The sequence below is a fragment of the Phacochoerus africanus genome, chromosome 5, assembly GCF_016906955.1.
Source record: "Phacochoerus africanus isolate WHEZ1 chromosome 5, ROS_Pafr_v1, whole genome shotgun sequence".
Taxonomy (NCBI): domain Eukaryota; kingdom Metazoa; phylum Chordata; class Mammalia; order Artiodactyla; family Suidae; genus Phacochoerus; species Phacochoerus africanus.
Window position 1 is genome coordinate 56,988,267 of NC_062548.1, and position 112,072 is coordinate 57,100,338.

At 43.1% G+C, this 112,072-nt stretch overlaps 2 protein-coding genes, 1 non-coding gene and 1 pseudogene across 5 annotated transcripts; 3 read left to right on the forward strand and 1 right to left on the reverse strand.

The window, feature by feature from the left end:
• Positions 1–19,653: 19,653 nt before the first annotated feature.
• LOC125128439 (V-type proton ATPase subunit D-like) lies at positions 19,654–32,015 on the forward strand (annotated as a pseudogene).
• Positions 32,016–41,760: 9,745 nt separating this feature from the next.
• On the forward strand, positions 41,761–69,935 carry RNF149 (ring finger protein 149). Its single transcript, XM_047781414.1, has 7 exons — positions 41,761–42,556; positions 52,071–52,321; positions 53,944–54,012; positions 58,201–58,283; positions 60,666–60,762; positions 64,695–64,887; positions 69,209–69,935. The coding sequence occupies exons 1-7, from the start codon at positions 42,115–42,117 to the stop codon at positions 69,250–69,252; spliced, it is 1,179 nt and encodes a 392-aa protein (XP_047637370.1). The 5' UTR covers positions 41,761–42,114; the 3' UTR covers positions 69,253–69,935.
• A 1,883-nt stretch (positions 69,936–71,818) lies between these two features.
• LOC125128556 (small nucleolar RNA SNORD89) lies at positions 71,819–71,928 on the forward strand. Its single transcript, XR_007135263.1, has one exon. It is a non-coding gene; the product is annotated as a small nucleolar RNA SNORD89 (small nucleolar RNA).
• Positions 71,929–74,583: 2,655 nt separating this feature from the next.
• On the reverse strand, positions 74,584–91,354 carry CNOT11 (CCR4-NOT transcription complex subunit 11). Of its 3 annotated transcripts, XM_047781411.1 has the most exons (8): positions 90,679–91,345; positions 87,397–87,561; positions 82,750–82,902; positions 79,306–79,508; positions 78,924–79,028; positions 77,577–77,779; positions 75,678–75,774; positions 74,584–75,600 (listed from the first exon to the last, which is right to left on the reverse strand). In XM_047781411.1, exons 1-8 carry the CDS (start codon positions 91,196–91,198, stop codon positions 75,403–75,405), a joined length of 1,644 nt encoding a protein of 547 aa, XP_047637367.1. In that variant the 5' UTR covers positions 91,199–91,345; the 3' UTR covers positions 74,584–75,402. The 3 variants fall into 3 exon arrangements, with proteins under 3 accessions (XP_047637367.1, XP_047637368.1, XP_047637369.1); XM_047781412.1 differs by lacking the exon at positions 78,924–79,028 and having other exon boundaries at positions 90,679–91,336; XM_047781413.1 differs by lacking the exon at positions 75,678–75,774 and having other exon boundaries at positions 75,425–75,600; positions 90,679–91,354.
• Between the last annotated feature and the right edge of the window lie 20,718 nt (positions 91,355–112,072).

Genomic DNA, 112,072 nt, shown 5'->3' on the forward strand with positions numbered 1-112,072 from the left:
TACATGAGCAGTCTAAAATATGGCACAAATGATGTATTACAAAGCAGAAGAAATCATGGACATGGAGAGCAGACATGTTTGCTGGGGGGAGCAGGGAGAGAGGGGAAAAGATGGGGATTCTGGGGTAGGAAGATGCAGACTGTTATGTTTAGAATGGATGGGTTATGGGGTCCTGCTGTATAGCACAGAGAACAGTGTCCAGTCTCTTGAGTTAGAACGTGATGGAAAATGAAAAGAAAAAAAAAAAAGAATGTGTGCATATGGGTGGCTGGGTCACTTTGCCACACAGCAGAAATGGAAGGAACAGTGTAAATCAATTATACTTTAAAATATTAAAAAACATTACTTCATTACTGAAACAGTAACCTCCTGAGTACTCTGTTCAGTGTGCCATGAATTATCAGGCTTTACACTCTGGCTGCTGGGCTCAGGAACAATTCCTAGCCCTGCAGTTCCTCAAGACTATTCCCTTAATCCTTTCAAATGATTTTTGCAGTCTTGAATAGTTTCATCATATATATGCACTGATCTGTACTTAGCTGAAGACCACAGAAGACCCTTTGCACATCTCCAGAGCTGTGTGTATGTGCATATACACACATGCACAGCTCTTTTCTCCCTGGTACTTTGCTTTGCAAACTCAAGCCATCTCAGCCTTTTGGGACTCCCAGTCCCATCTCCTCAATACAGGGAAACCACTGGGCTCTACCTGGGTCCCCCTTCCTTGCTCTATAACCTGGAAACTCTCTCTAAACAATCACCTGTAAATCACAGGCCCCAACTTGTGCATTTCCCCTTTCTCAGGAATCACTCTCCCTAATTATCTGATGGGCAATGTCTGAAAACCATTGTTTCACCTATTTTGTCTTTTAGTCATTTCAAGTGGGAGAATAAATCCAGTACCTGCTATTCCATCAAGCTAGAAGCAGAAGTCACTATTAGTTTTTTTAATACCCTTACTTCCCTATTTTCTTACTTTTACTATCTGGTTCATTTTAAAAAATCAGTATCCTTTAAAGCACACCTATTGTCTACACTAACCAAGGTGCCTGTTCCATTTTCCTCTTTTGCATTCCCTCCTCCCATATTTTAGTTGCCTAACTTCCATTTCGTCATAACACATGACATTTGTACACTTGTCCTCCACCTTTGTCCCCATTTTGTTTTAATTTAGATGTACATTCTATAATATATTTAGGGCCATGCCTGTGGCATATGGAAGTTCCCAGGCTAGGGGTTGAATTGGAGCTGCAGGTGCCAGCCTATACCACAGCCACAGCAACGGGATCTGAGCCATGTCTATGACCTACACCACAGCTCACTCAGCCAGATCCTTAACCTACTGAGTGAGGCCAGGGATCAAACCCACATCCTCATGGATAGTAGTCATCTTCTTAACCTGCTGAGCCACAACAGGAACACCTATATTTCTTACTTTAAAATACTCACCATCAGTCTGTTTGCTGAAGTTTTTCTCAGGGATCATCTGATTAGACAATACTCATCCTCAAAAAGGGTTGATGGATGCAGATTTCCCTGTGTTATTTTGTGCTGAAAACTTTTCTTTTTTTTAGTCTTGCTATTTGAAGGACAGTTTGGCTAGGTATAAAGTCCTTGGATCACTATGTTCTTCCATTAGCTTTTTTTCTTTTTAATGATGCCCATTATTGTTTTCTTGGCATGTAGGCTCTGAAAATGTTGATGCCATACTAATTCTTCTGCCTTTGTAATTTACTTGATTTTTGCCTGAGGGCTTTTAGGATTTTATCTTTTCCATTGAAAAAGCAATGTCTCAGAGTTGCTATTTCTGAGTTAATTCCCCCAGTAATTGGTAAACTTCTTTAATGGATAGGCCTTTTTTCATTTCTTCCTGTCCTTCCTTTCAGTTATCAAGTTAATACTCAAATACTACAACTAACTAGATACTTAGTCTCTTGAATCATGAAAGATCAACTCTTTGAATTAAAATGTCAATTTGAATGCTAGAATATATTAGTTCTAACTAGAAACCCATATATTGTGTGGAGAAGCTTGGTATATAATAAATGTCATAAAAATGAAAAAAATTCTCATTAATTTTCTAGTGTGCTTTGAATAGTTATGGTAAAGTAGCTCCTTTATGACAATAAAATCAAATTGGAGTTATTTCAAATTATCCAACACTGAATACTCTCTTAATTTTTTTTTGTCTTTTTGCCTTTTCTTGGGTTGCTCCCGCAGCATATGGAGGTTCCCAGGCTAGGGGTCTGATCGGAGCTGTAGCTGCCGGCCTATGCCAGAGCCACAGTAACGAGGGATCCGAGCCACATCTGCAACTTACACCACAGCTCATGGCAACACCGGATCCTTAACCCACTGAGCAAGGCCAGGGATCAAACCCGCAACCTCATGGTTCCTAGTCGGATTCGTTAACCACTGAGCCATGATGGGAACTCCCAATATTTGTAATTGTTGATTATAAAGTATTACAACATGAAGAGAATATAACAGGCACCCATTCCTGTAACAGCCACCTAGATTTTTTAAATGTTAACATTTTTACTTCAAATCTCTTCATTTTAAAGAAATAACTGATATTACCCAACCTTTCCTCTCCCTTCTTTCTTCCTTTTCCATGGTCACTACTATCCGCAGATGGCAAGTGTATCAACCCACACCTATTTTCATACTTATTGAATGAAGCTTGATATGTTTTTAAAGTTTACATAATTGGAATCATATTGTCAGTATCCTTTAGGAACACTATGTTTTTATGATTTATCCCTCTTGGTACATGTGGTAGGCTGACCAGTGACCCCCAATGATTTCCACATCCTAATTCCCAAAACCTGTGACTGGGTTACCCTATATAGCCAAAGGGATTTTATGACTAAGTCAAGGATCTTGGGGTGAGATTTTCTGAAGTATTTGGAGACCCTAATGTAATCACAAAGGATTTTGTAAGTAAAGGAAGGAGGCAGTGGAATCAGAGTCTGAGTGATGCAATGTGAGAAGTACCAGCTTTTTTTTTTTTTTTTTTGGTCTTTTTAGGGCTGCATCCTCAGCATATGGAAGATCCCAGGCTAGGGGCCAAATACTCAGATCTACAGCTGCCAGCCTATACCACAGCCACAGCAACAACAGATCCGAGCCAAGTCTACAATCTACACCACAGCTCAGGCAATGCTGGATCTTTAACCCACTGACTGAGGCCAGGGGTTGAATAGAGTTCTCATGGATACTAGTTGGGTGCGTTACTTCTGAGCCACAGTGGGAACTCCAGAAATATCAACTTTGAAGATGGAAAGGGTCATGAGCCAAGAATGTAGGCAGTTTCTAGAATCTGGAAAAGGCAAGAAAATGGATTTTCTCCTAAAGCCTCTACAAAGGAACGTAGCTGTAAGGACACCTTGATTTTTGAGAACTATGTCGATCTTAACCTCTAGAGTTTCAAGACAACAATATGTGATTTTTTTTTCTATAACTTAACAAGGCAATCTAGTATTTGCGACTAAAAGAAAAAGTTGAACTGGTTAAGAGAGTTTACTTACTTTTTATTCTTACCAATCTACAATTCATCTTTGCACTAATTATTTTTTAGAGTATAATTGATTTACAGTGTTATGTCAGTTTCTGCTGCACAGCATAGTGACTCAGTCACACACATATATACATTCTTTTTCTCATACTATTTTCCATTATGTTCTACCCCAAGAGACCAGACATAGTTCCCTGCACTGTACAATAGAACCCCATTGTTTATCCATTCTAAAGGTAACAGTTTGCATCTGCTAACCCCAAACTCCCAGTCCATCCCACTTTCTGCCCCCTACCCCCTGGCAACTCACCATGCCTATGATCTGTTTCTGTTCTGTAGATAGGTTCATCTGTGATGTATTTTAGATTCCACATATAAGCGATATCATATGGTGTTTGTCCTTCTCTTTCTGACTTACTTCACTCAGTGTGAGAGTCTCTAGTTGCCTCCATGTTGCTGCAAATGGCATTATTTTTGTTCTTTTTATGGCTAATATTCCATTGTATATACATACCACATCTTCTTAATCCATTCGTCTATCCATGGACATTTAGGTTGTTTCCATGTCTTGGCTATTGTGAATAGTGCTGCTATGAACATAGGGGTACATGTATCTTTTTGAAAGAAAGTTTTGTCCGAATATATGCCCATGAGTGGGATTCCTGAATTATATGGTAGTTCGATTTTTAGTATTTTGAGGAACCTCTATACTTTTCTCATAGTGGCTGTACCAATTTATATTCCCACCAACAGTGAAGGAGGGTTCCCTTTTCTACACACCCTCTCCAGCATTTGTTATTTGTAGACTTGCTAATGATGGCCATTCTGACTGGTATGAGATGGTACCTCATTTTAGTTGTGGTTTGCATTTCTCTAATAATTAGTAATGTTGAGCATTTTTTCATGTGCCTACTAGCCATCTGTATGTCTTCTTTGGAGAAATGTCTATTTAATTCTTCTGTCCATTTTTTTTTTGATTAGGTTGTTTTTTTGTTGTTGAGTTGCATGAGCTGTTTGTATATTTTGGAGATTAGGCTCTTGTCTGTTGCATCATTTGCAAAGATATTCTACCATTCTGTGGGTTGTCTTTTTTCTTTTTTAATGTGAGATTTTAAGCTAGTAAATTTGTGATAATTTGCCACAGCAACCATAAGAAACTAATACCGTACATATTCATGACAAATTAGCTCCCATGAAAAATTAGTGAAATGTGAAGAATAGGATACAGTTAAAAACAAAACTCAGGTAACATGAATGAATTGGATCTTGCTCAATTCAATTAAAGGAGATGACCTTCAAAGATATTTATTTATTTATTTATTGCTATTTTTTAGGGCCACACCTGTGACATATGGAGGTTCCCAGGCTAGGGACCGAATTAGAATTGTAGCCTCTGGCCCGCACCACAACCACAGCAACTCAGGTTCCAAGCCGCATCTGCAACCTACACCATAGCTCACGGCAATGCTGGATCCTTAATCCACTGAGCGAGACCAGGAATCAAACCCGAATCCTCATGGATCCTAGTCCGGTTCATTAACTGCTGGGCCACGAAGGGAACTCCTGAAGATTTTTTTAAAATGGTAATGATAATCAATTTTTTTGAAGTATAGTTGATTTACAACATTGCACGAATTTCAAGTGTACAGCAAAGCGATTCAGTGGAGTTTTTTTCAGATTATTTTGCATTGTAGGTCATTACAGGATATTGAATATAGTTACTTGTGCTAATTTATCACTCCCTCCCTTCTTTCCCCTTTGGTAACCACAAATCTGTTTTCTATGTCTGTGTGTCTGTTTCTGTTTTTATATAGATTCATTTGTATTATTTTTTAGATTCCGCATATCATTATATCACATAATATTTGTCTTTCTCTGTCTGACTTACTTCACTTAGTACAGTAATCTCTAGGTCTGTCCACATTGTTGAAAATGGCATTATTTCATTCTTTTTTATGGCTGAGTAGTAGTCCATTGTATATAAATAACACATTTTCTTAAGCCAATTGTGTTTTGATGGGTACTTGGGTTATTTTCATGTCTTAGCTGTCAATCGATTTTTATTCTTTATGTTAGAGACCTAAACAGTAAAAAGGAGAAGGAATGAGAGAAAGTCTGCTATAGACCTTCGCTGCCACATACAATAAAAAGAGGGGATTTTGTTTGTTTGTTTGTTTCTTTCTTTCTTTGTTTTTGCTTTTTAGGACTGCACCCATGGCATAGGGAAGTTCCCAGGCTAGGGGTACAATCAGAGCTACAGATGCCAGCCTAAGACATAGCCACAGCCACATCAGATTCTAGCCATGTCTGAGACCTACACCACAGCTTACAGCAATGCCAGATCATTAATCCAAGGAGCAAGGCCAGGGATTGAACTGCAATCTCATGGTTCCTAGTCACATTCATTTCTGCTGCGCCATGACAGGAACTCCAAAAAAAAAAGAAAGTTTTCCTTAATAAAAATCTGCATTACTATAAAGGAAATATGTTTTTGATAAAACAAGCCAAAAGTGCTATACATTTTGAAACTTGATATTTATTTTCAAGGGAGGGTTGGCACATCCCCAGCATATGGAAGTTTCTGGGCCACAGATCAAACCTGAGCCACGACTGCAGCCTGCACCACAGCTGTGGCAATGCCGGATTCTTAACCCACTGTACCACACGAGAACTTCCAAAACTTGATATCTATATTAAAAATAAAAATATAACAAACAAGACAAATATTCTGCCAATATATGAAAGTTAAAATTTCCAAACTTTGAATGGTAGTCCTTATAATTTGATGTTAGAAAAATTTTTAACAACATATGAAGAAAAGCAGTGTAATTTTGTTAGACTTTATTTTCTTGTGGGGCCTCTAAATGGCTTCATTTTGGAAAAAGAACAATCTGGGTTGTTCTTTATTTTGGAAAAAGAACAAGCTGCTATACACAGAGGCAGGAATTGTGAAAAATAAAATTAAGAAAGAGCAAGCATGTAGTTCCCATCGTGGCGCAGTGGAAACGAATCTGACTAGGAACCGTGAGGTTGCAGGTTCGATCCCTGGCTCACTCAGTGGGTTGAGGATCCGGTGTTTCTGTGAGCTGTGGTATAGGTCACAGACGCAGCTCGGATCTGGCATTGCTGTAGCTCTGGTATAGGCTGGAGGCTACGGCTGTGATTCGACCCCTAGCCTGGTAACCTCCACATGCCGCAGGTGCGGCCCTAAAAAGACAAAAAAAAAAGAGCAAGCATCAGAACTATTTGCAGGTGTATCATAAAATTTCACTACAACTGTCTTAACAAATTTGTTTTTTTCCAAAATTCCTTTTTAATGACTTCATACAAATTGGTAACTTTCTGAGAATGCATAAGAAAGTATCCTGGGACACTCCTTTGTATTTTTCATAATTATTTTCATCCTTTTGAAATAGTTGGATTACATAGCCAGTGCAAACAAGTCCTCCACATCATGTTTTTAAGTGATTAAAAATGATGTTTCACTGAAAACAAAGCTACCCAACCACCTTACACCAGCCAGAATGACCATCATCAAAAAGTCTGCAAACAATAAATGCTAGGGAGGCTGAGGTGAAAAGGGAACCCTCTTACTCTGTTGGTGGGAATGTAAATTGATGCAACCACTATGGAAAACAGTATGGAGTGCCTCAAAAAACTAACAATAGAACTACCAGATGATCCAGCAATCCTACTCCTGGGCATCTATCCAGAGAAAACCATGATTTGAAAAGATACATGTACCCCAAAGTTAATTGTGGCAGTATTTACCATAGCCAAGACGTTGAAGCAACCTAAATGTCCATAGACAGAGGAATGTGGTACATACGTACAATGGAATATTACTCAACCATAAAAAAGAATTAAAAAATGCCATTTGCTGCAACATGGATGGACCTAAAAATTATCATACTAAGTGAAGTTAGACAGTGAAAGACAAACACCATATGATATCACTTATATGTGGAATCTTAAATGATACAGATGACTTATCTGCAGGACACAAAGCAGACTCATAGACTTTGAAAAACTTATGGTTACCAAAAGGGACAGGTGGTGGGTGGGTGGGTGGGGAGGCTGGGGGTTTGAGATTGGCATATGCATACTGAGGTATACAGAGTGACTGCCCAACTGAGCCCTGCTGTATAGCACAGAGATAATACCAGTCACAGAGAACTCTACCCAATATTCTGTGATAATCTATGTAGGAAAAGAATCTAAAAGAGAATGGATATGCATATATGCATAAATGAATCACTTTGTTGTTCAGTAGAAATTATTACAATCTTGTAAATCAACTATACTTTAATAAAACTTTTTTTAAAAAAAACTACAATGAGATATCACCTCATACCAATCAGAATGGCTATCATCAAAAACAAGCAAACAAACAAATAAACAAGCTACCCAAGACCTAAGAACCATTTGGGTCTCAGTATAAGGATAAGCTGAAGCAAGCAATGAGGAATTGTTTAAATATCTTTGAAACTAGGTGAAAGTATAGCCAAATAATTTCAATATGAAAAAATAGGTATTTTAAGAGAAGCATCTTTTTTAATTGAAGTAAAATCCATATATCACAGAATTAACCATTTTAAAGCATGCACTTCAATGACATTTAGTATATTCTCAATATTGTGCAACAAAAAATTTTTAATTTATTTTCACAGACCTTTAAGACATAGTTACTCACCACGTATTAATACGCAATTCCTAGAAAGACTCCATCTTTTTGTCTTTCTGATGCCAACAAAGAGGTCCAAATTCTTTCAGCTAAAAAGTCAAAAGAGATGAAAGGGGCTCCTAATGTTACCGCTGAGAAAAATACATGCTCTCTTTACACATTTTAATAAGTCAGGAATGCCCAGTGACCTACACAAAGGATAATGTTCCACAGGCTTTTCGAGAGAGAGCGATCCAAATTTCCAGGATAAATTTGATAGGTATTATTGATATTAGTGATAACGATCACATGCTGATGTTTGTTATTTCTTATTGGTCTTGCAATTCTTCACAGTCAATTAGCAACTTCACATATGAGACCCAAATGTCTGAAAAAGCTGGCAAAATGGTTTCTTATCATTCAGTAAACTTGAGCATAAATGCTCTTGAATATTTATGGCATTTCACCTATTGAAGGAGCATAGTTTCTCCCCTTCTAACTTTGGATCGCCCACCAGTGCCTCCCACTGGCAGAAGCTAACAGGGAGTCAGCAGGCAAGAGAGCCTCGGGGTGGCTCTTCATGCCCTTGTACCAACAGGCAGATTGTCTAGGGTGATTGGTCCTGATTATCAAGGGGAGAAAGTATCCTGGTACATAAAGAAAGTAGGGAGCAAGATGTTTGGAACAGCTCTTAGGAAAATGCCAGGGAAGGCTACAGCAACCAATAACGATTGCTAAGAACCAAGACCTTTCAGGAAAGAAGGTTTGAGTTTGTCCTCTGGGTAATGAACTTCACCTAAACTGCTGAGATGACAAGAAACATGAGATGGATCAAGGAAGAAGGAGGTTATGGGTATCAGTTGTGGCTTTGTGACCAGTGATATAAGAAGAGCTGAGAAATTATCTGTTCTTCTTCACTGGCTATTCATATATTTATCAGCATTAACCCCAAATTTCCCTCCTCCTTTCCTCTGTTGTTTTATATGAGTGCTGGTGGTGATAACTCTCTAACTTGGTCTTTGGGTTAGAGACCATCCAGGCAGGAATTAATATCACCTGGCTGATATTAATAGTGACTGATAGGACTTTAAATCTCCCCCTTTCAGGGTGAGCATGAGACTGTCTTTATTTGTACAAAGTGTACTTGCATCTTGTAAGGTGGATGCCAAAAGGAGAAAGATTCAGATATCATCACAAAGCTGGAAAATTAAAAAAAAAAAAGAAAGAAAGAAACTAATTCAGGAATTTCCTTAAAACACTAGACCCTACCTGAGAGGTAACAAGATCTCAAATGTGCTTCAAGAAAGTCAGAAGACCGTGTCTAGAATTAGATTTGGAGAAACTTGGTCTCTTTCCCCTCCATTCATTGATTGATCTTTTATTTAACTTGTTTATTCATCTACTCTAACATGTATTGATCGTATACTTTGTGCCAAGCCCAGAGTGGATACAACAGTGAACAAAACAAAGCCATGCCCCCATGGAGCCTCTATCATAGAGGCTGGTTGTTGTGAGGATTACACGAGTTAGTACAAATAAAGTGTGTAGAAGAGGACCTGGCACATATAAAGGAGAGAGGAAATGTTTGTTATTCTTACATTCTATTCCCTACCCACAATTTCACATAAAGAAAGAAAGTTTGAGCGTAGGGAAGGAGTCTTAGAGGGCAGGAAGCTCAAGAGGGCTGTGCTTGTGATCTCTGTAATCCCCTACTTGACCAGTTCCTGCTTCACCTACATCCCCCCTCATGACTATCAATCCTCTCCATTATAGGGCTTAATCAGTGACTGCCTACCTGCTTGCCTCCCCCACCCATCCCAGCCTCTGGTTTCCCTAGTAACTGATGAGCCAACCTGAGGTCAACTCTCCCTATAAATGGTAGCCTCTGCTCCTTGGAGTGGTGAGGGCTGTTGCAGTATCCTGCCTGCTGTCTGCTGAACATAGAGGAGTGTTGCTCCAGGACTTTGCTTCAGACACGTAAGATCCCCTGTCCAATAGACCACCCATGTCTCTGTCACTGTCTCCATTTGGTCTTGTGATTAGGCAATTACAGGGCTTGCCAGACCTGTGGAGTGCAGTCTAACAGTCTTCATGTTACAGACTTGGAAGTGGAGGACCAGACGTGGTGCCACAGCGTATAGATGGTGGTACCCAGATCACAACCTAAGACCAGGATGAACATTCCTAGGAGTGACCTGAGAGATCCCAACACAACATCACTGAATCAGACAACCAGATTTAGGTGCTAGCTCCATCACTCCCTAATTATGCAACTCCAGGAAGGTTCTGTTTACCTATGAAGTAGACAAGGAGGATCTAGAGAGGTTCATTGAGGTGTTGAATGTGATGGCACTTTTAATTTTTAATTTTTTTTTCTTGAAGTATAGTTGATTTATAATGTGTTAGTTTCAAGTGTATAGCACAGTGATTCAATTATTCATATATATACTTTTTCAGATTGTCCATTACAGTTTATTACAAAATATTGAGCATAGTTCCCCATGCTATACAGAAGGTCTTTGTTGTTTATCTCGTTTATATATAGTAGATGTATCTGTTAATCCCAACCTCCTAATTTATCCCATTTCCCCCTTTCCCTTCTGTTAACTGTAAGTTAGTTTTCTATATCTGTGGGTCTGTTTCTGTTTTGTAAATAAGTTCATTTGTATCTTTTTTCATATTCCACATATAAGCAATATCTTATGATAGTTATCTGACTTACTTCATTTAGTATAATAATTGCTAGGTCCATCCACATTGCTACAAGTAGCATTATTTCATTCTTTTTTACGTAAGTAATATTCCATTGTGTTTATGTACCATACCTTCTTAATCCATTCCTCTGTTGATGGACATTTAGGTTGTTTCCATGTCTTAGCTATTGTGAATAGTGTTGCTACAAACATGGTGGTGAATGTATCTTTTTGAATTATAGTTTTGTTTGGATATATGCCCAGGTGTGGGAATGCTGGATCATATAGTAGTTCTAGATTTAGTTTTCTGAGGAACCTCCATACTGTTTTCCGTAGCGGTTGCACCAATTCACATTCCTACCAACAGTATAGGAAGGTTCCATTTTCCCCCCACCCTCTCCGGCATTTATTATTTGTAAGCTTTTTGAGGATGGCCATTCTGACTGGAGCGATGTGATAGCTCACTGTAGTTTCGATTTGTATTCCTCTAATAACTAGTGATGTTGAGCTTTCTTCATGCTCCTGTTGGCCATCAGTGTATGTGACAGTACTTTTAAAGAGTGGAGTGTGCCCCACTTGTGAGGGGATAAACTTTGTGTTTCCTGGCTACCCTTTTTGCTTTGATTTTTAAGGGACTCTCAAGAAAGAAGCAATGCAGTGCAATCAGCAGAAACTGCCTCTGCTTAACTTAAGCAGTGGGAAGACTTGGTAAGCCTCAGAGATGACCACAGATAGGAATGTAAGCCAAAGTTCCTAGCTTCTAAAGCATGGAGGCAGAATGGCCAGAGGTTGGGTACAGGAGACAAGAGAAGCTCTCTTCTGAGTTCTGCCCTCTAATCAGATATTCTCCAACCATTTCTAGCTTTGTGCTCTTGTAATTCAGGTTCTGGGAGAGAGCCCCCTTTTGGACTAAGCTGAATTACATGCCAGCTTTGAGTGAGGGTGGGGAAGCACCTAAAGTAACACTCCCATCAAGACTATATCCTGGAGTGCCCGTTGTGGCTCAATGGGTTACGAACCCTACTAGTATCCATGAGGATGCGGTTCAATCCCTGGCCCCACTCAGTGGGTTAAGGATCTGGTGTTGCTGTGGCTGTGGTGTAGGCTGGCGGCTGCAGCTCTCATTTGACCCCTATCTTGGGAACTTCCATATGCCACAGGTAAACCCTGAAAAAAAAGGAAGACGGTATCCAGCCTAGAAGGATATTTCCACCAAAAATGGTGGTGCTCCTGGCAGAAGAAAAGGAAGTGGGCCCTGGGCAGGCACACCTAATAGATGCCCCCTACACTTGGTTCAATGGCCTGGTCAGGAATATGGCCCCCGTCACATCTTAATTTGCTGAGACTGTTCCTTTATCTTCTCATCAGTTAAATGAAGAAGAGGAAACCCACGTGTAATGGTTAATTTTAATGTGTCAACTTGACTGTGCTGAAAGATGCCTAGACAGCTGTTTAAGCACTATTTCTAAGGGTGTCTTTGAGAGTGTTTCCAGGAGAGATTGGCAATCAAAGTGACTAAAGAAAATGTCCTTCACCAGTACAAGTGGGCATGCAATCCACTGACAGTCTGAATAGGACAAAAAGGAAGAAAAGGGTGAATTTTCTCTCTTTTCTTGAGCTAGGACATCCATCTCTTCCTGCCCTTGAATGTTGGTACCTCTGGTTTTTAAGGCCTCTCAACTCAGACAAGAACATATGCCATCAACTCCCCCAGTTGTCAAAGCTTTTGAACTCATATTGGACACATCAGTTCCCAGGAACAAAGACTAAAATACGTGTTTCTTACTATATTCCAATCTGCCTCTTCAGTGGCTAGAGCAGTGCTGTAACTCACCTGCCCTTAGTCCTCTTGGATTCTGGGTTCTGATGCAAATATTCGGTGTCCATCCAGGACCTCCAAGAAGACCATTTCATGAAAAGATGAGTGGTGCAAGGATTTTATTATGCTCATGAGACAACTGTGAGAGAGCTGGGAAAGGTGGACGCACCATTAGACTCATTGTGAGTTTGACCCTGAGTGAAGGATACACGGGAGAGAGACTAGCTGGAGATGACCTAGGTCTCTGTGTGATGGAAGTTTCACCAAGACCAAAGGAGAGCCCCTAAGCCAATGTCAGCCATCAGAAGAAGTCCGTATCTTGTGGGAATTACCTTAGCATCCATGGCTAAATCACCCAGTCTTGGCTGCAAACAGGTGAGCAGTAGTGGCCAATGACACACCCGTAGTTTGAGGTCCATGAGAGGCATTCTATGGCCACACCAGCAGGTCCACAGTTATCTGACCCTAAAGGAGTGTGCTACCCAGAAATGTGAAATTCTGAGAATTTATGTCTATAGACTACAAACTCCATTAAATATCTAAATAATTATTAATTTTGTCTGGTACCTCCCTTGTAGGAGTACAAGGATTTTTTTTTAATTGAGAAAAGCCCATGTCCTTTGTTAAAATATTAAATTGATGATAGCTCTACATTCTGTATTTTTTCCCCTGTGCTGTACATTGGATCCTGGTAAATGACCTAGTTTTTTTCCTAAATTGAAGTGTACTTGCTGTGAAATAATGATATGTTATAGGTGTACAATATGGTGATTCACAATTTTTAAAGGTTATATTTCATTTACAGTTATTATGAAATATTTGCTATATCCCATGTGTTGTACAATATGTCATTGTAGCTTGTTTTGTACCTAATAGTTTGTTCCTCTTAATCCCCTCCCCATATATTGCCACTTCCCCTCCCTATTGGTGACCACTAGTTTGCTCTCTATATCTGTGAGTATGCTTCTTTTTTGTTATATTCACTAGTTTGTTGTATTCTTTAGATACCACATATAAGTGATATCATATAGTATTTGTTGTCCTCTGTATGACTTACTTCACCTGGCATAATGACCTCCAAGTCCGTCCATGTTGCTGCAAATGGTAAAATTTAATTCATTTTTATGCCTGAGAGTATTCTATTGTATGTGTGTACTTTTTGATGATAGCCATTCTGACAGGTGTAAAGTGATATTTAATTGTGGTTTTGATTTGCATTTCCATGATGATTAGCAATGCTGGCCATCTTTTCATGTGCCTGTTGGCCCTCTGTATTTCCTCCTTAGAAAAAATGTCTATTCAGTTCTGCCAATTTTTTAATGAAGTTTTTTTTTTATGTGGAGTGGTATGAGCTACTTCTATATTTTGGCTACGAATCCCTTATCAGTCACATCATATATACAAATATTTTCTCATATTCAGTAGGTTTTCTTTTTGTTTTGTCAGTGATTTCCTTTGTTGTGCATAGGCTTTTAAGTTTAGTTAGGTCCCATTTGTTTATTTTTGCTTTTATTTCCTTTGCTTTAGGGGACAAATCAAAAAAAAATTGCTGCAGTTTATGTCAGAGTGTTCTGCCTGTTTTCCTCTAGGAGTTTTATAGTATCTAGTATAAAACTAGACATAGCTCTTTAATCCATTTTGAGTTTATTTTTGTGTGTAATGTTAGAAAATGTTCTAATTTCATTCTTTTATGTATAACTGTCCAGTTTTTTTAGCACCGCTTATTGAAGAGACTGTCTTTTTTCCATTGTATATTCTTGCCTCCTTTGTCATAGATTAATTGTCCATAAATGCGGAGATTTATTTCTTGGGTATTTGTCCTGTTCCATTGATCTATATGTCTGGTTTTGTGTCATACCATACTGTTTTGATGACTAAAGTTTTGTGGTATAGTCTGAAGTTAGGCAGCCTGATTACTCTGGTTCCGTTCTTTCTCAAGACAATTTTGACTATTTGGGGTCTTTTGTGTTTCCATAATTTTATTTTATTTATTTATTTTTTGTCTTTTTGCCATTTATAGGGCCACTCCCATGGCATATGGAGGTTCCCAGGCTAGGGGTCTAATCGGAGCTGTAGCCACCAGCCTACACCACAGCCACAGCAATGCAGGATCTGAGCCGTGTCTGCAACATACACCACAGCTCACGGCAACACCAGATCCTTAACCCACTGAGCAAGTCCAGGGATCGAACCCGTAACCTCATCGTTCCTAGTTGGATTCATTAACCACTGAGCCATGACAGGAACTCCCTGTTTCCATAATTTTAAAATTATGTGTTCTAGTTCTGTGAAAAATGCATTGATATTTTGATAGGATTGCACTGAATCTATAGATTGCTTGGGTAGTATAGTCATTTTAACAATATTGATTCAGAGTTTCCATTGTGGCTCATGGATTAAGAACTCAATGTAGTCTCCCTGAGTATGTGGGTTCAATCCCTGGCCCCTCTCTGTGGGTTAAGGATCTTGTGTTGCCACAAGTTGCAACATAGATTGCAGATCTGGTGTTGCTGTGGCTATGGTGTAGGTTGGCAGCTACAGCTGCGATTCCACCCCTAGGTTGGGAATGTCCCTATGTCATAGGTGTGGCCCTAAAAAAGGAAGAAAAAAAAAACAATATTGATTCTTCCAATCCAAGAACATAGTATATCTTCCCATCTGTTTTTTACCTTCTATTGCTTTCATCAGTGTCATAGTCTTCTGAGAACAGGTTCTTTGCCTCAAGTAGGTTTATTCCTGGGTATTTTATTCTTTTTAATGCAATGGTAAATGGGATTGTTTCCTTAATTTCTCTTTCTGATTGTTTGTTTCTAGTGTATAGAAATGCAGCAAATTTCTGTAGATTAATTTTGTACCCAGCAACCTTATCAAATTCATCGATGAGCTCTACTAGTTTTCTGGTAGCATCATTAGGGTTTACTACAATGACAGTTTTACTTCTTCCTTCCAATTTGGATTCCTTTTATTTCTTTTTCTCCTCTGATTGCCATGGCTAGGACTTCCAAAACTATGTTGAATAAAAGTGGTTAAAGTGGGCATCCCTGATCTTAGAGGATTGCTTTCAGCTTTTCACCAATGAGTATGATGTTAGCTGTGGATTTGCCACATATGGCATTCATTATGTTGAGGTAGGTTCCTCTATGCCCACTTTCTGGAGAGTTTTTATCATAAATGGATGTTGAATTTTGTAAAAAGCTTTTCTGCGTCTATTGAGATGATCATATGATTTTTATTCAATTTGTTGATGTACTATATCATGTTGATTGATTTGTAGATATTGAAAAAATATTTGCACCCCTGGGATAAATCCTGCTTGATAATGGTATGACCCTTTTAATGTATTGCTGAACTGAATTAAATTTGCTAGTATTTTGTTGAGGATTTTAGCATCTATGTTCATCAGTGATATTGGCCTTTAATTTTGTATTTCTGTGATATCTTTGTCTGATCTTGGTATCAGGGTGATGCAGGCCTCATAGAATGAATTTGGAAGTGTTCATCCCTCTGCAATTTTTTGGACTAATTTGAGAAGGATTAATTTTCTCTAAATATGTAGTAGAATTCACCTTTGAAGCCATCTGATCTTGGACTTTTTTTGTTAGGAATTTTTAAATTACTGATTCAATTTCATTACTGGCAGTTGGTCTGTTCATATTTTCTATTTCTCATTGTTTCAGTCTTGGGATATTGTGCCTTTCTAAAAATTTGTCCATTTCTTCTAGGTTGTCCATTTTGTTGGTATATAGTTGTTCATAGAAATCTTTTATGATCCTTTGTATTTCTATAGTGTTGGTTGTAAGTTATTTTCATTTCTGATTTTATTGATTTGGGTCCTCTCTCTTTTTTCCTGATGAGTCTGGCTAAAGGTTTATCAATTTTATCTTTTCAAAGAAACAGCTTTTAATTTCATTGAATTTTTTTCTATTTTTTTAGTCACTATTTCATTTATTTCTGCTCTCTTTATGATTTATTTCCTTCTACTAACTTTGGGTGGTGTTGGTTCTCCTTTCTCTAGTCATTCTAGGTTTAAAGTTAGGTTGTTAATTTGAGATTTTTTTCTTATTTCCTGAGGTAATCTTGCATTGTTAAAAACTTCTCTCTTAGGGAGTTCCTGTCTTGGTGCAGTGGAAATGACTCTGATTAGGAACCATGAGGTTGCAGGTTTGATCCCTGGCCTTGCTCAGTGGGTTAAGGATCCGGCATTGCCATGAGCAGCAGTGGTACAGGTCACAGATGTGGCTCAGATCTTGCATTGCTGTGGCTCTGGCACAGGCCAGCAGCAACAGCTCTGATTAGACCCCTAGCCTGGGAACCCCCATATGCCACAGGTTCGGCCCTAAAAAGACAATAAATAAATAAATAAATAGATAGATAGATAGATAGATAAAATAAACTTATCTCTTAGAACTGCCTTTGTTGCACCCCACAAATTTTTGGATCACTGTGCTTTCATTTTCATTTGCTTCTAGGTATTATTTGATTTCTTCAGTGATCCATTAATTGTTTTATAGCATATTATTTCGCCTATTTGTGTTTTTTGAAGATTTTTTTTCTTGTAACTGATTTCTAGTCTCAACACTATGGTTGGAGAAGATGTTTGATATGATTTCAACTTCCTTAAATTTACTGAGGCTTGTTTTGTGCCCTAGCATGAGATCTGTTCTAGAGAATGTTACATGTGCACTTGAAAAAAATAAGTATTCTGTTGTTTTTGGGTGGAATACATGTGTGTATGTGTGTCTCAATTGAGTCAGTCTGGTCTAATGTGACATATAAGGCCAGTGTTTTTTTATTGATTTCTTGTCTGTGTGATCTATTGACGTAAGTGAGGTGTTAAATCCCCTCCTTTGTGTTACTATCAATTTCTCCTTTTATGTCCATTAACATTTGTCTGATGTATTTAGGTGCTCCTATGTTGGATATATATATATATAACAGTTATTATATCTTCTTGGATTGATCTTTTGATCATAATATAGTGTCCTTCTTGATCATAATGTGGTGTCCTTTTTTGTTTTCTTGTAACCACCTTTATTTTAAAATCTATTTTGTCTGATACAAGTTTTGTTACTCTGGCTTTCTTTTGACTTACATTTGCATAAAATAACATTTTCCATCCCCTCACTTTCAGTCTGCATGCCTCTAGATCTGAAGTGAGTCTTTTGTAGGCAGCATATATATGGGTCCTGTTTTTATATCCATTCAGCCACTCTATGTCTTCCAGTTGGAGCATTTAGTCCATTTACACTTAAGGTAATTATCAATATGTTATGTTGTTATTACCATTTTTATTAATTGTTTTGGATTTGGTTTTATACATCTTTCTTCTTCTTCTTCTTCTTCTTCTTCTTCTTCTTCTTCTTCTTCTTCTTCTTCTTCTTCTTCTTCTTTCTTCTTCTTCTTCTCTTCTTTTTCTTCTTTTTCTTTTTCTTCTTTTTCTTCTTCTTCATTTCTTCTTTCTTCTTCTTTCTTCTTCTTCTTTCTTCTCCTTTCTTCTCCTTCTTTCTTCTTCTTCTCTCTTATGATTGGTTGACTGTCTTTAGTAGTATTGTACTATCTTTAGTGTTATGTTTGGATTCCTTTTTCTTTTGTGTGTATCTATTGTATTCCCCGTCTCTTATTGTTCTTTATATTTTGTAACTCTGTTAAAAACTATAAATTTATGGAGTTGTCTGGTGGCTCAATGGCCTAAGGATCCAGCATTTTCACTGCTGTGACTCACATTGTTGCTGATCCAGCATTTTCACTGCTGTGACTCAGGTTGTTGCTGGGCATGGGTTTGATCCCTGGCCCAGGAACTTCCACATGCTGCAAGTGCTGTCAAATAAAGAAAAAACCTATAAACTCCTCACTCTATGGATCCATTCTTCTCCCAAGTTCTTTGATTATCTTTATGATCATTACTCTGAACTCTTCTTGGATAGATTACCAGCCTCCACTTCATTTAATTTTTCTACTGGGGTTTTATGTTATTCCTTTGTCGAGAACATATTGCTCTGCTGCCTCATTTTGTCTGCGTTGCTTTTTGTATTTTTCTGTGTGTGGTCAGTTAGTTACATTTTTCAACCTTGGAGAAGTGGCCTTCCATAGGAAATGTCCTATGCATCCCAGACACACATGCCCCTCTCATTACCCAAGCCATTCACTCTAGTGGTTCCCCCTAGGTGAGCTGCATGTGTCCTTCTGATGTAGAAGGCTGACTGGGTGGTCTGGTTGGCTTGGTTTGCCCTAGCCTAGTTGGTTGCCAGGCTCTGCCTTGTGCAAATGCTGCTGGCTGCTTGTTAGCAGAGCCTGGTCATGAAGAAGCAGAACCCCAGGGCCCCAGGGATAGTGCTGGGTCATTGCTGGGCAGGGTAAACAAATTTCAGAGCTGTTGTGCCTCCAACCCCCAACAACCAATGGGGGAAGCCAGGTCCTTAAGTAAGGGCTGGACTACTGGCAGGCAGAGCCAAGTACTGAGCCTAGCTATGTGCCCAGAGATCCTAGAGCTGGTGTCAGATCATGGGTAGGGGTGGGGCTAGGGGTAGAATGGTTCCTGACACAGCTGGATATGAGATATGAGGTGTCCTAAAAGTTGTGTTGGCCTGGTAGTGAGCGGGGTCAGGGCCCAGCTGGTCCCAGGGTAGGGCCTGAACTTATCTGGGCAAACTGGGCCTACAGACTCTGAAATTGTGGTTTTCTTGCATCTGGCGTCTATCCTCTGATGGGTAAGACTGGTCTGGAGGCTAGTGTATGCTTCCTGGAGGGTGGAGCTGGGTCTTGGCCTTCTAGTGGGCAGGGCCACACCTAGACCCATGTCTAGAGGTGGCTATGAGCCAAGGAGGTTTAGGCGGTGTGTCTGCTGATGGCTGGGGCTGTGGCCCCATCCAGTTTGTGGCCTCAGGTGTCCCAGCACTGGCACCTATAGGCTGTTGGGTGGGGCCAGGTCTTGGCACTAATGAGCTAGAGGAAGGATCCCAAGATGGCAAGCACCAACAGCAATGTCCATGTGGAGAAAGCTCCAAAATATGACTGCCACCAGTGTCTATGTCACCAGGATGAGTCACAGACATTCCTGCTCTCTGGGAGATTCTCCAAGACCAGGTAGGTAGGTCTGGCCCAGGTGTCTATCAAATTCCTGTTTTTGCCCTAGGTCCCATTGCATGCAGGATTTTGTGTGCACCCTTTAAGAGTGAAGTATCCCCTGATCTGTTTGGACTCCCAAAATTAAGCCCCACTGGCCTTCAAAGCTGAATTGCTCTAAGGGCTGGTCTTCCAGGTACAGGACTCCTGAGTTAGGGAGCCCAGCGCAGGGCTCAGAATTCTCACTCTTGTTGGAGAACCTCTGCAGTATAATTATTCTCCAGTGTGTGGGTTGCCTACCCTGGGTTATGGGATTTGATTACATTGTGAGTCCACCCCTCTTCCCTGTCTGGTTGTGGTTCCTTCATTGTCTCTAGTTCTAGAAAATGTTTTCTGATAGGTTCTTGCCTTTTTCATTGATGGCTGTTTTGCAGATAGTTGTGCTTTTGTTGTGCTCATGAGAGGAAGTGAACTCAGGGTCTTTGTATTCTGCCATCTTGACTTATCTCCTCCTAAGTTCTGTATTTCTTGACTTCAGTCTTAGCACATAATTTTTTTTTTGCTGGAAGAAGTATAATTACAGTAAATTGCCTCTGATATTGATGTAGATGCCCAGTTTTGCAGCTTTAAAATGTGTTTTATTATCCCATCCATGAATTAATGTTTCCCATGAATTGAATTCTCATAAGGCTGGTTTATATAACCTCATGCCAATTTACCAATGTTAAGAGAAGATAAAATATTTATAGTCAAACCATGATTGTGGCCATGACACTAAACTATTAGATCTGAGGAAGACAAATTTGAGAGCAATACTGCAAGGTAAGCCTGATGACAAAGGAAAGGAGGGTGGGGACTTTTGTGGATCTCTGCCATGCCATCAGCAGGTGTGGTGATCTTCTGCCAAGGAGGGGATCTGAGGCAAGTGGAGATACGGCAGGTGCTGACAGGGTACTGACTCACCCTTAGTAATAACAGTGCTTCTATACTTCTGCCAGTTAATGAGAATTTTGATCTTGTTGCATTTATTTGTTCAATAAACATTTATTAAGTATGAGCATGATAATTATACTGAGTATTGGGACTACAGTGCTGAGTAAGGTATGAACCTACTCTTCTACTTGCAATAATAATGTAAGATATATAGATAACTGGATAGATTGCATCTCTGGAAGACCCCAGTGTCTACTTTCTTTACTTTGCCCTCCAGGGACCCACAAAGATGATCATGCCAACTGGTTCTACTGCATCTTCTTGGACTTAAACATATCTGGGCTCTCATAGTCTTCAGAAATCCATTTACCTATGTCTAGTGGACTATGTGTCTCATTCTCCAGCAGCTCTTTCAATCCTTTCCCTTTCTCAAAACTCAACACATGCCCCATCTCAGTCTCTGGTGACCTTACTTTCTATTTTCTTGAGAAATGTGAGTTATCCACTGAGAATGCCTTCAGCTTCCTGCTTCTATGCATCAAAATGTTTCTGTATCTACAATTGCTATTTCATCTTTCTCCTCTTTCTCAAAGAAAGACATACACCTCCTTCCTTCTGAGGTTGCCTCCTCTACCTCAATCCTACCCTTTTAGCAACTTTTTTCTGATTCAGTCCATCAGCTGCTCCCTCTAACCTCCATCCTCAATCTCCCCTTATCCATGGTTCTGTCTCTCAGCCTGAGAACATTACCATCACCCCACCCCAAGGAAGAATGTACTTCCCTCAATCCTACTACTCCCTGGAATTACAATCTTGCTTCTTCTTGAATGACTTAAAGTGGAATATACTTACAGTCCCCAGTATTGCAGTCAATATTATCCTTGGGGTCTTCTCCCTTCTGAACACTTATCTGCCATTTTTAATGTCTTCTCCCTTCTGAAACACTTATCTTCCATTTTTAATGTCTCTTCTTCATCCTTTTGCCCTTCCCAACCACTACTCCTTCTTCTGTAGTCTTTACCATCTCTCTTCAAATAGTTTCTTTTGCTGAATATCTCAGTCCTCATGGCTCCCTAATCACTCTTGTGCTGTCACTTCTCTTATTAGAATTACCAGACCTCACTTCTCCCTCTAGCTGCTGACCTATATTGTCAGTACATATTTCTACTTGAGTGGTTTGCCAAGTACCTCAAACTCAATCCAAGCCAATTCATCATTTTCCCACCAAACCAGTTCATCCTGCTGCCTTCTCTCCCTTGGTTTGGCACCGTCATCCTTCCCAGCACCCCTTCTTTCCCTTGTTGTTCATATTTGAACAGTTTTTAAGACCTATAAATGCTGCCTTAATGATAACTCTTTACACACCATCATTCCTCTCAGATCTCACTGCCACCACCCTGGTTCAGCCCCTCATTACTGGTCTCTTATTATTTAAAGAGCATCCTGATTAGTCTCCCTCACCCCAGTCTCTTCCCCTTTAGATGCAAGTTACTCAAAGATAGGAAGTTAATCTTTTAAATCAAAGTAGAATCATGTCACTTTCTTATCCAAAAAATGTCAGTGGGTCCCTATTGTCTGCCAAGTGAAGGATAAACTCCATGGTATGGAATCCAAGTCTTTTCTAATATGGCCTCAAGGAATGCTTTCTGACCTTACCTTGCTGTAACTTCTATATCCCACTTCCCATCCAAAATTAACTAACTACTTCCTTGTGTCTAAACACAACCCTCGTGTTCCACCTCCAAAACTTTGCTTTGACTATGTCCCATCTCAAATCCCTCATCTCAAATGCCTTATCTTTTCACAAACCCCATCAAAATCTTAACTATTATTCATAGCCCCATTAAACAATGGACAGAGGACCCAAATAGAGATCTTTTCGAGAAGACATACAAATGGTCAACAGGTACATGAAAAGATCAATCATCAGGGAAATGTAAATTGAAACCACAATGAAATCACATTGTACCTGTTAGAATGACTCTTAGGAAAAAGGCGAGAGATAGCAAGTGCTGATGAAGGTGGGAAGAAAAGAGAACCCTCTTGGTGGGGACGTAAACTGGTATAGCCACTGTGGAAAACAGTATGGAAGGTCCTCAAAAAATTAAAAGTAAAAGCACCATACAATCTAGCAATCTCATTTCTGGTTACATATTCAAAGGAAATGAAATCATTACCTTGAGGCAACAACTGGATCCCCCTCAACACTATTCATAGTAGCTAAGATACGGATACGAACTCAATGTCTGTCAGTGGATAAATAGATAAAGAAATGTGATACCCCCACACACACTCACAGTCATAAGGAAAACTTGGAGTTCTTGTCATGGCTCAGCGGTAACAAACCCGACTAGGATCCAAGAGCACACAGGTTTGATTTCTGGCCTCACTCAGTGGGTTAAGAATGTGGCGTTGCTGTCAGCTGTGGTGTAGGTTGCAGATGTGGCTTAAATCCTGCATTGCTGTGGCTGTGGTGTAGGCTGGCAGCTACAGCTTTAATTCTACCCATGGCCCGGGAACTTCATATGCTCTGGGTGTGACCCTTAAAAAAAAAATAGAGAGACAAAAAAAGAGTTATAACTCCCCCCATTGCATAATTGTGAAATCAGAGAGTAACACTGTAGCAAAGTGCTTGGGGGTAAAAAAAAAAAAAAAAAAAAAAAAAGGAAAGAAAAAGAAAAACCTTGCCATTTGCAGCAACATAAATGAGGCTGGAGAATATTAGGCAAAGTGAAATAAGCCAGGCTCCAAAAAACAAACACTATGATTTCACTTATGTGTGAGATCTCAAAAAGTTGAACTTGGCATTCTCCTATGACTTGGTGGGTTAAAGATCTGGCGTTGTTATTGCAGCAGCTTGGGCAGCTGCTGCGTGCAGGTTCAGTCCCTGGCCCAGGAATTTCCACATGCCATGGGTGTGGCTAAAATAATAAGTAATTTTTTAAAATAAAATTAAAAATTGAACTCACACAAGCAGAGAGTAGAAGAATGGTTGGTAGGAGCTGAGGGCTGGGGGAAACAGGGAGATGCTAATTGAAGAGTACAAACTTAGTTAGAAGACAAATAAATTCTAGGGGTCTAATGTTTAATATGGTGAAAATAGTTAATAACACTGTATTGTGTGCTTGAAATAACTTTAAAAATGGTAATTATGTGAGGTGATTGATGTGTTAACTTGATTATGGTAACCATTTTGCAATGTATATCAACTCATCATATTGTATACCTTAAATGTATTAATTTTAGAGTTCCCTAGTGGCCTAGTGGTTGAGGATCTGGCATTGTCCATGCTACGGCACAGGTTTGATCCCTGGCCCAGGAACTTCCATATGTTGTGGGCAAGGCCAAAAAACAAATAAATATATTCATTTTGATTTGTCTGTTATACCTCAGTAAAGCTGGATAAATTTATTTTTCTCTCTAAAAAAATACTTGCCATCATTCAAAATTTAGTTCCTCCAGTGCTTCATACAAAGTATGATCCGTATCACTCAGCACACTGCTCAGTTGAGCTGAATTGTTTTTCTTTTCATATCAAGACTTCTTTTGATCCAGGAAACAGTAGATTGATTTATCCTCTGGCACAAACTGCTTGTTCCATGGCAGATCATTAACAACCAGTTCACTGACTGGCACCAGACCACAGAGGACACTTCAGGCAGTATTGCCCTAGGTCACAGTACCTTCCAATACATATTATAAATGAATAAGTACTCTGGTCATTGGACGGTTTTACTCTTCTCTATTAAAAATAGTACTCATTACTAATAATCTTCTTGACTAACTAGTTTTCACTTAGGGACTAACAGGTGACACTCTCAATAATTCCCTACCTATTTGTGTTAGTTTCCTTTAACTGTTTTCATCGCTTCTTGATACAACATATTGCATCTTGGCCAGTTAATGTGAAGAGAAGTATATCAAATATAATACATAGAGAAAGAAAACTTCTGGAGTAGCGGACTAAGGATCTCGAAAACGTACATCTCCACAAAAGCAGTAAAAACTCTGCGAGAAAATAGTCAAAATCAACTTTTTAGACCTCTGAAAGTTAGTTAACAATCCAAGAAACATTAATTCAAGGAAAATGGTTGAATCTCGGTGAGATGAGCAAGTTTTGTAGTGCTTTAATACACCCTACGTCCATCCATCCTTCCCCACCCACAGTAGTCTTGAAGACCCACAGCCTTACAGTTGTGGTAGCCATGAAAACCAGTGGTCAAGCAACGAACCCAGTCCAGCATAGTGGGCTCAGAGCTCCCAGTAATGGCCCGTTCCCACAGAACTGCATTATTAGACTTGTCTGCAATTTCCCTGGAAACAGAGTAGAGAGTGTCTTTATTTGATCTCATTCAGAGTTTGTTCAGTGGGAATAACCTTTCCTCAGGGGCATTTATTGAAAATAATAAGCAGTGTTTTAATTTGTCAGCGACCTGAAGTAGTATTAACTGTTGGGGCAAATGAGAAGCTGACCAAAAACCTTGACAAGCTGAGGAATGAAATGTCTGTGGGGACTTTGAAAACTCCAGCATATTCTTGGGAATCTAAAGGCAGTGCAGGACTATGTGCATGCTTAGGAAAGACTGAGAAGGCCCCAATCTCTCACCTATGATAACCTGGAAGCTCTGCATAATCCAGAAGGGAAAACTAAGGCATAATTGTCAACTGCCTCTGGAACATTGAAAGCACGCCCCAACGTGCACACAGAGCCCTTAAGCAAAGACTAAAAGACTTAATGGTTCAGGGCATATAAGAAAATCTCAGACCCTATATTCATAAAAACTATACTTAAAAAAAAATGTAGGAGCAATTAAGACATTCTGAGATAAACAAACAAAAAAATCAGGAGAATGCATTTGCCAGAAAACCTGCCCTACAAGAAATTTAAAGAGGATCCTTTAGACTGAAATGAAAGAGCACTGGACAGGAACTTAAATCCATACAAGGAAATAATGAATGATGGTAAAGGTAAATATAGGTAATTTCATTGTATTTTTTGGAGTTCCCTGGTGGCTCAGTGGGATAAGGATCCAACATTGTCGATGCTGTGGCATGGGTTTGATCCCTGGCCTGGGAAGTTTTGCATGCCATGGACACTGCATAATCCCTTGAAATTATGTTTTTTGTTTGTAGCTCTTTTCTTTTGCTTTCAAATTCAAGTTTATAAAGCAGTAATTATTAAGCTATATTGATGTCTTATAATGTATAAAGGCATGATCTGTATGTGAATAATTGCAAAAAGGGGGAAGAGGAAACAAAGTTACATAGAAGCAGAGTTTTTATAAGCTTCTTAAATTTAGTTGGTATTAACCATAATTATATTGTTACAAGTTAAGATGTAAATTATCATCCCTAGGGTAGCCAGTAAAAAAATAACTTTAAAAAATTGTAAAATAGATGACAAGTAAACTAAAGTGACAAACTAGAAATTATCTACTTGACAAAAAAGAAGCAGGTCCAAAGGAAATGAAAAAAAAAAAGACATAAGATAATACAGAAAATAAATAGCAGGTTGGCAGATGTAAATCCTATTTTACTAACAATTGCAATAAACAACCAGCGGAGTTCCCTTCATGGCTCAGTGGTTAACGAATCCGACTAGGAACCATGAGGTTGTGGGTTCGATCCCTGGCCTCTCTCAGTGAGTTAATGATCTGGCATTGCCGTGAGCTGTGGTGTAGGTTGTAGATGTGGCTTGGATCCCGAGTTGCTGTGGCTCTGACACAGGCCAGCAGCTACAGCTCCGATTAGACCCCTAGTCTGGGAACCTCCATATGCCATGGGAGCGGCCCTAGAAATGGCAAAAAGACAAAAAAAATTTAAAAATTAAAAAATAAACAACCAGTGAAATGGCAAAGACTGGCAGAAAGGATTTTTTAAAACAAACAAATGCAATCCAAACATATATGTCTACAAGAGATGTATTTTTGAATCAAAGACACAGATCAGTTGACATTAAAAGAGTAGAAAAAGATATCCCATGCAAACCAAAAGAAGTAATGAAAGAAAGCTAGAGTGGCTATACTAATGTCAAACATAACAGACTTTAAGACAAAAATTATTACAAGAGCAAAAGGACATTTTCTAATGATAAAAGAATCAATCAGGATGCTAGAACAATTATAAACATATACGCATCTCACAACAAAGCCCTAAAATAAATGAAGCAGAATCTGACAGAGCTAATGGGAGAAACAAACAGCTCAGCCATAATAATTGTAGACTTCAATGCCCTACTTTAAATAATGAATGGAAAAACTAGACAGAGAATTAGTAAGAAAATAGAAGTTTTGAATAACACTATAAATCAACTAGACATCTATAGAAGACTCTACCTACAACAGCAGAATACATGTTCCTCTGAAGTGCACATGTAACATCCCTAAAATAGACATATCTTCTTCCACAAAACAATTCTCAATACATTTAATTTTTTTCTTTTTTCTTTTTAGGGCTGTACTTGTGGCATATGGAAGTTCCCAGGTTGAATCAGAGCTGCAGCTGCCGGCCTACACCACAGCCCCAGCAACACTGGAACCGAGCCACATCTGTGACCTACACAACAACTTGCAGTAATGCCAAATGCTTAACTCACTGAGTGAGGCCAGGGATGGAACCCGCATTCTCAGAGATACTATGTCTGGTTCTTTACCCACTAAGCCACAGTAGGAACTCCAGAAAAATTCTTATAAAGTATAAGTTATCTATAAAATTGTGTTGTATTTATTATTAAAGGTACAAGTGATTATCTACATAGGATTAATGAAGCACAGTTGAAGAAACTTACCTCTTCTTTTAAACAGCCTCAGAAGAGCCCGTTATTATATGAGTATAAATGAATAAATGTATTACTTGTTTGCAAAAGAGCAATGGAATCCCCAAGGGTGAGGAAAGTGAAAATTTTCTCATGGTTGTGAACTATTACATTGTGTAATAATAGGCTCTGCTAACACAAGCTGTAATCACTGGATGACCCAGTGCTAGGAATGCATTTAAGAACTTACAAATTACCAACTGCACCAGCAGCCAAAGCCTACACACACCCCTGCTTATGAGGTTTTAGCAACTATTTACAAATCTGTGTATTTATGGAGTTTGTAGGATGTTGCAGCCTGCTATTTCACTAATATAAGAAAGGTTTAGAAGTTCCCATTGTGGCTCAGTGGTTAACAAATCCAACTAGGAACCATGAGGTTGCGGGTTCAATCTCTGGCCTCGCTCAGTGGGTTAAGGATCTGGCGTTGCCATGAGCTATGGTGTAGTTTGCAGACACAGCTCAGATCCCTCATTGCTGTGGCTGTGGCATAAGTGGGCAGCTACAGCTCCAATTAGACCCCTAGCCTGGGAACCTCCATATGCTCTGGGTGTGGCCCTAGAAAAGACCAAAAAAAAAAAAAAAAGAAAAGGTTTATACAATTATTTTGGTAAGGTCATAATTTCTCATCACCTGGTAAATTATTTCATTTGTATACTGGAATTAAATTTTCAGATGGTAGGAAGGCAAAGTTTCCATTGATCCATTTAGGAATAGTGATTAGAGAATCATATTTTGAAAGCAAGAGCAATTAGGTGCATAAAAATCTTGAAAAATGGCTCAGTAGTTTAAGGATCCGGCCTTGTCACTGCTATGGCTATGGTTATAGCTGTTGCATGGGTTCGATCCCTGGCCCAGGAACTTTTGCATGCCACAGATGGGTCCAAAATAATTGAGAACTAAGATCTTTGGTACTTGAGAAAGAAGCTTGATTGAGCAAATGTTGGGAAAGATCTATTAAGACCCTATGCATGACCTTAACACACAGTTGTATTTGGAGTCTATCACCAAATTCCATATTCTTGCTGGACACAATAGCAATGTCTCAGGATATCTACCTGTATTCACCTGGTCCTATACTGCCCCACAAAATAGCCACTAGCCACATTTGGCTATCAAGCGCTTGGAATGTAGCTAGTCCTAATTAAGATGTAATAGAAGTGTGAAATACACACTGTATTTCAGAGACTTAGTACCTCAAAATGTAAACAGTCTCAATTAATACTGATTATATGTTGAAATATTTTGAGTATATTAGGCTGAGTAAAAATATAATTAAAATTACTTTCACCTGTTTCTTTTTACTTTTTTTTTTCTGGGCTGCAGCATTCAGCAGCTTGTTGTGGGATCTCTGCTGCCAGACCAGGAATTGAACCAGGACAGTGAAAGCACTGAGTCTTAACCACTACACCATGAGGGAACATTTTTACTTTGCAGTTTTTATGGCCAACCCCACAGCATATGGAAGTTCCCGGGTCAGGGACTGCATCTGAGCCACAGCTTTAACCTACACCACAGCTTTGGCAACACTGGATCCTTTCACCCACTGGGCCAGGCTAGGGATTGAACCCATACCTCCACAGCAACCCAAGCTCCTGCATTTGGGTTCTTAACCCACTGCACCACAGCAATAACTTCTCTTTATACTTTTTAATATGACTACTAAAAAAATTTTAATTTGCATGTGCGAAGTTCCTGTTTTGGCTTATCGGAAACAAATCTGACTAGTATCTAGGAGGATGTGGGTTCAATTTCCATATGCTGCAGGTGCAGCCCTAAAAAACAAAAAACAAACAAACAAAAAACCAACCAACCAACCAAGCTACAGTATAAAAGAGGTGCCCAGGCCTGGATCTAATTACAGTTCTTTTTGTGTGTCTGCGTGTATGTATGTGTTTTTAGGGCCGCACCAGCGGTATATGAGGTTCCCAGACTACGGGTCAAATTGGAGCTGCAGCTGCCAGCCTACACACAGCCACAACTACTCCAGATCTGAATTGCATCTGCGACCTACACCACAGCTCACGGCAACACCAGGTCCTTAATCCACTGAATGAGGTCAGGGATTGAACCTGTGTCCTCATGGATGCTAGTCAGATTTGTTTCCACTGAGCCACGACAGGAACTTCTAATTATAGTTTTAACCTATGGAAAGGATGTTTGATAATGTTCCAGATTATGGCCTAATGATCAGCTTTGCCCAATTACCCACCCCCACCCCCGATGTTTTGGTGCCATAATTATGGGCTTTTTCACTAATACTTATTTCAAATAGAGAAAGGCCCTAAGGCACCCCTTACCCATATGAAAACCTGGCCCCTTCCAGAACCACTGTGGCCTAGATTTAGACTCAGATGAGCCTAGAGAGATTTTTTCTTCTCAGAAGCCATCCCAGATTTTCTGTTTTGAATAGAGTCCAGTAGAAGTTTCACCCTGGGGCAGTTGCTTCAGGCTGCTTCCAACCTCCTGGGTTCAGTCGGGCAGAGCCTTTGACACTCGTCCAAGGGAGCCTAGCAAAGCCCTGCCCTTTGTTCCTCCAGGTGTCCCAAGCCTGGGCTCCCCCGTCCATGTGCTCCTACCCACCCCAGACCCAACCAGAAAGACTTTCCAGACCTGGCCACCCAGGTTTTACTTAAAATATTTATTTAACTACCAGTAAAGTCATTTACAAGCACATTAAAGAAAATGTCAAAAATAGAGGAAAGAGTGGTGTTTTGTTTTATTTTTGTCGTTTGGGTTGTTTTTTTGTTTTTGTTTTTGTTTTTGTTTTTTGGTCTTTTTATTTTAGGACCGAACCCGCAGCATATGGAGGTTCCCAGGCTAGAGGTCCAATCAGAGCTATAGCTGCTGGCCTATACCACAGCCACAGCAACACAGGTTCCTTAACCCACTGAGTGAGGCCAGGAATCGAACCTGCATCCTCATGGATACTAGTCAGATTCGTTTCCACTGAGCCACGATGCGAACTCTGGAAAGAGTTTTTAAAATTCATAGTGTGATAAATCTAAAGTCAGAAAATGATTTATTTGTTTTTGTTAAAGTATAGTTGATTCACAATGTTGTGCCAATTCCTGCTGTACAGCAAAGTGACTCAGCTATATATATAGACACACATATATACATTCCCTTTCTTACATTATCTACATCATGGTCTATAACAAGAGACTGGATATAGTTCCATGTGCTGTAAGTAGGACCTCATTGCTTATCCAGAAAATTCCTAAACTCTGGTAGAGAAAGACTCAGGGGCTGCCACCATTGTCTGGCCAGGGACCTGAGCCAAATAGTCATCTCAGAATTCTGGGCAAAGACTGAACTGAAATCTTTCCCTCACAAATGGCACAGGCCATCATGAAAGCTCAGGTAAAAGGAGCACAGACAAGTGGAAACCTCCTGAAGAAAGAAACAAACAAAAAATCTGCATGCTTTAACTCTTTGATTTCCACAGATCCTTAAAAAGATAATTGAGACTAAATGCTGATGGGTGAAATGATGAGAGAAGCTGCCGTTTCACTTTCTGAGGCCAAGTTCACAGCAGCGCACCTCAGCTCCATGGTTTTCGGAAATATAAATAAAGCCCAAGTGAAGCTGAGAGTAAAGTTTTTGAAAGGCAAAGACCCTCTTTTGTATCTGGGATGGATGGTCAACAGGGACCTGCTGTATAGCACAGGGAACTCTGCTCAATGTCCTGTGATAACTAGATGGGAATGGATGTGTATACTTGTGTGGTTGAATCACTTTGCTGTACAGCACAAATTAACACAACATGGTCAACAAACTACACATCAATTTAAAAAAAAAAAAAGAAAAAGAGGAGGAGGCATTCCCATTGTGGCTCACAAGGTTAAGAATCCAGCACGGTGTCCCCGAGGATTTGGGTTTAATCCCTGGCCTCATTCAGTGGGTTAAGGATCCAGCTCCTGCGTTGCTGTGCCTGTGGCGTAGACCAGCAGCTGCAGCTCCAATTCAACCCCTAGCCCGGGAACTTCCATAGGCTGCAGGTGTGACCCTAAAAATAATATATCAAATAAATTTTTAAAAGATGAGGGCAAAGCAAAGATCACGTGGCAGGTGTTACTTTGCCAGTATTTGAACCTTGCCGTGAAGGAGCAACAGTTATGAGCTGACTGGTTTACCCAGAGGTAGGGAAACCAGTCAGCTAATCTGAAGGGGAATTATGCCAAAGCAGTGGAACTACTGGTGGAACTAGTTTTGCTGCAGACTTCCCTGGTAACTTTGGGTGACGCTATTAAGATAACCACCAGGCGTGTAAATGCTGTTAGACATGTTATCATTCCCAGACCGAACGCACCCTTGCTTATATCATCACAGAACTGGATGAGAGGGAATGAGATGAGATCCAAGTGTCAAGAAAATACAGGAGAAGAAAAAGATTCTCCAGGAAGAGCCCGAGAAGCACTTGGAGCCCTTGGAGGGCAGCTGGAGAGGTGTTGGAGTCTGCCAACCTTCAGGCTGAAGAGGAGTTGTTGCTCTGGTTCTTTCAGCAGGGCTGACACGGCAGCATGTTAATTCACGGTGTGCAGCTTTGATGTGTGTGTCTATTTATTTTTTGGCCTAAGAATTTGTAACATTTCCCAGATGTCTGTTTAAGGAATTGTTTTGCAGAGGCATAATTCAGCAACAATTTATCCCTGGCGAGATTCGCAGTACCTGCTGAGGAACGTGTAGAATTTCTGCTGCGGAAATGTCACTCCACTCTGTTTAAATGGGTGTTACAAGGGATCTGCTTATCAAGGATATTAAGAAAGTCCCCTTAGGAAACAGCAGTGGTCTCAGGCCAGCTGCGATGGAGTGTCCTTTGTTCCTGCCTGCTCACACAACTGGGCACCGTTGTCGGCCACCACAACCATCCCTGTGTTAGTTACTCTGGTACTTCTCTCCTCAAGCTTTATGAAAACCTTCACTGACTTTTTTCTCAAATGGAAGGTCTCTGTCCTGTCTATCATGGGAACGGTTCTCCCAATTCAAATGAGACTGTTATAAACAGTAAAATGAGGGGTTCCCATTGTGACGCCGTGGAAACGAATCTAACTAGCATCCATGAGGACACAGGTTCGATCCCTGGCCTCGCTCAGTGGGTTAAGGATCCAACATTGTCATGAGTTGTGGTGTGGTTCACAGTCGAGGCTTGGATCTGGTGTGGCTGTGGCTGTGGTGTAGGCTAACGGCTACAGCTCCCATTAGACCCCTAGCCTGAGAACCTCCATATGTCATAGGTGTGGCCCTAAAAAAAAAAGAAAAAAAATAGTAAAATGATTAAAAATGAAAAGAAAAAGTCCCTCTACTAAAGGCCAGAAAAAAAAATTCACTCAGAATAATACCAAGAACAAAAACAACTACTATTAAAATATGTGGGCATTCCTGTTATGGCTCAGTGAGTTAAGGATGTTGTCTGTGTGAGGATGCACGTTTGATCCCTGGCCTCACTCAGTGGGGTAAGGATCCCACATTGCTATGAGCTTTGGCATAGGTCACAGATGCAGCTCGGATCCAGTGTTGCTGTTGCTGTGGCTATGGTATCAGCTGGCAGCTGCATCTCAGATTCGACCCCTAGCCTGCGAACTTCCATGTGCTGCAGGTGCAGCCCTAAATAAATAAATAAATAAATAAAATTGCATGATTTCTTCTCAAGTTTTTTCAACATGCTTGGGTTGTGTGAAAGTGAACTGGTGTGTTTTTTTAAATTTAGCAAGTTATTCATTCATTCGTTCGTTCATTCTTTCATCACCAAGCTAATCTGGTATACAAATCTAAAAGCCACAGCCCTGGGGTTCTCCTGTGATGATGTGGGTTAAGGATCTGGCATTGTCACTGCAATGTGCTGTGGCCCAGGAACTGCCGATGTGCTACAGGTACAGCCAAAATTTAAAAAATAAAAAAATAAAAGCCGTTATCCTCTGCTATCATGAAGGTGTTTTGTCTAGGATAAGAGGTTTTAAGCTTCTTTAGAAATTTTTTTTTCAGTCTCAACAGAATTCCAATCTATCTATAGTCCCTATATAAGTCAGATAAGTAATGTCTTAGTTGCAGGAACTAATTTCGTAATTTTGTGGATACATTTTTTCTTTTGGTCTTTTTAGGGCTGCCATGTGGAAGTTCCCAGGCTAAGGGCCGAATGGGAGCTGCAGCGCCGCCTACACCACAACTACAGCCACATGGGATCTGAGCCGTATCTTCAACCTACACCACAGCTCATGGCAACACCAGATCCTTAACCCACGAAGGGAAGCCAGCGATCGAACCAGCATCCTCACGGATACTAGTCAGGTTCATTACTGCTGAGCCACAGCAGGAACTTCAGAATTTCGTAATTTCAAACTGGTAATAGCTATTTTGAAATATCAATTGTTTTATTCTCTCTGTGCCCACATCATCCCACAGCCCTCCCCAACTCAAGCAGGTGCAGGGCTTGGTTTTTCTTTGCCTGGGGAAGCCTTGCAGAGCAGACAACAGAAGCTGTTCTAAGGCCCTTCCACCCTTTGAAGGGGTCCTAGCCAGGGTTACAGAAAAAATGCCCTCGCAGGAGCTGTGTGATTGTTAAAAATGTGAATCCATGGGTCTCACCTGGTCTCTGGAATCAGAGTCTCTGAGGGTAAGGCCCAGGAAGCTCTTGTAACAAGTTCTTCAGGCGATGAACAGACACATTATAGTTAGAAAATCACTTGACTGAAGGAAAGTTTCAGGTAGGCCAGGGGCGGAGCCAGGACCCAGGTAGCTGTGGAGACCTCAGGTGAAGTGGCATTCGGTTCCTGGCCCCAGTGAAGCCTCCTCCTGCCCATCCTCCCCCATCTCCCCGCCCCCAGCCTCGATAGGCAAGGAAGGAGCATGTGAACGGAACTCATGACACCACTGGAGACTCTGACAGCAAGGGTCAATGTGTCCCCAACGGGCTGCCTTCTCAGCACCCAGCCCTGGATTCTGGACCCCACTGGAGCCTCCCACATTGTGACAGGCCCTTGTGCTCACTGAGCCACCCAGAGTCTCATTGATGGATGGCTGTGACTCAGGTTGGAAAAACTGCACCTAGGCTCTGAGAGCCAGATCACCTGCCCAGAATCCAGCCTATAGCAGCAGAATTGGGGTTTGGGGAGGATGTGGGGAGGAAGGAGGCGGGGCCGCCTCTGTGACCTTGCTCCTTAACTGGCCCCTCTGAGCACAGAGATGGCTCCCGGCTTCCCACTAACAAGACAGAATGCCTAGAATAGGGGCCACTTTCAGGGTCAGCCAAGCAACAAATGAAATCAAAAATGTGAAGTCATGCTGTAACTTGGGAGCCCAGAGAAAATGCATGGCAGGTCACTCACCCTGAGCTTTTGTTTGTCCCTTCACCCGTATGGAGGTTTATCTGCAGGATCAATATCTGGAAGTGGAAATGCTGAGTAGGTACATTTATAATTTCTTTAAAAATTTTTTTCTACCTTATGACCACTTCACTTATTTTTCCCACCCCTGACTGTCACCACCCCCATCTCTGCAACTACAATCTGCTCTCTATGAGCTTGGCTTTTTTATTTGTTTTTTAGATTTTACATATAGGAGAGGTTGTACAGGTATATGTTCTTCTGTCTGCCATATCTCACCGTGCATAATGCCCTCAAGGTCCATCCATGTTGTTGCAAATGGCAAGATTTCCTTTTTTATGGCTAAATAATATGCCATTATGTATATATACCACTACTGCTTTTTTTTTTCCTTTCTTTCTTTTTCTTTTCTTTCTTTCTTTCTTTCTTTCTTTTTTTTTTTTTTTTTTTTTAATAGCTGCAGCTGTGGCATATGGAAGTTCCCCAACAAGGAGTCAAATCAGAACAGTAGCCACAGCAACTCTGGACCCGAGCTGCCTCTGTAACCTACATTGCAGCTTGAGGCAACACCAGATCCTTAACTCACCAATCGAGGCCAGGGATCAAACCTGCATCCTCACAGACACTGTGTCGGTTTCTTAACCCACTAAGCCACGATGGAAACTCTCATATACCACAACTTCTTTATCCATTCATCCATCAACTGACATTTAGGTTGTCAGCATGGCCTGGCTATTGTGAGTAATGCTACAATGAACATAGAAGTACTTATATGGAGTTCCCGTCGTGGCGCAGCGGTTGATGGATCCGACTAAGAACCATGAGGTTTCGGGTTGGGTCCCTGCCCTTGCTCAGTGGGTTAACGATCCGGTGTTGCCGTGAGCTGTGGTGTAGATTGCAGATGTGGCTCGGATCCCACTTTGCTGTGGCTCTGGCGTAGGCCGGTGGCTACAGCTCCGATTCAACCCCTAGCCTGGGAACCTCCATATGCTATGGGAGCGGCCCAAGAAATAGCAGAAAGACAAAAAAAAAAAAAAGAAGTACTTATATGTTTTCAAATTACTGTTTTTCTTTGGATAAATACCCAGAAGTGGATTGCTGAATCATATGATAGTTCTATTTTTAATTTTTTGAGGAACCTTTATACAATCTTTCCATAGTGGCTGCACTGATTTACATTCCCACCAACAGTGCACAAGGGTTCCTTTCTCCTTGCAACACTCATTTGTTGTCTTTTTGGTCATAGCCATTCTAACAAATGTGAGGTGATATCTCATTGTGGTTTTGATTTGCATTTCCCTGATGATTAGTGATGTTGAGCATTTTTTTTTTTCTAATGTTATCAACAGCCTTTACTGTTTGCAAAGAGAAGTAGAAGAGGAAAGAATAGGACAGCTTTGGCTCCTGGGGCCACTCCACAGACTTGGTCACAGACCTGGAAAAGATGGAGCATCACTTTATTCCAAGTGTTGGCCATCTACGTGTCTTCTTTGGAAAAATATCTGTTCAGAACTTCTGAATTTTTTCTTAATCAGGTCGTTTTTTATTGAGGTGTATGAGTTCTTTATATATTTTGGATACTACCCCTTATCAGATATATGATTTGCAATTATTTTCTCCCATCCCACAGGTTGCCTTTTCATTTTGTTGATGGTTTCTTTTGAGGTGCAGAAGCTTTTTAATTTGATGTCGTCCCACTTGTTTATTTTTACTTTTGCTATTACTTTCAGTATCAAATTTGAAAAAAATCACCAGGACCTAATGTAATGTGGGAGCTTACCACTTATGCTTTCTTCTAGGATTTTTAGTTTCAGGTCTTACATTTCAAGTTTTTAATCCATTTTTGTTTGTCTGTTTGTTTTTGGCTCCGCATGCCACATGTGGAAATTCCTGGGCCAGGGATTGAAACCTTCGCCACAGCAGCGACCCAAGCCACTTCAGTGACAATGCCGGATTCTTAATCCGCTTTGTCACAAGAGAACTCCTCCATGTAGCCATTTAAATGATCGTGGATAAGTGTATTCATGGTATAGGAAAATATTCGTGAAAATTTGCTGAGTTTTTAGAAGGTAAATAAATGAACAATATGCATTGAATTTTATCATTTAAAAAAATATAGGGATATAGAAAAAGTCTGTGGTTTACCAAAAATTTGACAGTATTGCTAAGGTAAAATTATGGTATTTTTTCTTTTTTTTGTTTCTTTTTTCTTTTTTTAGGGCCACACCTGCAGCATATGGAAGTTACTAGGCAAGGGGTGGAAAAGGAGTTATAGCTGCTGCCCTACATCACAGCCATAGCAATGAGGGATCCAAGCGGCATCTTCAACCTACACCACAACTCACGGAAACATCAGATCCCCAACCTACTTAGCAAGGCCAGGGATGGAACCCACATCCTCATGGATACTAGTTGAATTTGTTTCTGCTGCACCACAACAGGAATTCCAATTACAGTATTTTTAATCTTTCAATTTATCTATATCTTCTGATTTTTTTCACAATGAGCATGTATTATTTATGTAATTAATGGAACAAAAAGAGCTGGGGAACAGATTGTGGTCCCTGAAAAACATTTCCTACTAAAAGGAAGCAAGGTTTCTGAAAGAAGATGTCAAAAGGATCTTGTCAAATGAATTTAGGAGCCATTGATGGAAGAATTTGGACTTCGATAAGAATAAACTGAAGAGGTTTAAAACCCATTGAGTTTGCTACATTCATGCATTATTAACAGTAATTTAAAAAGAATTCTCAGAGTTCCCGTCGTGGCGCAGTGGTTAACGAATCCGACTAGGAACCATGAGCTTGCGGGTTGGGTCCCTGCCCTTGCTCAGTGGGTTAACGATCCGGCGTTGCCATGAGCTGTGGTGTAGGTTGCAGATGCGGCTCGGATCCCACTGCTGTGACTCTGGCGTAGGCCGGTGGCTACAGCTCCGATTCAACCCCTAGCCTGGGAACCTCCATATGCCGCGGGAGCGGCCCAAGAAATAGCAACAACAACAACAACAAAGAGACAAAAAAAAAAAAAAGAATTCTCAGGAGCTCGCACTGGGGTACAATGGGATCAGCAGCATTTTGGGAGCGCTGGGACACGGGTTCAATCCCCAGCCCAGCACAGTGGGTTAAGGATCCCACATTGCTACAGCTATGGCTTAGTTCGACATGGCAGCTCAGATCTGATCCCTGGCTGGGGACCTCCATATGCCACAGGGCCGCCAAAAAAGGGAAAAAAAATTTTTTTTTAATTCTCTTGATGGGGGTGGACTTAGGGATTTTTTACTCCAAAAACTAATAAATAAAAGAAGTAAACATCCTCCTGGCTCTTTTATACAAACTGTACCACAGGGTAACCCCTATTTGGCCAGATAATTCTTTTTATTAGAGTATAGTTGATTTACAGTGTTGTGTCAATTTCTGTTGTACAGCATAGTAACCTGGTCATTCATACACACACACACACACACACACACACATACACTCCTTTTCTTATATTATCTTCCATCATGTTCTACCCAGAGGTAGATACAGTTCCCTGTGCTGTACAGTAGGAACTCATTGCTCCCTGTTTTAAATGTAATAATTTGCATTTACTAGCCCCAAACTCTCCATCCATCCCACTTCCTCCCCCCTGCCCCCTGGCAACCACGGGTCTGCTCTCCATGTCCATGATATTTTTCTGTTTTGTAGTTAGGATCCTTGGTGCCATATTTTAGATTCCATGTTAAGTGATATCATGTGGTATTTGTCTTTTTGAGAGAAGTATTCCAGCTAATCGGTGGAGAAGGAAATGGTAGAATGGGACTATCGCCATGTCATAAACCCTTGTGAAGAATACATTTAGGTAATGATCCTTAATGGCCACTAGCATCACAAGGAAGAAAGACACCCCCACAAGATGTGCCTTCAGGTTTGTTGGTTTTTTTTGTTTTTCTTTTTTTGGCTGTGGCATGCAGCAGCTTCATGTGGGAGCTCAGACCAGAGACTGAACCCGGGCTGCAGCAGTCCTAAAAGCACCAAGTCCTAACCACTAGACCACCAGGAAACTGGGGGGGCCTCCAGATGGAAGTATACAGCACTGCCCATGATGTACCCTTGCACCCCAATCCAACCTAGATCCACTCAGACCCCCTGACCTGGTCCCAGGAACAACAGGGGACAGAGGAACTGCTAGACTGTCATTCAACAATCATCAGCTAATGTAAATGACCAAATGCAGGGTGTGGGGAATTACAGAGGACAAATCATCCAATTTTATCCAAAAGAAATAGAAGAGAAAAAACTTACAAATAGAGGAAACTTGAGAGACGTTTCAACCAAATGCGACATGTGAACTTTTGAACCATGACCTAAATAAAGTAAATGTCAGATTACATTCAGGAGACCATCGGGAAAGGGTGCCCCCACTGGATATTCAATGAGATTAAAGAACTGCGGACAATTTTTTTTAATTGTGCTTATGTTTTTACTCTTAAAGGGACATATTAAAATGATTACAAACACAATGATACAATGTCTGGGATTTTCTTCAAAATAGTGCAATGAGGATCAACTATCCTTCAACAAACCTTTAAAAAATGAAGAAAAAAAACAATCCAAGTAGTTCCTACTGTGGTGCAGTGGGATCGGCAGAGTCTCTACAGCACCAGGGCACAGGTTCAATCCCCTGGCCTGGTACACTGGGTTAAAGGAGCTGGCTCATCATAGTTTGCAACTCTGGATGGGATCTGATCCCTTGCCTGGGAACTCCGTAAGCCCTGGAGTAGCCAAAAATGAAAGAAAGAAAAAAAATGCAATAATCCATTGGAAGTGGCTGAGGGTATACTTGAAAAGCCATGAGTTGATTGTTGTTGAATCAAAGTTCCAAGTGCATAGAGCTTTCTTATACTACTTTGCATCATTTTGACTTTTGGAAACATTTGAAATTTTCCATAATAAGGCAATTAAGAGAAACGATGATGTGGAGTGTGAGGTACCAAGTACCGGGCCTAAGATAGAATCAAGGATGTTTCTGTACAAGGGCATATAGCCAATATTTTGTAATAACTGTAAATAGAAAGTAACCTTTCAAAATTGTATAAAAAATAAATGTAAAAATTGTTTTTTGGAGTTCCCATTGGGGCTCAGCGGGAATGAACCCAACTAGTATCCATGAGGATTGGGGTTTGATCCCTGGCCTTGTTCAATGGGTTAAGGATCCTGAGTTGCTGTAGCTGTGGTGTAGGCCGGCAGCTGCAGCTCTGATTTGACCCCTAAGCCAGGAACTTCCATATGCTGTGGGTAAGGCCCTCAAAAAAAATTTTTTTTTGTTTTTAAAAAGGGAAAAGATAATGATACTTGCCTCACCCTACCCCACTCCCCCTGAAAACAAGAGTGTGGTCAGGTAAGTCCTGTCAGCTTTTCTTGTGGATGGCAGGGAAGGGGAACTGAAAAGACTGAGGGGCAGCTTCTGTAAGTCTGCAGGCCCTAGGGTTTGAGCCAGTGACCACAGCTTTGGAGGGAGGTGGGGGTTAGGATGAGGGTGGTGACTAGCTGAGGCCTGTAGCTGATAGTGAAAAAATAAAAGCCAAGACTTGGGTGTGAGTCTAAGGGCTCAGCAGCTGCAGGCCTGTTTCTATTAGCCTGTGAGCGTCTCTGAGCAACAAACCTGTAAGTAATCGTGCGTCTTAATGGGTAGAAAAAGAGCTATTTCGCTTATTTAACGAACATGGATTACACACATGATGTCTGCTAGCTAAGGTGGACTCAAAAAAACAGCAAAGACAATCCCAGCCTTGAAGAAACTCAAGTAGTAGAAGACTAAAAACTGTATTTAGAAAGCAGTAGTGCTGGCATCTCATTGATGCATAAGCATAACATACACAAGCAACGTGCAAATTAGGAGCACCCAAGTTTGCTTTTAGGAACCAGGGAAGGTTTCACAGAAGAAATAGCTTTGGAGTTAAACCTTGAAATTGAAGTTGGTGTTTGCCAGGACAAGAGCCAGGAGCAGGTTGATTTCAGAAAGTAGGAAATGATTGTGCCAGATGTAGCATGAAGCTGCAAAGGCCTCTTCTGGAAACTACAAGTATTTATTTTGCTACAGCAAATCATGGCTGTCCTTGGCCATTTCCTAGCCTGCCATGACCACCATAACTGATCTCCCTATTCTAGGCCTGGGACAAGAAGAAGGTCTCAAGCCCTGGGATCCTTTCAGCCTTTGGAAAACTAGTTTCCTAATGGGAAAGGGAGAGGAGATCCAATTTCAAGAAAAACTTATGGGTTGTAGGCTGCATTTTGGAGCAGCATCTTAAAACACTCAGTCCAAGAAAGGCTTAACAACAGAGGACTCACGAGAGCGTGTAAGGCCCAACAAAACGCCTGATGTGAGTGGTAGCAACCTACTTCCTGCGATTACAGGTCCTTGTACAAAAAAGGAAGATGAGTCAGTCAGAAATCAGTGTTCTAAACCTCTTTTCCTGCTAAGACTTCCTTTCCAGAGCAGTTTCATATGCACTATTACCCGATTATTATTTCCAAACAACAAATTTTCTTTTTATATTTAATGCTGTACCATTTAAGTGCTCATCTGAACAAGTAGTGCGATGCAATGACTTCAATACTAAAGATTACACATAAAATACTGAAATCGGTAACACAAAGTATCTGGAAAAGACGTGTAGCTTTGGAGTTTCTAAACTAATTTTCAAAGTTTTAGATAAGCAAGGCCTTCGCCATGTGCCTCGCACAGTAAATTCTTCATAAACATCCGTTCGGCGATTTTACACAACAGCGCTCCCACGCCTCCGGCCGGTTAGCAAAGAAGCTTCCCGTTTCTGCGGCGGTCACTTCCCCTGGCTTCGTTCAGCGTGCTACAAGTCCCGTTGCACAAACTCGGCCACTGGCCACGGGGTGACGCGGCTTGGCGCAAACTGTCGCGTCATTCGCTCACACCCGAGCCTTGGCCCGCAGGATCCCCGGGTTCCGGGAGCTCCAAGCGGCAGAAAGGTTGAGACGCTCTCAAGCACTGGAAGACCTCCGCCCGAGCGCACCTCACTGGGGTCTGCAGGGGGGAGGAACTGGCCCAGGCCCCGCCCCCGCCCCTCCGCCGCTCCGCCAGGTGCGCGTGCGCCGCAGTCCCGCCCTCGCCGCGCCCCTCCCGTCCCTCCTCCAGGTGCGCGTGCGCCGCGGCCCCGCCTGCCGCCCGGACTCTCTTTTCCCGGGCTCGGCCGCCGGCGGCCGCTTCTCCGCTCTCCTCAGAGCCCTTGTACGCGCGCTCCCTCCGGCCCTCCGGGAGTCGCCCGGCGGCAGGGGCCATGGCGTGGCGGCGGCGGCGGCTCCAGGCCCGCGGTGCGTTGGCGCTGCTAGCGCTGGCCCTGTGCGCCCCCGGCGCCCGGGGCCGGGCACTCGAGTGGTTCTCGGCGGTGGTGAGCACCGAATACGTGGACCCGCAGACCAACCGGACCGTGCGGAGCGTCTCGGAAAGCGGCCGCTTCGGCGACAGCTCGCCTAAGGAGGGCGTGCACGGCCTGGTGGGCGTCCCGCGCGCGGAAGACCGCGACCCCGAGGGCTGCGAGCCCTACACGCGCTTCCTCGTGCCTGGCGTTCAAGGGGCCGCGCCTTGGGTCGCGCTGGTGGCGCGCGGGGGCTGCACCTTCAAGGACAAGGTCTTGGCAGCGGCTCGAAGAAACGCCTCGGCGGTGGTCCTGTACAACGAGGAGCACTACGGGAACTTCACTTCGCCCATGTCCCACGCGGGTGAGGTGCCAAGGCGGGGGGACGGAGTGGGTGTCTGCGCCGCGGTCCCGGCCGACGGCCGGGTCCTCAGACCCTACCCCGAGGGGCAGCAGCAAGGTGGGCTGGAGGCGGGACAGCGATGGGCTCCCACTGTCGGGAAACACGGGGGAAGCTCTAGGTTTACTGGGTGTGACCCCCCACCCCCACCCCGGGTGCTCTTAGGAGGGAGACCAGCCTTCGAACAAGATTAAATCTTCTCCCTGGGTCCTTCAGGTCAAGAGAAGTGTCTTCTGCAGGGCAGTGGGAAGAACGGAAGAAATTAAAACCCACTGGAGGAGGATGGTGGTTCTCACGGATAGAAAGTCTCCTGGTTCCTAATCGTGGGTCCCTTGCCAGGCGGCCTCGCCCCGAGGCAGGTGGAGCAGGAGTAGGAGCATTCCAGGGTCTGGCTTTCTTCGCTTTCCTAAAACATGTCAATATGCTAAACCCGGAGTCAGAAAACCTGGCCTTAAGTTGGGGTATTGTTTTCTCACGTGCTAAATAGAAGGTTGCAGTGCTGGCTCTACTCCCAGTCCTATTCTTTGAGGCTTGAGTTTAGAGGAAAATTTTTAAGTTGCGATCATACTTTTTGCCAGGCGACCCTTCCCACATACACGATTCTCCAGGGCAACAGGTCACATCTTCTAGAAGTCGTGAGAGTCTAGGAGGCATATTTTGCAAGGGTATCATTCTTAGAACTGAAATCCAAGTAATAATTTGATCAGTGAACATGGCAGTATTTCTGTGAGGCCTTGTGAGAGCAAGAGTCATTCTGAACTTAATGTGATTAAAATCTTTCTTTAAAGTTGCTGCTGCTGCAAGTCAGAGCCTTTTTTCTGTGCTTTTATTTTGTTCTGGTTTGGCCTCTTTAATGCAGTTTCAGAATCTGCCCGGTAAAGTGAGGACAGAAAAGTGACTTTAGATTTGGCTGATTTTAGCAGAATGATAGGAACATAAGTCCATTAGGAGGTTAGGAAGTGGGGACTCAAGGTGGTTGGCTGTGAGGGTTCAGGAGGGGTTTGAGAAATGGGCATAAACTGTAGGCCAGGGCGGGGTGGGGGAGCGCAGCAGCAAGGCATGTTGAAATTGGATGGAGCGATCTGGTACGGATCTCTGATGGCCAAGAGGTCACCGAAAGAGTCTGGCCTTTGAGAAGGAAGGTGGCTGTGTCCTGGATACTTGGGGGGTTGACCTCAGAAAGGAGAGGGGAAATTCCTCAGTTACAACAGAGAGGAAGTGGGTTTGGAGAGGAAATGGGAACAGATGTCCTCATGGTGGCATTTTATTCCAGTTATGCTTTGGACCCAAGTCATGGACTGCAGTGAAAAGTCCTGTCGGGTTTTACACAGCATCCCAGATACAGCCAGTAGACAGGGTTCCGTCAAAGAAAGCAGGCAGGCAGCCTGTGAGGGTTCTCTAATGCTGGGTCCTTGCCAGCACGTCTGAGTTTACCTCTTTTTCGGCGGTGCCAGTGGCATGCAGAAGTTCCCAGGCCAGGAGTTTCCTTGTGGTTCAAGGGTAGCGAACCAGACTAGTATCCATGAGGATTTGGGTTTGATCCTTGGCCTCGCTCAGAGGGTTAAGGGTCTAGTGTTTCTGTGAGCTGCTGTGTAGGTCACAGGTGCAGCTCTGATTCAGTCCCTAGCCTGAGAATTTCCATGTTGCAGGTGTGGCCCTAAAAAAGAGAAAAAAAAAGTTCCCAGGCCAGGGATTGAACCAGTGCCACAGCAGTGACAATGCTGAGTCCTTAACTGTCAGGCCACCAGGGAACTCTCTGAATCTACTTCCTAATGTGGGCTCACCCCACCCACAGCAGTTCTTTTCCAGCCCACAGTTTTCTGTTAACTGCATTTTTCGATAATAACATTTACATCTTTCCAGCTAGGGAGTTCCCATGGTGGCACAGCAGAAATGAATCCAACTAGTATCTATGAGAATGTGGGTTTGGTCCCTGGCTTCGCTCGGTGGGTCAGGAATCCGGCAGTGCCATGAGCTGTGGTATAGTTTGCAGATACGGCTCAGATCTGGCGTGGCTGTGGCATAGGCTGGCAGCTGCAGCTCCTGTTGGACCTCTAGCCTGGGTACTTTCAAATGCCACGAGTGTGGCCCATAAAAAAAGCAAAAAAAAAAAACTTTTCCGGCTAATAGCATTTGTTCTAACCATGGTTCAGCAACCTGCTTCCTTATATTTTAACATCTAATTTTTTTTTTTTTAAGTGCGAAAGTTCCCAGTGCAGAGTCAGGTACTTTTAACCCCATTTTACAGATGAGAAAACTAATGCCCAAAGAATTTCAGTGACTGGCCTTTGGTACCATGGTGATCTATGACCAGATCATTCTCTGTTGTGGGGGCCTGTCCTGGCCTCTACCCATGAGTACCAGCACACCCGGCAGCTGTGACAACCAAAAATGTCTCCAGGTGTAGCCAAATATCCGGGAGGCAGAAAGAGTGATAATATCAGCCAATATTTTGAACCACTGACTTAAAGAGAGACTAATCTGGTAGCAGTGTCACCAGAGGGTTAAACAGAGGGAAAGCTGGGAACAGGGGACGCATCTATGGTCCAAGCAGAAATGTAAGGGCCTATACCACAGTGGTGACTATTAGTGGGAAAGAATGACCCTGTCATTCTCAGAACTCTGCCCTCTGGGGACCAGGGTACAGATGTGTCATGGCTTTTTTTTTTTTTTTGGCCGCCTCACAGCATATGCAATTCTCAGATTAGAAATAAGAACAGAAGAGTTCCCGTCGTGATTCAGTGGTTAATGAATCTGATTGGCATCCATGAGGACGCAGTTTGATCCCTGGCCTTGCTCAGTGAGTTAAGGATCCGGCATTGCCATGAACTGTGGTGTAGGTTGCAGATGCGGTGCGGATCCTGTGTGGCTATGGCTGTGGCTATGCCCTGCAGCTGTAGCTCTGCTATGACTCCTAGCCTGGGAACCTCTATATGCCTAGGGTGTGGCTCTAAAAAGCAAAAAAAAAAAAAAAAAGATTAGGAATGGAGTAAGCAGAATTAAGTCAGAAGAGGAACCAGCTTTGACTTGAATTTGAAGTGTCATGCCGAACCTTGACGGCTGCTCAGACTTGGGTTTCTTGTGTTTTGTCAGAATGTGGCCAGAGCCAGCAGAAACCAGTGATCATCGGTTCTGTGTTGCTGTGTGACACTGGGACACTATGAAATAGGTCAAGGTGGCTGCTGGTAGACTCCAGTCATGATGGTCTCCTCCCAAGTCTCAGAATATCAACATTTTTTCTTAAACCTGTTGCTTGACGGCTACAATCCAGTATAAGACATTTGTATTTAAATCGGTAATTTGGGGGGTTCTAAAATAGATCATGACTTAATCAGGACAGCTATAAGGATTGCTAGTCAAATGCCCAAAGCCAGTTCCTTTTTCTTTGGCAGATAGATAGACACAGAACAGCCACACTGGGCCAAGTATGGCACCTGCTTGAGGGTAGAAATGCCTAAGACCACGGCAGACTTTGAGGAGTTCACAGCCAATAAACAGACCTTTTTAGGCATTATTGGAGCCATAAACAGACCTCCCTAGGCAATAACGGTTTGGACCCTGAGAGCATTATATGCACAGGTGCTTAGAAAGCATCAAGGAAGGGCACCTGATACAGATCATGCAAACATGATAAGTTAGTTTGACCATGAATGTAAGAACTGAGATAAGTCAAATCATGGAGGCAGAAGCCGGATGGGGGAGAGAATATGGAAGTTAAGTTATTGGAAAACAAGAAGCAACCATGGGTTTCTCTTGCTGGAACTTCAGAGTGTATTTCTTGTTTGCTGCATCAGTTTTCTAGAACAGAAATCTAATCCACTACTTTAAATATTTTAAGAGTTGCCATCTCCTTCAAGAGAGTGTTGAAGTCCACTTGAAATAGTTTCCTTGGGAGGAGACATGGTACCCTGGACTCGAATGTGACCCTCCAGAATTTTGAAGCTGTTGACCAAGACAGATTTTTTTGGTTGGTGTTTTCTTTTGAGAAGGTGATAAGGGGAACTGTTATTTGGCAAGTAGGTTTATGATCACGTGCTGTGTACAGGACCTTGCTCTGAGTGTAAGACAGAAACAGACTGCCTTCCAGGAGTGTTCCTGTTAGTGGTGGGGTCTCTGGGGACTTGGGGCCGTGGGGGGCGGCGGCGGCAGGCAGGCAGGCAGGCAGGCAGGCGCTACACAGGATGTTCCTTTTTGGCCAAATGTGATTGGTAGCGATGTGAGGCCATGGGAAGAAAAACATTCAAGGGGCTCTTTGTCCCCCTGCCCCAAGACTGAGTGTGCCTTCTGTGAGGAAATTCGGCTGCTTGGTTTGGAAATCAGCTGTGACTTGCTCTCATGTGCCACCAGCGCCCCCCCCCCGCCCCGCCCCCTTCCAGGACTGTCTGGGGAGGGTTACTCAGCTGCCCTGCACCAGTTATCCCCAAACAGGCCCCCCAAAAGCCAGTCACAGGATAGAAGTCTTCATTCTGAGTTTAATATAAAGTCATTTCCAGAAGCCATCTTACTACTGTAATTAGAGTATAGCAAATGGTTTAGCCCTTAGCCCAGACTATATATATATATATATATTTTTTTTTAATGATTTCTTGTAACTTAGTGAACTAAGAATTTCCTCGGTGAAAACTTTGTGATGCTGGAGATGTTTTCAGTTTAAGGTGTCCTTCTGATAATCGTGGAGTGTCTGCAGCCTCTCCCTTGAGGTTTCCAGTGTTCTCAGCACTGGAAATATTGAATATTGAAATATTCATTCAACAAATATTTATGAAACACTAATGTGCTGGGTTCTTTGTGCTGCACAGGGGATAATGGGATAAATGGGATGCCTGGATGTATATTTAGTCACTAACCAAACCGGACCAGTCACCACCCCAGATAGGCTTTTGTGATGGTCTCGCAGCCTCAGAAAGCTCCCGTCTTTTGCTTGGTGACCTCTTCCTTGTCCATCTTCCTCTTACTTCCCAGCGAAAGAGTCCCCTCCCACCCCAAGGAAAATGATTGCAACCTTTCTGCAGCTTTTTTGTTATTCCACGTTCCTGCTAAATAAGTGACAGTCCAAAATAGAAAAGTTCTCATCCCCATTTTACAGCTGAAGAAATATTCTCAGAGGACCCAGTCCTTGTGGCCCTGTCTGGCCACCCAGACACCCCTCTTCCCCCCCCGTCCCCCCGCATCAAGGGGGCCGGGCAGAGGTACCCCTAGGAGCTGGGTCTCCAGGCCCTGAAACAAGAGGGGGAGTGAACAACTCTTTTAAGGTTCCTCTGCCCTTGTCTGTAAAATGATAACTCACCTTTTTCTGCCTCCAGTGAGATGTCCAAGTGCTTCAGAGTTGATTTTCCCCATCAACACCCAGAGATCATTGTATCGGTACCATGGCATAGAAACTGTCTTGTTTTCTGTTAAAAAAGGAGGAGCCAGGTACCTGGGATTCACGAGGCTGATCTTTCTACTTTAGTCGGTGCTTGAGATTTTCCACCAAAGGAAATTTAATTTATAGGAAAGGCTCGCAGACTGATGAAGTGCCCCATAACCATAAGTGTTGAAGCTTTCATCCTTGTTGCTATGTTTGTCTCTGAGGCCACTAGATGTTGATTCCCTGTAGGCAGGAAATGCCTTCTCCTTAGTGCGTCTCCCCAGGGATGGCAGACAGCCTGGTGCTCGCTAAGTGACACTTTTAGGGCTAGGTCATGGGATTGGCCTCCAGACAGGAGCCACTGGAGAAGGGCGCCCTTCTGGTGTTTCAGTAACTAAATCCTGACAGACAGCCGAGGGTCATGGCAGATTTGCTACAGATTAAATTTCTCTCTTGGGTAAAATAGTATTAGGGTGTGGTGTCAGTGTAGTGCCAGTGAACAGTCTTTAAATGTATTTTTTATTTTATTATTATTTTTTTAAAATGTATTTTTATTATTTTTTTGTCTTTTTAGGGCCGCACCTGCAGCACGTGGAGGTTCCCAGGCTAGGGGTTGAATGAGGAGCTGTAGCCGTCGTGTCTACACCACAGCCACAGCAACGCCAGATCCAAGCCACCTCTGTGACCTACACCACAGCTCATGGCAACCCTGGATCCTTTAACCCACTGAGCGAGGCCAGGGATTGAACCTGCATCCTCATGGATACTAGTCAGATTCGTTTGCACTGAGCCACAATGGGAACTCCCCAAATGTATTTTTTAAAATTAAATTTTGAGTAGGTAATAAGTACACTTGGTAGAGAATTTTAATTCTGTCCCACTCCCCCTGCCCCCCAGGCAGTCAGGGTCCCCAATCTCTGCGGTGGTCTTCAGGGTAGTTTGTGTTGATACGACCATGGGGACCTCTTGTCCACAGTTTTATACACTGCTTTCTTTCTCTTGTTTTCAGTACTGTCAGTATTAACAGAGCCGCTGCCTTCATCTGTGTACACATACTATAATTTATATATTTTCTTCCTGGTGGACTTTTAAATTGTGATCCCTAAAACTTAGGGAAAATGTTGCCAATGAACCTCTTTATCGGTTCCTCCTGTGTGCATACACAAGTCTATCTGGGATTAAGTTCTCAGATGTGGAATTGCTGGATCAAGGAGACAAATGCACTTAAAAACCTGTTAATAGCCATTGCCCTCCATACCCGATTGTAATCATTCACTACCCCAGCAAGAGTGCAGATTTGTGCTCTTTAATCCTGCCAGTATGGTGCGTCAGACTTTTTGATGTTTGCCAGTCTTTTAGGTTTAATGTTTTCATTTGTAACATATCTTTTCATATGTTTAAAATCCATTTGTTGGAGTTCCCATTGTGTCTCAGAACCTGACACCATGTCCGTGAGGTTGCAGATTTGATCCCTGGCCATGCTCAGTGGGTTAAGGATCCAGCATTGCCGTGAGCTGTGGTGTAGGTCACAGGTGGAGCTTGGATCTCAAGTTGCCATGGCTGTGGCGAAGGTCTTAATTGCAGCTCTGATTCGATCCCTAGCTTGGGAACTTCCATATGCCGCAGGTGTGGCCCTAAAAAGAAAAAAAAATCCATTTGTTGAGGGGTGACCATAGTGTGTACAGGATTTCTTTTTTTTTTTTTTTTGTCTTTTTGCTATTTCTTGGGCCGCTCCTGCGGCATATGGAGGTTCCCAGGCCAGGGGTCTAATAGGAGCTGTGGCCACCAGCCTAAGCCAGAGCCACAGCAACGCAGGATCCGAGCCGCGTCTGCAACCTACACCACAGCTCACGGCAACGCCGGAACGTTAACCCACTGAGCAAGGGCAGGGACCCAACCTGCAACCTCATGGTTCCTAGTTGGATTCGTTAACCACTGCGCCACGACGGGAACTCCCTGTACAGGATTTCTATTTCGAGGGTGATGAAGGTGTTAGGGATTAGATAGTGGTAGTGGTACCTTTAGGAGTATACTGAAAACCATCAAATCATACACATTTAAAGGGTGAATTTTATGTTGTGAATTACATCTCACTGAAGCTACCGGCTTTTGTTTTTTTTTTTTTTTTAATCCCTTTTGTATTTTATTTTCTGCAAAGTGACCTCATTTCCTTGATTTTTCTGTTGCTCTCTTTCTTAGAGGAAATGAGTTTTTTGTTTTTGTTAGGTTACATGTATTTTCCCCCTGTGGACCATATACTCTTTTGATCAGGAATCTTTGATTTTTGCTCTTTTAGCCAGGGCAGAAAATTTTTGTCTTTATATAGTTGGTTAGTTGGTTAAATCTTTTTCTTTAGTGTATTTTTTCAGTAACCTCTGAGGCGATTTTTCACACTTGGAAAAGTTTTTTAATAGCATTTTTTAATTCCTTTGTTTCTTCTGGCTCTTTTGTATTTTCTCTTTTTTATATTTAAATCTTTGATTTGGTGGGAATTTATTTGGGCATAAGTTGAGAGGAAGGGATGCAGCTTTTTTTATCCTCAGGTGAAAATTGCAGCCACACTGGTTTTTAAAAAAATTATCCATTTTACCCCATTGATTTGAACTTCCACTTGTATCATTTACTGAATTTTTTCATGTATTTGCGTCTGGTTTCTGGACTTCTCTCCCATCCTGGTTATCATCATGTGCTACTTGAATTCCTTTGACATAAAGGCTTGTCCTGGTTTTACTCTTTACAAAGTTTTCCTGATCTTTTTTTTTCTTTTTACAGCCGCACCTGCGGCATATGGAGGTTCCCAGGCTAGGGGTCAAATCGGAGCTGCAGCTGCCGGCCTACGCCACAGCCACAGCAATGCTAGATCCTTAACCCACTGAGCAAGGCCAGGGATTGATCCTGCATCCTCATAGAGTCTATGTCAAGTTCTCAATCCAGTAAGCCACAGTGGGAACTTCTTCCTGATTATTCTTATTTTTCCCCTAAGTGAACTTTTTTAAGGTTTTTTAAATCCTACTAATAATTTAAGAAATAAATTTCTAGATGAGTCATCTAAAATTGCTATTTTAACTTGGAGAAGAGACTTGTGGCTGCCTGATGGGAGGGGAAGGGGGAGGGAGTGGGAGGGATCGGGAGCTTGGACTTATCAGACACAACTTAGAATAGATTTACAAGGAGATCCTGCTGAATAGCATTGAGAACTTTGTCTAGATACTCATGTTGCAGCAGAAGAAAGGGTGGGGGAAAAATGTAATTGTAATGTATACATGTAAGGATAACCTGACCCCCTTGCTGTACAGTGGGAAAATAAAAAAAATAAAATAAAATTGCTATTTTATCCCATTTTATTTCTCTCTTACTTTTGTCTTATGTCTGCTCAGGCCCTTGGGGCAACGCGAAATAATAGTGATCATAGTAGAAATCCTCCCAGAGTTAATGAGATGCTTTCAGCGTCCTGTTAACATTTCAACACAAGTGAAATTGGTCTGTGTGGTTCTTCTGTTGGTATTTTGTTACCATTTTTGGTTTATTATCTTGGAAATAATTTTAAAGATCTCCTTTTTATTTTTTTTAATCTGCTGTGAGCACTTTATTTTTGTCTTTTTTTAGGGCCACACCCATGGCATATGAAGGTTCCCAAGCTATGGGGTCGAATCGGGGCTACAGCTGCTGGCCTACACCACAGCCACAGCAACGAAGGATCTGAGCCGTGTCTTCGACCTATACCACAGTTCAGGGGGGCAACGCCCGATCCTTAACCCACTGAGCAAGCCAGGAATCGAACCTGTGTCTCATGAATACTAGTCAGGTTCATTAACCACTGAGCCACGATGGGAACTTGTGCTGTGAACACTTTAAATGTCATTCATGTTACGTGCTCTGTTGAAAGATTTGAAGGTAGAATTCACCCATAAAACAGAACCGGGAGTCAGGGGTTAGGTGGGGGCTCTTGCTTTCTAGGGGGTAGTTCTTCATGATTTATCCTACTCATGGAAGCAGTCTCCTCTCTGGAGACAGATCTTCCTTGAACAGGATCCATTTCATCACAGTTTTCAGTTGTATATGCCGGAAGCTCAACTGTCTCTGTATCTTATTTTGTCTTCCTATTGATTTCTTTGTTCTTTCCTCCAGGAACTGGAGATACAGTGGTCATTATGGTTAGCTACCCAAAAGGAAGAGAAATTTTGGAGCTGGTGCAAAAAGACATTCCAGTCAAAATGACCATAGGGGTTGGCACCCGCCACGTCCAGGAGTTCCTCAGTGGTCAGTCTGTGGTGTTTGTGGCCATCGCCTTCATCACCATGATGATCATCTCCTTAGCCTGGCTAATCTTTTACTATATCCAGCGCTTCCTGTATACGGGCTCTCAGTTTGGAAGTCAGGTAATCATGGATAACTCTTTCTATATTTGGTTTTAATGTTTTCTTGTCGATAGTTGCTTTTCAATGATAGTTCCTAAATATTTCCCCTGCATGTTGCTAGAAGGTATTGGGCAGTATTCTTAATTTCATTATCACTCAGTATCCAAGTGTTGGCGTTCCCTGCTGGCGCAGCAGGTTAAGTATCTGGCATTGCCACTGCAGTGCCTGGAGTCACCGCTGTGGCACGGGTTCAGTCCCAGGCCCAGGAACTTCTGCGTGCCATGGGCATGGCCCCCCAAAAAAAGAAAAAAAGAAGAGAAACTTTAGGTATTCATAGGCGGGGGTGGGGTGGGGTGGTGACACAAGTTTTAAATTAGAATGAATTAAACTTTCTGTCCTAGGGGAAATGAGTTACCTTTAAACCCAGGTCACGTTCTGTCCCTGCAGAGTCCTCTGACCTTTCCAGACGTAAAGGGATGACAAAAGGGTGTGGGGTAGAGGAACTGGGGTCTACCAGGCCTCCCCTCTTTATTCCGGAGCTGCAGTCAGAGCTGTTGAAGAACCAGAGGCGTCCCCAGGTGGCCTCTGGACCCCACACTCACCTTGTTGCCTTGAAAATTGCCCTCAGGGCTCTCTGAGCAAAGGATGGTCATTTCTGGGTCAGCGTCCCTCTCTGACCACACAGCCCCTTCCTTTTAGGGTCATTAACAGCTGTGAATGTGTCACTCCCCATCCTCAACTGACTACTATTTAAACATAAGTTTGGTTTCTTCTTCAGACATGGAATCGAAAATAAGTAGGAGTTCCCACTGTGGTTCAGTGGGTTAAGAACCCAAAATAGTTTCTGAGAAGATGTAGTTTCTCTCCCTGGCCTCGCTCAGTGGGTTAAGGATCTGGTGTTGCTGCAAGCAGTGGTGTACATTGCAAGTGCAGCTCAGATCTAGTGTTGCTGTGGCTGTGGTGTAGGCTGGCAGCTGTAGCTCTGATTTGGTCCCTAGCCTGGGAACCTCCATAAGCTGCAGGTGTGGCTGTAAAAAGAAAAGGAAAAAAGAAAGTATTCTTGGAGTTCCCTGGTGGCCTAACAGTTAAGGATCTGGTGTTGTCACTGCTGTGGCATGGGTTCCATCCCTGGCCCAGGAACTTCCACATGCCTTGGGTGCAGCCGATAAAAGGAAAAGTATTCTTTAACAAACAGCTCCATGAGGCTGTTCTGAACATTTGGACTTTAATGGTAATTTTTTAACAGTTATTCTCATTGTAGTTATTTAACTTTGCTTTTTTATTTTTTCTGTCTTTTAGGGGCTGCACCCGTGGCATGTGGAGGTTCCCAGGCTAGGGATTGAGTCGGAGCTATAGCTGGTGGCCTACATCACAGTCACAGTAATGTGGGATCCAAGCCATATCTGTGACCTACACCACAGCTCATGGCAACGCTGGGTCCTTAACCCACTGAGCAAGGCCAGGGATCGGACCTGCATCCTCATGGTTCCTAGGCGGATTCGTTAATCACTGAGCCATGACAGGAACTCCTGCTTTTTAAATGAAAATTTTTTTCTGTAAGCTTGCTTATGTTATATGCATTTTTTAAAATAATAACTTAAAATTTTCAACAATAATAATACTGATTTTTTTTCCTACCTAAGAGCCACAGAAAAGAAACAAAGAAAGTTATTGGCCAGCTTCCTCTTCATACTGTAAAGCATGGAGAAAAGGTAATGTTTTCATGGTTGTTTTTGTTTGTTTAGGCTAAAATACAAATGTGTTTATATGTGTAAACTCCTTGATCAACTGGAGTTCTGGCTAGTTAGTGTGATTTTTTTTTTTCCCCCTTTTTTAAATTTTACTGTAGTCAATATACAGCATTTATCAGTTTCAGGTGTACAGCTTAGCAAACTGGCCATATGTCCATTCTTTTTGCCCTTTGTGGTTTTTATAAACTGCTGAGTAGATTTCTTGAGCTGCACAGTAGGGTTCCATTCCTCATCACTTCTGTTCTGTGCAGTCATGTGTATGACTTCCCCTCCCCCATCCTTCCCCTTCCCCACAGTTTCCCCTGTGGTAACCATAAGATTGCCTTTGAGGAGTTCCGTCATGGCACAGTGGTTAACGAATCCAACTAGGAACCATGAGGTTGCGGGTTCAGTCCCTGCCCTTGCTCAGTGGGTTAACGATCCGGCGTTGCCGTGAGTTGTGGTGTAGGTCACAGACGCGGCTCGGATCCCGCATTGCTGTGGCTCTGGCGTAGGCCGGTGGTGGCTACAGCTCCGGTTGGACCCCTAGCCTGGGAACCTCCATATGCCTCGGAAGCGGCCCAAGAAATAGCAACAACAACAACAAAAAGACAAAAAGACAAAAAAAAAAAGATTGCCTTTGAAATCTGTCCATCTCTTTCTTTTTTTCTTTTTTTTGTTGTTGTTGTTGTTGTTGTTGCTATTTCTTGGGCCGCTCCCACGGCATATGGAGGTTCCCAGGCCAGGGGTTGAATCGGAGCTGTAGCCACCGGCCTACGCCAGAGCCACAGCAATGCGGGATCCGAGCCGCGTCTGCGACCTACACCACAGCTCAGGGCAACGCCGGATCGTTAACCCACTGAGCAAGGGCAGGGACCGAACCCGCAACCTCATGGTTCCTAGTCGGATTCGTTAACCACTGCGCCACGACGGGAACTCCCTTTTTTTTTAAGTATTTTTCACATATGTGTTTATTTTAAAGGAGAGTTAGCAGAAACCCTCTTTTGTATGTGAAGAGCCTTCCAGACCTGTGCTGTCAGAGAGGGTACCACTAGCTACATACCCCTCTCTGAATTGAAGTGAATTCACTCAAAATTCAGTTCCTCAGTTACACTGGCTACGTTTCAGATGCTCAGGCAGCCACACTGGCCAATTGCTGCCAGATTGGACTGTGCAGACATGTCCACCCTGCACCTCTTGGTCAAATGCAGGCGACTGCACAGTCTCTACCGCAGACCCTGAGGCTTCAGTCCACCTCTGTTAAATCTCACACTCAGTCACTCAGTGCATTCTCTCTGATTCTCTTAATTACCGGGGCGGGGGAAATACTGGGATTTATGGAGAGGGGGAGAAAAGATGTTTTTACAACTCCTTTTTTTAAAAAAAGAAACATTGTCACATGTCCAACCTGAGACTTAGGAGGCCAACACTGTACCAGAGTTGAGAAGCCTTTTTGGACTAGAACAGATGATAAATCTCAGAACCTCAGGATAGATTCCTTAAAAGGAGAATGTTGCTGCTGCAGACAGTTATTCTTTTAATGCCCTGTTTTCCGTGCTGTGAAATGGTAACTGTGTTGACTCAGCCATGGGTCAGTTCAGTTGTTTGGATTTTTGTATGTTTTGTCCACTGAGTTGTCCAGGCTTCGTCTCCACCACCCCCGCCCTGCCGCCCCATCATAAGTGCCCTTAGGCCCACATCTCCTCTTTTGACCTTCTTAAAGGACTAGAGCAGAATAACACTTGTTACTTTTGTAGTCCTTTGATTTACAAACTTTGGAATCCGACATTAGTGGTTTATGTGGACTATTTAACACTGAGATACTCTTAGAATTGTGCTGTTGGCGGCACTCCTTCCCAGGTGTCTTGCCATTGTAACAGCAGTGAACTTTCATAGTTGCAGCCTCCTGGTTTTTTTCCCTGTGGAGGTCTAGAACTGGAAATGTAAAAGAAACAGAAGTTTCCCTACTCCTGGGAAGATGAACTTCTGATTTGCAGATCACAAGGGTCCCTGGGGGAGAATCTTCAGCAGAGGCCTGGGACAGACTGTGCCTTTGGCTGGCAGCTGTCTGACAAGCATAGAGTTTTATGTTCCTCTCGAAACATGTCTTCTCTCCTGCCAGATAATCTGTCCTTAAATATGGGAAGACATAGATTCATATGTGTAATTTCCTGGAGTCTTGGAGAACATAATAAATTGATATTACCCTCTTCCTGTACAAAACATTTTTGAAAATGTGCTTCCACAGACTGTTTTTTGAAACTTGTCGGGAATTAGGCCCACAGCTAATTCCCGACAAGCTAATTCCTGACAAGCTCTGATTAGACCTCTAGCCCAGGAACTTCCATAATGCCGCAGGTTCAGCCCTATAAAAAAGTGAAAAAAAAGAGGATCCATAAATGGCCCATGAGGATATATAATATGGATTTTCTGGCAATTTTACATTTTAAATTTGTACAGAAAAGTAATTGTTTTTTCCTAAGTCTACGTCTTGTCCAGTTCTGGAAACTGTGTTTGTTTTCTGATTTTTTTTTCTTGCGGACTCAGTCACAGTAATGTATAAGCTTGCAAACCATTGGGAAATGAGAATGATTTTATCATTCTTCCATGGCACGTGGAAACAGGTGATAATGTTTACTTTAGTTGCAATGTAGAATTTTAAGTGCTCTTATAAAGTTAATTTTAATAAATCATTGATAGCAGTATCTACGTGTAGAGATTCAGTTTTTACTGCTTCCTTATTAACACGTGACCCATATGGCTATATATATTTTTAAATAATTATGTTATAGGAGTTCCCATCATGGCTTAATGGAAATGAATCTGACTAGGAACAATGAAGTTGTAGGTTCAATTCCTGGCCTCACTCAGTGGGTTAAGGATCCGGTGTTACCATGAGCTGTGGTGTAGGTCTCAGGCACAACTCAGATCCCAAGTTGCTGCGGCTGTGGTTTAGGCCGTCAGCTATAGCTCAGATTTGACCCCTAGCCTGGGAACCTCGATATGCTGCAGGTACAGCCCTAAAAAGCAAAAAATAAATAAATAAATAATAGTTACGTTATAGCTGTTTAGCTGTGTTCCATATAATTAACTTGCTAAAGTTGCAGGCACTGCTTGCTAGTTCCTGAATCCCTGCCCAGAGACAGTGTCTCATTGGCCTGTTTGGATCACATGACCAGACGAGTTGTGCCCACTTTGGTTGATGGGTTGAGGCCAGTTGGATAGATGGGGAGTGGGGACGCTGACACCACTAAAAAGGTCTATGACCTACACATTGTTACAAGTTGAAGTTTTCTCACAAGACAGCTTATTCCACAGCAATTTTTGTTTGTTTTTAGCCTTTGTTAATTTCATATGTGAAAAACGTAACTTACTTTAATTTGCAATTCTTTTTTTTTGGGGGGGGGGTAGTCTTTTTGCCTTTTCTAGGTCTGCTCCCTTGGCATATGGAGGTTCCCAGGCTAGGGGTCTAATTGGAGCTGTAGCCACCGGCCTACACCACAGCTCACGGCAACGCCAGATCCTTAACCACTGAGCAAGGCCAGAGATCGAACCCACAACCTCATGGTTCCTAGTCGATTCGTTAACCACTGAGCCATGATGGGAACTCCTTAATTTGCAGTTCTTTTATCACTACTGAGGTGGATATTTTCAGGTACCTAGTCATTTTCATTTTCTCTTTTGCAAGCTGTGACTCTGTTCTGCAGCAAATTCTCATGAAAGTGCTTTATTTGTTTTGTTTTTAATGATTTCCAGAAAACAAGTATAAAATTAGATATTCATTCTCTTTATACATTTTATATTTGAAAAATCATTTATTATAATAAAGCAGACCATTGCATTAAAATATGATCACTTAAAAACAATGAAGACTAGTCTAGGATTTAAACACTATTCGTGTCTGATTAGGTAGATGATGAAATGTTTTCTTTTTCAGCCAAATTCTTTTTTAAAAAAACAAATCCCTTGATAGTGGTAAAAACAAATACCAAGTAGAAGTTATCTGTTTAATTCCAGGAGGTACCAATGTAGAATAGAATTCATCATTGTTTTACCCAGGTTGTAATGATTTTCATTTTCGTTTTTGTTTCTATTGTTATAGTAAGCTTTACCAAGAATATACTATATACCCGTAAGGAGATAGTAAATTCTTTCCTCTTCTTTTTACAGGGAATTGATGTCGATGCTGAAAATTGTGCAGTGTGTATTGAAAATTTTAAAGTAAAGGATGTTATCAGAATTTTGCCTTGCAAGTACGTTCTTTTACTTCCTGAGCTGTTAAAAATTAACTAGACAAGCTTGAGGATTCTGACCAAAGAGTTGACACACATGTGTTTCCTGATAAGAGGATCTTGCTGTCACGTGATAGCCTGGGATCATCTCTCCTTTGAGAAAAGAAGCTGGCACTACCCACAGGTCTTCAAGATGCCTCCTGTATTGTTTTACTTAAAAATTGCTTTGCTTGGAGACTTTAGGTGACCATTAAGACCCATTAGGACTTTTCGTCTTAGAAGCACGGCTTCATCAGGATCCCGGGAAAACATGATCCATGTAGTGATGCAGAAGGTGTGCTGTGTGGGGAGAAAGAGTCAAGTGAGACAGGCGCAGGCCCAGGGAGAGGGCCAGGAGCAACTGTCAGACACCCCTCAGGCTTGGCTTCTTAGGGCCCTACCGGCAGCATATGGAAGTTCCCAGGCTAGGGGTCGAATTGGAGCTGCAGCTATTGTCCAATACCACAGCCATACAGGATCCGAGCCACGTCCTCAACCTATACCACAGCTCATGGCAACGCGGGATCCTTAACCCAGGGATCAAACCCATAACCTCATGGTTCCTAGTCTGATTCGTTTCTGCTGCGCCACGACGGGAACTCCAGAAATGTTTTAAAAATAACATTACCTCCTTAGGTATTTTTGTCTATTGTTTTCCACCGAGATGCCTTTTTTCTTAGATTAGGCTTTGCTACTATTTGCACCCCGGGTTTGGGTTCTTTGGGGGGTTGTGTAAGTAAATAAATATTCCTCACTTATTTTTATTTTGGCCACAGGAAGTTATGTCTCCTTTTGAATAGTAGGATACTTTGATAACTTTTTTAAGAAATTGCTTTGTTACCCGAAAGGTGTACAAAAATTATGTTTTAGGACTGATCAGTTTTCATTACACTTCCCACCTATTAGAAGCAGCTCACAAGTTAACCTACAGTTGTGTTTTGCCTTATGTTTGCAAAATGATTTGTATATATACCAGTATTTTATAGCAAATTAAGTTCTCAGCAGTTCTGTAGAGGAAATGAAGGAATGAGGATCAGAATAACAAAATTAATTTTCCTGCATGAAGATAGCCAACTTAAATCTACAGGCGTTTCTGTGGGTTGGTGAGTTGAGGTCAGTGTTGGTTGATGGTGTCCTATAGAAAATTAGTAAAAGAGAAAAAAGTTTGTACTCTAGGCCAGTTTAGGTTTAGGGCAAGTCTTTCCCACTTGGGATGCCTCTCGATGAGGAGCCTTGGGGCCATTTCCTTTTAGCGGAAACCCGGGTACTCCTGACAGCTGAACTGGGGCTTGCACTGGAGCCTTGTATGCACAATCCCTGGTCTTCTTGGTGGGGTGTCCCCTCCCGATTTTCTCCTGTGTTTGAAGTAAACACATTTCCCAGTAAAGCCAACTCGTTTCTTTTTGTTTTTCAAAATGATTCCTGTGGGTCAGTCATTTTCAGTTTGCAGATGGAAGGGTCCCAGGCCGAGCTGGACCAGGCTGGCTTGTGTCCTGACATGCCGTTATCACTACCTGCACATCCAGACTTCTCTTGGAAGAGAAGGCCTTCCAACAACCACGACAGTAATGATAATGAAGAGTTACAGGGTGTTTATCATGCCCAGCACCCTAGTAATAAGCACGTGACAGCTTGGCTCCTCGGAAGAGCCTGCAGTGTAGTTCCAGAGGCCCAGAGAGCTTGTTCAGAGTCACGTTGCACAGGTAGTCTCTGGGCCTGACCTGTATGGCTCCCACCCTGTGACCCCCTTATCTGTGGTGCAGACAGAATACATAGGCTCATCACCCAGGAGGGGAAGTGAGGCCGCTGGGACGTATCTGAAAATGAAGAAAAATCAATACATATTTTCTTTTCTTTTTTTTTTTTTATTCTGAAAGTAGTAGATGTTCATTCTAGAAAAATGTAGATGACACAAAAAATACATAAGATAACAAGGTTTTTTTTTTTTTCCAAGCCTACAATCCGAAGATGATTTGTTAATATTTTGTTGTATTTCCATTGGAGTCATTGTATAGACTTCTGTAAGGCACGATCAGTTGAGTTCGTTACTCTTAGTTTCTGTTGGGGCTAATTATGCCACAGTTCCCCCTAAAGGCTCACAGAGGCACATAGAAATACATCCTGGGTGATGTGAAAATGAGCTCTGCTCTATTTGTGGAGCAAAGGGAGAATTTCCCTCCAAGTGCCAGGTGGTGTTTAAATTGGAAATTAGAACAGCTAGGGACCCAGGGTAAGTGGGTAGACTGGATGTTGATCTGACAGCATTTGACGTGTAATGAGAAGATGAGTTGGTAGGATGTGTTGTTTCCTTTATAAGATATAAGCATTTATTTTAAAACATTAACACATACTTAATTTTTTTAGGCATATTTTTCATAGAATATGCATTGACCCATGGCTTTTGGATCACCGCACGTGTCCAATGTGTAAACTTGATGTCATCAAAGCCCTGGGATATTGGGTTTGTTGCATTTTTGTTTATATTCAACCTCTGCCCCAATTCTCCCCGAGTGCATCCGTTCTGTTCCCGACCAGAGGCAGGAGTGGACCAAATCCTCCCATCGTCCTGGTGGTTCCTGAAGACTTTCCTCTTTATTAAAAGTGAATTCTTAAGACATTCTTCAAAGTCATTGAACTAAATTTGGTTATAGAATAATATTAGAGGTCTCCCCAGAGTTTGTACGTCCTTGGAGCAGTGTCTTTGGTAGAATGTGGGGGGCCAGGCAGTGTCCTGGAAACAAAAAGTATTAGAAAATGTCTAAGCTGGAAGCAGCTGCCTCCTTTTTCCGGCTCTAGGTGCATCTTTGACATAGGAGGAAGCAGATGCCCACACCTCTTGGCTCCAGCCCCCAGGTACCTGGGCCTCAGGGAAATGCATCCTGCACCTAATGTGCTCCGTTCCCTTGCGGTGCTGAGCCGCCAGGGCACCTTCTCAGGAGACAGGAGGGCAGGTGACTCCTCCCCTTCCCTGTAGGTCATTCATTACCTTTCCAGCTCCAGCCTCTGTGTGCATCAGTGCTGTGACTGTCCCTGTTTTACTGACTAGACACACGGCTTACAGACAAGCAGCCCCAGGTGACAGGGCTCAGTAATGGGAAATCAGCCTTCAGATGCAAGTTGACTTTCCTCTAGGGTCTGAGCACTCAGCAATCCAAAAGAGGGGATAGACCTGAAGAGGGAGAAAACAGCTTCTTCCAGATTATTGTTGGTTTTTTTTTAATTGTTTTTAGAGCCTTCATAGAAGCTATTACTGTCTCAAGGTATTCTTGATTAAATATAAATAGTTTTGATATAAAGTGCTTTGAAAGAGGTAATTGAAATATTAAATCTATTTTTTGTTTTAGTTTTTTTTGTTGTTTGGTTGTTTTTTTTTTGTTTTTTTTTGGGGGGGGGTCTTTGTCTTTTTAGAGCTGTACCCACGGCACTTGGAGGTTCCCAGTCTAGGAGTCCAATCAGAGCTATAGCCCCCTGCCTACACCACAGCCACAACAATGTGGGATCTGAGCCATGTTGATGACCCACACCACAGAGCAATGCTGGATCCTGAATCCACCAAGCGAGGCCAGGGCTCGAACCCGAGTCCTCATGGATACCTGTCAGGTTTATTAACCACTGAGCTGTGACGGGAACTCCCCTTTTAACTCCCCTTTTAGTTTTTTAAAAATTTATTTTATTGACATATAGTTGACTTATAGTGTTGTGTAGTTTCTGCTGTACAGCAAAGTGATTTCATCATACATGGATATATATATTCTTTTCCACTATGGTTTATTATAGCATATGGAATATAATCACTCAAATGTGTTTTTCCTATTGCTGAACATAGAGGTTTTTGGAGCATTTATGATAGAGCTGGAAAGTACAGAGAGGTTTTGTATGATAATGATCTTGTGTGACTTGAAGCCGTAAGAGCCCCCAAGGCAACAGGCCCCCTTCAGAGTATTTTTCACCCTCTAGTTGGGCGTATCTCGAAAAGGGAGATGAGAGACCGCTCACTGCCTTAATAACCTGTGTGATTTTCTGTATTCTGAATAGTATCTTTTGAGCATGAGTTCCAGAGGCCTCACCGTCAGAATGAGGGGGCAGGAGCAGAAGGATGAGTCTTGCTCATCTACCTGCATGTCTAGATTATGTCTGCTCTACGCATTTATTGCATTTATTGTGGTTTTTGATAATGTGGGGCTCTTCTCAGCATGGCAGGCCAGGCTTTCCTAGGAACCATGGTTCATCCCCTCGGCCCCTCACCTTCCTGGGACCTCATTTGAAACGGCAGAAGCCCGGGAGTGTGACAGGTGATTTCTTGGCAGTTTCCCCCCCTCTTTTCCTCCCAAGGATGCACTCTCTGAAGCTCCTTTTGGGTTGTCTTGTTCATTGGTCAGTAATTTTAAACCTGCTTTTCTTTCTTTTTTTTTTTTTTTTTTTTTTTTTTTTTGTCTTTTGAGCACCGCACCCATGGCATATGGAGAATTCTTAGGCTAGGGGTCCAGTCGGAGCTGTTGCTGCCGGCCTATACGCCAGAGCCACAGCAATGCCAGATCTGAGCGGCATCTGCAATCTACACCACAGCTCACGGCAACGCCAGATCCTTAACCCACTGATCGAAGCCAGGGATCGAACCTGCAACCTCATGGTTCCTGGTTGAATTCGTTTCCACTGCGCCGCGACGGGAACTCCCTGCTTTTCATTTCTAACCATCTGTGTAAAAGGCATTTCATGGATGTTAGCACTGCAGCTTTTTCATCCTCGATTTTCTTTTTTGGAAAATCTATGTGTATATTTCATGTGTTAAAAATCAAGACTCTTTTATAGAAGGTTGAATTGCTGTCGGGATGTAAATTTCAGAAAGCTAGACTCCCTGTCCCCAGAAAGCTCTTTCTTTTCAGAAGAAACCTTATAGTAACTTGAAATCATACTGAAGAAATTAACTTGTCTTGCCTTTAGTTTTTATTTAATCCTTTGACAAATACACCGTTTTCTTTAGAGCCATTGGCGCTCTCTGCATCGGGCAGTATAGGAGTTAAGACCCTCTCCTGCAGTAGCCCTAGTTTTCTGTCTTAGAAAATGACTGAGCAGGGCCGGCAGGCCCTTCACAGACTTTACAGTGGCCCTTTGCTTTGCAGCTCTCACCACTTTGGTGTGTGTTTTGTCCCTGTTGTGTTTGCTCATCGGGTAGGCATTTGCCAGAGGAGGGCTGCGTAAGGTGCTGAGTCTGGCCTTGGCTCTGAGGAGACTGAGTCCGATAAGACTCCCCCTTTCCTCCTGGAGGCTCCTGGGGTTTCCCTTCCTGGACTGGTAGGGGGTGGGCAGGCACCCCACACTGCCGGCCAAGGGGGCCTGGCCTGTCTGAAGAGTGCGGGGCACAGAGGAAGAGGGGCTTTAGGGGGCATCTGAGCTGCATGTATCACAGGTTAGGGTGTCAGAGGCAGGTGACATGGCTCAGGGGATGCATGTGTGGGTTTGAGACTGGCAGGTGTTGAGACATGCCTGGACAGACAGATGGGGCGGGCTGTTCAGGAGCTTGGACAGTGCACAGTCCAGCGGGACTTGCTGCTTGGCCAGGCGTCTGTCCTGGGGCTTGGTATCTGGAATTGGGGAGAAGGTTCTAGAACAGTATCTGGGAGTGGGGAGAAGGTTCTAGAATACAGGTGAAGCCAACAGTAGGACCAGGTGGCACAGCTGTGTGGTGTCCTCAGTCTCAGCCAGGTTCGCAGGACTCCCCTCCCCCCAGCTCTAGTCAGTCAATTACCAGCTGTTTTGTCTTATCACAGCACAGCTTTGACTTTGGCATTAATCAAAAAAGGTTTGTGAATAGCCCCCCGAATTTGAGACTTTGTAGTGATGCTTATAGAGTCCGCTGCCTCACTCTCATCTTATTTTCCCCTTTAAAGCAGCCAGTGGGGAAGTGGAGACAGAGTGGCAGCTGCTAGACATCCTTTCTAGAAGGAAGGAGCAGAATCAGGTATCTAGAGGTGACCAGGTATAGCCTGCAGCCTTCTGCTGTTCAGAAGCCTGCTTGTCTCCTGGCACTGGCACCTGGCAGCAGCTAGGGCCATCATGTGAGCTCAGGGCTCCAGCTATAGTGGCCAGCAGATGGCCAGGCTGTCCAGGAAGGCCAGAAGGTGCATTTATGACAAAACTTCACTTTCTGTCACTAGTTTAAAAGATGGCATCGCTTATATCAAGAGGGAAAATAGTTGTTAGAGGAAAAAGCATTTAGGTCTTGAAAAGCTGCTTATTGCAAAGTAAACTCATTTTTCTAGTGAAGCCAAATAAAGATATTGATATGCTTTCTGCCGTAGTCGCAAATCTCTGATACGAATTATGAGCGAGAGGGGCTGGATGAGCTTGATTGCGTTACTGAGAAGAGGTGTTCCCTTTGCTCTGACTCTCAAGGGGGAGCTCGAAGATGGGCAGGAGGTGCTCGCCCCGGAACCTGCCCCCGGGGGCGTTTTGGCTGCAGACCTGAGTCTTTCATTACCGGATGGTGACAGAAGTGACAACTCGGTGTCATCCTCCACCAGCGACATTGTGCCACAGTGTGACGGCAGTTTCAAAGAGGACACAGGCGAAAACACAGCCTTACTGGGTAAGTCCCCTGCAGGGTCTAGAACGAAGTGTTGTTGTCAGTGGATGAAAGAAAGTGATGAAAAGAATTCCCTGGTGGCTCAGTGGGTTAAGGATCTGGGGTTGTCACTGCTGTGGCACGAGTTCAGTCCCTGGCCCAGGAACGTCCTGGCTGCAGCCTCGAGATGCTGAAAAACATAAAGGAAAAGTGAAAGCCATAATCCCACACCTGGAAATGCCATTTTAATTTTTTGATGTATTTTCAGGTTTGTTTTGTTTTGTTTTGTTTTCTGTATTTAAGGATGGGGAGAATATCATTTACCTGTTTTTTTCTCCTAATGTGTGAAGCGCTTTCTGTAACAAATAGACAAGATTTTGTGATTGGTACTGCTGTGTGGTAGTACACTGGGGATTTACTACAGTTTCCTTTTTTTTTTTTCCTATGATATACAGTGCTTTTAATTTCAGAGGGAGCACTTCATGAAATATTATAGATAGTGCCAAGGAAAGAAAAGACTGCATTAAAGCAAAATATGCTACAGTAGTTGTAGATTTATGTACCAGCATCTCCGTACATTATATTTATTCCAATGAAAAAATTAGTTGTGAATTACACAAATTTTGATTTCTGTAAGGTCTTTATTTCTTTATTACTCAATGAATTTATCACATCTGTAGTTGTATAATGATCATCACAATCAACTATAGTTTCCTTAAACCATACCCTGCCAATGGACTTGAATCATCAGTAACCCTTTGAAATCACTGTGTGTATATTTACCACCTGTTTTCTGTCCTTCTGATAGGTAAAATGGAGTGAATTGCATTTTTTTGATTACTGATGCAATTACCTTTTCATAATGGTTGGTTATTTATATTTCTTCTGAGTTGCCCATTTCATCCTCCACTTGTTTTTCTACAGAGAAACTGAATTTTTCATGTTGATTCTAGGAGCTCTTTGGTCTTTGTCATATTTTATGTATTTCCCCCCAGCTTCTGTAACCTTTGACTTTTTTTTTTTCCAGGGGAAAAAAATAAAAGTACCCGAGGCATGTGGAGGTTCCCAGGCTAGGGGTCCAGTCAGAACCACAGCCACTGGCCTACGCCACAGCCACACCAGATCTGAGCTCGTGGCAACACCAGATCTTTAACCCACTAAGCGAGGTCCAGGGATCGAACCTGAATCCTCATGGGCACTAGTCAGATTTGCTTCCACTGAGCCATGATGGGAACTCCTACCTTTGACTTTTTGATGTATGTTGCCATATAGAAGTTTTTGATTTTTATCTAGTTCAGCTTCTCATTCTTTCATGATTCTGCCTTTGATAGCATGCTAACTTAGGAAATTCTTTCTCAGGATTATTGGCATATTTTATGAACCTTTCCGATTTTGTATTTTTACATTTCAATATTTAATTCACAGGGAATTCCCATTGTGGCACAGTGGAAATGAATCTGACTAGTGTCCATGAGGACACAGGTTCGATCCCTGGCCTTGCTCAGTGGGTCTGGGATCTGGCGTTGCTGTGAACGGTGGTGTAGGTTGAAAACGCAGCTCTGATCCCGTGTTGCTGTGGCATAGGCTGGCAGCTGTAACTCTGATTCAACACCTAGCCTGGGAACTTGCATATGCTGCAGGTGTGGCCCTAAAAAATAGTCTTTAATCCACATAGTTTAAGGGGAGATTTAATCAATTTTTTCCAAATGTTCAACCACTTGTCCATTGTTTAATGAATAATTACCTGTGAATAAGATGTTACGGAATTTACAAGGCAAATCCCTTAGTCTTCTTTTAAAAAATTTTTTTTGAGCTTTGTTTCATTTTTTAAGAACAATCTTCAGTTCTATGAGAATTTTTATCATAGTTGAAGTAATTTATAGATTATTTTAACTGGGAAGAATTGATGCTCCTAATTTTGCATTTTGCCAAGCAGAAAGCATATTTTTCCAAATCAGCAGTATCAAACTGAACTGAATCAGTTTGTCATGGTTTGTTTTTTTTTTTGTTTTTGTTTTTTTGTATTTTTAGAATCTAGGCAGCATGGATAGAAATATTAGAACTTAAGTTTTAAACCAGTACCAGAGGAAGAAAGACTGCGTTGTCTAAGAAAAAGGGAGATTGAATTTCAGAGAGTGAGAAAGTGGAAAGGTGGGTTACATAGGCATTCTCCTAATCAGCTCTCCTGCTGCAACTAAACCACTTTATGAAGCAGAGAAAAGGGTCATGTTTTTAGAAATTCCATTGCTCTGAGCCATTGAATTTTTTTTTTTTTTCCCAAACATTGCCTTCAGTCTTCAGAAGGGAAACTAAATTTGTTCCCTCTGGTACTTGACTACCCTTGAGATATTTCAAGACAGATAAAACTTTTTTTTTTCGTTGTCTTCCGGCTGTGCCCACAGCATGCAGAAGTTCCTGGGCCGGGGATCAAACCTGCACCATAGTAGTGACAACACCAGATCCTTAACCTACTGAGCCGCCAGGGAACTCAAACATTTTTTGGAAATATAGTTGGTTTACAATGTTGTGTTAATTTTTTCTGTACAGCAGAGTGAAGTTCCTGGGCCGGGGATCAAACCTGCACCATAGTAGTGACAACACCAGATCCTTAACCTACTGAGCCGCCAGGGAACTCAAACATTTTTTGGAAATATAGTTGGTTTACAATGTTGTGTTAATTTTTTCTGTACAGCAGAGTGACTCAGTTATACATATAGTCTTTTTCATATTCTTTTCCATTATTATGGTTTAATCACAGGATATTGAATATAGTTCCCTGTGCTCTACAGTAGGGCCTTGTTTATCTAGTTTGCATCTGCTAATCCCAGAGTTCTAATCCTTCCTTCCCTACCCTTTTAGCAACCGCACCTCTGTTCTCTACATCTGTGAGTCTGCTTCTGTTTCATAGATAAGTTCATTTGTGTCCTATTTCAGATTCCACATATAAGTGAGATCATAGGATATTTGTCTTTCTCTGTTTGACTTCACTTAGTATGATCATTTCTAGGTCCATCCATGTTGCTGCAGATGGCATTGTTTTGTTCTTTTTTATGGCTGAGTAGTATTCCATTGTGTATATTTACCACATCTTATTAATCCATTCCTCTGTTGATGGACATTTAGGTTGTTTCCATGTCTTGGCTGTTGTAAATAGTGCTGCTGTGAACATTGGGGTGCATGTATCTTTTTGAATTAGGGTTTTCTCTGGGTATATGCCCAGGAATGGAATTATTTGATCATATGGTAACTTTATTTTTAGTTTTTTGAGGAAAACAAAAAATTTTCCATGGTAGCTGTGCCAATTCACAGTCCTACCAACAGTGTAGGAGGGTTCCTTTTTCTCCACACCCTCTCTAATATTTATTATTTGTAGACTTTTTAATGATGGCCATTCTGGCCCATAGGAGGTGGTACCTCACTGTAGTTTTGATTTGTGTTTCTCTAACAGCAGTGGCAAGCATCTTTTGATGTGCCTATTGGCCAAGGCAGATAAAATTCTTTTCCTGAACTAAATTTCCAAGTATTTGTACATTTGTACATTTCACAGGTAATTTATATGTTGGTGTTCTTTCTACCTTATAATTTAAACAGTATAATGTGAGCTATATTAAACTGGAAAAATCACTTCTTTTAAGCAGATGTTAATCCTTCCAGAGTATAATGTAGGTCCACTTAGAGCTGGGCTAATACCTGCTTGCCCCTTAGGGGTTCTTAACTCCCTGGGGAACACGACTCCCGAGGAGGCTCCTCTTGTCCTGCTCTCCTCTGCTCTCATCTCAGGGGAGCTCGCAGTGGTTGGTTGAGGAAGTGTTCTGATGCTGTTGGAAACTTCTTGTGGTACAGTTGCTGTATACTCCTCTTCCTGGTCACATCAGGCTGGATTCGAGTGCCAGTTTGAACCTCTGTGTGTCTCAGTTTCCTCGCCTCTTGGTGGGGGATGATCACATGCTCGTCTGTGGCTCATAGGGTCAGTAAATAGTGCCCAGTAGACGCAGGCTGCTGTTGTCGTGGCTGATGATATCATTGCTGCTTGTTTGACTTCTGAGCACACACTCTGGTCCCACCCGCTCAGCCTGCATCTATCCTGTAGCTCCCGGCTGACCAGAGAAACGTTGCTTAGGCTGATGCAAGAGAACCCCTCATGCTCCGGGGAGGAAGGTGTTTCTGTTATTTTCTTGACTGTCTCTGGAAAAGGTGGCCCTTTTTGACGTGTAAGTTCTATGTAAGATCTGCTGTAATTAGTTTCTGGAATTATGATCTCCACAAGAGAAAGAAACAGTGTTGATGTAATTGCAGTTCAGAGCATGCCAGCCCACTGACTTCGACTTTTGTTGCTTTGTTGTAGAAACAGGCAGGAGCGAGCCTCAGCACGGAGGACCAGTCTCCTAGCGAACGCCCCGCAGACGGTGTCACGGACAGAGCTTGGGCTGGAATTAAAGGACATTTTATTTTGTTTACTTTAGCAGAGTTTGTAAATGTGAAAATAATGTACATTCTTTTACCTTTTAGGTTCTGAAACATACAGGGGGCTAAGAGAGTTTACTCTTAAAGAGACTTTTTGATTAGTCTTCATATATTTATCTACTAAAATATATCATTTAGGATAAACAACATTGTTTCAGGCTATTGTAGAGGGGCAGCTGGGGGCAGCCTTCCAATGTGTAGGACAGCTGGTCTTTCTAAGTCCTAGGCTGGCTACCTCGTTGCTTTAAAAATAAGGTGAATTCTATTTTCTCACGGATGGTTCTAGACTAATAAGCACACTGAACTTAGACTAGTTGAAATGGAGTTTTGTAATTATATTCGGCAGTTGATCACATGAGTTTCCCTGGAGGAAAGACTTTTTAGAACATTAAACTTGGAAATATGAGAGGAATCTGTCACTTTCTCTGTATTTCCAAACCTCGGAGTACTTTCATTATTGCTTTTTATTTGGAATTATGAGAAAAGCACTGGTTGACTTTAGGATTTGCATTTCTCCCATTTATTGCGTACTTTCTCCTAACAGCCTTGATGGGGAGGGGAATTTGTCCATGTTTTCTACAATAAAAAAGCTAAGATTCTGTATTGCACACAAGTATTGAGTTTTTCGTTGCTTGTTAAGTGGAGGAGACAGACTCTGATCCAGGGTTTATTTGGGCAAATGACAAATTTGTTGGTCCCAACTGCCGTTTAATCTTCACAGTTAAAAGGGTAGTAGATGTGGACTTTTAACTGTTATTATAACAAAATAAATGAGTAACCAGTTCTTGTGGTGCAGCGGGTGAAGAATCCAGCGTCACTACAGTGGCTCAGGTTCAATTCAGGCCTAGAGTCTTGACATGCCATGGGCGAAGCCAAAAATAAAAAATACAAACAAAAAACGAGTAACCGGTTTTCTTGATCAATTTTAAAGTAAACTTAATGACAGTGACCTTCTTCAGGCCTCTCTCCACTTGACTCTCATTTGCTGTTCCTCCTTAGAGAACAGAGCAGGCAGGAGCAGGCTGCCGTCGCTCGTTTGGGGGCTAATCTCTAAGCTTATAATGTGATTATGTAAACACACGCCCTGCTCTGTTCTCAATTCTTAGAGGATGTGACGAAGTGCTGTTTCTTTAGAACTTGAAATTGTCCTTTGACACTTCCCAACGCCTTACTGTATATAATCTTTATTTTGTGGGTAAAAATGTTTATTGAGACCATATAATTTTAAATGATTTTTCTTATGTAAGTAAGATATAAAGTCTGTATAGTTTGTTTTTTTCCAACTACTTACTACACTTTGATTCCAGCTGCTCAGGGAAGTGCTAGTAGAATAAACAGTGTTATTGAAGTAAATTGAGGCCAGATTCCACATGAGGCACTATCAGAATAGAAGTTCTTAACTTTGAGTTCTCACATCAACACGCAACCTCAATAGGTTTCCGTAATAATCACTTATCTTTGAAATCCGGCTCTGTGGTTTAGTGCGGATAGGAAAATATGTCCTCAATCCTATACTAAGTAGATCGTTTGCTCTTTGTATTTTTAAGACACATACTTGGAGGGGGGGAAATGCTTCAGTTCTTCCCAAGAGCCAGCAAAGCTGATTTTTAAAAAGAATATTATGATGGAATAAGGTAAATTGTTTATTGATAATTATGGAATTATGATTTATCAGTGAGTGGCTTCAACTTCAAAAGTTGAAACCCTAGGGAGTTTCTACTGTGGCACAGCAGGTTAAGGACCAGGCTTGGGTCACTGCAGAGGTGCAGCTTCAATCCCTGACCTGGCACAATGGGTTCAGTAAGGATCCAGGTTGCCACGGTTGTGGCATAGGTCGCAGCCGAGGCTCGGGTTTGATCCCTGGCCCAGGGGCTTCCACATACCATGAGTACAGCCACAAAAGAAAAAGAAAAAAAAAATAGTTTGAACCCTAAATTATAAATAGAAGGCAATTATAGTAGTCTTAGCTCTGGAAACACAAGTCTTTAACAGATGAAGTCAGAGAAAAGAAGAGTCTTCAGGACTTTGAAAGGAAGTTTCCTTTGATGATAGGCTTTTCTTAGATGGAAATAAACATGCTAAAGGGTCAGATATTCCTACAACTTTTGCTGAAATACAGAGTTGATAAAATGCTGGCGATGTGGGGAATGTAAATGCAGAAAGATGAGCAAGTCAGAGCGATTTAGTTAAGGTTGTTATTATTTATGGCAGTAATCACTTTCCTTTAACGACTGTCAAAATACCTGTTTGTTCACAAATAATGTAGATGTTTTTTCTCTTTAATTGTGAATGCCTTGGGAGGACAGAGCCAGGACCCAGGAGCTGAGTACCGCCCCCCGCCCCGCACCTATGTTGCTGCTGGATTTCCCACCAGAGGCCGTGACCTCCAGCAGGTGTACACACAGCCCCCGTGGCAGGTAAGCCCCTTGCAGGCTGTCCTTGTAGGGATGTTGACACGCAGAGCCTTTCCTGGAAGACTGCCCCTGTGGTCACTGAGGAATGATGACACTAAAAGGCCGAATTGCAGTGGGCCCCTGCAGTTGGCTCTCTGGGTGCACGATGACAAAACCTCCTGAAGCGAACCTCGGGTCTGACCTCAGTAACATCAGGGCACGATTTCCCAGGTGGGCCTGCTCGGCGAGCTCATGGTTTTTTTTTTTTTTTTTTTTTAAGAAAAAATAATTGGTGAGGCTTGGGCAGCTTGGGGGCTTAAGTATGTAAGAAGTACTCCTCCTGTGGCTTTATACTCTCTGAATCAAAGACTGCTGCAAGCATGAAAACAGTAATAGCAATAGACCTACAGGATCAGGTGTGTTTATAGTTAGACAAGCCCCGTGTACCAAATGCCCCAATGAGATGGCGGAGTTTGGCAACAGTCTCCTCTTTCAAGCTTGTTAAAGTTTATATAATGAGTGAGGGAGGGCTGAGGTGAAATCAGCATGTGTAGATTACTCACTAGACCTTGAGGTAATTACATGTTTTAGTCATTTCTTGGGGCTCAGTGTAAACCTTCTTTGGTGATTTACAAAGCACAGGATGTCGGCCTGAACCAAAGCTCATCCTGTATAGCAGGCACTGTGCTCCTGTGATGCAGCAACCAATCAGAAAAGCCGCCTCTGCCCTTCCCAGCTTGTTCATTTTTCAAGTTTTTAAAAACTCATGAGCATTTCATTTTCAGAAATACTAATGTGTGTCACTAGTTCAGAAAGTGAAACATCTAGAGTGAATCAGCCACACTGCTAGAGATTTGCCCTCATTCTAACAGCAAATGTAAAATGTAACTCAGAAAAAGTATTTACGATAGTTTAATGTAAGAAACGTCGGTCTGTTCTTTTTGATCCATTGTAGGCCCGTGTGTGTTGAGGGCTCAAGAGAAAGCTGGGAACACTGAACGTTCTCTTGGGCTAATTATTGAATACCAGGATTATAGAAGTCCTTTTCTTAAGACTTTCCTGATAAACAGTAGTGATTGTTTAAGAAGACAGACCAGATATAAAATGAAATTAGCAGAATGTCTCAGTAGAGGGAAGGTATGAGAATTTTATTCTCATAGATTAGTTTTCCATTTTATTTATTTATTTATTTATTGTCTTTTCAGCCCACACCCGTGGCATATGGAGGGTCCCAGGCTAGGGGTCTAATCAGAGCTGTAGCTGCTGGCCTACACCACAGCCATAGCAACTTATGGTTCGAGCCGCATCTGTGACCTACACCACAGCTCACAGCAACACCAGATCCTTAAACCAGAGTGGGGGGCCAGGGATTGAACCCACAACCTCATGGTTCCTCACTGGATTCGTTAACCACTGCGCCACGACAGGAACTCTGATTAATTTTCCATTTTAACCCTTAAAATATTTTAGGGTTATCACCCAAAAGTTCATTTTAAGATAGGTATGTGCCCCACTGTTCATAGGAATGTGAATCATTGCAAAATGTGTAAAATACTGGTTTGTGCCACCTGAAATTTATTCAAGTGTGTCTGCATCCTGTAAGAGTTGAGTGATACCATTAAAGTTATTTAAGTAAATAATAAAGTATTTGAAATAGTTAAATTTTAGGATCACAAATATTTTATGAAGTAACTTCCTTCTACCCTAGAATGTTGCTTAGTGCTATCTTTTTTTTTCTTCCCTTAATAGGTGATTTGAAGATACTAAAAGCTAGAAATTAGAGCTAAAAAATCCAAGAATTCAAGATGTGGCTTAAAAAAAAAATAACGGTTAAACTCTACTCGTCTGGTTACACTTGATTGCAGTTATTAAATCCCAGGATTATTTCTCTTATTTCAGGTAAATGTTCTTCTGCTTTTAAATGTTTAATGAAGAACCTTTTATGAGTATTATGATGTTTATCTTGACTCAGTGTTTCTTGATAAAATGTTCACTATTCTTTGTGAGCTATTTAAAATAAAATTGAAAATCTTTCCTCTGTCAAGTAAGCACCAGTACTATAATCTGTAAATTATTAAGCCAACTTGGCAGATCTGCCCACAGAAATGCGTTTTTAGCCCCAAGTCCGCTGTGGTCGCTGGTGGAAACCACAAGGCAGTGAAGCCTCAGAGTTGCCAGCACCCGTGTGCCAGGTGAGACTGGACAGGAGTAGGCTCGTCTTCTAGTTTCAACTCATATGGTCCAGATGTCCTTTTTGTGGTCTCTTTGGTGCCACACTTCTGAAATCTTGTCCTTGTTGGTGACTCACTTCATGGTTTGCCACAGCCCTCAAGCATAGTGCTGATGCCTCACAGAGCAAATACCTGTTGGGTGAGCTGGTCCAGGGCTGCTGGCCAGGAGCTCAGTGTTAGCTGTGTTCACAGCCTTGGTGTCACGGCCTGGAGCCCGAGGTCGGCAGGCTTCCAGCAGCAGCAAGGGTTGAAACGGTGTTTTAGAAAGCATTTCCCAGGGCTGACCTGCAGAGTAGCGATGCCAGCTGTCAGGTATTGAAAGAGTCAAGCTGGTGCCTGCAGGCACCCCTGCGACACCAGCTTGGGTCCTTATTTCCTTGAAGCAAACATATAAATCCCTCACTTTGTGAGAATACCTAAGATACAAGTTTTTATAAATCTAGGAGGACTATCTTATCCACATCACAAGACTGGACTTGCACACATCATAAAGCCCCTAGGCTTGGGATCCCTTCAGTCTTGCCAACAGTTGGGATTGGAAGGTGCTTCCTGTTCCTACAGAAAACATGCTTTCAAAGAACCTAGAAAATGAGTTTTTCATGATTTCTTCAGGTAAAAAATACATCAGATAATAAAGTTCATAGAAAACTTTAATGTAAGGCACTGTTGTCCAGAGTTAAACAAGGGGTAACGGCCCCCCCAACGTCATGGTTGGGGGGCACAGGTCCCATTCGGTGAGCAACTGTACCTGACAGCTTCCCAGTGACCACATTCCCTCCCAGAGCACTGACGCCTTAGATGCACAGCAGAAGAATGAATGAACGTCTCAAGAGAACAAAAGCCCAGAAAACTAAACCAGCTATCAGAGTCTCAAGAAAGGTTTCTAAGAGTCCTCGTGTTTATAGGAAGCTCAAGAAGTGTAATTCTTCTCTTGTCTCCTAGGTCCCCACAACGAGGAAGGATAAAGTTACACCTGTGTCTGCAGTCACTGTGCCTAATGTGAAGTTCAAGGGTCAGGCACTGTCATATGATGATTGAAAACCTCATGGGCAGTAAGACCTTCACAATGTCTTCATTTACTCTCTCACTCCAGCTTTAACATTGGAACCTCAGGAAAATGGGATTCTTGCTTTATCAGGAGCCTGTGACTTAAGTTTTAAGCCAAACCAGGCATCCTGCTCCATCTTTAGTGCAAGAGACCTCATCTACTTTTGAGTATTAACTCTGGGGTGATGCTCCCCTGTGGATAATCATGAGCCAGACACCTAGAGGACATTTTCCAAGTTCTTACCAAAAATTCATCTAAAAAAAAAAAAGGTCATCCAGGAAAGCAAAATGTTGCCTTAAGTAGGTAAAATGGGGTTTGTAGCCATTAAGCCAAGCAATCCACTCAGGGTTTGAAGAATCAGGTCACAGTACAGTGCAGCAATGGAGGGGGGCTGGATGAGGTATCACTTTGACATCTTGGTCTCAGAAGGTGCCTCCCCAGTGTCCAAAGTCTTCAGCAAGCGGAAGAGGCCGGCAGCTTCTCGTATCCTGCTGAACTCGATGCAGAAGGCCTGTACTTCTATAAACAAGTCCTGCACGTTGATGATTTTGTTACGGATCAGGGACTGGAGAAAAACACACACGAGACGCACCAAACGATTCTGAAAGAGAAACAAGTTTTAGTCTTTTTTTTTCTTGGCAGGCATTTATAAAATTTACAGAAATTTCTATTACTTACCTGCATGTATTTATCCTTAATTTGTTCACAGGTAGAAATGCAATTTGATATATAAAGGTGAATAAATTCAGGAGGCAGATCAACAGCTGTAGTAAGTCTGTTTCAGAAAGTAAGTTAGGGCTGTTAATTTTACTTGCTAATAGCATTTAAAAGCACCATTAACCACGTGAACTCATTCAGTGAAAATTCTGCTATGTGATTCAGTTACCTAATTTTAAATGGGCATATGCGAGTAAACCTTGAGGCCACACCCCCTCAGTTTCTTAGGTCTCTACTTAGCATCACACACGTACTACTAGTGGAGCACGGAGCACCGTGTCCCTGTGTGCTCTTGGCTGAGTCACAGTCGTCCTCCCAGCTCTGCTGGCCTCGGCAGTTACCCTGTTCACTTAGCTACCATTTACTAAACCCTGACTCCACGTGAGGACATGTGAGGGAAGCAGAGTTAGTAACTGAACAGCACAGTGCATAACCAAGTGGGGATGGGGGAGGGGGTGGGCATGGCCTGGCCTGACCTGGCCGGAAAGACCTGGCTGGAATGTAGCCAAAGGCACGAGGCCTGAGAGTCTTGAAGAGGTAGCTGGTATTTTCCAAAGGATCTGTGGAGTGTTTTAAGGGGGAAAACGGTGGAGGGGGAATTCCATGCTCAGATAAAGGTGTGCTGTGCTAACTACACGCTATAAATTTGTGAAAGAAATTCTAAACTTCTGCGGCTATAGAACTTTTTCCCACAGTGCTCCTAGGATCCACTCAGGGTGGGCACTGGGATGGGGGCACAGAGCTGACCCTTGTCCTGGAAGTCATTGCTACTTTTCTTGGACCAAGAGCCTAGGGGACAGTAAGCTAGCACTCAGCCTGGTCAGCCCAGGACCTGACAGAAAGCAGACCCCACCAAGAGTGAATGTTCACAGCAGGAAGGGGCCGGAAGAGGAGGCAGAAATAGCCAACCCCACCAGTGACAGGAAATACAAGTTGAAAGAAAACAGCACGCTTTGAGCTGCCTTCTGCGGGGCACACACTGGCAGCCACTCAGCTTCCAGCCAGGCTCTTCCTGCCAGCTGAATTACTGAGAAGGGCAGATTTTTCAGTCCATCTTAAGGAGGTTAAAAGATGTTAATCCCCCAGTTACAAACGAGTGGTCAAAGGGTGTGGCCTAAATGAAGTTCAACTGCCTGATCTGCTCAGAATGGATCTCTCCACAGAGCAGAAAGATCATGTAATCTAGTCCCCAAGCAGGACACCACAAGAAAGCTGTGCAGCTTCAACTGGGGCTTCGGGCAAACCTATACCTAAGGCTGCCCTGCGTACAGAGAGCGAACCAGACGAGAGGCTCCCAATCCCAAGCTTGCCTCACGCCTGTTAAACGTGGAATTTACCCAAACATATTGGTAAGGAAAATGAGGTGTAAAGTCACCAGTCACAGCACCTCAGGGGGGGAATGCTGTTTACCTGACAGTTGGGACAGCAGAGCAAAGAAAGGCCTAAAGACCAGCGCAAGGACTCGCAGGCAGGCATGCCCAGAACCTCCCCCGCTCCTAGACCAACACTCTGCCGTGACAACAAGAAATACAGTAGGATCTGTAACTTGTGTAGAGATAATATATGGCTATATATAAGGAAATAAATTCCAGCAATTAAGTTTCACTTATGCTTCTATTAGTGCCAAACACTTGAAATTCTATCTTCTGAGTTACTGGTGAATGCTAAATTCACATGCAGTGAACACTTAAGCCTCAGATTGAATGGGTTTTCTCAGGCTAACAATATCAGGGAAAAAAAAAAACAAAAACAAAAACATAACCCTGTTGCTAGTTTTTTCCCTTGTTGCCAGTTTTTCCCCTTGTTGCTGTTTAATCAGGCTCTATATACCCCTGCATTTGACCAAGTCTAGAAACTTACCGGTTTACAACTTCCATTGAATGTAAGGACATGTCCATATTGACCAGAACTGAAAAATACTCCGTGATCTGGCTTGACTGCATTAGCTTCAGCAACATTTCTATAGCGACTAGAGGGTTGTTTTCCACTAGGTCAGGAAGTTTGGCTGGAGTGAGACCAATATGATAAACGAGTTTGGGGTCTTTTTCCAACTCTCCCAGGAGCTAAATACAATCAAATTTTCAAAAAGAGAAAAAGGTTCTTGAGTCAGATTACAAGTTCTACATGCTACAGTTGCAGCCAAAAAAATAGTTCTATTTCCTGCATACAAAAAAAAAAAAAGTATACAAAAGACATTTTTATCTGCATTGAACCAACTTCATGAACATCCTCAAACCCATGATCCCCATGCTTTGATAATTAAGGTTTACATTTGAATTGTCAGACTGTCTTGTTAGGGCCACACTAGCAGCATGTGGAGGTTCCCAGGCTAAGGGTCGAATCAAAGCAGGAGCCGCCAGCCTACGCCACAGCCACAGCCACACCTTGACCCACTGAACAAGGCCAGGGATCGAACCTGTGTCCTCATGAAGCTGGTCAGATTCATCTCGGCTGAGCCACAAGGGGAACTCATTTATTTATTTATTTATTTTTGTGAACTGTCAGATACTAACATCATGCACCTTTCCTAATAAGAGTATATAAATACACTAGTGATTACTCCTGGCATTAAACCAGAATCAATATTGTCTGATCTGGATACAATACTGTCTGATTTCTAACAATACCATCCTTAAATCTTTCATGGGTTTTTTTTCCCCTGTCATTTGTTACAATCAAAAATAACCTAGGAGTTCTCTTGCAGCTCAGCAGGTTAAGGATCCCACATTGTCACTGCAGCAGCCGAGGCTGCCACTGGGGTGTGGGTTCAATCCCTGGCCCAGGAAATTCACATGCTGCAGGTGCTGCTGGAAATAAACAAGTCATCTTTCCAACTGGAAGTCATGAAGAGCACAGAGCTCTTCAGGGAACATGAGAAGCCAGAGCCCTGCTCAGCTCTGGAAAGACAGATCCTCGAGGGGGGTCCTTGTGGTTCTTTACTGTGCAGGTCACACTCTCACCCAAGTGGGGCCCTCCAAGACCAGTGTTTCTGCCAAAGCAATGCTTCCTTCAAATTTTCTCTGCCCTTGCCGTCTCCTTGTATATACCATGTGTTGTATTTCAGGATGGTCTAGTCAGTGAGCAGAGTCAACTGTGAACATGGCTAGTATGTGACTCTGACAATGGTATTTTGGGTGGTAAAGTGGACTGCAGCTCTATCCTCTGACAAGTTCTAAGGTGAAAATGTGCAAACTGAGTAACACTCACCCACGGGAAGCAGCTGCAGTGGCCCACCTTTCCCCCAGGAAGAGTCCTGTAGTTGAATCTTGAATCTAGCACGAAGCAGCTGGAAGGTGGGCCCGGCGTCCCTTCCTGGCAGAATGTTACAGGTCTGCTCACCCTCCTGCAGCCCCATGCAGCTCAGTAACAACGTACACAACAGGACCAGAAGTGAGCCCTGTCCAGAGTCACACTGACCCCGAACACAGGTGCTTGGTTTTCAAGTCACCAGATAAAATGAGCAGTGCGGGAGGCAGAACAAAGCTTCAGAGACCAAAATACTTCCCACTGCTGGCTCCAGTAATACGACACTGTCAAGATGCCACTTTATGGAAAACAAGAACACTTGCTGAATGTTTACAGTATATACCTGTGTTTGCTGAGGAGAAGATAAGGGGCTCTTGAAGGCTTTGGCCATTATTCGTTTGATTTCCACACCAGTGCTGTTCTTCACACACATCGACCTGTCCCACTGAATCGCGTGGTCAGGCTCGGTGGGGTTTAGCCAGGCCAGCTCGTCCTCGCAGATGTGCAAGGGAGGTGGTGGGCGAATGAACTCCGGCCGGAAGTGGCCTGGAAGGAAAACAGCATGTCTGCTTGTGCCCGTCTGTACACACCTCGCAGACACCCCTCAACCCAGTGCAGCGACTCTCTTAATAAGGACAGCACTTAGGTAACACTGACTTCAGAAGCAGAAATGACGAGGTCAGGGTTTTATTCAGAACACAAGAAAATGAAAGTGATATAACGTTAGATTTGGTTCCAGAGACCAAATCTACCTATTTGAAAAGGAGAGGAAAGCATTACCACAACCCACCAACTCCTAGTTCAAGCATGATCACCACTCAGTAGCAAAAGGACACAACTTCCTACCTCAGTGTCTTTTGATGGAAAAAAAAAGTACTCTCTGATCTCACTCATCCTATTCTCAGCAGAGACTGTATGATGTGCACTAGTTTTATTTTTGCATCTTCTGACCTTGAAGTAGCAGATTATGTGGAGATGAAATGGCAGAGGAAAAGTATGGCTGACTTTTGACATTCTCAAATGAGTCTGGGGCCCTCCATAAATCCCTAAGTTCACAAACGTTGTTATCATTCTCATAAGGGTACAAGATAATAAAGTGACTCACTATAACACCTTAACTATTTTATGAAATATTGATCCCTAAGTTTTAAACCCACTAAAATAAATGCTAGCTAGGACTTCTGAATGAAGGTCACACCTCGCTCTGGTTTCCACATAAAGCCCAAGATGGCTTACCCCTCTCAAGGACCCAGCCCCTGCCGAATCTGACATTTGTATATACTCTAGTTTACTGAAAATGTCCGTTTTCTGGCTAAGAATCACCCCTTTATTGTGGAAAAAAGGAAAATCTCATACATTTTGGTGGGAGTGTAAGTTGGTGCAGCCACAATGGAAATTTTTTTTTGAGTCTGGAGTCTCCTCAAAAAAGATTCTGAGTTTACATGTGATCCAGCAATCCCACTCCTGGGCATCTATCTGGAGAAAACCATAATTCAAAAGGATATATGCGTCCCCCTATGTTCATTGGAGCACTATGCACAATAGCCAAGACATGGAAGCAACCTAAATGTCCAATGACAGGAGTGGCTAAAGACGTGGTATATACACAATGGAATACTACTCAGCCATAAAAAGAATGAAATAATGCCATGTGCAGCAACATGGATGGACCTAGAGATGATCATACTGAGTGGAATAAGCAGATTAAGACAAATACCATATGATATCACATATGTGGAATCTAAAATACGACACAAATGCACTTATCTATGAAACAGAAACAGACTCAAAGAAATAAAGAACAGACTTGTGGTTACCAGGGGGACGGGGTAGAGAGGGAGAGGATTGGGAGCCTGGGATGACCAGATGCAAACTAGTCTATACAGGATGGATAACCAACAAGGACCTACTGTAGAGCACAGGGAGCTGTATTCAACATCCTATCAAAACCGTAAAGGCAGAGAATATGAGGAGTTCCTGCTGTGGCACAGTGGGTTAAGAATCTGACTGCAGAAGTTCCCGTTGTGGGGGGAGAGAGGAAGAGAGGAAGGAAGGAGTATGAAACAGAATGTACCCACATGTATAACTGAATCACACTGCTGTACAGCAGAAATTAACACAACATTGTAAATCAACTACTTCAGTTAAAAAAAAGTACCATTTAAATCTCTGGTCTGAGAACTTCTACAAGCCACAGGTGCAGCCAAAAAAAAGACAAAATAGATTCCAAAAAAAAAAAAATCCCTTTATCTTAAAGTACACTATTTCATCACATACATCACCAGAACTGGCACCTGAATCTCTACAAACCATTTACAGAAAGTATGTTTTTATCATTTCCTGAGAAGTACCACTTATGTGATAAAGGAGGAATTTCCTCTAAGGTAGGGATGCCCCATGTTCAGCTACTCACCTACTACCTGACTGGTTTGCCTCTTACATACCCTCCTGGTGGCCCATCAAGTCCAAGCTATGCCTGGACACACCCACCTGCACCGTGGCCCTTCCTGCACATTGAAACTTCAAATTTTAAGCCCATTTATTCCAAAGAACTACTGTACAGGACATGAAAGTCACAGTAGGAGTTTTAAACTCAAGGTAACACTATAGTCTGGAGAACATGTTCTTATCCCTAAGCAGAAAGCATGCCTTCATCAGAACCTCACAGATGCCTATAAAACCAAAAAAAAAAAAAGTGTAGCTATTATTTCAAGTTCAATAGGTGTTTTCTTTTAATTAAGAGCTGTAAGTAAAACTTCAATGGAGAAGATAGTGATAAGATTAATAAAGAGGTACAAAACTAAAGGTACAGGAGTTTCCTGGTGGCTCAGCAGGTTAAGGATCCAGCGTTGTCACTGCTTTAGCTCAGGTTCAATTCCTGGCCCAGAGACTTCCATCTGTAGCGGCTGTGGCCAAAAAGAAACCAAACAGGGAGTTCCCTAGATGTGGCCGTCCATAAAAACCAAACAAAAAACCAAAACCAAACCAAAACAAAAACTAAAGGTACAAAGTAAACTTAACTTCAATAAAATCAGAGAATTTTATCTTCAGGTGTCCTGATGATAAGTATGTAATAAAAACTTGGTTATTTTTATTAAAGAAGAAACTAGCTTTTACTGAGCATTCTACTATGTTCCAGACACTATACTAGTAAGTTTCTCATTAAATTGACATTTAAGCATCAACGAAAGTAACAATGTTTCAGAAAACCAGAAAGTCTTGGAGTTCCCAGCATGGTGCAGTGGAGACAAACCTGATTAGGAACCATGAGGTTGTGGGTTCAATTGATCCCTGACCTCACTCAGTGGGTTGAGGATTGGTGTTGCTGTGAGCTGTGGTGTAGGTCGCAGACTCGGCTTGGATCTGGCGTTGCTGTGGCTCTGGTGTAGGCCAGCAGCAACATCCCTGATTGACCCCTAGCCTGGGAACCTCCATATGCTGTGGATATGGCCCTAAAAGGACAAAAGACAAAAAAAAAAAAAAAAAAAAAAGAAAACCAGAAAGTCTCAGAGGATGCTGATAGAATAAAATCAAAGAATATTAAATTAGGAGTTCCCATCTTGGCTCAGTGGTTAACCAACCCAAGTAGAATCCATGAGTATGTGGGTTTGATCCCTGGCCTCAATCAGTGAGTTAAAGATCCAGCATTGCTGTGAGCTGTGATGTAGGCTGGCAGCTACAGCTCCGAATGGACCCCTAGCCTGGGAACCTCCATATGCCGTGGGTGTGGCACTAAAAAGACAAAAAGACCAAAAAAGAAAAAGCATATTAAATTAGATATACCTACTTTCAATAGGTGGCTTTGGTCCACTGACTAAAGCTTCCGTGATCTGAGAGGCAACCGAGCTGTCGAATCCAGAATTCGAAGAATCCGGGTCTGGGTCACTGAGAATGCTGGGGAAGCTGGCTTTACTTTGAGTTGGCAGCTCAGACTGGCGTTCTGAAAAAGGGAACCAAGACAGGAGGGGTTTTTTTTGTCTTTTTGCTATTTCTTGGGCCGCTCCTGCGGCATATGGAGGTTCCCAGGCTAGGGGTCCAATTGGAGCTGTAGCCACCGGCCTACGCCAGAGCCACAGCAACGCAGGATCTGAGCCGCGTCTGCAGCCTACACCACAGCTCACGGCAACGCCGGATCGTTAACCCACTGAGCAAGGGCAGGGACCGAATCCGAAAGCTCATGGTTCCTAGTCGGATTCGTTAACCACTGCGCCACGACGGGAACTCCAGGAGATGTTTTAAAATTGAGAGCCCCACAGGGAGAATGAGAAGACAAGGTACTAACTGGAGAAAGTTACCTACCACACATATAAAAGAAGGGCTAGATTCAATATATATAGAGATAGTATAGTAATATATACTACATATTTTATATATTATATAGTTTATTATATATATGTATTTTTTAACTCCTACAAATCAATTTTGTAAAGTAGGGGAAAAAGGGGGGGTTCCCATTGTGGCTCAGTAGGTTAAGAACCCAACTTATCCATGAGAATTCGGGTTCAATCCCTGGCCTCACTCAGTGGGTTAAGCATCCAGAGTTGATGCAAGCTGTGGTCATAGATGTGGCTAAGATCCACACTGCTCTGGCTGTGGTGTAGGCCAGCAGCTGCAGCTCTGATTTGACCCCTAGCCTAGGAAAGAAGAAAAAAAAAAGTAGGAAAAAAGAGAGTGCCTTGGTGGCTCAGTGGGTTAAGGATCTGGTGTTGTCACTGCTGTGGCATGGGTTCAATCCCTAGCCCAGGAAATTCTACATCCCATGGGCACACACACACACCCCCAACCCCCAACGTAGGAAAAGACAGGCTAATGTCTTCAACAGGTATTTTATTTTTAAAATGCACGAATGGCGAACAGACATCTGAAAGGATACTCAATCCTATTAGGAACCAGGGGGAAAATTAGCTAGAACACAAGACACTCTTACACAGCCACCAGACTGGCAGAAATGAACATGCCTGACATTAACAGATAGAGGAGGCTATCAGGTAAATCACGTACTGCTGACAGGAGTGAAAAATGGCACAACAACTTTGGAAAACAATTTGCCATTACCTAGTAAACTTTTGCATATGCTTATCTTTCCATCTAGAAGAAACACTTTCAGGAGAAAGTACAAAAGAAAGCTCACAGCCACATTATGTCCATCAAGGGTAGATTGGATAAAGGACTGTATTCCACTGTATGAAAATACCACAACAGCATGCACCGCCATCACTACAGGGGACACGTCAGCAACATGGATTCATCTCACCAAAAATACCTGACAAAGTACAAAAAAATAAAAATGGGGAGTTCCCGTTGGGGCTCAGCAGTAATGAACCCGACTTAGTAACCATGAGGATGCATATTCGATCCCTGGCCTCGCTCAGTGGGTTAAGGATCCAGCATTGCTGTGGCTGTGGAGTAGACCAGCAGCTGCAGTTCTGATTCGACCCCTAGCCTGGGAACTTTCATATGCCTCAGGAGCGGCCCTAAAAAAAAAAAAAGCCTAAATAAATACAGTGTGCTTCCACATACACAGATATCAGGAACATGCATGGTTAAACTCTAGGCATGCTCAAGAGGGAGGGCTAGACAGTAGACAACAAACTATTAACAGAAAACTCAGGTTAATAATGGGGCTGGAGGGAAGTAATTGAGAAATGCACAGGGAACTTCTAGGTCCTAAAAATATTCCTCCTTCCCCCTCCCCTTTTTACAGCCACACATGTAGAACACAGAAGTTCCTAGGCTAGGGATGGAATCAGAGCTGCAGATGCCAACCTATGCCATAGCCACAGCAACACCAGATGTGAGCTGCATCTGCAGCCTATGCTGCAGCTTGCAGCAACACCAGATCCTTAACCCACTGAGCCACAGGGGGAACTCTAATATTGCTCTTCTCAACTTCAATGGCGGCTGCTCCAGATCTGCTTTAAGAGACCATTAATCCAATGGGAAAATGGCTAGAGACATAAAAGATGTTTAACCATATTCACTTCATAGGAAAAATGCAATTTTTTTTATCTCATTTTGCTGAAATACAAAAGGTTGGAAACATACTATTGACCAAGATATAGACAACATTTTTAAATTGGCACACTGTGGTACAAGTGTAGGCGTTTTGCAGAAATTTTAACAAGATAAAATTCTGCCCCTTGTATTTATTTCTGTTTAATTTGCCTGCTTGTTTTCTGAGAATTAGGAAAATGCAACCGCACCAGCCATAAATACACTTTGGTCGTGGATCCCATGAAGACATCTGAATCTCAGGCCGGCTGCTGTAGAGATCAGCTGTGTAGCCAGCGCCAGAGAAGATGGTGCATGCGCTTTTTTTTTTTTTCTCCTTAAGTACTTGTGAAAATGACTGGATTAAGACATCTTCAGTCTGGGCAGAGGACAGCAAAGAGCTTAGGGCCCTCAAGCTTAGCCACTGTGCCAGGCTTCTCAGTCCTAATTCTGGTCACCTATTTCTCAGCTTGACATAACTTTAAAAGTTTTGCATTGGCTGATCGGTCATCACAGTTGAAAAGGAGATCAGATCCAATTCTTTATTGAATACAAAGCCAGAACCCTCAGAATATACACTGCTTCTAAAAGTAGGACTGAAATTGCTCATCATTTCTCCAACCAGTTTTCATCCTGTGGTTAAGGAAACAGTTGCTTTATGTCTGTAAATAGACTGCATCTGGCATTGTGGCTAATAAGCACTTTTACACAAACCATGAGACCCATGCAACCTTCAATCTTAAAAGTCTGAAAAAGATTTCTCTTGGTCACAGAAAATTGTTATATTATTAGTATCTAGGAGTTCCCACTGTGACACAGGGGTAAAGAATATGACTTCGGCAGCTTGGAAGTGCTGGGAGCAAGGGTTCGAACTCTGGCAGGGTAACTTCCATGTGCTGTGGATGTGGCCATTAAAAAAAAAAAAACTAGTAGTTTAAAAATGAGGTTTAGAATACTCCAAGGAGGAGTTCCCATTGTAGCTCAGCGGAAATGAACCCAAATAGTATCCGTGAGAATTTGGTTTCAATCCGGGCCTTGCTCAGTGGGTTAAGGATCTGGGGTTGCCATAAGCTTTGGTGTGGACTGCAGACATGGCTCAGATTTGGCACTGCTGTGGTGTAGGCTGGCAGCTGCAGCTCCGACATGACCTCCAATCTGGGAACTTCCATATTCCATGGATGCAACCCTGAAGGAAAAAAGAGAATACTCCAAGGAAAAGTTTATTGAAAGATGTCATCTTATATAAAATGCCAAATGTCACAGGTGCATGAAGTCCAAGAAGGAGGGTGTGCTGTCAAAACTAACCCTGTACTCATGTATTCACAAGGTCATGGGTTCATGGATCTGGCTAAAGATCAGAATTTCCCCATTGAAGCACTCTTAGGCGATGAGACCCTTGCATCTCAACTTTTGCTTAGGGCAGGCACGCTCCTCTTAGCCTTGCAAGGAGAGGCTCTCTGACCACCCCATTCAAGAAGGTCCTGTTATTTTCTCTCTTTTTTTTTTTTTTTTTGCTTTTTAGGGCTGCACCCAGGGCATATGGAGGTTCCCAGGCTAGGGATTAAATCAGAGTTGTAGCTGGCCTATACCACAGCCACAGCAACACAGGATCCAAGCCACATCTACAACCTGTGACCACAGCTCACAGCAATGCCAGATCCTTAACCCACTGAGTGAGGCCAGGGATCAAACCCACAACCTCATGGTTCCTAGTCGGATTTGTTTCCGCTGCGCCACAACAAGAACTCTGATCCCGTTACTTTCCATCACAACACAAGTGGGCTTCAAGAACACCTCTATATTTGCTTGTATATGTAACACAGAAGGTGCCAAAATGTTTAAACAAAGGAACAAAGTGGAGATCTCACACTTATTGATTTCAAAAAAGCTTCCGTATGGCTTGTTGGATTGGTGTCTAGCTCCCTAAATAAAACCTTTTTTACATGTAAGAAAAAAAAAAAGACCTACCCTGCCTGAAAATGTGGTACTAGAATAAAGACAAATTGGCATAGAAAAGAGAGCCCAGAAATAAACTCTCCCATATATATTCAAATGATTTTCAACAAAGGAGCCAAGAAAGCACTGTTTCCTATTCAGGGTCCCTTGAGGTTCCATATGAATTTTCTATTTCTGCAAAACACACCGTTAGGATTTTGATAGAAACTACACTGAATCTGCAGATTGCTTTGAGTAGAAATGATATCCAGGAAATTTTAAATAGACCAAGTTTATTCAGCATTTTTCTTAAATAAGGAAAGCAATCGATTCAAGTGAAAACTGAAAATGATATGTCTATCCCATAACAGCAAGGATCCAGTACCAAATCTATGCTTTTCATGGAAAATACATTTTGGCACAAAGACCTTCATTTTAAGTGGATCATCGCAAGAAAAAAGGCCTAATGCTACCACGCAAGACCACCTGAGGCAGGATCCCTCCTTACCGGCCAAGGCTAGCTGAAGCCCGCTGATGTCCACGGACTGGCCCATATTTCCGACATCCATCAAGGCAATCTGTCGAGGGGTCTTTTTGAAGAGTTCCCTTGGGGGTGCCAGCATCAGCTGGGAAAGAAAAAACTTTTCTGGTGGAGTTATAGGAGGTAAAAAGCCTGTAAACAAAAACGTATAACAATTTCTCTAATAGTTATTTTTTAAAATTATCTTAAATCTGCTCAAATTAGCATTTGCTCCTTGCCACCTCAACTCACCTCTTTATTTTTATTTATTTTTTTTGTCTTTTTGCCTTTTCTAGGGCGCTCCCGTGGCACATGGAGGTTCCCAGGCTAGGAGTCTAATGGGAGCTGTAGCTGCCGGCCTACGACAGAGCCACAGCAACTCGGGATCAGAGCTGTGTCTGCGTCCTCAACCCACTGAGCAAGGCCAGGGATTGAACCCGCAAACCTCATGGTTCCTAGTCGGATTCGTTAACCACTGAGCCATGACAGGAACTCCAACTCACCTCTTTAAAGACAAAATTTTAATTGAAGATTCATTTCATCAAATTTATTTATGCAAATGTAATTAAATAGGAACGGTTCCAGGACCTGCTGTGAACAGCAAAATCCAAAGGTACTTAGGTCCCTTAAGTAAAGTGGTGTAATATTTGCATAGAACCTGCACGCATCATCCCTTATACTTTAAATAATCACTACTCACAATACCTAATACAATGTAAACGATACATAAACAGTTGTAAGTACTATGTAAATACTACATAAGTACAATGGAAATACTATGTAAACAGTCACCAAAATTTAGGGTTTGCTTTCTGGAACTCTCTGGAATTTCTTTTGCCCCTTGAATATTTTCTACCAGGGGCTGACTGAATCCTAGGATGCAGAACCTGAGGATACAGAGGGCAGACTAAATGTCAACTGAAATTCTATGATTTGTGGCAATGTCGATGAAACTTAAGGTTTTTATAACTACTAAGAATTTTGTTTTCTAACATTTCTCAATTCCTGCAAAGGCTAAAGCTTGCCTATGCAGGCAAAAACAAATTTTAAAAAACGACAGTGCTCAGAAATACTTCTCTGCTGCTACCAGCAACTGCGTTAAAGCTGGAAAGATGAGGAAGCATCACAAGTTCCAAAGACACTACTCCACACACCTGCTTCTACACACAGCTCGGCTACAATTCCCACAGCGCCAAGCCCAGCGGCCCTCCCTTGCCACAGTCACCTGCTCACCGGGCCTCATCCGTCTGTCCTCCCTCCCTCTCAGGCAGAGGGGTGGCCAGACTATTCACCACCCACAGTCCACACTCCCACTTACCATTTGGTTATATTTCTAGGTACAAATCTGCTCACAATACTTAACCTATTTACAGAGAATTAAACTCAAACGTTGGCACCACTGTAGGACTTTCATAATCTGCTCCCAACCCACTTTCCTCATCTCATCTCCTGAACTTCTCTCCATCTGTGAGTTCCACGATTCAGGTGCACAAAATCTTTCAGCTTCCTTGATTCCTATTTCAAAACACCCAATACACCCAACTCCTTAAAAATAACTGAGAGGACCACGTGCTTCTCTCCCCACCATCAATATCCAACAAAAACATCGCTCCCTCGTAAAGCCTCTCCAGCTGCACAGACACGAGCTCCTGGGCCTTGAGGCCCTGTGTGTGAGACATCTGGTACAGCCTTAACCACATGGGGCTACAGTTATGTCTGGTCTCAACCTGACAGAGTGCAAGGAAGCCATCCTACTTACTTCCAGGTACTTCTCAACCTTGGCTCTGCATCAGAATCATCTGAAAAACTTTCAAAACATATACTCATTAGGTGCTCCCCCTGAGGTGAAATATAATAAGCCTGCAGCAATAGTCCCCCTGTTGGGTATTTAAGCACCATCCCTACCTAGTAATGATAATGGACAACACTTACCGCAGATACCCTTACCCCTCATACTAACTCTACCAGCTAAGAATTATCTGCAATTTACGGATGAGGAAAATGAGGCACAGCAGCAAAATAACCAATCCCATGAATTCCTTCCCTGGCAGATTTGTGTTTACATCGCAGTCTACGGCCTAGATCTAGGTTTGGAATCATCACAATTGAGAATGACAGTTACGGTTCCTTGGCTTGACCCCAGACTACAGAATTCAAAGCGCCCAACCCAAATCCCAAACTGTCCCCCATCCATCTTGGGTGGTGGGTTTGACGAATACACACATTAAAACCACTTTCTGGGCATTCTTAAACTCCCTGAAAGTCAGGTTTAGTACTATTCCCCACCCCACCCCACAGACACCTCAAGGAATACAAAGGTTACTCCTCTTAGGTCAAGGGCAGTGCAGGAAACCAACCAGAAGATGCTTAAGATCCAGAGGAGTGGGCAGCGGGAAAAACGACCATCTTAAAATGTGGAAGCCCTCACCTGCAAGGAAATCCTCTAGTATTTACTCAAAACCGGCTGCCTTTACCTCTTGGCTCCCTATATAGCAGCCCCTACCTAAGGAGTGATCTGCCTGTCTTCCCACCGCTGAAGGACCCTACCATCAAGCTGCTTCCCACCTCTCTACCTGCCTCACCCCCTACACTGGTCCTTGACTAAGTCTTCCAGGTACCCTCACCACCATCTCTTCTGGGCCTTTCCCCTCGCCCGGTTTAGGTCTTCTCCCAAATTCAAGTCCCATAAAGCATCTCTGGAGTTTAAAAAAAAAAAAAAAAAAAAAAAAGGCAGCCTCCTATCAAACCCAGCGATCTTCACGGAAGTTGACCGAGCATACCTTTCACATCATGTCCAACAGCCTTGGGTTTTCTAACCTAGGCCGTGAATTTGAGACTTTCTCTCCTCCGCCCCCATTGCATTACCCAAAGACCTAACAGCAAGAAGGTGGCTGTGATGTCCTTAAACGCTGTTAAATGTGTTTCCGCTCAACTTCCTCAGGTTCTGAATGCTAATTGACTCGTCTGAGACTAAAAGCCGGGGGCAGATCCAGTGTGTCATTTCTTACAACTTCACACACCTCCGACGGGCTTGACAAGAACAAATTTTATCTGAGGCACTAAACCGTCAAGCCCCACATTACGCTGCGTGATTGGACCACCTGCATTGTTGGGATAATTTTCGGCGCCATGAAGCTGTTACTTCTTCATACTTGGTGGAAGGGGTGGGGGGTAGGGATCTCAAAAGGCAACAATCAGTTTCAAGTGCGGGTGAAGGCTGAGAAGCTGCCAATCTCACCCTCGGCGACGCACACCTGGCCCCGGGCGTACCTGAGAGCGGCGGCCGGTCGGGTTCCTGGCCGCCGCGGGCGGGCGGCGCGGGGTTGAGCAGATGCGCGAAGCTGGCGGCGAAGGGGTTGGCGGCAAGCGGTTCGGTGCGGTACATCTCCCAGAGCAAATAGAGCGCCGTGAGGCGCTGCGCCGCGCTGGGCAGCAGGTCTGGCTGCTGCAGCAGCATGACCAGCACCGAGCCCAGGCGGAAGTGGTCGGCCTTGCTGAAGTAGTGGTGGAATGCGGTAGACAGGCCCTCGAAGGTGCTGCCGCCGCCCGCCTCCTCCGAGATAATGCTCAGCAGGCTCGAGAGTTCCTTCGGGGTCAGGCTCATCCTGCCCGCAGGGCCCCCCGGGCCTCCACTCCCCGGCCCGGGGACGCCCGCTCCGCCTCTGCCGCTGCCGGAGCCGGAGACCCCCGGGCCGCACCTGGACGCCGACCCCGCCCCTTCCCGGGTTCCTCTTTGCTCTGCGGCGGTGAAGAGCCGGCCAGACGCCGCGCTCGCCCCGCCGCCGGGCATCAACCTCACCCGCCCGCCCTGCTCCCCGGCCGGAGTGGCCCTGGCGCCGGCTCGCTCCGTCCCTGCGGCCGTAAAGCGCGCTGTTGCACGACAGCGTCGCAAACAAAACACACCGAGAAACCAGCCGGCCGCGGAAAGGGCAGCGCGGAGCCAGAGCGAGGCTGCTGGTGCCGGGCCAGGGAGAAGATCCCCAGACGCTGGGTGGGCGGGGCAAAACGCCGGAAATGGGGGCGGGGCCTGAGGGAGAGGCCCGGCCGCGTCTCGCGCTGTGGGAGTCGAGCGGTGCCATAGCCCCCCGCTGCGGCATAGTCCGCCTGTCCTCCTTCAAGAGTTCAGCCCTCAGGGCCCCCCTGGGCAGTGCGGGAACGAACGGTCTCAATAAAGGACGGTGTTATTTGTTTGGGAAAATGCATGTTAGAATATGAAATCTTTTTTAATATAACACACATGGATGGTCATGCTAAAACTTTAAGTGCAGATAAGGATAACATGTTTCTCATAAGCAAAGTTAATTTTTAGACTTACACTCCTTTTTAAAGAAATGGAATCATACTGCACATGTACATGGCTATTTTAACAAGATCTCTGGAAACTTAACAATAAACATTTATATACAAAATTGTTGTGCAACTTTTTCTTTGACTGCGCTGTGGCAAACAAAAATTCCCAAGCCAGGGACCAAACCTACTCCACGCCTGATCCTTAACCCACTGCACCGCGAGGGAACTCCTGCTTTGCAACTTCTTACATAGTCTGCCCTAGGTCGCTCATTCTGGGCCTTAGCTGTGCACTGGAAGTTTCCAGGAATCCTTTACAAATCCTGGCCCTAATGGCCAGGTAGGAACAAACAAAAAGCAAAAACAGAGGTCCTGTCCTGGCTCAGGGGAAACGAATCTGACTAGCATCCATTAGGATGCTGGTTCAATCCCTGGCCTCGATCCTTAATCCCTGGGTTAAGGATCCAGGGTTGCTGTGAGCTGTGGTGTAGGTCACAAATGTGGCTCGGATCTGATGTTGCTGTGGCCGTGGCATAGGCCAGCAGCTACAGCTCGGATTCGCCCCCTAGCCTGGGAACCTACAAATGCCACAGGTGCAGCCCTAGTAAAATTTTTAAAAAGCAAAAACATCTGCCCAGGTGACTAGTGTGCACTCCAGGCTGGTACCCACCAAGTGGCTGGTCCCAGACTTGCGAGGTTCCTCCCTAGACCTACAAAACCCTACAAGGATTTCAACTAGCAATTCCCACCAGGCCAGTTGCAGAAATCCAGTCTATGCTGAAAAAAATGATAGCAGCTCAGTGTTGTGGCGGAAACAAATTCTACTAGGAACCATGAGGTTGCGTATTCCATCCCTGGCTTCCCTCAGGGGTTAAGGATCCAATGTTTCTGTGAGCTGTGGTGTAGGTCATAGACGAAGTTCAGCTCCCGCGTTGCTGTGGCTGTGGCTGTGGTGTAGGCCAGCAGCTGCAGCTCTGATTCGACCCCTTGCCTGGGAACCTCCATATGCTGCGGGTGTGGCCCTAAAAAGACAAAAAAAAAAGTTACCTAGTTGAGCACTACCTTAATTTGAAAGTAAAATTGAATAAAGAGAAATTGCTAGGCCATCAAAATGCATATTCCAAAGACTTCTTCAATTTACTGTTAGATCTCCCCCTGGAAAAGCCCTGCCAATTAACTAACAGCACCAGATTTAACTTGCTAATGCTTGGATTCTTGGGAAACTGATTCAAATTATCGTGAAAATACTATCATTTTTTTTATTATAGTAAATAAATTTTATTGTGTTTGAGCCATCTAAAATTGTGAGGTTAGGGAGCGCCCTTGTGATGCAGTGGGTTAGTAATGCTACTGAAGTAGCTCCCACCATGGCTCAGTGGGTTAAGGACCTGACATTGTCTCTGTGAGGATGCAGGTTCGATCCCCCGACCCACTCAGTGGGTTAAGGATCTGGCATTGCTGTAAGCTGCAGTGTAGGTTTCAGATGCAGCTCAGATCCAATCTTGCTGTGGCTGAAGTTCCAATTTGACCCCTGGCCCAAGAACCTCCATATGCTGCAGGTACAGCCATTAAAAAAAAAAAAATTAGACTGCAGCAGCTCAGGTTGCTGTGGTGGTGCGGGTTCGATCCTTCACCCAGTGAAGTGGGCTAAAGGATTCAGCGTTGCTGCAGCTGTGGCTTGGATTCAAACCCTGGACAGGGAACTTCCATATGCCACGAATATAACCATAAAAATAAATAAATAAATAAATAAAATACAATTGTGACATCTAGGAGTTTCCTTGTGGCTCAGGAGGTTAAGGAACTGGGATTGTCACCTCTGTGGCCCTTGGTTACAGCTGTGGTATGGGTTCGATCCCTGACCCAGGAACTTTCACATCCCAAGGGCTGGCCAAAAAAAAAAAAAAAATCTTGTGAGGTCTGTTTGTTACAGCAATTAGCCTGCATGCATAGGTTTTATTGGTTTTTTTTCCTAAGTTATTTCAAAATATTGAACATTATGAGCCCCCTGAAACCAAAGCCAAACAAAAACAAAAAATACAACTAAATATTTTTCCTATCATAGGAGCATTTTCAAAATTAGGATGATGCTAAAAGAAAAACACAGGAGTTCCTTGGTGGCCCAGTGGGTTCAGGACCTGGCATTGTCACTGTAGTACTCCAGGTGGCTGCTGTGGCTCAGGGTCTTTGTGGCAGGTTTCCTCATTTTCCTCTGGGGAATGAAGAGGACATACAGGTGCTGATCAAGAAATTCGTGGTTAAGACTACATTTCTAGGGGAGAATGATGCTTCAGGTAGGTTAGTGGTGTGGCCTAGCAGAAGTGACTCTATCAGATGCCTGTATTTTTCTTTCTCTCTCTTTTTTGCTTTGGCTGCCTGTGGCATGTGGAAGTTTTTATGGGCTGGGTAATTTCCTAGGCTAACAAGCTGGAGGATTATTCCAGCTATTTCTGGGGAGAGGATGGGTATTTTCAGGAATTGGGCCACTGTCAAGGCACCTGTGGGCGTGTCCTCTGCATGCTAATGTATTACAATGACCGCATAATGAGGTACAAGGTCCCCTGGAAGTCCAACTTTCTGCTATCTTGGGTCTAATCAGTTCTCCCCATTATTAGGGTATCCTCAACAGCGATGCCATTCTTTTAAAGGTTGTGCCCTGCCCCCTTTCCTCCTGTTTCAAAACTGTTTTAAATTCTTTCCAAAGTGGATCACTTGTTTCCCACTCTCTTTAGGAGGATACAGACACAATTTCACCTTGCTATCATTATAACTAATGATATTGATAGCTCTCAAACAGTAACCACCAGAGCCCGGGAGGCAGAGAGAACTCTTCACCCTACACAGAGTGTTCTCCAATTGCTATACTTTTATGGGTTTTTTGGTCTTTTTAGGGCCGTGCCCAGGGCCTACGGAGGTTCCCAGGCTAGAGGTCAAATCAGAGCTGTAGCCACTGGCCTACACCACAGCTCATGGCAACACCAGATCCTTAACCCACTGAACGAGGCCAGGGAGCAAACCCATATCCTCATGGATGCTAGTCAGATTCGCTTCCACAGAGCCATGACGGGAATTCCCTATATTTTTAAATTATTGTACCTTTTACAGTTTTGCTATTTTTCACCCCTGTTGTTACTCTCCCATGAGAGTAAGTCTTGCAGCTGGGGTTCATACAAGAACGATGTAGGTTAGAGGGCAAGTGGCTGCTTAAAACTTGATTTTTGTGACACTGCTTTATTTATTTATATTTTTTAGAATTTCTTTTCAGATTTTTTTTTTTTTTTTTTGGCTGTGCCTGCAGCATGCTAAAGTGCCAGGGCCAGGGATTGAACCCGCGCCACCACAGTGATAACTCCAGATCCTTAACCTGCTGAGCCACCAGGAAACTCCTGTTACTGCTTTGGAAACTTTTCTGGTCATGTGCTCCTTCCTAGCTGACTTGCAGGGAGCTGAAGTTAATGTACATTTAGCTTTCAAATCTGAGCTGAAATCTTGCCAAATGTCTGCTCCCTTACTCCATTTTCATCCTTGCATAGAAATCCACATGCTTTTCTCCCACCACTCTCTTTCTCTCTTTTCTGGGCATTACAGCAAGGGATTTTCCTTTCAAAAGTGCTTGGAATGTGTATTCCTTTGCTAGGGCTGTCATAACAAAATACCATAGGCTGGGGGCTTAAACAAAAGAAATTAGTTTCTCACCTTTCTATACATTAGAACATGTCACAGGGTCAGTTTCTTTTCTTTTGGGGGCCATGCCCACAGCAGGTGGAAGTTCCCAGGCCAGGGAATGAACCCGCTTCACAGCAGCAACCTGAACTGCTGGAGTTACAACACCGGATCCTTAACCTGCTGCACCATGGGGGAACTCCAGGTCACTTTCTTCTGAGACCTCACACCTTGGTTTGTACATGGCCATCTTCTCCCTGTATCTTTACAAGCTGTTCCCCCCATCTGTGTCCTAATCTCTTCTTCTAAGGACATCATCAATCATAGTGGATTAGGTCCCACCCTAATGACCTCATTTTAACTCAGTTACAATATAGTCACTTTCTAACTGGGGGTTCAAACTCAGGAATTTGGGGGGTTGGGATGGGGAGGCAGGGGACAGTTCAACCTGTGACAGAGTGAGCAGTAATTTTGGTAAGAGGCAAGGAGATTGTCTCTTACTTGGCTATAAGAATCCCAGGAAGCTCGAAATGAAAGGCAGACAACTGAACAGGCAGATCCTACCAAAGTCACAGGGATGAGTCAGTCATTGCAGTGACCATGAGAGACTGGAGTGATGTGGCCACAAGCCGAGGAACACCTGGAGCCACCAGAAGCTGGAAGAGACAGGAGGAATACTCCTCTAGAGGTCTTGGGCAGGACCCTGCCAATGCCTTTGTAAGTAGATAGGGTAGGGTGTCCCTGAAGAAAGGGAAACAGGCATAGCTTTCTTGACATAAAAGAAGCCATTTTGGTCTAAGCCATTTTATGATCTAACATCGCCATGATGCTTGTCCTTGGACAGGTTGTCATGGTTCCTGCATGTGGGTTGGAAAAAGAATTTTCCAGCTATAGCAGGGTGAAAAGAAAGAGGAGTTCATTGAGAGAGAGACTTCCTAATGATCAGGGAGAGCTGACCTCAGGCCCATGGTCATGTCTGTTTTTATAGCCCAGGGAGAGGAGGTTTTACAATACACCTGCTGACCTGCTGACGGACTGGAGAAAGAGGGGGCCTTGAATATACTTGCTGGTTGGTGGGGGTGTATAAAGCCCCTATGGGGCGGGGTGAGGAGTGAGTCACATACCTTTCCTAGTAGGGGCAGGAAGGAGTAGGACAGGTTGCTCAGAGTTAGGGAGGGGTGTTACAATGAGACAGGTGGGGTGATAATAAGGGTTTGGTAATTCTTGTCTTGGCCAGAGGCTTTTGAGTTCTGTCTCCTTGAAGAGACCTTGAAGTCCCACACAGGTCTGCAGTAATTAATGATCTTAAGGGAGGTAAGGGAATGCAGGAGCAAAGGCAAAGAGACACTAGTTCAGCAGAGTCCTAGTTCCTCCTCCAGGAATACATGTAACAGTCTGACACAGGCCCAGGTAGAGGAATGATATTGACCCTCATGACTTCAGTCAACTAGCATGGACTCTGTGGAGCTTGGCCCCAATTCTATGCTGCATTCTCCTCTGCTCAAGCCCCATAATGAATGTGCACGCACCCTTAGCTCAAAACTTCCCCGATTTGGCATTCTAGGATGCACTGCTTTGGGAAAGAGCCTTGGTGTTCTCCTCAATGACTGCAAAGCATTAATAAATCCTTCCTTCTCCCCATCTTTGGCTTGATTGTGTCTTTTGGCTTGACATCCACCAGGAGGCAAACCCAAGTTTTCAGGCATCACTTTGATTTCAGACTGCTAGCCTTCAAAACTATGGTAAAATAAATTTCTGGGTTTTTTTTTTTTTTAAGCCACCCAGTTTGTGGTACAACTAACACAGTAGTCCATTGTGTGAATATTCATGAACTTCTTTACCAATTCTATTGTTGGTGGGCATTTAGGTAGTTTCCAGTTTGGGGTGTAATGAATAGAGAAGCTATGAACATTCAAGTAAATCTCTTTTTGTGGATGTTAGCACTCACTTTTCTTGGCTGTATACCCAGGGGTAGAATTCCTGGGTCACAGGCTCCACATATGTTCAACTTCAATAACTTCTGCCCAACAGTTGTCCAAAGTTGATTGTACCAAATCATATTTTCATTAGCTCTCTAAGACATGGTCACCAAGCAAGACATGGTGATTTACAATGAGAAATATTGCTAAGTCTTTGTCCCCATTCCTGGAACAAAGCTCCTAAAACTCTTAGAATACAACCACACTGGCATTTATGTTAATGAAATGACTTTTGGAAAGCCCAGAAGGATGGAGGCTGGTTGCCAGGGGAACCAACCAGGTGATTAAAGAGTTAGAACTTTCAGCCCCCTCATCCCCAATCTCAGGGGAGGGGCGAGGGTCTGGAGGTTGAATTAATGACCAATGACAATTATTTAATCAATGAAGCCTTCATAAAAAACCCAAAAGGACAGGTGTCTGAGAGCTTCCCAAGTTGGTGCACACATGGAGCTGCTGGAAGGCTGGCATACCTGCAGAGGGCGTAGAAGCTCCATCCCCTTCCCATGTACTGTGCTCCAAGCATCTCTTCCATCTGGCTGTTTACTTGTGTCCTTTGAAATATCCTTTGTAACAAACCAGAAGGACTAAGTAAACTGTTTTCTGGAGTTCTACAAACTATCCTGGCAAATGTGAACCCAAAGAAGGGGTCACAGGAACTTCTGATTTATAGCTAGTTGATTCAAAGTCCAAGCAAACAACCAGGACTTGCAATTGCTATGTGTACTATGGGGGGCGGGAGGCAGTCTTGTGGGACTGAGCCCTTAAGCTATGGGGTCTGATGCTAACTCCAGAAGGGTAGTGTCAGAATTGATTTAAATTGTAGGATGCCCATTGGGGGTCTGCCAGAATTGGAGAATTGCAAAGCTACACCTCTGGAGCACAGAAGTTCTCAGGGAACAAGTTTTTTCTCAGGCCAACAATCAATACTTTCCTTCTCCTTTCAGCCATCCCAGCGGGTATGTGGTGCCATTACCCTGTGCTCTTAATTCTCACTTCCCTGGTGACTAAGGAAGTTCAGCACTTCTCCCTTTGTCACTGAACATTTGGTATTCTCTGTTGTAGAGTTCCCATGAAAGGCTTTGGCCCACTTTTGTATTCTACTGTCTGACTTTTTCATATTGATTTGTAGGAACTCTTGATATATTCTGTACATGAGTCCTCTGTCAGGTACAAGTAATGTGGCTATTTTTTGCCACTCTGTGATTGCTTCCTACTGTTAATGAATGGTTTCCCATGACTAAGTTTCTGACTTCCTGCTGCCAAACTTGTTGTATCAATACCCATAGAACTTTATGTTTATGTTTTTTTTTTTTTATTTTGGTGAGGTCCAACTTATTGATTTCTTTTCTTTTTCTTTTTGTCTTTCTAGGGCTGCACCCATGGCATATGGAAGTTCCCAGGCTACAGGTCAAATTGGAACCATTGCCACTGGCCTATGCCACAGCTGCAGCAATGCCAGATCTGAGCTGCATCTGTGATCTACCACTGCAGCTTATGGCAATGAAGCATCCTTAACCCACTGAGTGAGGCCAGGGATTGAACCTGCATCCTCATGGACACCAGTTGGGCTCTTAGCCTGGTGAGCCACAATGGGAACTCCCTAGGTTTATGTTTAACATGGATAAAGCCCAGCCACTTCAGTCCTGAGGATGTCTAACTGCTGACTCCTGCAGCTACGCACCTTAACATCATGGGAGATGAGACCAAGCTGGCTGTCTCTGCTGATGGACTATGCTTTCCTGGCTTGTAACCTTCATTCACTGCAACCCACCAACAGAGCTGGCTTTCTGTGAAGAATGTTGCATTAACATCCATGTGCTGAACAACAAACCCTAACTCCTTAGTTCCAATTTTCCCTTTCTGGGTCCATGTGGCTCTCCTAGGTTGACCAGGAAGACAACCAACCCTGTTTTGAGCCACTGCCTTCTTTTAGCAGAGCTGGTATGTTGGGTGCTGGCCAGGGACCCTGACCCGCCAGGTTCCTTTAGGCTTGACTCTGGACTAAGGTCACCTAGGGGTGACAGTCATCCCCGCTGGCTCCAGGTTCTGGCACTCAGAGCTTACAGCAGTTCCCTGGACTACAGCCTTCAGTATGTTCTGGCACAAGGGTGGGAAGCTTACGACACTGACCACAGGAAGGTAAGAGCATAGCATCCTTGGCCAAAATTGTTCCATGTTTATACTACAAGGAATGTCAGTATTTCAGAGATCTCTGTATCATGTGGATGAGGTGCCTTTAGGATTCAACTTTCACCCATGAGGTTAGCTCATTAATGTCACTAATGATACCAGTGGATTTAATTCAAACTACAGGTCAGTCCTGAAGATGGATCCCCCAGCTGCCTGTTGCCATTGACAGGCTCAACATGTCATTGGCATGTATATTCGTGCCAGTCAATTGTCCTCCCAGATATGAGCTTTTCATTATTGAGATGAAATTGGTATATAATATTCTATTAGTTTCAGGTGTACACATAATAATTCAATCGTTGTATACACTACAAGGGACCCCCACAGTAAGGCTAATAACCATCTATCATTATACAATTAACCTCTTTCACCTATTTTGCCCATCCCACCCCCTCTGATAGCCACCAATCTATTCGCTGTATTTATGAGTTTTAACTTCACGTATAAATGAAATCATACAGTATTTGTCTTTGTCTGACTTACTTCACTTAGCATAATATCCTCAAGGTCCACTCATGTTTTCACAAACGGCAAGATTTCCTTCTTTTTTTATAGCTGAGTAGTAGTCTATCATATATATATATATAAACACACACATACACACATATACATATATATAAACATTTAAGTTCTTTCCATATCTTGGGTATTGCAAATAATGCTGCAGTGAACATGGGGTGCATATATCTTTTCAAATTAGTGTTTTCATTTTCTTTGCATAAATACCCAGAAGTAGAATGGCTCAATATAGCTCATATAGCTCAATCATATGGTAGTTCTATTTTTAATTTTTTTGAGGAAGCTTTTTACTGTTTCCCATAGTAGCTGCACCAATTTGCATTCCTACCAAGTGTACAAAGGTTCCCTTTTCTCCATTTCCTTGCCAAGCACTTGTTATTTCCTCTTTTATTTCTTCTTTATTTTTAATTTAATGGCTAAATTTGTAGCATACTGAAGTTCCCGGGCCAGGGATTGAATCTGAGCCACAGCTGCAGCAACGCTGGATCCTTTAACCCGCTGCACCAGGCTAGGGATTGAACCCTTGCCTCCGAAGTGCCCAGAGCTGCTGGCAGTCAGATTCTTAATCCATAGTGCCACAGCAGAACTCCCATCATTTGCTATTTCTTGTCTGTTTGAGAGTAGCCATTCTAACAGGTTTGAGGTGCTATCTCGTGGTTTTGAGTTGCATTTCCCTGATAATTGGTGATGTTAAATATTTTCTCTGTGCCTGCTGGTCATCTCTATGTCTTCTGTGGAAAATGTCTATTTATGTCTTCTGCTCACTTTTAATCATTTTTCTGTTTTTTGCTATTGTCTGAGTTCTTTATATAGTTTGGATATCATATTCACCTTTTATCAGATATGTGATTTGCAAATATTTTCTCCCATCTCATAGGCTGCCTTTTCATTTTGTTGATGGTTTCCTTTGCTGTGCAGAAGCTTTTTAGTTGGATGCAATCCCACTTGTTTATTTCTGCTTTTGCTGCCTTTGCTTTGGGTGCCAGATCAAAAAATTCAATGCCAGAGTTCCCATCGTGGCACAGTGGTTAACGAATCCGACTAGGAACCATGAGGTTGCGGGTTCAATCCCTGGCCTTGCTCAGTGGGTTAATGATCCAGTGTTGCTGTGAGCTGTGGTGTAAGTCGCAGACGCAGCTCAGATCCCAAGTTGCTGTGGCTCTGGCGTAGGCTGGCAGCTACAGCTCTGATTAGATCCCTAGCCTGGGAACCTCCATATGCCGCAGGAGCGGCCCAAGAAATGGCAAAAAGACAAAAAAGAAAAAAATTCAATGCCAAGACTAAGGAGCTTATTGCCTATATTTTCTTCAAGGAGTTTTATGGCTTCAGGCCTTACATTCAAGTCTTTAAGCCACTTTTTTTTTTTTTTTTTTTTTGCTTTTTAGGGCCACATCTGCCATATGGAAGTTCCCAGGCTAGGGGTCAAATCATAGCTACAATTGCCAGCCACAGCAACATAGGATCAGAGCCATGTCTTCAACCTATACCACAGCTCATGGCAATGCCAGATCCTTAACCCACTGAACAAGGCCAGGGATCAAACCTGCATCCTCATGGATACTAGTTGGGTTCGCTTCCACTGTACCACAACGGGAACTCCCTTTAAGCCACTTTGAGTTAATTTCTTGTGTATAGAGTAAGATAATAGTTTCTTCTTTCGCATGTCTGTCCAATTTTCCCAACACCATTGACTAAAGAGAGTGTCCTTTTCATACAGTATGTTTTGGTTCCTTTATCATAAGTTAATTGACCACAAACATGTGGGTTTATTTCTCGGCTCTCTATTCTGTTCCACTGATCTAGTATTTGTTTTTATGCTAATACCAAACTGATGATTTACCATAGCTTTGTACTATAGTCTGAAATCAGGGAGCATGATACCTCCAGCTTTGTTCTTCTAGATCTGAGGTTTTTTTGGCCATGCCTGTGGCATGTGGAAGTTCTGCAGGTATCAAACCTATGCCACAGCTGTAACCAGAGCCACAGCAGTGACAATGTCAGATCCTTAACCCACAGAGCCACGAAGGCATACTGATTCTCTCTTTTTCTTCTTCAGGGATCAATCTCTCTTAGGCAGCCAACAAAAATCCAGAGGAGGCACATATCAAATCATGCAGGGGCCTCCTGGCCACCACGGTACCCAGCATGGATGTGACGTTTTGCTTCATGTCATGAAGGTCACTGTGGGCAGCAGGACCCCAGGATAAGCTTTGATCACACAGACCAAACTAAGTACACCTTGGACACAACAGGGCTCATTGGTTTCTAATATGAATACTGAGGTGGCTTTTGAACAAAAGCAAGCTACACATCTATTATTCAGCCTATTATTTAGGAACACATCTCAATCTCTAAATGGCTGGTAGGTGGGGCGACATAAACATGCAAACCTTTTGGAAAAGTAATTTTGGTAATATGCATTAAGAGGCTGAAAGAAATTAATATCCTGGAGTTCCCATCATGGCTTGGAAGAAACTAATCTGACTAGCATCCATGAGGATGCAGGTTCGATCCCTGGCCTCACTCAGTGGGTTAAGGATCCAGGGTTGCTGTGAGCTGTGGTGTAGGCCGGCGGCTACAGCTCTGATTCGACCTCTAGCCTGGGAACCTCCATATGCCACAGGTGCGGCCCTAAAAAGACGAAAAAAAAATTAATATCCTTAATAAATAATTCCACTCCTGAAAGTCTATCTTAAGGAAATCAGAATCAGGAAAGCCTTTTTGGACAAGTTAGTCAGGAACCTTTATTTTCATCAAGAACACTTAAATGTCCAATAATAAGACAACAGTGAGGAAATTGACAGCACCTCTACCAGTGGAATGATCACATCAGTCATTGTAAATGCTGTTTACCAACCATTTAAAATTACAGTTGACCCTGGAACAATGAAGATGAGGGGTGCCAACCCCTGACACAACTGAAAATCTGCCCATTGCTACCTCTGCCTCTACAAAGGAATTGATAAATGACTCACGCAGGAGCAGGAAGCTGAAACAGTCTAGATAGAATCAGGACTGCGACCCTGGTTCTTCTGATTCCACATACTGTGATCACTCATCAGACTTTTCTTCACACTTTGAAGATCTATAAAATGAAAATATAGGTACTACGGTTATTGGGGGGAAAACCCAAATATAAGTAGACCCACACAGTTCAAACCCGTGCTGTCCCACAGTCAATCAAATATGGTAAAGCCATACATGGAATACTTCTCAGCAAAAATGAATGGACTTTTTTTTTTTTTTTTTAGGGCCGCACCCAAGGCATATGGAAGTTCCCAGGCTAGGGGTCTCATCCAAGCTACAGTTGCCAGCCTATACCACAGACACAGCTACAGCCACAGCCACACCAGATCTGAGCTGCATCTGCGACCTACACCACAGCTCATGGCAACACCAGATCCTTAACCCGCTGAGTGAGGCCAGGGATTGACCCCGAAACCTCTTAGTTCCCAGTCGGATTTGCTTCTGCCGCGCCACGATGGGAACTCCTGAACAGATTATTGATATATGTCACATTTTGGATGGATCACAAGGAAAAAAATCCAATTTCAAAAAACCATGTACTTCTGATCCCATCTCTAGGGTATTCTTGAAAAGGCAAATTTTTGGAAATGAAAAACAGATGAGTGGTTTCCAGAGGTTAGGGATGGTGGAGGGCAGAGAGGTGGGTATGACTAAAAGGGTAGCATGAGGGAGCTCTGCGGTGATGGAAGAGTTCTGTATCTTTCTTTTTGTCTTTTTTCTTTTTGGGGCCGCACCCAAAGCATATGGAAGTTCCCAGGCTAAGGGCCGAATCGGAGCTATGGCTGCTGGCCTACACCACAGCCACAGCCACAGCCACAGCCACACCAGATCCAAGCCTCGTCTGTAATGTAAACCACAGCTCATGGCAACGTTGGATCCTTACCTCACTGAGCGAGGCCAGGGATCGAACCCACATCCTCATGGATACCAGTCAGGCTTGTTACCTGAGCCACAACAGGAACTCCAGATTTCTGTATCTTAATTGGGATGGTGGCTACATAGATGTGCCCTGAGATAAAACTACATTACAACTATATTCGTACACTGTAACACTGTAATCTTGACTGTGTACCATAGTTACACAAGATGCTTCCACCGGGGAAACTGGGTAAAGAGTACACAGGAACTCTCCCTGCATATGTGTGTGTGTGTGTGTGTGTGTGTGCGCGCGCGCGCGCAATTTCCTGTGAATCTGCAGTTATTTCAAAATAAAAATTTAAAATATAGCAACATTCCTATGACATAATGCCAAATATAAAAAGCAAAATAGGAGCTCCCATCATGGCTCATTGGTAACGAACCCGACTAGTATCCATGAGGATGTAGGTTTGATCTCTGCCCTCACTCAGTGAGTTAAGGATCTGGCATTGCCATGAGCTGTGCTGTAGGTTGCAAACAAGGCTCGGATCCCAAGTTGCTGTGGCTACGGTGTAGAACAGCAGCTGCAGCCAACTCCACCCATAGCCTGGGAACTTCCATGTGCCATGGGTGCGGCCCTAAAGAGCAAAAAGTGAAAAAAAAAAAAAAGCAAAATAAATTTACTCTGTAGGTACACTTAAATCTGTAAAGAGTGGTTGTCTTTAGATATTTACCTTTCCTTTTTGCATTCACATGACTTCCAAATAAACATGTATGATTTTTAGGATGGAAAAAACTGCACTGAGAGATAGAAAACATCCATTCTAAATGTATGACTGCAATCTGTTTTTGGTTTTTTTGTTTTTTTTTGTTTTTTGTCGTTTTAGGTCCGAACCCATGGCATATGGAGGTTCCCAGGCTAGGGGTCAAATTGGAGCTGTAGCCACCAGTCTGCACCACAGCCACAGCAACACCAGATCCTTAACCCACTGAGCAAGGCCAGGGATCGAACCTGTATCCTCAGGGATCCTAGTCAGGTTCGTTACCTGCTGAGCCAAGACAGGAACTCCGAATCTGTTGTTTTTACTCAGACACCCGCCTGGGAGATCTTTCTGAAGTCGCCTCCATTTCCCAGCTGAAAGGGACGATGGCAGGCATTCCTTCTCCTTTGTCTTCCTCCTGAGACTCCACCTGCTCCTTCCCAGGATGACAGCAGCTTCGATCCACGTTCTGCGGATCACTGTGAAACACAAGGCAAAGCATCTGAAGTCTCCCTGAGGTGCCCTTGCCATTGGTCTATTTCTTATCCCTCCCACATGGTTCTTTAAGAAAAACTGGAAAGAGCAAAAAGGAGGGAGGTGGCTTCCTCACGGACACTGGTGTCTGGTTCTTAACCCACTGAGCCACGACGGGAACTCTTTTGTTTTTTTAAATTAATCTTTTTTTGTGGGAGTTCCCATAATGGCTCAGTGGAAAAGAATCCAACTAGGAACCACGAAGTTGCGCATTCGCTGCCTGGCCTTGCTCAGTGGGTTAAGATCTGGCGTTGCCATGAGCTGTGGTGTAGGTTGCAGACATGGCTTGGATCCTGCACGGCAGTGGCTGTGGTATAGGCCAGTGGATGTAGCTCTGATTAGACCCCTAGACTGGGAACCTCCATATGCCTTGGGTGCGGCCCTAAAAAGCAACTTAATTAATTAATTAATTAATCTTTTTTAGGTTTCTTTTTTTTTTTAAGGGCTGCTTTCACAGCATACGGAGGTTCCAGGCTAGGGGCTGAATCAGAGCTGTAGCTGCCAGCCTATGCCACAACCACAGCAACACCAGATCCGAGCCACATCTGCAACCTACACCACAGCTCATGGCAACGCTGGATCCTAAACGCACTGAGCGAGGCGAGGGATCGAACCCACATCCTCATGGATGCTAGTCAGATTTTTTTCCGATGCACCACGACGGGAACTTTTCTTTGCAGATTTTTAAGCATAACCGTGGCTTTCTTGTTCATCTTCAAACAAGACTTTTATTTTAGCCTTTAGATTACTTTGATACATCTGACGTGAAATTAATTTCAAGCATTTCTCAATCCTTCCAATGACAACGGCTGAACCTATGAAGGTAGAGGACCTCTGCACCCTTTTTGTTCCTGCAGCAATAAGTGATCTGGCTGAAGATACCCGGGGGTGCCTTTAGTTCATTAATGGCATTAACAGAATTGAAAACAGCTCTAAATTGTAAACTGGGACCTGGGAACTCATGAGGGGAAGCAAATGAAGATGTGAGGGCTTAATGGTTTCCAATTCCCCCTCGGAAGATAGTTTTGGACTTTTTGATGGCCTTTGTGTTCATTTAATTGTGTTGGAACTCATTCAAAGTGACCAAAGGTAATTTGGTAAGAGGTCCAGTGCAGATCTTTTGGCACAGGCAGGGGGATAAATAGTGACACGGGGTTTTCAAGAACCATCTCAGTTTGTCAGAAAAGGAAAGGAGACTCATGTCCAGAGCAACTGGTGTCGCAGGTGAGTGCATAGGACCTGAAGCTAGCTAGCGGGGTCTCAGTCCCCACACTGGTTACCAGCTTTGTGCACTGAGATCTGTGTCTTGATTTCCTGATTTATAAGTGACAGGTCTAATAATACCAACTCCCACTGTAGCACAGTGGGTTAAATATCTGGAGTTGCTGCAGCTGTGGCATAGGCTGCAGCTCCAGCTTGGATTCGATGCCTGGCCTGGGAACTTCCATATGCTGCTGGGGCGGCTGGGGAAAAAAATAGGAAAAGAAAAAGGAAAAAAAATACTGACTTCAGAGGGTCATTATAAAGAAGATGATGGAGTTCCCATTGTGGCTCAGTGGGTTAAGAACCTGATCTAGCATCTGGGAGAACACAGGTTAAGGATCTGGCATTGTCACTGCAGCGGCCTAGCTCACTGCTGTGGCGTGGGTTTGATCCCTGGCTCAGGATCTTCCACATGCAGTAGGCATGGCCAAAAAAATTAAGACTGGTAAAATGTTAAAATGCTTATTCTCTTAAAAATAACAGTGAAAATGGCTATAGTTTCCTAAATGAAATATTTTCTGTTGGAATGTGTTTCTTTGCTTGATGCTTGTGCAGACAAACCAGCCTCACTCAGATACTGAATTGAAAAGGGAGGGATATTCTGATAGCCTTTTTACATAATTGTGGCAATTCTTCCCCTCCTCCATTTTTTAGGGCTGCACACCAGGCATATGGAAGTTCCTGGGCTACGGGTCAAATTGGAGCTGCAGCTAGAGCCTCAGCGATGCTGGATACAAGCCAAATCTGTGATCTATGCCACAGCTTGTGGCAATGCCAGATCCTTAACCCACTGAGTGAGGCCAGGGATCAAACCCGCATCCTCACGGATACTATGTTGGGTTCTTAAACCGTGGAGCCACATTGGGAACTCCTGTGTAGATTTTTTTACCAGGGATGACTTGAGGATTATTATGCATTAATTATTTGGAAAATATTGCTCACTGCCATAGTCAAATGTCAACACATGTCATTATACCCTATAAAAAATCACATTTGTTAATATCACTGATCTCATCAGAAAAGTATTTTAAGTATTGAAATGCTGTGAACCTTACAGAAGCAGACGCAAGTTTTCTAAAACTCTAATTTTCATGAGAATGCTCAAATTTTACCATTGGCAACAAATACTAATCTTTAAATGACAGGCTCACTTTGTTCATTTTCAAGAACATATTTGCTAAGTACCTGATCTAAACGACCACAGTTTGCTAATCATTCTTTCAAGTAAAAAAGCTGTTGCATAAAAAAAGTGGCTAATTCAGCTCAAAATTCGTATTAAAAAAAAGCTAAAGTGCTTTTCTGGGAGACAACTGTGGATGCAGCATGAGTGCTTTATATATATTTCTTATTTTGTGAGACAGAAGATTTAAAAAGGCACGTGCTCAAGGCATGAGAGTGAAGAAAATCAATGATTTTACTGGCTTGTGAAGTCCCCAGGCCAGGGATCAAACCCATGCCACAGCAGCAACCTGAGCCACAGCAGTGACAGCAGTAGATACTTAACCTGCTGGGCCATCAGGGAACTCCATCAAGGACATTCCCTTTTTTTTTTTTTCTAATTTTTTTTTTTTAGGGCCACACCCACAGTATACGGAAATTCCAGGCTAGGGGTTGAATTGTAGCTACAGCTGCCAGCCTACACCACAGCCTCAGCAACAGGGGATCCGAGCCACATCTTTGACCTACACCGCAGCTCATGGCAACTCTGGATCCTTAACCCACTGAGTGAGGCCAGGGATTAAACCTGCGTCCTCATGGATCCTAGTTGGGTTCATTACCGCTTAGCCACAATGGGAACTTCCATCAAGGATGTTCTTAAGTGAAACTGAAACTAACTAACCTTCATTCCTTTTTAACATAGCTGTGAAGAGTACAACTGCTACAATGTCTCTTTTTTTGTCTCTTTTTTAGGGCTGTACCCGCAGAATATGGAGGTTCCCAGGCTAAGGGTTGAATCGGAGCTATAGCTGCCGGCCTACACCACAGCCACAGCAATTGGGGATCTGAGCCACGTCTGCAACCTACACCACAGCTCACAGCAATGGATCCTCAACCCACTGAGCGAGGCCAGGGATCAAACCCACAACCTCATGGTTCCTTGTCGGATTCGTTTCCACTGTGCCACGACAAGAAATCCTGCTACAGCTTCTTAGTGCTGCTGCCCTGATACGCACTAAAAACCAGCAAGTTCACCCAACGTTGCTATTGCATCATCAGTGCAAGTGTCAACACGGTAAAAAAGGCAAATGGCTTACACTTATTATGAAAATAATTTTGACCTCACCTACCTCCTAAAAGGGTCTCAGATAATCCCTGCAAGTTTCCATGGACTACAATTTGAGAACTGCCACCTTAGATCAGGGATCAGCAACCAGTTTCTGGAAAGAGCCAGAGAGTAAATATTTTAGGCACTGTGGGCCATACTGTAGCTGTCATGACTACTTGGCCTTGCTGAGACAGGCTGGGACCTGGGACCTTTTGCTGCAGTGCTTGTGCCTGGACAAATGTCTCGGCTAGCAATAAAATACACAGAAACTATGATGGACTAAAAATAACTACACAGGTGGGTTGCTGGGGCAATTGTGAACAATAAGATAACAAAGGCCACAAACCAACTGCTGCTTCCGAGGTGCCCAGAGCCAAAACAGGGCACTGCTCATGATCCCTGCACATGGCACCACCAAGGGGTAGGCAGACCACCTAAGCCACCCCTCTGACCAGACCCACCGATCCACCTCCACTTTCGCCCCATTTAAGAAACCAGCTCCGTCCCCCTTGGGAAACGAGCAAGGGCACTTGTTACTGGTTTTCACTCCCTCTTACTGCAGCGTGAATCCTGATCAAGCCTTGCCTGAATTCCTCCTCTGGCCTATTACCAATTTCCACTGATTAAAGAGTCCAAGGACCTGGGTTGGTAATACTGCCGCTGTAATGACAAAGCAGCCAGAGACAACATGTAAATGAAGGGGTGTGGGCTAGGTTCCAATAAAACTTTGCCTTCCAAACCCACAGATATGGCCTGGGTAGCAATTTCCTGACCTCTGCTTTAGACAATCCAAACTGTTTCTGGCTTTTAAACCACAAGATAACTGACTAATAAGGTAACATTAGCCAATCAAATCAGGACAAAACCAAAGTAACCCCACCACTCCTGCTTCACCCTACCCCTTCCCATACCCTCATAACAGGCTACACCCCCACGGTGGTGCTAGGTTCTGAGCCTGTCCTGATGTCACACTTGCCAGAGTTGCTCTGGCCAAGGTCCACAAGAAGCAGATGCGGAGTTCCCGTCGTGGCGCAGTGGTTAACGAATCTGACTAGGAACCATGAGGTTTCGGGTTCGGTCCCTGCCCTTGCTCAGTGGGTTAACAATCCGGCGTTGCCATGAGCTGTGGTGTAGGTTGCAGACGAGGCTCAGATCCAGCGTCGGATCTGGCGTAGGCCAGTGGCTACAGCTCCAATTCAACCCCTAGCCTGGGAACCTCCATATGCCGCAGGAGCGGCCCAAAGAAATAGCAAAAAGACCAAAAAAAAAAAAAAAAAGAAAGAAAAAGAAAAAAAAGAAGCAGATGCCATATTCAAATCATGTAACTCTAGGGGTAGGATGCTGGGAGTCACAAAGCTTAGTGGCAATAATCTGGTGGAGGTGTTATCACCTTTGTGCCCAAAGAGACAGAGGGAGGAATTGTCAGAAGCTAGAAGGAAAGGGTCATCTAAGAACTCACACCCTTCCTCTGAGACAGCAAAAGAAACACCCCAAACACCCTAGTTTTCTGCCCGCTTGATCTCCTGCTGGAGCTATGCGATGGCAAAACCCAGTGGAAGCCAGGTACCCAGGGAGATTGTCATATGGTCCACAGGAGACTATACCCGTGTTCCTGCAGTCGAGGGCAGGTCCAGGAATGTGGAGAGTGGCTCTAAATAAGGGGACAGGTGAAAGATGAGTGGCCCAACCATGTCCTGTAATTGCCTCTATCATCAACTAGACTGCCCCGATGTGAAGCAGGTACACACCCTTCTGCACTGCTAGGTCTGCAGCTCTTAGCTGGTGCCTGACCCAATGGAGTGTTCAGTAAAGGTCTATTGACAAGGAATGCACAAGAGTCCTGATGTTGTGACCAGGAGGCTCTGCAGAGCCAAGAAGCCCTCTCTCCCCCACCAGACACCTGTCAACACACCAGTACCACAACTTCCAGGACCTGACCTGCTGTTGCCACTGGGCGGGTGCTGAGCAGAACAGACTTTCAGCCCTTTCTCGAAACCTAGCACCACCGGTCAACACAGAGCTCAGTGCCTAGATGCTGTGATCTGAGACATTTCTGAATCTAAGCACAGAACCCTTCCTCAAGCACAAGATCTTTGCAGGTCTTAAGATCTTGAGTGTCTTAATTACTTTTCTAGGACATGGAAGAGTACTCAGCATAGAATAAATAAATAAATGAATAAACAAATAAATAAACATTAAATATTTAAATATTATTTATTTAATTTTAAATATTTAAATATTATTTAATATTTAAATATTAATATTTATTTATTTATTTATTCTATGCTCAATAAATATTTGCTGGGAGTTCCCGTTGTGGCTCAGTGGGTTAAGGATCTGGCATTGCCGTGAGCTGTGATGTAGGTCACAGATGCAGACCGGATCTGTGTTGCTGTGGCTGTGGCGTAGGCTGGCAGCTACAGCTGCGATTGGACCCCTAGCCTGGGAACCTCCACATGCCTCGGGTGTGGCCCTAAAAAAAGCAAAAAAAACCCAAAAAAACCTTGCTGGTTGAAGGAAGGAATAAATGTCTTGTCAGTACAGTGGAAGTTCCCAGGCCAGGGATCAAACACACACCACAATAGTAACCAAAGTCACAACACCAGATCCTTAACCTGCTGAGCCACCAGGGAACTCCTGAGGAGCTTTTTACTTTTGTTGTCATTGTTGCTTTTGTTGTTATTGTGGCAACACTGGATCCTTAACCCACTGTTCTGGGCTGGGGATGGAGCCTGCACCTATGCAGAGACATTGCCGGATCCTTAATTTGCTGTACCACAGGGGGAACTCCCTGGGGAGCTTTTTAAAAAGTCCTGATGCCCATGCCACACCCAAGATCAATCAATTCAGAACCACAGGGGGTGGGGCCCAGTTATCAGTCTTTTTTAGAGCTCTTGGGGTTATTTCTAGACTGAGCACCCAACAGTTGTGCACGTAATTTCCACTAGATGGCATCAGAAACTGTTCAGATGTCACCAACCAAGCCCTAAAGCCCTGGCCCTGAAATGAACTCATCATTTTGCTTTTGCTTTTATTTAAAATGAAGCAAAAACAGAAGATCGGCCAGAACTAAGAGTTATGTAGTGATTCCCAATACAAACACCAACCCCAGTCTGATGAAACAAATATAAATCTATGTTGCGTGAAATATTTTTATGAATGAATTTTAGCTATTTCTAATCACCGACTTTTAAAAAAAAAACACTGTAGTCATACAAAGAATTATACATATTACTGTAATAAGCACTTCCATGCTTGTCACCAGGCTAAGAAATAAAAAATAAATACAATTGTTGGAGTTCCTGTTGTGGCTCAGC

Bases quoted from the DNA above. Each gene is read 5' to 3' on its own strand.
- CNOT11 (XM_047781411.1), bottom strand. From the start codon at position 91,198: ATGCCCGGCGGCGGGGCGAGCGCGGCGTCTGGCCGGCTCTTCACCGCC. The intron at 79,029-79,305 runs GTATATACTGTA...ACATTCTGCCAG, and splicing joins CTTCTCCTCAGCAAACACAG to GAAGGGACGCCGGGCCCACC. The intron at 75,775-77,576 runs GTAAGTTTCTAG...TTTCTGAAACAG, and splicing joins TCAATGGAAGTTGTAAACCG to ACTTACTACAGCTGTTGATC.
- RNF149 (XM_047781414.1), top strand. From the start codon at position 42,115: ATGGCGTGGCGGCGGCGGCGGCTCCAGGCCCGCGGTGCGTTGGCGCTG. The intron at 42,557-52,070 runs GTGAGGTGCCAA...TCTTTCCTCCAG, and splicing joins TTCGCCCATGTCCCACGCGG to GAACTGGAGATACAGTGGTC. The intron at 58,284-60,665 runs GTACGTTCTTTT...TAATTTTTTTAG, and splicing joins ATCAGAATTTTGCCTTGCAA to GCATATTTTTCATAGAATAT.